This window comes from Solanum verrucosum, unplaced genomic scaffold (genome assembly GCF_900185275.1).
Source record: "Solanum verrucosum unplaced genomic scaffold, falcon-dt-bn FXZP01000066.1, whole genome shotgun sequence".
In the NCBI taxonomy this organism is placed as follows: domain Eukaryota; kingdom Viridiplantae; phylum Streptophyta; class Magnoliopsida; order Solanales; family Solanaceae; genus Solanum; species Solanum verrucosum.
Genome location: NW_026020117.1, coordinates 330,659 through 468,214, shown reverse-complemented (window position 1 = coordinate 468,214; position 137,556 = coordinate 330,659). Strand labels below are relative to the sequence as shown.

Sequence of the window (137,556 nt, the reverse complement as noted above, 5' to 3'; positions counted from 1 at the left end):
TATAAACTTCATCACAATAAAATCTTTCAAAAGCTCTTGTTCAATCATGTATTTATTGACGATATCAATCACCATTCCGTCTATAATTTTCCATAATATAAGTTCCTTTAAATCTCTATTAAGAGGAACTGCCTCAAAATCATAACCAATCTTATCAGGAAAGAAGTCAAGAAAAATCCATCAGAAGAAAGATATTCTCTTGATAAGAAGTCTGGAGGGAATTATCACCTCCCTTTTTATAATGAATTTCGAAATCAAAAGGAGCTAATTGTGCCTGCCATCTAGCAAAAATTAACTTAGACGCATCATGTTTAAAATCTTTATCAAACATATACTTGACTGACTGAGCATCAGTTTTTATCAAAAAAAATTGATTATAAAATCATCTTGAAATTTTAAAACGCACTTAACGATAGTTAAGTGCTAAGTCATCAGAGGGCATATATCATTATATGCCCTCTGATGCGAGAGCAGCAGTTATTAATGCTAAGGCAGTAAATGAAGGAGTTGATAATTTAGGCATTGCCCTTGTTCAAAATAGAGAAGACGCTGTGTATACACTTATTTTGACTATTCTTGAACATTTTAGTGGTAGATTTATCAATCAATATGAAACCATTAGATCTATTCTAAATGGTCTTAGATGTAGACATTTAGGTGAATTTAGATGGTATCAAGACACTTATTTAAGTCGGGTCATGGAACTTCCCGAAAATGGTTTAGAATTCTGGAAAGCCAAATTTATTGATGGCTTACCTTCTTTATTGCAAAAAGAGTAAAAAAGACTATTAGAAATTCTCAAGGAATTATACCCTATAGTGATTTTACTTATGGAAAGCTTATTGGGGCTTGTATGCAAAAAGGCATAAATTTGTGCAATGAGTTAAAACTCTCAAGACAACTTAAGATGGATAAGCTTAGAGAAAAGTCTCAATTAGGAGATTTTTGTACTCAATTCGATTTACCGGATGCTTCAAAAAGCACCAAATGAGAAACTTCTAAATCAGAATCTCATAGATCTCATCATAGGAAAAGAAGATCTAGAAGAAGGACTAGAGAAGAAAGAGATGAGCGTAGGACTCATCATAAATCTCATAGATTTACCAAGAATAGGTCAAGGCGAAATCTTGATAAGATTAAGTGTTACAAATGTGGAAAATTTGGGCATATAGCTCCAAATTGTAAGCAGGAAAAGCTTAAGACTCTAGAACTTGATGATGATATTCAAGAGAAGATTTATAGTTTTCTATATACTTCTGGTTCTGAATTAGATTATGATGATTCTGAAGAAAGTTATGCAACAGAGGACGAGCAACCTGAGCCTTCTAAGGTTCATCAAGATTTGAATGATGCTTGCAAATGTCATGGTGATATTTGTCACTGCGAACATGATGAATTTTACAAGCTGGAATCTCAGTTTGAAGACATGAATATGTTCACTATCACTGCAGACAATGTGATAGAACTTCTAAAAGAAGTTACCGATAATACTCTTCGTGAAAAGATAATTCAATTGGCTGCTAGTAAAACTAGCTCTTCAACTAGTATTCCTAGTGATAAAAAGATTAAAGATGATTTTAATTATTCTACTCCTTACTCCTTGTCTGAAGTTCATAATAGACTCTCTTCTAAACAAACCATGGTTATTCGTGATACCTCTTTTGATGATTTAAAAGGAGAAATTGAACATTTGAAGGAAGAAATTAAATTTCTTAAACAAAATCATATTATTTATGATCACCATCTTACTCAAATTGAGTCTGCTAATAGCTAAGGAAAAATAAGGTTGATGAATCTAATGCTGAAGAAAATAGTCTTGCCAACACTTTGAATATTGATCCAAAACAAAATATGTTTTTAGGAATGATGCAAATTGTTACAGCTCATAAATGGTATATTAAATGTACTATATTAATTGATAACACTTTTTCTATAACTAACATTGCTATGATTGATAGTGGCGCTGATGGGAGTTGCATTCAAGAAGGTCTTGTACCTACTAAATATTTTGAAAAAAAATAACTCATATGGTTAAATCTACATCTGGTCATGCTTTAGATATAAAGTATAAATTATCTAATACTCGTATTTGCCAGAATAAAGTTTGTATTCCTCACTCTCTTTTTTTAGTAAAATATCAGTTATACCCTTCTATTATTCTAGGAACTCCTTTTATAAATGCAATTTATCCTTTTACTAATATAAATGGTAAAGGATTTTCTGCTACTTATAAAAATCAAGATATTAGTTATACTTTTATCACCGAGCCTATTTCTAGAGATATTAATGCTCTAATTGAAATGAAACAAAAGCATGTTGATTGTTTACAACTTGAGATATTTAGTATGAATATATTCGATTCTGCTAAAGTATAGGAAAAAATTAAACTCATTTCTGAAAAAATGGTCATTAATATTTGTGTTGATCATCCTAGTGCCCTTTGGAATCAAAAAAAGCATATTGTAACTCTTCCATATGAAGATGATTTCTCTGAGGAAAACATCCCTACCAAATCACGTCCTTGTCAGATGAATACCGAATTGGTTGAATTCTGCAAAAAGGAAATTGATAATTTATTACAAAAGGGGTTGATAAAGCCTTCCAAATCACCATGGTCGTGTACTGCTTTTTATGTTAATAACGCAGCAGAAAAAGAACAAGGTTTTCCCAGGTTAGTTATAAATTATAAACCTTTAAATAAATTCCTAAAATGGATTAGATATCCTATCCCTAATAAAAGAGATTTATTAACCAGATTATATGATGCTAATGTCTTTTAAAAATTAGATTTAAAATCTGGATATTGGCAAATCCAAATATTTAGAGACCATTCATATAGAACGGCATTTAATGTTCCGTTTGGACAGTACGAATGGAATGTAATGCGTTTTGGGGTTAAAAAATGCTCCCTCAGAATTTCAAAAGATAATGAATGATATTTTCAATCCCTATTTGGATTTCATCATAGTTTATATTGATGATATTTTGGTATACTCAAAGACTCTCGAAATGCATATTAAGCATTTAGACATTTTTAAGAAAATAGTTATTCAAAATGGTTTGGTCATAACTAAACCTAAAATGAGTCTTTTTCAAACAGAAGTTAGATTTTTGGGTCATTTGATTTGTCAAGGAAAAATGACTCCTATTCAGCGATCTATTGAATTCGCATCGAAATTCCCTGATATTATTACAGATAAGATGCAATTGCAGCGATTTCTGGGAAGTTTAAACTACATTTCCCCATTCTACAAGAATTTATCTCTGTTATATGACAGACTAAAACAAATATCATAAAAAGCCTTGAACTAATAGTCTCACATATCTTGTAAAGACTATTAAAGAAAGAGTTAATTCTTTACCTTGTTTAAACCTTGCTAATCCTGCTTGGCCAAAGATTGTAGAGACAGATGCGTCTAATATTGGGTATGGAGGTGTATTGAAATAAATTAATCCGCATGATAAAAATGAATATCTTATTCGATTTCATTCAGGAAAATGGAGCGATGCTCAGAAAAAATATGCGACGGTACCTCATTAAATGTTAACTATCGTTAAGTGCGTTTTAAAATTTCAAGATGATTTATATAATCAAAAAATTTGATAAAAATTGATGCTCAGTCAGTCAAGTATATGTTTGATAAAGATTTAAACATGATGCGTCTAAGTTAATTTTTGCTAGATGGCAGGCACAATTAGCTCCTTTTGATTTCGAAATTCATTATAAAAAGGGAAGTGATAATTCCCTCCAGACTTCTTATCAAGAGAATATCTTTCTTCTGATGGGTTTTCTTCACTTCTTTCCTGATAAAGATTTGGTTACGATTTTGAAGGCAGTTCCTCGTAATAGAGATTTAAAGGAACTTATATTATGGAAAATTATAGACGGAATGGTGATTGATATCGTCAATAAATACATGATTGAACAAGAGCTTTATGAAAGATATTATTGTGATGAAGTTTATAACCTCTTGAATGATTAAAAATATAACATCTTAAATGATTAAAACTAAATGTTATGTTTGCAGTATGGATCCTCCTTGGATAACCAAGGCTAGAGGAAAAGGCAGTTATACTCGCGGAAGGGGAAGATCATCCCCAAGTTCATCAAGATCATCATACGGATCTTCATCATCTAGTACTCCAATTATACAAAAGGGAGGAATGAGTTTATATAACTTAAACTCTAGAGCACAAGAAAAAGCTTCATCATCAATACATCTGGAAGATATTCCAGAAAGTGATCCATTATATGCTAAACTACAGGAGTTTCTAACTCAAAAACAAGGTGATTCTTTTGATTCAATCGCCAAAAAAGAAGTTGATGATATCAAAACATATGAAAAGGTAGAAAAAGGAGAAATGATATTTCTCTTAGAAAACTCTGACATACAGAGAAGAGAAGAACCTTGGAAGATATTCCAGAGATATTTAGTTAATGGGCTTTATTTCCCGGGAAAGTCATACAAAACTCGAAAATATTATGAGACTCTGCTAATAAGCACAGGTGTTGAATTTCAACATTTTACAGGATATAATACAAGTGAGAATGTTTATAACTTCTCTAAAATGATTATAAAACACGTCATTCATATTGAAGATTGGGGTATTTCCTCAATGACTGAAAGACAATTCAGTCTAAACAAAGTCATGGTAAGCTTTACCTATTGGGATTATATTCAGGCATTTAATAAAGTTCTCTGTTATAACAATGAGAGGCATAAACATACTTGGTTTATAAAAGTATGTGCCAAGATATTTGCGAATCCTATACCAAATTGGTTTTTAAACTGGTGGTCATACCACGGGCCAACAATAAAAATATTGCTCGAACCATTTCTCAAGTTATACAAAGAATGGGTCAAGGTTTCCCCAGATCTCAACAAGTTATATCATCAAGAACATATTTGTTATTTTCAACAAATTGAACAGATATATCTTTTTATAGAATTCTCTGTTCCATGGATTCATAAATGGGTTCCAGAAGTAGATTTCACTGAAGAACAAATCCCTTGCCTATACAGAACTTATTATAATAATTTTTGGGACAAGTTGATGAAGAAAGATCCTCAAACAAAGTCCATATACGGACAAGAACTGCTGGATCTAATTACGAAAACCATACGCGATTATAAATCGATTCCTAATAAAGGAGTTATGACTGATGACTCAACCTCCGTAAAACATATGGCTAGAAAAATTTCTAATCATGATGAAGGAGAACAAAATGAAATGATTATGAAATATCTAGAAGAAGTAAAGAAGAAGATTCTTCTAAATATAAGTCATTACGCAAAATCAGATTCATCAATGCATAGTGAAAGAAGTGAAGATATGCACGAAGCCCAATAATATGATAAAGAAAGTCCAGTAGATGCACTGAAGAAAGCCGAAGATTTTTTGGCAAAACTAAAAGACAAAGTGTAAAGCTTATGCGCGTCGGTAGCGAGCCCGCGCTACTATAGCAATACTGTTCACCAACAGTAAATACACTGTTACGAGGACCCAGATAGGGGCCCAGTATCCTGTACAAAGATGTTTTTTTCTATAAATAGGTCTGTTTTTCTTTAATTGAGGGCAGGTTTTAGAAACCCTCTCTCCTTCTTTCTACTTTTTCTCTCCCCACTTGTAAAATATTTTCAAGTATTGTAAGCTTGCCGGACTTTGGCCGGAAGAATAGTAAAGTGTGTTGTTTGCTACAAGTTACTTGCTTTTATTTTCAGTTTTATCTTTTTATCTCTAAGTTAAGCCGTGACTATGTCCGGCTAAGAAATTCTATCTATGCCAGATAACTAACTTCTCTTTTATATAGACCATGAACGGATCTAAGCTTTATTTAAATATAGAAGAATTTTAGTATGGCTTCTCGACTTGGTTTTGAGATTGAGGTACAGTCAGATCTAGTACTACTTTTATTGGTTTTGTCTTTATGACTCCGTCTGATGAGCCGTGGTTTTTATCCCGAAATTGAGTTTGATAAGTAGGGCGCCTCATACCCGGTTAGAACTATCAGACATATAGGCTTAATAAAAGTATGTATTAGCTTCTTGACAGGCCCTTTGCTTGGGTAAAATAATTAAACCATGCAGTCTGAGAAACTATGTTAAAATTCTTGTGTATTTCGATTCTTATGTAGTTGGACTACCTCTAATAATATTGACTTGTTTGATCTATGACTGGGCGGACCACCGCCAGGTCAGTGATCCTGTAATCATCTTTATATGGAAGAGTTACAATATGCTTTTTCCGATTCCAAAAGGACTAGGATGATCAGCACAAATATCAATGGCCGTTTTTTCAGAAATGAGTTTAATTTTTTCCTATACTTTAGCATAATCGAATATATTCATACTAAATATCTCGAGTTGTAAATAATCAACATGCTTTTGTTTCATTTCAATTAGAGCATTAATATCTCTAGAAATAGGCTCGGTGATAAAAGTATAACTAATATCTTGATTTTTATAAGTAGCAGAAAATCTTTTAGCATTTATATTAGTAAAAGGATAAATGCATTTATAAAAGGAGTTCCTAGAATAATAGGAGGGTATAACTGATTTTTTACTAAGAAAAAGAAGTGAGGAATACAAACTTTATTCTGGCAAATACGAGTATTAGATAATTTATAATTTATATCTAAAGCATGACCAGATGCAGATTTAACCATATGAGTAGCTTTTTTCAAAAAATTTAGTAGGTACAAGACCTTCTTGAATGCAACTCACATCAGCGCCACTATCAATCATAGCAATGTTAGTTATAGAAAAAGTATTATCAATTAATATAGTACATTTAACATATCATTTATGAGCTGTAACAATTTGCATCATTTCTAAGAACATATTTTATTTTGGATCAATATTCAAAGTGTTGGCAAGACTATTTTCTTCAGCAGTAGATTCATCAACCTTATTTTTTCCTTTGCTATTAGCAGACTCAATCTGAGTAAGACAGTGATCATAAATAATATGATTTTGTTTAAGAAAATTAATTTCTTCCTTCAAATGTTCAATTTCTCCTTTTAAATCATCAAAAGAGGTATCACGAATAACCATGGTTTGTTTAGAAGAGAGTTTATTATGAACTTCAGACAAGGAGTAAGGAGCAGAATAATTAAAATCATCTTTAATCTTTTTATCACTAGGAATACTAGTTGAAGAGCTAGTTTTACTAGCAGCCAATTGAATTATCTTTTCACGACGAGTATTATCGGTAACTTCTTTTAGAAGTTCTATCACATTGTCTACAGTGATAGTGAACATATTCATGTCTTCAAACTGAGATTGCAACTTGTAAAATTCATCATGTTCGCAGTGACAAATATCACCATCACATTTGCAAGCATCATTCTAATCTTGATGAACCTTAGAAGGCTCAGGTTGCTCATCCTCTGTTGCATAACTTGCTTCAGAATCATCATAATCTGATTCGGAACCAGAAGTATATATAAAACTATAAATCTTCTCTTGAATATCATCATAAAGTTCTAAAGTCTTAAACTTTTCCAGCTTACAATTTGAAGCTATATGCCCAACTTTTTCACATTTATAACACTTAATCTTATCAAGATTTCGCCTTGACTTATTTTTGGTAAATCTATGAGATTTACGATGAGTCCTACGCTCATCTCTTTCTTCTCTAGTCCTTCTTCTAGATCTTCTTTTCCTATGATGAGATCTATGAGATTCTGATTTAGAAGTTTCTCAGTTGGTGCTTTTTGAAGCATCCGGTAAACCGAATTGATTATAAAAATCTCCTAATTGAGACTTTTCTCTAAGCTTATCCATCTTAAGCTGTCTTGAGAGTTTTAACTCATTGCACAAATTTATGCCTTCTTGCGTACAAGCCCCAATACGATTTCCATAAGTAAAATCACTATAGGGAATAATTCCTTGAGAATTTCTAAGAGTCTTTTTTACTCTTTCTGCAAATAAAGAAGGTAAGCCATCAATAAATTTGGCTTTCTAGAATTCTAAGCCATTTTCAGGAAGTTCCATGACCCGACTTAAATAAGTGTCTTTATACCATCTAAACTCACCTAAATGTCTACATCTAAGACCATTTAGAAGAGATCTAATGGTTTCATATTGATTGGTAAATCTACCACTAAAATGTTCAAGAATAGTCAAAATAAGTGTATACACAGCATCTTCTCTATTTTGAACAAGGGCAAAGCCTAAATTATCAACTCCTTCATTTACTGCCTTAGCATTAATAACTGTTGCTCTCGCATCAGAGGGCATATAATTATCCCACCATCCTCTTAGTTGACCGGTAAATCCTGCAATAATCATCTTGCAAATGGTTTTGTCAGTGTTACTAACACTTTTGCAGATAGTAGCTTACATAAGCATCCTATGAACCATAATCGTCAACTGCCTATCAGTTAACCCATCGAGATTCCATTCATAAATCTCACTTCCACTATAAGAAGTGTTAGTTTGATTTCAATCTCTTTCCTCTATTAAAACATCTTGAGGAGTAGGCCTAGGATAGTAATATGTTTGCATGCTAGGTTTTCTAGCATAAGCAGTATTACCAATATTCTTCTTTGGATACCCATGAAGTTTATTAACTTCCATTTCCACTTGAGTTTTGAAATCAAAAGTGGCTTCCATCTCATCTGCAAAATCTTCAGTGAGGCTTATCGGTTTCGCACTTGCACTAAATTGAGGAAACTTTTTATCAAGAAGATTTTCAAGGTCGTGCAAAGGTCTAAGAATAAAATCCTGAATTTCAAGAGGCCTTTGAATATGAACATCACGCTGTTTCGACGAAGAAGCCTGTTTCGAAACTTGTTTCACAGATTTTAGCTTACTATCAATTTGAACAATCAGATTAGACAAGCTATCTAATTTTTTGTCTAGAGAACAAATATGTTCACCAATAACTTTGACATATAGGCCCAAATAATTATTTTGAGAAATAAGACGATTAATTTCATTTATACTTACCAGGCGACATCATTATCAATAAATTTATGAAAAGCAGTAAAAGTTATACCAGTATTATTTGGTAAATTAAACGGAGCTTGAGGAGGATAAATGGATTGAATAATATTACCCGATTCATCTTTGTAAGATCGTTCAAGAACATTGATGAATAAAGGCAAATAAGTGGTTATAAACCAAGGCACAAAAAACATAATATGATTATGTAATGCGCAAGTTTCATAAAACTCTTGAGAAATATTATTTAAATCTTCTTTACTATAAGTGTCAAAAAACCAAGTTTTAAACCGGTTCCATTTTTCATTTAAAAATTCGTTTTGAATATATTTTCTTGCCAGTGAACCTGGACTAAAATCAATTTGATGTTCACTTATCATTAAGTATCATTAAGATTAAAATCCATCTCGGATACAGAAGGAATATCCTTATCAGAAATATCAGATGCTTTATCATTAGTTTGAACAATGTTTAATCGAGGATCAATTTTAATTTTTTATTTTTCTGCAGATATAACTATTGATAAAGTATGTAATGAAGCAGCGTGATTTCTTGCTGAACCATAACAAGGTTCTATCGGAGAAATATGTTGAATAGCCAGTCTTCTATCAGAAGCAAAAGAATGTCTACTATAAGGAACACTTTTTTCATCAAACTGCATACAAATTTCTCCATCAGAATTTTGACTAATATGAGAATATTCAGAATTAGTGACAGCATCGGTCATTTGCTCAGGGGGTATAATAGAATCTAATAGGTCTTCTAGTAGTGACCTTAGATCTGGTGAAATTAGTTTCTACTAAAATAGTTTGATCAGATGTATCATATAACTTACATCTAGGATTCAAAGTAGCAAGTAATTTATAATAGATTCTATACGACAAGCAAATTAATTCAGATCCAGGTGCATAGTTATAACCATGCGTTTTAACATTCAAGGTTAAAGCATCTAATATACTAGAATCAGTCAAAGATAACTGCAAATTGGGCTGAGCATTAAAATAAACTGGACCATAAGCCACCATAGATTCTATTGATCCCATCAAGGATTGACGAAAATTTAAATTCCTCGCATAAGAAAGTCTCTGGTAACCCTTTAAGAGTTAAAAGTTTAAAAGCAATTTGAACCATGCCAATATGCAAAAATTTATACTGAGATTTATATAATTCAATATCACGCTTATTTAATAAACGAATAGTTTGTTCGGACGAGTTTAGTGTCAAGGATTGTTCAGTTGTTTTAATCAACTGTTTATTAGAAATCTTATCGAACCAACCACAATCATAAATGGTTTTTATATTAACTTTCGGAATAGTCCATTTGTTTAACAAATCAAGGTTTTGAGGTATATCTACCTCTTCTAGTCGAGTGCTTTTAATATCGTCTTGATCCATAAAAGAGAGAATATATCTATGCCGAAATTCTTCACATCAATTATATATATATATATATGTGTGTGTGTGTGTGTGTGTGTGTGTTTAATTAATAAAATCAACCTCAAGAGGTGAGTTTATATTAAAATAAATTTAAAAATTAACTTGATCGGTAAATTAAATTTATTAAATTAAACTTTTGTTGATGTGTAGTTAAAATAATTAAACATCAACAGAAGTTTAATTTAATAAATTTAATTTATCGATCAAGTTAATTTTTTTATTTGTTTTAATATAAACTCACCTCTTGAGGTTGATTTTATTAATTAAACACACACACACACACACATATATATACCGACATTGTGAAGTCGATATTATTTAAATAAATTGATAATTTAAAATAATATCAACTTCACGATGTCAGTATTTATTAAATATTTTTAAATATAGATAATTATTTTAAAAGATACCGACATCCCGTGGTCGGTTTTTGTTACAAATTCTTTCAATTATAGATAGTTTTGTTCAAATTCAGCTCAATTCCTAAGACCCCATCTTTTAATCCTAACCATCGATCTCACCCTTTAAATATCAGCCTCCCATCTCAATTTTAATCAATGACTCGGATTAGATATCTCATACCTTTCTATTCTAAACAAAAGAACCCAAAACCCTAAGACAATTCATTCTTCTTCTTCCCAAAGAAAAGAGCAACGTCGCTCTTTCTCTTCTCCTCCCTTCCAGCGAAGCCGCTTCAGCGAGGCCGCCAGAGGCGGCGACGTACCTCTTCCTCTCCCCTCTCTCCTCTTTTCCTTCTCTCATATCTTCCGTCGCTCTTCCCCTTCCCCTCTCTCGCTTCTCGCAGTAGCCGCTCCACCGATGAAGACCACCAGGTAGCAGCTCCAGCTGCTGTACAGTAGTAACCCACAAAGCCACTGCGAAGAAGCAGCAGCAACCAGGCATCACCCCTCTTGTCCAACACTGCTGCTCCAGTAGCTGCCTCTGCTCTCCTCTCTGGCGAAGAAATTGACAACGCCAGCAACAACTAACATCTCTGGTCAACGACAATAGGCAACAAAATTATGGTGTCATTCTTCCTTCTTCTTTGTGAATGCTCATGCATTAATGTCTTCCCTTTTTTATTTGCATGTTTGTTAATATGATCATACAGATTTAAGCTCTTTACTTGTCTGATTTTATTATGTAATTTTTGTCCTTAGATTCTGAATTTTAGTAATTTACTGCACATAGAAATTTGAATAGATCATTATGTTTTTGGTGTTTCTATTTCTTCATTGTCGTATATTTTATTTTATTTGATAATAAGAGTGTTTTTGTAACTATGGTGATTTCAGCGATATCTTTATCCTTGGGTATTTTGTAAATATTGAATTCGGGTCATTTATGAATCAGACAATTCCTTTTAAATTTTTTGGTAAACATGAGAAAGATATGGATGCTCTTTACAAGAAACCAAAGGTAGATAGAACTCCCATCATTTGAAAGGGGTTTAAAGTCCAATTGTGAAACTCTTAGAATCTGTATAATCATGTTAAGCATAAGTACCAACACTAATTGATCCTATTGATGATAAAATTGATTTTTTTGTAAGATCAATTTGTGTTCATCTAGTATTGATATTAAGCTTTAATTTAGGAATAATGTGTTTGTTAACTTGTTTGTGTCCATCGAGTGTTTGTTTTGCACAAGTACCAACACTAACTGATCCTATTGATGACAAAATTGATTTTCTTGCAAGATCGATTTGTGTCCATCTAGTGTTGACACTTAGCTTTAAATTTAGAAATAATATATTTGTTAAGCCCAACACTAGTTGATCCTATTGATGACAAAATTGATTTTCTTGCAAGATCGATTTATGTCCATCTAGTGTTGACACTTAACTTTAGTTTAGGAATAATGTGTTTGTTAAGCATAAGTATCAACACTAGTTGATCCTATTGATGACAAAATTGATTTTCTTGCAAGATCGATTTGTGTCCATCTAGTTTTGACACTTATCTTTAAATTTAGAAATAATATATTTGTTAAGCATAAGTACCAACACTAGTTGATCCTATTGATGACAAATTTGATTTTCTTGCAAGATCGATTTGTGTCCATCTATTGTTGACACTTAGCTTTAATTTAGGAATAATGTGTTTGTTAAGCATAAGTACCAACACTAGTTGATCCTATTGATGAAAAAATTGATTTTCTTGCAAGATCGATTTGTGTCCATCTAGTGTTGACACTTGGCTTTAAATTTAGAAATAATATATCTGTTAAGCATATGTACCAACACTAGTTGATCCTATTGATGACAAAATTGATTTTCTTGCAAGATCGATTTGTGTCCATCTAGTGTTGACACTTAGCTCAATTAATGACAAGTAGCTCATGAGTCATGATAAAGAATCCTTAGAATTGCAGAGTTTGATACATAGAGAAGAGTTCAATCTCACAAGTTACAGTTCAATGTAAGCCTCTTACATCGATTTTTAAGTAATGTAAGTAGATATTCTGAAACATGTGGTTTAGTTGGTGGATTTAGATGTTGGAATTAAGTCAAAACTAATATAGTTAAAGCTAAAAAGTTGTTAAGTTATTTAAATAAGTTAAAATAAATAACGTGGTTTAGTTGGTGGATGTAGTTATTGGAATTAAGTCAAAACTAAACTAGTGAATGTTGTTAAGTTGTTTAAATAAGTTAAGATAAATAATGTGGTTTAGTTGGTGAACTTAGTTGTTGGAATTAAGTCAAAATTAAACTAGTTAAAGTTAAAAAGTTGTTAAGTTATTTAAATAAGTTAAAATAAATAATATGGTTTAGTTAGTGAATTTAGTTGTTGGAATTAAGTCAAAACTAAACTAGTGAAAGTTGTTAAGTTGTTTAAACAAGTTAAGATAAATAATGTGGTTTTGTTGGTGGATTTAATTGTTGGAATTAAGTCAAAAATAAATTAGTTAAAGTTAAAAAGTTGTTAAGTTGTTTGGTTAAGTTAAAATAAATAATGTGGTTTAGTTGGTGGATTTAGTTGTTGGAATTAAGTCAAAACTAAACTAGTTAAAGGTGTTAAGTTGTTTAAATAAGTTAAAATAAATAATGTGGTTTAGTTAGTGAATTTAGTTGTTGGAATTAAGTCAAAACTAAACTAGTTAAAGTTGTTAAGTTGTTTAAATAAGTTAAAATAAATAATGTTGTTTAGTTGGTGGATTTAGGTGTTGGAATTAAGTCAAAACTAAACTAGTTAAAGTTAAAAAGTTGTTAAGTTGTTTAAATAAGTTAAAATAAATATTGTGATTTAGTTGGTGGATTTAGTTGTTGGAATTAAGTCAAAACTAAACTAGTTAAAGTTGTTAAGTTGTTTAAATAAGTTAAAATAAATAATGTCGTTTAGTTGGTGAATTTAGTTGTTGGAATTCAGTCAAAACTAAACTAGTTAAAGTTAAAAAGTTGTTAAGTTGTTTAAATAAGTTAAAATAAATATGTCAAAACTAGTTAGACTTAGAAAGTTGTTAAGTTATTTAAATAAGTTCAAATGTTATTTAGTTGTTGGTGTTGTAATATATACTCCTATTAAGAGATTAGTGTACTCTTCTTTATACTAACATTGCTTTTAATTTACTAACCATATATAGGTCTACAATTTAGAAAATGCCGCCACATTTGATCAATTTTTCAAGGATATTTCTTGGGGACCAATTACAGTTCACACAATGTCCCAGTATAACGTAAATGGTTTTAAATTTGCCACATAGAAATACTCAAAGAATAAGAAAACTAATAGTAGTGGTGTTTGGGTTAAAGGTGATGATGGAAATCAAAATGAGAATGTTGATTATTTTGGTGTCATACAGGAGATTCTAGAGTTGGAGTATTCGGGTTGGCCAATCAAAAGAATAGTACTTTTCCAATGCAAGTGGTTTGATCCAACTTCAAGAGGTACGAGGGAGCTTAAGCAGCATAATATCATTGAAGTCAAGCACACTAGGAAGTATGAGGCTTATGATCCTTTTATTATTGCACAAAATGCTAAGCAAGTGTACTATGCACCTTATCCGTTGCGTGGGGATAAGTCTGATTGGTGGGTTTAATCAAAACAAAACCGATGGGGCGAGTGGAAGTTGAAAATGAATTGGATGTTGCATATCAAAATGAAATATCAAGTGTTCATCAAGTAGTGGATGTTGAGTTAGAAATATCAAAGTGTTCATCAAGTAGTGGATGCTGAGTTGACATTTTAGATTTCTATATTTTTGGAATTGTTTGATCGTATTTTAGTTTATTTTGAAGTTGGATGAAGTTTATTTTGAAATAGTTTAATGTATATGTTGAAAATATTGTGTTGTTTTGATTGGATGAAGTTTATTTTGAAATAGTTTAATGTATATGTTGAAAATATTGTGTTGTTTTGGTTGGATGAAGTTTTTTAGTTTATTTTGAAGTTGGATGAAGGTTATTTTGAAATAGTTTAATGTATATGTTGAAAATATTGTGTTGTTTTGATTGGATGAAGTTTATTTTGAAATAGTTTAATGTATATGTTGAAAATATTGTGTTGTTTTGGTTGGATGAAGTTTTTTAGTTTATTTTGAAGTTGGATGAAGTTTATTTTGAAATAGTTTAATGTATATGTTGAAAATATTGTGTTGTTTCGGTTGGATGAAGTTTATTTTGAAATAGTTTAATGTATATGTTGAAAATATTGTGTTGTTTTGGTGGGATGAAGTTTATTTGGAATTATTTGGGTTGTTTTGGTATAAATATGTAGGTGGGCAACTAAAATTGCAGCAATTTGCTGCCAGTTTTGTAGCAGAAAACCGACCTCCGGAGTCAGAATTTCAAAAATAAAAAAATAAAAATACCGACCTCCGGAGGTCAGAATTTCAAAAAGACAAAAATATAAATACCGACCTCCGGAGGTTAGAATTTCAAAAATGCAAAAATAAAAATACCGACCTCCTGAGGTCAGAATTTCAAAAAATACAAAAATAAAAATACCGACCTCCGGAGGTCAGAATCTCAAAAATAAGAAAATAAGAATACCGACCTCCGGAGGTCAGAATCTCAAAAATGAAAAATAAAAAAACCGACCTCCAGAGGTCGAAATTCAAAAATTAAAAAATTAACAAAAACCGACATCTGGATGTCGGTATTCCAAAATATGAGAAATAAATATTCTGACCTCAGGAAGTTGAAAATAATAATAAAAAAATAAACAAATATATAAAACTGACCTCAGGAAGTCGGAAAATAAAATAATGAATTTTCTGACTTAAAATAAAAACTGACCTCGAGAGGTCAGTAAATACCAACCTCCAGAGGTCGGTATTGAATAGCGACCAAGCTTTATCCGACCTAAGCTGGGATGTCGATTTTAGGTCGGTCTTTCAGGGAATACCGACCTCCGGAGGTCAGTATTTGTTGGTCGGTATTCACTGTTTTTTTAGTAGTGGCACCCCTACAAATTTTGTGATAAACCTGAACTTATAAGTATGACATTCAACATTTCCTTCAAAGTTTGATTTTTTCCTGTCAATAATTTCATTAGATTGAGGTGAGTATGTGCAGTAATTTGATGGATGATTCCATTTTCCAAATATATTTCTGCAAAAGAAGATTCATATTATCCTCATCTACCACTTCTAATCATGACAATCTTTTTATCCAACTGATATTCAACTTCAGTTTTATATTGCCTCTATGTTTCTATTGCTTCATCCTTACCATTTAGCAAATAGACTTAACACTATCTAGTGCAATTGTCAATAAAATTTATGAAACACTTTTTCCCACCAAGAGATGATGTTGACTTCATATCACAAATTTCAGTGTAAATCAATTCTAAAGGATTAAAATTACTTTCAACAAATTTATAAGTACGCTTAACATACTTAGATTCAACACATTTTGATTTATTGCACTAGAAGTTAGGCAAAATTTCTAAGTTGATTAGTTTTTGCAAGGTTTTTATAATTGACATGTCCTAAGCATTCATATCACAAACAATTTGATTCAAGTAAGTAAGAACAAACAAAAATAATGGGTTTGAAAAGACCTTCCGTGAGGTAACTTTTTCTTACAAATATTTTGTCCTTTACTTTTTATAACTTTGTCAAATACATACATTATTTTAGAGTCAGCACCTTGCCAGATGTCCTTTGCAAAAGGACATTTCCATAACATTCAATTTGTTATAGAATTACCCATGACCATAGTCTCTTCGATCAAATAAGGGCAATATGACCCAAATGTTTGTTTTACAACACAAACATAACAGATCACTTTTCACCAATGTTCATGTCTATACAAATAGACATATCTTTTCATGAAAAATCACAATATTTTAAGTGACACTTTTTCATCAAAGAATATAATTCTTTTGAACGAGTAATATAACTTTGTGGTTTTATACTAGTCATATCATATACTAGAAAAGAGAGACTTAACGACCACAATATCAAATATACTCCAAGAATTTTGTAGATCTAACATACTACAAGAATGTCATTAAATTTCATATCTTGTACTTTCAAATTTAAATTAGATAGCAAGTCTAATTTTATCTTTATCACTAGTAAAGAACCCCCCACATTTTGAATATGTTCTCAAAAATATTTTTCAAGTATTTGAAATTATTTTTCACATATTTTTTTTTCATGCTTTCAAATTATATACCATCAAAATTTACATTGGCAACACGAAACCTTCTTTTGGAGATTTAATCCATAGAAAACACCTATTGCAAGCACAAAAATCACTAATTTTATGTTACTAGTGTTCTTTCCCCCTTTCTGTCACAACTAGGCAGACCACATAGTATTTAGATTACTAACAATAAAGATTCAATCTTTATACAACTTGTTTCTAGTTTAATGATGAAGTTTTTATATTCTTCTAATCGTTAACTGAATGAACCTTGAATTCTCATGAAATTCTTATATTCTTCGAATCAGTTTCACATTCAGACAGAGTAGTAAACCAAAAAGGTTTTAATCTCCAGAAAACCTCAAATACAACACTATTTCTAGCTAAAGATGAAGCTTTTATCTTTTTCAAATCTTTTAGTCTTAGTATTCCTGACGAAGATTTTGTACTCTTCAAGTCAGAATATTCATTCAAACAGAATATATTTAACAAATTGGTGAAGTTTCTATATTCTTCATATCAATGCACAATCTGATTTGTTCGTGAAGTTCTTATATTCTTCAAACCAAAGGAGTAAAAAAAATCAGAAGATTTTAGTCTCCAAAAATCAAACACAATCAAATTTCACATGAAGTAGAAAACTACAAAAGTTTTTTTTCTCCTCTAAACAAAATATATATTAATAATAATAAAGACATATTCTGAGATCATCACATAATGACCATCTATCCTAACATTTATGAAATAAATCTCATTACTTATAAAGGATAGAAAAAGAAAATAATAATCAAGGGAAATAAAGATAGAACCTGAGTTTTACTCTCATTAAATCATATTATATCTGTCAGCAATGATTCCATGCAAGTCACTTCTCTTACTATTTTTTTTTTCCTTTTCTCAGTTTCCATCATATTCCTATTTTCTTCAAGAAGACATTTAATTTCAACAATAAACTAAACTCATGTTCAAATATTGTTAGGAGACAACATTTGTTCATTTACTTCTTCTCATAGTATATAAAACCAAGAATGTAGGAAAAATAATTAAAGTGCTCATCTTAGCCTTTATGCATAAAATAACTTTTCTCATTGAAAAGAAAACTAAAGGGGTGCAATGCTTGAATGCAATTGGGAAGAAAATAAAAATAATCTTACTCATCCAAGGAAAACTTACTACAGAAAATATACTCGAACATATTAAAGTAGTACTAATTCATCCCAAATCTCTTTTATCAGATGATAAAATAATTTTCTTTTTCTTTTTTTTCCCCAATAAAAAAAACATAGAAAATAGAAGTAATTTTCTTACCACAGAAAATACCACTAAGGTTAAATTTCTTAACCTTGTTGTCTCATGTATTCATATTAGCAAACTAGAAATAATAAAAGATGAAAATAAAAACAAAGAACTATCCGAGTCCACAGAACCCCTGTGTGTCCTTAAGAAATTTAATCCCCTCAAGTACCCAAGGTTGCAGATTAATTTCTCCCAAGATAAAGCTGATTAACCATTAAAGAAGTAGTGGTACCTCAAACTTCAATAATTTCAACGAACTCAAAATGACAGCAATGAATCACACACATAGACACGATCGATCGATTTTGTTATGTAAGAAATGTATGCAAGAGAAGGGAAGAATTTGATGCAGAAAAATGAGAGAAATCCTCTCTATTTATAGCCAACAAACGGTAAAGGTCACAACTCTTAGGAAAGAAGACAACCTTTCATAAAGCTCACAACACTTTGGAAAAGGCACAACCTTTCAAACGGTCACAATCCTTTAGAAAGGACACAACCTTTCATAAAGGTCACAACCCTTCGGCAAAGTCACAACCCTTCAGGAGAGTCACAACCCTTCATTTCCTGTTCACACCTTTAAAACCCAACACTTGCAATTTTACATTAAGCTAGGATCTATTATAACACTGTTTATCTTTTTTCTATGTAAACAGGTAAAAAACCAATAAAACTCACTCTCTGGGAAAATTCATAGATCTATATGGGAATAAACTTCTCACACATCTTAAAGAACTTCAAGATTTCCCAGTAATTCTTGCCAGAAAAGTGGCCAAACCAAAATCATCTTTAGGTAAAGTACAGACATACTAACAATTTCTCATATGCTGAAACACATATTGCTCAAATTAACATCAACTATTCAATAATGTGCAGGCCTTTCAAATAGATTTGGTACAACAATCCAGATTAATCCCCCATACTCACAAGCTATCGAACTAAAGACATGGTATTCAAAATACACCTCTTTCTATGAACAAAAAATGTATTCACCTCTTAACATTTTTAACTTATATACAGGTCCAATGAAATAAAATCACTTCTTAGCACATACATAACAAAAAGCACCACAGGTACATGATCTCTTTTGTTTGTGCCATTTGAAGAATACATCGTGCCTATTGTCAATATTCAGCAACAATCTTTGGTACATACATGATCTACATCTTAAATTTAGTTTAAAAATTAAACTGTTGATACAATTTACCATTTCATATATATTCCTAGGGCCAAATATTTCATGTGCAAGCTCAATTGTTAATATCCAATGAAACTCAACGATTATGTGCTTTACTCTGCTCCGACTGCAAGCAAATCTTTCCAAGGAATTGGTCACAAAAAAGATTTTATTGTACAATCTGTCGTCGATCAACACATCTCACACCCAGGTATACACATATACAATTGTTAATATATTTTTTACTTTTCCCCAGTTGACTTAAAAAAAGTTTTTTTCAAACTTAAACATATTGAGTTTTGCTTCCATAACATATGCCAGTTCGAAGTAACCATCCAAAATGGTACTGGATCAACAACAACTATGATTTCAAACAAAATTGGAGAAGAACTATTGTCTTTCACTGTGGCAGAAATTCATGAAATACGTTGCATCAAGGTAAAACACTTTATAGCCTCTTGCTTCTTGCTTAAAAATCTATCTTACATGATTTCCTTTCATCTTTCAGAAACAATTGTTGCCACTCATACTCGTGCTGCACAAACTGCTAGGGAAGACATTCACTATCCAAATAAAGAAGTTGTTCGCAAAAAACAAGGATGCATCTTCAACAAAATTGTTCATCATGTCAATCACCGAAAAAGATATTGCTAGCAACCTGCCATTGCCACTCACTGCACCAACAACTCCAGAAAACAGCAAACACAAGCTAAAGCAAATCATGACAAAGGAAGACTAAAGGTATTCTCTATACACGACTTCCAATTTTTATCCAACAATTGTGCCTATGGCATTTTTGAGTCTTTCTGTTCAATCTTCCCCTTTTAAACCCACTTTTTATGTTTGGTTTTCTCCTCATTCTTTTTCTTCTCGCACTTTTTGGGCTTCTTCTAGTAAAACCCTTTACTGGTTTGACTCTTTTCCTCTCTAAGGTTTCATTCTTTTTACCTTATGTGATTATACTAATGCTTTCCTAAAGATTTTGTCTTTAGACTTTAACTTCTTGTTCTTCTATTTTACTGATGTTTTGGGAATTTTTTGATGTGGGTGTTTATCTTTTGTTGTATTTAGTTACTCCATGACCCCTTACTACTATTTGGGTTTCTTGTTTTGCAATAATTTACATGTTGCCCTTGTCTTTTGTTAAGTTTAGATGCGTATAAAAATGAAGGATTTTGATGATGTACTAGAGTAGAAAAGGTGATCTTATAAAAGTGTCTTGGGTTGAATTGTCTTTCTCCACTTCTTAATCACTTTTGAATAATTAAGAAAATTGTTCAGTGTAGTGTACAACAGTTTCTTACCAATTGAAGTCTTGGTACTTCCATTTTTGTCGTCATTGTCTGATGTCACATGCTTGTTGATATTTCACTTATTTTAAACTCATTCTCCAACTTTTGTTCAATATGTAGACTTTCATTTGCTTTTTCTTTTGTTTTTTGGACTCATGTTCCCTTAGAAGTTCACCTTGAATTGAAAAGTCATTAGTTTATGCCTAGATTTGGATCACAACCTGCAGGATACTCACCTTATTCCTAACTAAATAATCAAATTATGCAACTTAGCATATATTTTTTCAATACTCTATTTCTTCAACAACTGATGTTTTCTCCTTTAGTTATCTGTGTATACTCTTTTTGCGATATGTTGGCACCACCCTTTTGTCTACTCAACTACTACAAATGTTGATGGCACACACTTTTGCTGTTGATAGCGTGGACTTTGCCGCTACTTCTTGGAAACTGTTAGGTACTTATATCTTGCAATCACTCTCCACATTTACTCCTCCCCATAACTACACACTAAATTCATTTTCCCTCTTATTTCATAGATACTTTCTAGCGCTGAATAACGCTGAAAACAGTCAAAATACAGCATTATGTAAAAATTGTAGAATGTAAATATCCAATGTAAGCAACAGCCATGACAACAAACAAAACAACTGCCAACCATATTTATAATATCTATATGTAACTATATCTACATATATATATATATATATGTGTCCATGTATGCACTATCCTTACATTCAACTCACAAAAAAATGGAAAAATTACAGAAATCCACCTTTTAGTTTACTTATTACCATTATCCCCTATAAGTTTTACAAATCTCCAAAATCTCTCATTTTCGCGCATCAGATTAATGTATCGGCGCTTATATTATTGTATCTCGCGCATCAAATTAGTGTATCATGTATAAAATGTACATCAGATTAGTGTATCATGTATAAAATGTAATGTATCTTTACTTAACGATTAATGTATCTCGTGCATCAGATTAATGTATCAGTGCTTATATTATTGTATCCATTTGAGGGATTTTTGTAATTATAAACTTTTAGGGGAAAGATTGTAAGTTTGCCTTAAAAGTATGTGATTTTTGTAATTTGCCCAAAAAAAATTACAATGTTGGGCCTGTGCTTAGGGCAACTCTTACGTATATATATACATCTTTGAAAGAAAGTGAGGACCTCTGTTAGTTACTGTGTAAGACTTGTGATCTTAAATAATGCCTCCATAATGCATATTTTAACCGTTGGAAGGTTCTCACTTTTTTAAATATAAATATATATATGTAACAGTAAGTGATTTTTGTTATAGAAAATTATTAAATAATTCGTATTGATTGACTGACCTTAAAATAATATGGACTCGATGAAAGAGAAAATCCAATGAAAATGGGGACTAAAATATGCTTTGATATATCAATATATATAATACAAAAATAAAATGAGGGAAAATACATGCATGTTGGCATTTTATACAAGTGGCAGCTAAGACTAAAAGGATTTGATTGTTTTTTAATTATTGAATATCTGTCAGCATGAAATTTAATTATACATGAATTTGTCCCGAAATAGTTGGAAATACATATATGTATTTTTTAGAGTTGTGGACATGAATTTTGATGTATTAAATTAAACTACATGTAGAAAGTTCCAAACTTTGATGACATACAATTACTATTGCACATTTTATTTAAAAGTTATTAACTTGTAATTGTAATTTACATTTTGAAAATTTGTATACTATTAAATTAATTTGCCTAATATAGTTAATTAACTGTATTTCCATAATTTATCTAAAATATGAATTGACCTACAGTACTACTAATAAAAGATTCATAATAAAGATTCTTTTTACCAATTTTTTTAATATTACTATAGGTCAATTCAACGTATTTGTGTGAAAAGTATATACACTGTTAGTATAAAGAATTTGAACTCCAAAAAACATGTCAATTTACTCTGTTAGTATGAAAAATTATATATTGTTAGTTTATAAACTCTGAACTCCAAAGAATACCGCAATGAAGTATAGGCTAAAGATGTATTAGTTAATCGCCTATCTACCTATATGAGGTAGTGATAAGATTTACGTACACCATATCCTCTTTAAATATCACCTAGTAGAGTTTTATTGGATATGTTGTTGTTTTTCTTGGCCCTCTCAACGTCAAAAAAAAACTTATATTTGAAGCTTTTCGTTCCTAACAAACTTATATTTGAAGCTTCTCTATGTTGTTTCTTTACTTAGAGATGCAAACACTAAAAAATGATAAATTAAATAAATTGCACTTGAGTGAGAGTTTATTATTTTCATTTTTAGTTAACAACTAATCCTTCTTATCAACTTTAACATGTTTCTACGATAGATAAAGGTGAAAATAGAAAGTGTTTCGACAAATTAATTTACATGCAAGCGAATATTAATTTAATTTTAAATATATAATTTCAATCTCCAAGTTAATATTCCAAAATGTCACTCTTAATTTACAAAGTTATTAAACTTTATTTTGTATCAATAAGATATCACTCAACTTACGATATTTTTCTTTTAAAATTACTCAACCATATTTGTTATAACATTTTTTGACATGGAAAAATAAATTATTTTTCTGTGTCATGTAAATATGGATCCGGCAATTTTTTTCCGCTTATCAAATAATTAACAACATACTTGATGATAAACATCAAAATTTAGGTACGATTTAAGTAAATATTTAACAATATATTGTTTCTAAGCTAATTAGTAATATAAAAAAAGTATACATTATGAATAAAAACTACATGTAAATACAATTACTAATGAAAGCATCAACTTCTTTTTACCAAATAATTAATAATTCTATTTTGTAAGAATTTATTCTTTATAAATTACCAAAAAAATAGATGCAATACTTTCAATTGAATTTGTTTTACTGTTTAACTTTTGATATGAATTTTTCTTCTGAATTGATTGTTTTTTCTTTAGCGTGTCTCCCAAATCAAAATATATAATTTTGTTTTAAATGTTTGGTACTATAAAATATTTTATATATTTATAACTAATATTTTATATCAAAAAAGATTTATGTGATTGCGTGAAGCACGAACAAAGTGTTTGGTTTTAAAAGGTGTGAATGAAAAATGAAGAGTTGCGACTTTTATGAAGAGTTGCGACTTTTATGAAGAGTTGTGACTTTGATGAAAAGTTGCGACTTTTACGAAGAGTTGTGACTTTTACGAAGAGTTGTGACTTTTATGAAAAGTTGCGACTTTTATGAAAAGGTTGTGACTTTTATGAAAAGTTGTGACTTTTATGAAAGGTGGTGACCTTTCCGAAAGATTGTAACTTTTTCAAAGGTTTGTGACCTTTCCGGTAAGGCACAATAAGAACCTTTTCACACTATCCTTTGTTTTCTATAAATTGAGGAATTTCCTCTCATTTTAAATATAGAATTTCTGAACTTCTTCTTCTACTACGAAATCTAGTATTCTAAGTGTACTTTACAGCCATTGAGTGGCTCGCTGACACCAGCGTTTTGGGTATCAATACACTAGTGATTGAGATCATTCTATCCTGGGAGGACATATTCCAAATCAAACCTCGGATACTAGAGGGGAATAATTTCCTTAAGGGGACACTGTGCATTCAGTGGCCTTGATCTTCTTTCTGTTTTTCCAAATTCTAGTATGTGTTATAGATTTTAGATTTGTGAATTAATTTGTGTTCTTCTGTTCTTCACTGGTTTATTAAACTTTGGTAACTTCATGTTTCTGCAAAGTTTGTTGGAATCAGTAAGATTCTTTAAACACAGATTGACAACAATTCTTCTTTAAGGAAAAAATATTTCGTATATTTTATCTAATTTGTTTCTATTCTAATTTCTCTACTAGTTTTAATTTTCTAGTTGTGAAAATGTTCTTAAACTTTATTGTGTCTTACCAAGTTCTTCAAAGTTTTGTTCTAAGTATCTTAGGAATACAAGATGAACAACAATCTTAAGGAAATTATTATACTGTTGGTATTTCTTGTATTCTACTGATTGAGAGAAACAGATCATGAAAGTAGAAGTTTAAGGCATTACTTCTCCATAATTTGGTGCTTTGTTTAGCAAGGTCGAAGTGAGAATGTACAGAAAAAAATTTATGTTATTCTGGTTAAAGATTACATCAGGTAACCTTCTTATTATTCTTCTAAGGAGGAAAATAGTTTCTAAGAGTTAACAATTTTGATTCTTTATCATGTGTATCTTTGGAAAGAGATCTGCAAACCATTTGTTGTGGAATGAATTTTTCTTGACAAATAGTATTGCCTTTAAAATTCTTTAGTTTGAAAAATGAGAGATGCACATTTTTGTTTGATAAAATAGTATGTCAAAATGTTATAGTTGGAAGACTATTTGAAAAGAAAAACATTTCTATGTGATAAAGAATATGTTTAATTTTGTTTGGAGACTAAAAAAAAAAAAAAAAAAAAACTTTTGTAGTTTTGTACTCCATGTGAAATTTGATTGTGTCTGATTTTTGTAGGCTAAAAACTTTTGTAGTTTATTACTCTGGATAAATCAGACTATGCAATTGGTTTGAAAAATTATGAAAACTTCACATAATAAGTCAATGTTGTACTTTTGACTTTCTATAAACTCACTGTTATATAGAAACAAATTGTACAAATTTTTTTTGTCTTTATTGTTAGTATTCTAAATACTAAGTGGTATGTCTATTTGTGATAGATTGAAAAATACCAGTGACTTAGAGTTTGTGATTTTGTGCCTCTATGAATGAACTTTGACTCTATGTAAATATTGTCAAAGAGAATTGAAGCAATATAATTCTTTTGTAGAATAATATTTCCAAAAGAGGTTTCATAGTGCCAATGACATTTTGATAGTCTGGAAAAACATGTGGAAAAACTATTTTCAAATACTTGAAAAATATTTTTGAGATCATATTTAAAATGTGGGGATTCTTTGCTTATGATAAAGATAAAATTAGACTTGGTGTCTAATTTTATTTTGGAGCAAAAGATATGAAATTCAATGATACTTTTGTATTATGTTAGACCCACAAAATTCTTGGAGTATATTCGGTATTGTGGTTGTTGAGTTTCTCTATTACTAGTTTATGATGTGACTAGTATGAAACTACCAAATTATATATATACTTGTTCAAAATAAAAGTGTTGTTTTATGAAAAAGTGTCCCTTAAAATGTTGTGATTTTTCATGAAAATATGTCTATTATAATAAAAGTATTTGCATAGACATGAATATTGGTGAATAATTATTCGTTATGTTTTGTAAAAGAAACATTTGGATTATATTGCCTTTATTGGACCTGATGAAACTTTGTTCACGGGTAGTTCTATAACAATCAAATTGAAAGTTATGGAAAGGTCTTGTTGAAAAGGACATTTGACAAGGTGATGACTCTAAATAATGTTTGTGTCATACAAAATTGTAAGAAATAGGAACAAATATATGTGAGAAAAAGCTACCTCGCGGAGAGCTTTTCAAACTCAATATTTTTATTTGTTCTTACTTGCTTGAGTCAAACTGTTTGCGACATGAACACTTGGGACATGTCAATTACAAAACCTTGTAAGGAAAATTGATCAACTTAGAAGTTTTGTCTAACTTTGAGTGCAACAAATAAAAAAATGTCAAGTTTGTGTGAAATCTAAGTATGCTGAGCATTCTTATAAATATGTTGAAAGGAATTCTAATCCCTTAGAATTGATTTACACTGACATTTATGATATGAAGTCAACACCATCTCATGGTGGAAAAAAGTATTTCGTAACTTTCATTGACAATTGCATTAGAAATGACTATGTTTATTTGTGGAATGGTAAGGATGAAGCAATAGAAACGTCTAGACAATATAATATTGAAGTTGAAAATCAGTTGGGAAAAAGATAAGAAGTAATAGGGATGGAGAGTATAAATCTCATTTTGTAGAAATATATATGAAAAGTGGAATTATCCATCAAACTGCTGCCCTAGTCACCTCAATCTAATGGGGAAAAAAAAACTGAACTTTGAAGGAAATGATCAATGCATTAGTTATAAGTTTTGGTTTACCACAAAACTTGTGTGGAGGAACTATCCTTAATGCAAAAGGGAACAACAAAAAGTTTTGCCTTTTCATAAAGAAAGCAATGGAAAGTTTTTCCAGGACACAATCTATTCCATATGAGAAATGGATATGAAGGAAATCCAACTTGAAATATTTCAAAGTGTGGGGGTGTCTAGCCAAAGTCCAAGTTCCTATTCCTAAAACAATTAAAATAGGACCTAAGATAGTGGACTGTTATATTAGACTTGAGTAGTCTAGTGAAAGGTCTAAACGACCTTGGAAAGAACAAAAGGAGAATGTACTTAATAAAGATATTCCGAGGTGTAGTAAATGTCAAAGGACATCTACTTTTTTCAAATATGATTTTGTAACATTTCTTGTGTCTTCTGTAGACTCATCCTTTTGGACATATGGTGTTAATAGTGAGATTGGTTCAATCTTGAGCAATCCTATTGGAAGTTGGTTGATCTTCCCCCAGGAAATAAACTTTTGGGTTCAAAGTGAATCCTCAAAAGGAAAATGAAAGCCGACGGAACTGTTGACAGATAAAAAGCAAGACAAAAACAAGGTCTTGATCTTTTCGACACATACTTGCCAGTAACTAGAATTACATTCATTTGGATGTTAGTTGTATTAGCTGTGGTATATGACCTCCAAATTCATCAAATGAATGTGAAAACAACTCTCTTAAATGGAGAATTGGAGGAAGAAATTTACATGAAACAACCCGAGGGTTTTGTGGTTCTTGGTAAAGAAAAGAAAGTGTGCGAACTTGCTAAGTCACTTTATGGACTAAAATAAGCGCCCAAACAATGACATAAGATATTTGACCAAACTGTGTTGGTAAATGGATTTAAGAATGATGGAAGTGAAAAATGTGTTTACATTAAAATCACTAGGTCATTGTTTGTTTGTATAATTGGTGATATGATGATCATCAATAGATACACTAATGGCATAAATGCTACTAAACGTATACTAGAAAACAAGTTTGGAATGAAATTTTTTGGAGTTGCTGATGCGATCTTAGGTATAAGAATCCTTAGAACTCCATAATGTTTAGCATATCCGCGGTCTCATTGCATTGAAACGGTACTTGACTAGTTCAAATATTTGGATTTCAATATTGTCAAGTCTCCAATAAATGTGAGTTTTGCATTTCAAAAGAGTGAAGGCAAAAGTGACTCACAATTGGATTGTGCTAAAGTATTGAGAAGTATGATGTATATCACGAAGTGTGCGCGATCAGATATAGCATTTGCTATTAATAAACTGAGTCGGTTCATGAGTGATCCCAATCGAACTCATTATATGGCAATGAAAAGAGTTTTGGAGTATTTAAGAAATACTTAAAACTATGTCTTGCATTATAACAATATCCAACAGTATTGAAAGGATATAGTAATGTGAATTAGATCACCGGACAAATGAAATGAAATCCACGAGTGGATATGTATTTACTCTTGGTAGAGGAGCAGTCTCTTGGAAATATTTCAAAAAAAAAAAAAAAGACATGTATCGCTAGCTCTACAATGATCTCTGAGCTAGGTGCTCTAGATAAGGTCGGTGAATAAGTTGAAAGACTTCGGAATTTCTTGATAGATATTCTTTTTGGCCCAAACCTTTGACATCAGTATGCATACAATTTGATAGTCAAGATGCAATAGGTAGGGCATGGAGAATGATGTATAACGAAAAGTCTAGTCATATAGGACATAGACAAGATACTGTTAGAAAACTACTCTCTAGTGGAATTATCAGAATTGACTATGTAAAGTCAAATGATAATGTGTCGGATCCACTTACAAAAAGGTCTAATTAGAGAGAAAGTTTAAAGATCATCTAAGGGAATGGGTTTACGGCTTAGGACAAGTCATCATGGCGGTAACTCTATCTAGCAGACTGGAGATCCCAAGAGCTAGATTCTAGGAGAAAAACAAAGTTGTGACTGACGGTTCGACATTGTCAACAAACTCAATCCATTCTCATGATGAAGACAATGCTCAGGAACAAGGATACAACATTAAGGCTTGTTAATGAGTTACTAAAGCTTAATGTTTTTAATGGTTTGCTAAGTTTGGCAGATTTGACCAAATAGTGTATCTACGCGATAACACGATTAGAAATCACCTATGTGGGTGTGAAGTGTAAGCCGCTTCAAAGAGAATTATTGTCAAAAGCCTATTCTCTATACACTCATGAAACCAGGAGGTGTTCATGGCTGAAACGAACACAACCGTAAGAACCATAAACGGTAAAGGGTTAATTGTGTGACATATGGTTGTCTAGGTATACACCAAAGCTCGACGGTTCAAAGATATCGCATCTACCAATTGACCGAGTATATCCGACATATGTTCACTACGGAAAGTCCAAGGGGAAACCTACTTATCCAGATGCAATTAATTCTTGCTTGTAAAGTACACATATTTGTCTGTTTCTTTGTCTTGGAGTCATTCCCCATTCATGCGGGGGATTGTTGGGTTTTAAAAGGTGTGAATGAAAAATGAAGAGTTGCGACTTTTATGAAGAGTTGCGACTTTTATGAAGAGTTGCGACTTTTATGAAGAGTTGTGACTTTGATGAAAAGTTGCGACTTTTACGAAGAGTTGTGACTTTTACGAAGAGTTGTGACTTTTATGAAAAGTTGCGACTTTTATGAAAAGGTTGTGACTTTTATGAAAAGTTGTGACTTTTATAAAAGGTGGTGACCTTTCCGAAAGATTGTGACTTTTTCAAAGGTTTGTGACCTTTCCGGTAAGGCACAATAAGAACCTTTTCACACTATCCTTTGTTTTCTATAAATTGAGGAATTTCCTCTCATTTTAAATATAGAATTTCAGAACTTCTTCTTCTACTACTAAATCTAGTATTCTAAGTGTACTTTACTGCCATTGCGTGGCTCGCTGACACCAGCGTTTGGGTATCAATACACTAGTGATTGAAATCATTCTATCCTGGGAGGACATATTCCAAATCAAACCTCGGATACTAGAGGGGAATAATTTCCTTAAGGGGACACTGTGCATTCAGTGGCCTTGATCTTCTTTCTGTTTTTCCAAATTCTAGTATGTGTTATAGATTTTAGATTTGTGAATTAATTTGTGTTCTTCTGTTCTTCACTGGTTTATTAAACTTTGGTAACTTCGTGTTTCTGCAAAGTTTGTTGGAATCAGTAAGATTCTTTAAACACAGATTGACAACAATTCTTCTTTAAGGAAAAAATATTTCGTATATTTTATCTAATTTGTTTCTATTCTAGTTTCTCTGCTAGTTTTAATTTTCTAGTTGTGAAAATGTTCTTAAACTTTATTGTGTCTTACCAAGTTCTTCAAAGTTTTGTTCTAAGTATCTTAGGAATACAAGATGAACAACACAAAGTAACTAGTTTTTAATTATATGAAAACCAGTTGATAGACCTACCTGAAAATATTATCCATCAAACTAAAACTATTTGTTGAAAACTCCAACAATTGCTAATTGGATTAGAAAAAACAAAATTAAATAAAAACATTCAAAATAAAAGGATTATTTAGGGTAGAATGTGAACCTTTTTAATTGGACACCCTATATTTTAAGCAAGATCTTACCAATGTGCTATTTTTTACTTATTAAAATAATAAAATAATCTACATCTTTAAATGGTCATGGAAAATGATATATGAAGTTCTCGCTATTCCTTGTCATCTTCACAAATTTATGGGGTCCATATTCACATAACATAAAAAAAAATTATTATGTCATGTCAAAGTTTAAAATTACAGATTAGTTGAGTAATTTTATAAACAGAGAAGGTCTATAATGTCACTTAATAAAAAAAACTCGAATTCTCAACACAAATATCCAAACATTATAAAATAAGATAGCCAAACAATAACAACACTTGAATTACAAGGAGAAGTACTGAAATATCAAGTAACTAGAGATAGAGATAAGGATAGAGATGCGAAGTTAAGACTCTAGAAAGAAGATGAGAGGAACAGATGGTTTCTTCACAATACGCATCACCTTTCAATCTAATCCTATTCCTATTTAACCAATTGATAATTGGACTTGGATCCCAAATAAAACTCTCTAATATTTTAGGCGGCCCGATTATCTCATCCAAATTAGCCTCATTCGCTACTTCTAACACATAAGTGTAAGATTAAATACTTTAATACGTATCAGGATCTTGAACACGATAATATTACATAGAGATCGTTAGGAGGACATACCTGATGAGGAAGACATCATCACAGGCGGAAGATATCATCACAGAGAGAAGCGGAAGCGTTAGTCGTAAATTGGTTTCTACCTCCTTGCCCTAGCCTTACATTACCACAGTCGTCAGCGATGAAATTAAAGTAGAGAATATGTGGTAACCCTAATGGGTGGAGGGGGGACCAATTTATAGAGGTTATGACTTAATCTGGTACGTCCATCAAATAACCAATGTACGGATGAGATCTATTCTTTATTAAATATTATTTATGGTATTACTTGGGTTACAAGTAAACTTGGGCCATAAGTAAGAAATAATTAATAATAATTCTTACATTCTCCCACTTGGCCCAATGACTATATAGCATTAATATTTCATAAACATTAGTTGCACGTATAATAAATCTCTTCTATAATGTCCATCATACATACCACAATATAACAAACTACTAATGCGAGTTATGGCGGTTGTACATAAATTTTAAGCTGCATACTTCCTTCCATATACTACTACATTAGCAACTCATCATACTAGGTTCATAAGCAATAAAAACATATAACATTACGGTCCACAATAATGTCTCATAGAGACTTATCTCGTAATATCTCAAAACAATAATGTATACACCATTATGAGAAACAAGAAATTCATTAATGTATATCAGAAACACATGAAAAGTTGTGACTTTAATGAAGAGCTGCGACTTTTATGAAAATTGTGACTTTTATGAAAGTTATGATCTTTCCGAAGGGTTGCAACTTTTCCAAATAGCTAGACCTTTTCGATAAGGCACAACAAACATTTGTTCACACTACCCTTTGTTGTCTATAAATAGAAGGATTTCCTTTCATTTTAAAACAACAAAAATTCTAAGCTTCTTATTCTTCTTCTTTTTCTTCTTCTTCTGCACAATTAAATATTTGTGTACTTTGCTCCTGTTGAGTGGCTCACTGACACCATTGATTATGTTACAGATCTTGTATTCTTTTTACAGTCATAAATTTATGCTTATGTTATTAAGGATAACACACACACATCTACCAAGATTCCCTTTTAATTTATTTATTTCCAAAACTAGTCTTTCCTCTCATGAAAAGTTGTGAGTTTTTTGAAAAATTGTGACTTCAATGAAGAGTTGCGACTTTTATGAAAATTGTGACTTTTATGAAAGGTTGTGATCTTTCCGAAGGGTTGCAACTTTTCCAAATAGTTGTGACCTTTTCGACAAGGCACAACAAACATTTGTTCACACTACCCTTTGTTGTCTATAAATAGAGGGAATTCCTTTCATTTTAAAACAACAAAAATTCTAAGCTTCTTATTCTTCTTTTTTTTCTTCTTTTTCTGCACAATTAAATATTTGTGTACTTTGCTCCTATTGAGTGGCTCACTGACACCATTGATTATGTTACAGATCTTGTATTCTTTTTACAGTCATAAATTTATGCTTATGTTATTAAGAATAAATGATACGATGTTATAATTTTCATTTTCCTTTATAGTATTAATGTTAGTTACTACGTAATCTTGTATGGAAGATAATAAATATAGTGTTTTAGTTTTAATGACTGCTAGTTTTTAAGTATTATTTTATAAACTCAGTGATATTTCGTGCGGGTAATTTTACTAGTTTTAAATAAAAGGAAAGAAATAAAAAGCTATGTGTATTTGAGAAAAGAATTTAAATACAAGGCTAAATCATGTATATAAAAATTACGTGTATTTGAGAAAATTTCAAATAGAAGGCAAAGATAATTTAAAAAGATATGTGTACTTGAGAAAAAAATTAAAATACAAGGCAAAAATATATAAAAAATAAATGTATCAACATATTTTAAATACAAGCAAAAGAAAATAAGAATAATTTTTAAAAAGAAATTAAAAAAATTAACAACAAAAATGATAAGTGGGTAATCTAGCTACTGATCCGGTCCTTAAGCTTTCATTATTCTGCATTTTGAAAGGTCATAATTATGACATTTTAGCTCCAAAAGATAAATGAAAAGAAAAAAGGTAGAAAGGTGAAAAAAGAGATGGAATTAAGCAAACAGTTTGTAGCCAAAAATTGATGTTGATGAGGAGGAAGTGAAACGGCCTCATGGTCACATATAGCGATACACCACCAATTCATAAACTTTTAACGGTTGCTAAGAAAGCTAAGTATGCGACGAAGTGATGCGACCGCAAGTTTAGATGTGAGGCAAACATGTCACCCAAATTGGATGGAAGGAATTACCATGCTACACGATGTGAAACTATTGCAATCACAACAGGGGATGTGGCTCCGCAATGCATGTGTGAAGTTTATTTTTTTTGGTATTTTTAGAAATTATAAATACCTAATTTTAAAATTTTATTAGGACTTGTTGAATATTTAATTTTGGAGGTTTTCTTGAGGTTTGAGCATGTTTGAACAAGAGTATACTCTTGTGGTTTCATCCATTGATTGGGAGTATTAAAGTTAGTCTTTTGGTTCTATATTAATCTTTTTATAATTATGACAAGCATGAGTTCTGTTATATAGTTTCTGCACTTTATAATGGTAACTAATACTATAATTAGAGAAAAAAACTAGTGTTTTGTAATTAAAAAAGAGTACATACATATTTTTTAATTAAGGTCTTAAAAAGTATATTCTTGTAATTTTATTAATTTACTAACTCAAATCTTGTTGATCTTGTAATCATTTAAAATTTATTTACATATAAATTTATTAAATTATTTGGATTATATTAAATTCATGAATATATTAGTCCAAATAAATATTATGGATTAATATAATTGAGTTAATTATTTAAATTCAATAAATATGGATTTAATTAAAGCCCGCTCCATAAAGCTCATATGTCATGTCACTTAAATCTGATTGGCCGAAGGGAATCCTGCTTCAATCAAAGCTCCTCTATTTTAAAACTATAAATAGGCCCCTCATAATTCAGAAAAGAGAATCAAGAATTCTAACAAAAAGCTAGAGAAAACTCGTGGATTAAAAGCCACAAAATTCTATACAAGCTACAAGTTTAAGAATTCAAGAACTCAAGAATTCAAGTGTTCAAGTTTAAGAATTGAAGAATTCAAGCGTTCAAGTTCAAGAACGATCAAGATCAAGACCACCGAATTCAAGATCAAGCTCGAAGCCCTTGGATTCAACTAGAAGTCAAGATTAAGATAAAGTTCAAGTTCAAGTTCAAGAACGATTAAGATCAAGACCGCCAGATTCAAGATCAAGCTCGAAGCCCTTGGATTTAACTAGAAGCCAAGATCAAGATAAAGTTCAAGTTCAAGAACGATCAAGATCAAGACCGTCGAATTCAAGATCAAGCTCGAAGCCCTTGGATTCAACTAGAAGTCAAGATCAAGATAAAGTTCAAGTTCAAGAACAATCAAGATCAAGACCACCAGATTCAAGATCAAGCTCGAAGCCCTTGGATTCAACTAGAAGTCAAGATCAAGAACGATCAAGATCAAGACCGTCGGATTCAAGATCAAGCTCGAAGCCTTTGAATTCAACTAGAAGTCAAGATCAAGATAAAGTTCAAGTCAAGATCAAGATAAAGTTAAAGTTCAAGTTCATCAAATATTCAAGAACAAGCTCAAGAGCCTTTGAATTTATATTCGAAAAGGCGAATTCAGAGGAATCGTAGAGATTGTTACACTCACATTTTGAATCAATAAAACCATTGTTGCATAATTTTTCGTTCTTGATCATTGTTTTCTCGACGCGAAATTTTATTGTCTACGAATTCTGGCATACCCAGTGGGACAATCTCTACCTCTCATCTCAACTTTTCAAGCATCACAGAATATCAAAATGTCTTCCACTATAGAAGAACAACTAGCAACCTAACTAAAGCAATTGAAGGCCTGACAAAGTGTGCACACAAACAAGATGCTAAACTTTCCAAGCTAACAAATAAGATGAATAACATGATTGAGAGAAGATTGAGTCAAGCACCTCTAAAGCTTCCTAAAGTTCAAGACGGAGGAGATTCTTGTGTAAAGCAAACAAAGATCAAAGAAATCCATATCTCCGCCGAAGGTTTGATTCCAATTGATCAATTGAAGGACTTTATCATAGAGGCTATCGAAGACAAATGTGAGTCTTCATCCAAATATTCTCTCACATATGTAAAGTCATACACACAAAAGATTGATAACTTGAAAATGCCTAAGGGTTATCAACCTCCTAAGCTTCAACAATTTGACGGCAAAGGAAATCCCAAACAACATATAGCGCACTTTATCAAGACTTGCAATGATGCTGGGACGTATGGTGATTATTTTGTTAAAGAATTCGTTTGATCTCTAAGAGAAAATGCCTTTAATTGGTACACAGATCTTGAACCTAATTCTATAGATAGTTGGGAGCGGTTAGAACAAGAGTTCCTTAATCGTTTATATAGCACAAGACATGTCGTTAGTATGATTGAACTGACAAAGGCTTGTCAAGGTGAAGATGAGCTAGTTGTTGACTTTATCAATCGCTGGAGAAGTCTGAGCCTCAACTGCAAAGATCGCCTTAATGAAACTTCTAGCATTGAAATGTGCATCCAAGATATGAATTGGGGTCTTCGCTACATTTTGCAAGGATTAAATTCCAATACATTCGAAGAGTTGGCAACTCGTTCACATGACATGTAATTAAGCATGAATTTAAGAGAAGATCAACAATCTCCTGTCTATGGACCTCATGAAGATGAAGATATAGAAGAACTCCAAAGTGGGGGCAAGTCTGCATCCGAAGATGACTTTGAAGAGTCAATGTATATCTAGACGCTCTTTAACGCATGAGCTTAAACTGCAAGTTACAATGCTCCTCATCGTTTGAGCTAAATCTTCAAGTTATAATTCTCCTAGACACACGAGTCTAAACTGTATATTACAAAGCTCTTCAAATTTGAGTTAAATCTTCAAGTTGAAATGCTCATTGAAACACGAGCTTAAAGTGTATGTCACAAAACTCTTCAAATTTGAGTTAAATCTTCAAGTTGAAATGCTCCTTGAAACACGAGCTTAAACTGTATGCCACTTAAATCTTCAAGCTGAAATGCTCCTTAAAACATGAGCTTATGTCACAAAACTCTTCAAATTAGAGTTAAATATTCAAGTAGAAATGCTCCTTAAGGTACGAGCCTAAACTGCATGTCACTCCTGGCTCGTAAGAGTATAAACTGTGTAAGATACACACAAAAAAATCACTCAATCCCCTAGAACTACGTTGTGAGTTGATCCTATTCACTGAGTTACATAGGCGCTTAGAATATATCATAAGTTCAGTTACATGAGTGTCAAAAAACCACTTGTTCCCACTTGATTTGTCATATGAAAGTTTAAGCTATGAGTTATCCTCCATCAAACTTCAGACTTGCACCAAATGGTGGTGACTCGATGGGGGCAAACCCCTATGAATAAAAGTTGTTTCAAGATGAAGTTTTCAAAATCTCCAAGTATGTAAGTTGAAGTCTTCAAATTCTTCAAGTCTGCAAGTTGAAGTCTGCAAATTCTTCAAGTTTGCAAGTTGAAGTCTTCAAATTTTCAAGCCTAGTCTTTGAAAGATAAAATATCTCGACAAGACTTGAAGAAGGGGGCATTTGTAATTACTTAAAATTTATTTACATATAAATTTATTAAATGATTTGGATTATATTAAATTCTTGAATATATTAGTTCAAATAAATATTATGGATTAATATAATTGAGTTAATTATTTAAATCCAATAAATATGGATTTAATTAAAGCCCGCTCCATAAAGCTCATATGTCATGTCACTTAAATCTGATTGGCCGAAGGGAATCCTGCTTCAATCAAAACTCTATTTTAAAACTATAAATAGGCCCCTCATAATTCAGAAAAGAGAACCAAGAATTCTAACAAAAAGCTAGAGAAAACTCGTGGATTAAAAGCCACAAAATTCTCTACAAGCTACAAGTTTAAGAATTCAAGAACTCAAGAGTTCAAGAATTCAAGAACTCAAGAATTCAAGTGTTCTAGTTTAAGAATTGAAGAATTCAAGCGTTCAAGTTCAAGAACGATCAAGATCAAGACCATCGGATTCAATATCAAGCTCGAAGCCCTTGGATTCAACTACAAGTCAACATCAAGATAAAGTTCAAGTTCAAGAACGATCAAGATCAAGACCGCCATATTCAAGATCAAGCTCGAGGCCCTTGGATTCAACTAGAAGTAAAGATCAAGATAAAGTTCAAGTTCAAGAACGATCAAGATCAGGACCGCCGGATTCAAGATCAAGCTCGAAGCCTTTGAATTCAACTAGACGTCAAGATCAAGATCAAGATAAAGTTCAAGTCAAGATCAAGATAAAGTTAAAGTCCAAGTTCATCAAAGATTCAAGAACAAGCTCAAGAGCTCTTGAATTTATATTCGAAAAAGCGAATTCAGTGAAATCATAGAGATTGTAACACTCGCATTTTAAATCAATAAAATGATTGTTGCATAATTTTTTGTTCTTGATTATTGTTTTCTCGACCCAAAATTTTATTGTCTACCGATCCCTCTAAATTTATTCCAATCTGCCCACTTTGCGTTATTGCGTATAGAGGGACAGAATCTTGTTCATTACACCAGTCCAATCAATCACACTAGTCTACCATGACAAATTTCCAAGTCCCTAATTTCTTGTAATATAAAGTAATGTGATGAGATTAAATAGTTAACTTTAGTATGTAAACACTCCTCGTGTATAGCAGATCACAGTATATTTTCATTTCAATCAATGCTGTTAGTTACTTACCCTTTCTTGTGATAGTCACAACAACATTATATATACTTAGATAGTTCGATTAGTTGATTACTTGAACTTTTACATTGTTGAAGGAAGATTATGTTGGACAAATTTATCTCCTAAAAAATACTCCTCAGACTTCATTAAAGGAAAGTGCAAATATGAAAAAAATAATAAATTAAATAGCCATCTTAAACTTTAAACAATTTAATTATTTTGAACAATGAAAAGACCACAAAATTTCAGGTAATATGGCATAGAGGGAGTACCTTTTTGCTGTCTGCTCTGCCTTGATGGCTCCTTGATCAAATGTTCAATAGTATAAAAAGATTGACAAATATATTGATATGAAATGTCTAGATTACAGGACTTTTAATACTAGACATATACAAATAATTTATATGAAATGTCAAGATCACAGGACTTTTAATACTAGACATATACAAATAATTTATAAACATCAGGACAGTTTATACTCATATTTCCTGGGCACTAATTTTCTTGCTTGAGCCAGCCAGCCAAGTTACATCCTTAATGCAGAAAAGCATCCTTCCCCTCCTTTTCATACTTGCTACAACACTTCTCAACCTCACCTTTCTTCAAACCCAACAAAGGGGGACAACTTCAGAGAGCAATAAGGATGAAACTAACCAAATGAAGAAACGGCCAACACAGCACCTAGAACCGGCTATGTTTGCAGTGGAAATGACTGTCAAGCTTTTAGCAATGGAACACACATTTCATGAATAATCAATGATTCAGTTGAGACCCTTCCATTTGCCGATAGATTGAGGTGTCATTCAATGGTACATCACGGTGTCAGCATTTGCTACTAGAGCATTTAGGAAAACCCAATATAATCATCTGAAAGGTATCTTCGCAAACCACTGAGAACCTACTGACCTGTAAAAACTATGGTCTTTCCAAGAATGAACGTTACCACTGTCAATTCAATGAAGAAGATTGTATTGATGAGACCTCTATCAACTGTCCATCCAAATATGGTTATTCCTCCAGGATTGTTCTGCAAATACATCACTGCTAAACCAATTATACATAAAGTGAGTTTACTTGCATGAGATTAAACGCCACAGAATGAAGACAAGACAACACACAACAACAGGGATTGAGGGTGTAGTTGTTGTTGCATCAATTTCACTTCATTTGGGCCGTTTTCATTCCATGGAGAAAGGACGACAAAAAAGAAGAAGAAATGATAGCATATACATTAGATTGATCAGATAAAGTGTCACATGTTGCTAAGACCTTGAAAGGCAGGGGAACCCTTTTTCTTTTCTATCTTTTTAGTAAGTGCATCAAGAAGTAGAGTTTTTGGGTAACGACCAATATTTGAGTAAGTGCCAGAGACGTCAGTTCTTTTTGGCATGATGTTAACCAGCAAAAACACAATATGTATTCAACTGCACAATTTATAGAACTTCTGTTTTTGTAGAGAAGCCCATATTTCCATCAAAAAGTGAAAATTTTTATTTCCAGAAGCTTGCATGTGATCTATGACCTTACCTACTAAGTAATTAAACACTTCAACTTTTTGCAAAAATGTATAGACAAAAGGGAATCCTGGTTCTTTGTCTCAGTACTAAGGTGTTATCAAAGTCAACAACTACATACCTAGGGCTTGCCTCTTTTGATAGGAGGACATGTAAGAAGCCAATTGTGTATTTGTTGGTTCGGTTACAAAATCTACAGACTCCAAATCACTTTCTGAGAAGTTCATATAGAATGAGTTAGATCGATTGGCAGCTTCCAGGCAACTCATGCTAGTTGAGTTTCTCATTTGTGACGCTTCACCAGAAGTGCATGTAGCCAAAGCATGCCACCTACTCGCTATTGATCCAATACCTTGGGCTCTGTGGGATATTTTTGCCGCAGCATTCAAGCAAAGGATCACCCCAACAACCTGAACAATCGAGGAGACCTGAAAAGGGAAGAATGATAAAAAAAAAAAAAAAAAATTAGCCTTGAAAGTAGAGCTTTAGACAAATGCCTCGCTTCCAACAAAAAATGAATCATGACAGCTAATAAAGTACATGAAAATGCACATAAAGAAGTACATTGGACATGCGAATGGAAGGTTGATTACCTCAGCTATGGAAAGATTTTCCGGAATTCTCAAACAAGTATGAACAGATTGAGAATTAACAACATTAACCAATGTGATGACCACAATACATGATAAATAATTGCATTTCGGATCAATTGAAAACTACAATCAGATTACATTTGTTTATTAAAAGAAAGGACGGTCAAAACTTACTGCAAAATCACCACCATTGATGTAAGTAATCAGCCCAGTATAACCAGTTGTCTGGAAAAGAGTCATAAAATGGCTCACAATGACAATTAAGAACAACAGCAGAAGATAGATTCGAAATCTATGGCTAATTTTTGAGAGGTAGTAACGTAGGCGAACATGCTCTTGTATCAAAACAAAACAATCAGGCTCCCTTTCCAAGAACTTCACATAGTCATCAAAGTGTATAATCTGTAAGCTGCAGACTAGGTGGAACAAAACACAAGCCGACAAAAAAATTGCAGTGATATAAGTCCATGATGAAACAAAAGCTAATGAAATGGCAGCCGATTGCCACCATGACTCGTGTTGCACATATAAAATGCGAATTATTTCACGTGCAGTCTTCAAAAGGAAACATGGCAGCACCCACAATAATAGCAAGCGAACAGAATCCTACAAAACAAAATAGGGTAAATGTTTAAGTCCTAAATAAGACGTGGGAATATATTATTAATGAAAGTAAAAAAGTCTTAATCGGAAACCTAGTTTATTAAGTACTTCGGCTTAGGATGATGACCAGGCTAGTAAGCTTACCTAGTTTGACTTCACTTTTATTCATTAATTTACTTTGCCTTCAGTACCTTATCAGGCATACAGAAATATGATCATCCAGGGCATGCAATTCTCTTTAATATGATACAGTAAATACTACACCCTTTTCTGAATCAAATATCCAAGGTAGCCCCTCAAATTGCATAAATAAGAGCACTTAAGTTTGGTGTTTGTTTGAAGATAAGAAAGGTTTGTTTCTCTACATTTTACGACAGAGGATGTCGTTACTAAACCATCAATTTCAGCTGGGCTAGTGCACTCCTTTAAACATTAAACCCTCCATACATATTCCCAATCGTGTCTAGGAATGAGTCACAAAACTTTCCAGATTGAAGATCTTTTCCTTCACTATTACCTTTTGTTTTCTAATATTCACACATTCAAATTCCTTTATTTTTCTAGGGATGTCCCGGAGTGAAAATCATTAAAGGAACACCAACAATCTATAAAGATGACAAATTAGTGCTCCCGGATAATATACTGAAAGTAGATCCACATAAACAAGCACATGGTAAGGAAATATGGTATCACAGACATACAGAAATTAAGATTGGCACTCACAGAGATCTTCTTATGATATTGATTACTGAATCGCTCGATATGTCCGCTGTAGCGATCGACAAAGAGGAACTTGCGTATTCCGTACTTTCGAAGGTTATGTGAAAGGCAAAGCAAAGATGCAGCAGCTAGAAGAGCTTGAGAAACTAAAATATCAAACTCAAAACTCTTAATTTGAGGATTTTGACAATTAGAGACCTCCAGCATAACCATAGGAACTAGAATCCCTAATACCAAAAAGAAAATCCATGACAGCACAAAGCTTAAAACTGAAGACTGATTGAAACCCAACAAAGTGAGAAATAATTCTAACTTCTGAAGAGTTTTACCTAAATCAGTATCATCAACATCATGATTTCCATTTCCATTTTTTTGGGGTTTGAGCAGGGGAGGAGTTTGCTCCTGTTCTTGGGATTCTGATTCTTGTACATGGACTATGAGGGTCTCATCCATTGAACAAATTCGGATTAATCAATGAGAAATTGAAGGAAATGAAGTCAAACAAATAGGGTAGAGTAGATCATTGCAACAAATGATGTGTTGGACAAAAGGTAACGTAAGAAGGATTTGTTTAATATACATACATATATTCATCACTCTTCATTTTTTGCTACAGTAAGGGAAAAGCAAAGTCTTGGTTTTGTACACCAAAAAGTATCACCTTACTTTGGAAACATCAATTTGAATCCCATTTAGGTGGCAACCAAGTATTCCCTCCGTGTCTCGGTCCCTTTTTACTTCTCAAATTTTAATTTTGACATATATATTAAAAATAAATAAAAAATTAGTGTAATAAATTTATCATTTTAATCTTATTAATTGATGAAATTATTCGCTACATTTTTTAAAGATATTAACTCAATATTATAAATTAAAGGTATAACAAAAAAAAAGAAAATCATTCTTTTTAATTTGTAAAAAATAAGAAGTAAAAAAAAAAAAAAATCAGAAAACATTTAATAAGTAAATAGAAACAGAGGAGTATTCCTCTTCTACCTTTTGTTTTAGCAATATTATGCCGGTTGCTCCCTTAAATGCCCTCTTTACTCCTACTAATTAAACCCAACATATTTGGTTCAATTTATGTCTTTTTCATCTAAAATAATTGCAAATGTCTACATCTATTTCATTAGACTTTCGTTTTCAGCTATTCAGTAAATATGTTACTCAACTTATCTAATTTGTATTAGATATTGGAGCCCGTGTCGGTAAGGTTCCAATATACAATTACATATTAGTTTCAAATATATATATATAAAGTGTTATCTCATGTATTCAGGTTAGTCAAAAATACAGAAACAAAAAATAGATGAAATAGACAGAATGATTTTAATCCGAGTCTACAGAAACCACTGTATCCGAGGTTGCAGATTAATTTCTCCCAAGATAAAACAGATTAACCTGTTAAAGAAGTAGCGGTACCTCAAACTTCAATAACTTCAGCGAACGCAAGAACAACAACAAGAGCACACACAGACTCAGTCGATCGACAATTTGATTATGTAAGAAAATGTATGCAGAGAGGAAAAAATTACAGTGTTGAAAAACGGAAAAAAACATCTCTATTTATAGCCATTTCCAGCAAGGAATGCGTCTGTTCAGACCCATTTTTTCCAGAAAGTTGTGTCTTTTGGGAAAAATAAAGACTTTTCGGAAGGAACAGGTCCCTTTAGAACGTTATTACCGTTACACATGAATTTCAAATAAATTCTGTTGCGCCAAATTAATTATGTTATTTAACTATCCTTCTGAATTAATTTATAAGAGAAAGGAAATGAATTAACAAGATTGATTAAATAATTTTTTTCCAAAAATATTATCAATCAAATCATTTGCCTTTACCAAAGCCAAAGCCGAAGTCGAGCGACGACGACGGCGCGAGGGGCACCTTCTTCTTAACCCTTTAAGAACAAAAGGAAGTGTTTCATAATATAAGGACAACAATTTCCTTTCTTCTACCAATATGGTAAAAATGACTTTTCATTTGCACTTTGCAATGACTTTTCATTTTCCCTCCAAAATTGGTTCCCCCACTTTCATTGGTTCTTCCTCTTTCCATTTTCTCTTTTTATTTCTCATTCATACCTTGCTAAACCCAACATAAAGTAATTCATTTATAACAAATATAATAAATATAGTTATGTTTTATTTATATTTAAAAAATAGCCAAAAGTCATACAAAATACATACGGACTATCTATTATATCTTCTCAAAAGTCATAAAAAATATATACAGACTAAACAATATAATTTACTTATACATGAGTTATACTTTGATTATACATTATGATAAACTCAAAAAGTTAAATTTACCTTAATTATACATGAAATATACATTACCATATTCAATGTAGATCAACTCAAAATCATCTCTAAACAGTCCAGAAATTTTAAATGTGAAATCATTGCCAAGTCAATATAGTCGATCAATTTAAAATGGAGGGAGTATAAATTTATTATAATTTTGTAGATAAAATATTATTAGTGAAGTATTAATATTTTTCGATATTTAGAAAAAAGTTTGAATCAATTAAAATTCAAAATAAAATACTATTTTTTATCAGTTTCTTAATTTTAAGTTTTCACACAGTCTAAATATTACAATATTGAAGAATATTTTGATATATTATATATATCTTTAATTTTGCACTACAAAATTTAAAAGTCTTTTTAATTTTTTTTTAATGTTGTGCTTAGTCAAAATTTGACAAACAAATTGAAACAGGGAAAAACACTATTTTAGAAATTCTAAATGGGACCTACGAGTTTATAAGATACCCCAAACAAATACAAGAACAAATCACTAAATTAATACTTGATTAATTAATAATCCCTATGAAATAATATTTTTTTTGGTCCTGACTTGGGCTAATAGAAAAAATCACTCATTTCAATAAGATAATAAGATAATATTTTTTTCAAAAGACCCTATATAAATATATGATCTCATTAATATTATAAATTAATAATTCTTAAAAGTATAAATATATCTTAAACAATTTAGTGAAATATGATTCTATTGTGTTCTTTTTTTGTTAAAATTTAAATCTAGTTGAAGCACATCTCTAACTTTACTTATTGCATCCAAAAGTTTTGGTGCTGTCTTTTCGAATTGCACCATAAAATTGTGAAGATTTCTAAATGCGATAAGTGTTTCCTTACGCGTAATTAGTTCCAACTGTATTGTATTATCTTCAACTTTATCATCAATATATTTTCTTCAATGTACACTACAAGAAAAGTGTGAATTACATGGGGATTTTCCTGGAGATTAGTATGAAAATTTGCAAGAAAATAAGTTTTTTGCGGATTTTCACACTAATCCCTAGGAAAATCTCCATGTAATTCACATTTTTTTTGTAGTGTGTTATCCATAATTTCTTCTAAGCTCTAGATCTCTAACCATGTATTATTTTCACCCCATCCAATAGGTTATTAACGTTCATTTTATTGCGATAACCGAGACAATTAATCATGATCTCAAGTTCATGAATGATGTTTTCACAAGTGGGTTCATTTAAATTCTCTGAGATTTCATCCCGAACGAATATTCTGATGTCGAAACACTATTTAAATTAATAAATATTAATTTATCGATTAAATAATATATCTATAAAATAATAATATTTCAAGGTCCATCTATATTAATTTAGCGAGGTTTTACTATACCACATAAAAAAATATGCAAATGGATGCACCATTTTTTAAAAAAAAAATAGCGACATGCTTTAGGTAATTAATTGAAAATGAAGTGGTTTTATTGTCCATTAGCATATAGGTACCTTAGGGCATCTCCAACCCACACACCAAATTTTACATCAAATTTGGTATCATCACTATTTTAGTGTAAATCAACTCCAACTCACTGCATCAAATTTTACACCAAAAAGGATTATTTTTCTCTCTCTTTATTATTATAATATTATTTCTTATTTCATTTATCTTCTCTTATTTCATAAAACGAATTCTTTCTAAAACATTCACCACATACAATTCATATTATTATTTTTTTAAATAATAAAAAATGGCTAGCAAATATTATACATGATACATAATAATGGATAATACAAATAAAAGTGAAGTCATTGACGAAATACAATTAAATAAACATTACATAATTTCAAAAAATTATTTTAAATTCTACATAAATATTCAACTTTCAAGATCACTACAGTGTTCCATAAATGCTCTATTAATGCATTACGTAGTTCAAAATGAGTTTTTTTGTCCTTTAATTTTTATGTCGAGCTAGAAATTGTTGAAATCGATAATTTTTGTGAAGGTTAATTGTAGTTATATCCAATTATAATTTATAGTAGAATTAACATCAATTTAATTTTTAAAAAAGTCATATATAGAAAAATTTAATTTATAAAAAAGCTTACTTTTATATCTAAAATTAATAGTATAAAAATATTACATAAAAATAATTTAATATACAAGAGATTTAATTAATAAAATGTTTAATTAAAAGTTTTGTATAATGAATTAATATTAAAATATTCAATAAAGACTATTCACACATCAAAATTGTGTAAAATTTTGTGTTGATTGGAGCTCTAAAACACTAAAATTTACACCAAATAAGAATTTGGTGTAAAATTTAATATTCGATTGGAGATGGTCTAACAAAGCAATTTAGCACAATCTTGTTGAAGCATTCAAATTACTAAATATCGAAAATACCCCTGCTGAGGAATTAGCCATGTTGACTGTGTTCTAGTGTGTGCTTTAGACTCTTATTATAAATAGTGTTCCCACCCTTCAAGAAGAGTGACGTAGTTTGATTTGACATGAAATTAAAAAAAATAAAGAAGACTTTTGAATTATATCGTCTTAAATTAAAGTTATGTCAAATGTACAAAATTGCCCTTTATTCTTGTCGCCTTAAACATGTCACGTGGAAAACTGAAATTAAAAAGAATAAAAAAAAAAGATCATTTTTTTTAAACAGACTAAAAAAAAAAAGGAGGTCATTCTTTTTAAAATAGAGGGAGTAATATCCTTATTTTCTTCTCTCTTTTTTTTTTTCCGTGGGAGAAGGAGGATATGGCCTAAATATATAATAGAACTTATAACATAAAGAGGGGTGCATTGAATTTTATTTGAAAATAAGTCAAAATATTAGTCGATTGTTGTTTTGTGTAAGTCGATTTCCCAGCAGGTTAGAGGAATAAAAAGAGATTTAATAAATTATAAAAGAAAGTAAAGGGTCGTTTGGTTGAATGTATAATAATGATGCTAAATAGAGTGTATTAGTAATGTTTGTATTAGCAATGCACATATTAGTTATGCTTGCATTAATTATAAATAGATTATTTTTATGTATTGTTTAGTTTGATGCATTAAAAATAGCATGCATTGCATAAAAAAAAAATTTACAAAGATACCCTCCACTATTATGGTGGAAAAATTATAAAAAAAAGTTTTGAGGGGCAATTGGGTCTTTTATCATGCTAATGCACGCATTAAAATAATTGCATTGCTAATACCTAGACATATATAAGGGTTAGATAAATAAACATATATAATAAATTATAAAAGATAGTAACAGAACATGAGACCAATTGACACGGTATTTTTATACTGATTCGGATCACCAATGTAGTGTCTACTCGAATTACTAAAGATTTTTTTAATGCCTTTGAATGAACCTTGATTACATATTGTTCCACAATGAACTTTGAGAGCTTTCCTCAAACCTGGATGATTCCAGTTCTCTCTGTGATGGTCAAAACTTCTACTTGTATAGCTTTCTAACCTCTCCTTTTCTTTTCTTATCACTAGTCTACTATAATGGATACAGTGCTACTGTGAGATGGAAGAGTAAATAATATTCTTATTAGAGTGAAGTACTGGCGGAGGGAGGATTTTCGTCAAGGGGTTCAAAAAAAAATTAATCACGTAAATAATATCCACAAATAAACTAGTCGAATCGGATATAAATGGGTCGGATTAAACGGTCGAATCAAGAAGAAAAGGGTTTTTTAATATTTGACTTTATAATTAGGGATTAAACTAATATATTCTAAATTCCCAATCAGCATTTTAATTTTTTGGAACTAAACATCATTTTCTTATTGCATTATTTTTTTTAAAAATAAAATTAAAACGCCTAAAATATAAGCTGATAAAAAAAATGCCTCTGCCCGAATTCAAACACACGACCTCGCGTGCAGTAGAGCAAATTCCTGAACCCCCAACGCCACTGAGCTAGGCCTTTGGTGTATGTTCAGGGGGTTCAATAGTATATATATACACGTATATTAAAAAATTAATCTTATATACATAATGTAATTTTTCGACGAAGGGGGTTCGGATGAATCCCCTTCGTTCAACGTAAATCCGCCCCTGGAGTGAAGTTGTGCATCTTTCTTTTTCGATATTGATCTTCATTTATACTACTTTGCTATTTCATTGTAACACCCCCTTCGTTCGAACGTTGGATATAACTTGTACTTTTGTGTAAGACTAAGAGTATTTAATATGCTAGGAAGAATGTTTTAAGAGGAATTTTAATTTTATGAAGGTTGTATGCTAAGTGTTGAAGTCAAGCAAGTTTCAAAATAAAAATTAGCAAAAGTTGTTGTAAATCCCATTAAGAAATTTTTCAAAAATTTTGGTCACATATCCCAACAGTTTCCTACCAATATATGAAGAGTTAGAATTCCCACAACCTATCAAATCGAAGTTCTACAAGTCTAGCTTCCAACACTCTAAACCATTCATCCGTATGACTTTATAATAGAAAGATAATTGCATTTTTGTGAGACTGCATAAGCAAGCACATTGAGGTGGGTTCCCCTAGCCCCTAAGTCTTATATATATCCCTCTTCTTCGTTTTTTTCTTTAGAAGAACTTGAATAAAAACCCACACAAATCAGAATCCAAACCACAAAATCATCCATGGGTGTTAGGTTTCTCAACTCAAAAGTGTAACGGAAGTTGTTTTACATCGCGAGCTCATCATTGTGGTATATATATTTTTTTTTTGTTGATTTAGGCTCCATTTGTTGCTACTGGAAAGAGGAAGTTTGTGAAGTGTATACTTCTCTACTGTTTATAGGAAATACAGAAGGAAAATACTTTCTTTAGAGAATGCTCAAGTTTTAAATAGGCTACTTAAGACCACTGGAGATGATTAGAATCAACTATTGCATCTCTATTTATACTAATAAAATGTAAAATCAAAGGTCTTGCACAAATAACTAGATACATGTATCATAATTTACTCAGGGCCGTCTTAACCCCTAGGTCACTAAAGTCATCGCTTTGGGCTCCATATATTTTGGGGGCCCCATTTTTAAAAAAACAATTACTTATATATGTTATTTTAAAAAAAATTATATGTACTATGAGTGTTATGATTTCTACTAAGAAAATTGCATACGAGATGAAAATAAATCTGAATTTCGTAAGAAATAATTTGATGAATATATGGATAGCGAAATCACAAAGTCCGTTGAAGAATCTCTTAGAGTTGATTGCTATATATATGTAGAGTAGATCAAACTATTTTTTCACTTCAAAATAGATTAGAACCAATTGAAGCATATGGAAATACTTTTGATTTCTTATTTAGTGGTTAACTATTGAGATCACTAGATGATGAGAATTTGAAAAATATTGTCTTAACCTTGAACTTTCTTTAACACGTAATAATAGTTATTCTGATATTGAGGGTTTAGATTTATTTTTTGAATTAAAAGTGTTAAGGGAAATAATACAAGTAGAAGATAATGATCTGATGAAAATACTCAATCAAATAAAAAGACTTGATTCTTTTTCATATACACATATTCCTTATAGAATAATGTTAACAACTCCTGTAACCGTTGTCTCAGCCGAAAGAAGTTTTTTCGAAATTAAAATTGATTAAATCTTCTTTAAGATCAATAATTTCTTAAGAGAGATCGAATGAATTAACTATATTATCATTTGAAAAGAAATTATTAAAACACATTGTTTATAAAACAATACCTGATGACTTCACATCTAAAGTAGCTAGAAAAGTAGATTTTAAATAAAAGTATATATGATGAAAAAAATAAAATATCAGGGCTCTTATCTTAACTTTCGCTTTATGCCCCCAATGTTGTTGAGTCGGCCCTGAATTTACTAGATACATGTATTACAAAATCCTGAAAGACTTTTTGAAAAACTAAGAGACATTATTGGGAGACTAAATATCAATGTGTGAATGCATTAATTCCAACACTCCCCCTTAATGCATTTGCTTGACAACTCCAATGCCTCCTCGAAGATAGCAAAAACTTTTCTCTTGGAAGTGCTTTGGTGAAGATGTCAACAAGTTGTTCTCCCGACTGACAATAATTGCAACTGAATTTCGTCTTTCTCTTGTGCTTTTGAATATCTCCTTTTTTATTGAGTTTGGTTTCGTAATCCACTTTAGACTTACAACTTCTCTTTCTTTGGGTATACTCACACACTCCCAAGTATTATTTTTCTCAATCATCCGAATTTTTTCTGCCAAGGCTTTCTTCCAAACATCATGCTTTATTGGCTCCTCATAATTTTCTTTCTCTACACTGGCAAAGTTGCATCTTTGATAAATGTCACTAAACCTTTTTGTTCCTTTGGAGGTGGTTCTTCATCATCTGAATATGAGATTTCTCTGCCTTGAGGGACATCTTCCTCTTCCTCATCCTCATCTTGATTTGACACATCTAAAGATATGATAGAAGTATTTTTTACCTTAATCTCAGTATGTATCTCTGTAAGGCCTTGCACCATTTTTTTTGCTTGAGGAGCTTCAAACCATAAAAAATTAACTGACAAAATCTTTTTTGCCAAAACCATGAATCATCTACAACTTCATTTTTGAATGCATTGTAATGAAATTGGAAAAGAAATTTTCTTTTTATCATCTTTACTTCAACAATGACTTGATTTGACTCAATTTTATCATAAATCTTGCAATAATTATCTCTAAACACAAGAGAGTAATCAATTTCCATGAATTGACCAATACTAAAGAATTTTTCTTCCAAGTCAGGAATAAAAAACACATCATGAATTTGCTTACAACTCCCTTTTATGTTGATCGAAATGGTACCTTTACCTTTTGCATCTACTAAGGCTTCATTCCCATTTTTACTTTAGTAGTGATGCTACTCTTAATTAAGAGAAAAGCCTTTCAATCTCCGGTCATAGTCATGTGATTGCTACAACCACTATCAACATACCATTCATTGGTTTTAATGAAGCTTCATAGTGAGAAGCAAAGAAAAGGTTTTCTTCCCTTTCTTCCTCCCGTTTTTCACAAAAAATTGTTTGCTCCCGTTGCTTGTGCCAGCAATCCTTCTCAATGTGGCCAAACTTTTTACAAAAGTTACATTGGGGCTTGCCTTTGTGCCAACATTTTTCTGCATTGTGATTAGTCCTTTTGCAAATTTTACAAAAAAGACTAGTACTTTTCTCACCTTTTTCTTCAACCTTCATAGAGGAATCATCATGATCTTGCTTTTTTTTTGGATTGTAATTCTTCTTTTGTTGATTTTTTGAGAATTCTCATTTGTTCTGGACTAGAAAGTCGTCTCTTTGGGTTGATCTTCACGAAAAAATCTTCGCTTCTCGTGTGCACGAAATGATCCAACTAGCTTTTTGATGAAAAGTTTAGAAAGATTTTTCGTCTCCTCAGTGATAGCAACAATGTACTCATACTTTTCTGTGACACTAACTAGAATCTTTCCCACAACTTGTCGGTCAGAAATTGTATCACCGTGATTTCTCATTTCATTAACATATTCATGACTCTTGCACAATATTCATCTATATTTCCAGATTCTATCATCTTCAAGTTTTGAAACTATCTTCTAAGAGTTTGAAGATTTATAGTGTGTACCTTTTCGTCACCATACACTTTGATTTCCAAGGATTCCCAAGCTTGCTTTGCAGTCTCACAAGCAACATTTTGCAAAATATGCTCTTGAGACTCCTATTTGGATTTTGCTCAAGGCTTTTACATCTTAACGATACTCAGCCTAAAGATTTTTCATCTCTGCTAGTGAAAGTTTATTATCATTTTATGGCTCTTCATAGTCATTTACAACAATAGTGCAAAAACCTTCAGCTTTCAAATGCATTCTCATTCTTATCTTTTAGTATTCAAAATCAGTTCCATAAAAAAATGGAGTAAGAACAACTGAAGAATCAACACCTTTATTTGTTTTGGATGCTATATTTTTTTCTTTACCTAATCCCACATTAAGAACGAAAACCTGCTCTGATACCAATTTATAAGAAATATAGATGGAGAAAACTTTCTTTAGAGAATGCTCAAGTTTTATATAGGCTACTTAAGGCCACTTGAGATAATTAGAATCATCCATTACATCTCTATTTATACTAATAAAATATAAAATCAAAAGTCTTGCACAAATAACAAGATAAATGTATCATAGTTTACTAGATACATGTATTACAAAATCCTAAAAGATTTTTTTTAAAACTAGGAGACATTATTGGAAGACTAAACAACAAGGTGTGAATGCATTAATTCCAACATTTAGCACCCTTTATTAGAAGGTAAGAGTTCTAAATCCTCGAATCAATTCTGAGGAGGAATTTATTGTTATTAGCATGTTTGTTATATTTTCTTGTCATATATTGATTACATCTCATGGTGGGTACTTCTAACATCTTGTTTAGCTTAGGATTAAGAATTTTTTTGAGGTAATCTTCATGCTACGACCCTCCTTCAAAATTCCTATTCTAGTATCGTTTTATAGATTTCCGAGCCATGAAATAGTTTTTTGGATACCCTGGCTCCAGATAGCCACTCTTTCTTATTAAATTTGGCTATTGTTGTTTTATATTGATGGTGTTAGGGTGACAAAGCGATAAGATATTGGTGCGCCACATTTAGAAAGTCACATACAGAGGTTATCGATTGAAACGACATGGAGTCTGCCATGTTATTTTACCTCGGGATCTTTCCACTCGTGTTAGATGTTTATAGCTTCGTATTGTTGTTAGTATCTGATACGCTCAAATTACACCTCCCTAAAGAAGTATAAGCGATCATTATCAAGGAAGGTTGGGGTCGATCCCACGAGGAATATGATTTAGACTTAAACTTAACTCACTATTATATTTGTTTAGTCAACTTATTTTCGAGACAAGTAAGTAAAGGGGGGGGGGGTGTGTAACAAATAACTGATTGTAGTTTAGAGAACAAGTGAGCAAGATTCAAACTTTGATTGTTATCAATGAGAGAGAGAAACTAGGGTATATGTGTATCCCATAAGCTCATAACGCGGTAATCCTAGTAATAGAAATCATTTCCTAGTGTATCACATGCAAAGTGGTAAGTTATGTATCCCTAAGTCCTTGGTCCGGCAAATAGGAAATTTCACCCCGCACCTTGGTCCGACTACGTGTGTATAATTTACTAACCCTTACCTTTACCTCATATTAGACATCACATCAATGTATGACTTAGTTTTCACCCTCGCACCAATTGACATTAGACTATTAGATAGTATCACACTAAATCTATGTTGATAATTCTTTTCTTATTAACTACCTCCTTGGTCCGACAAGTAGCAACAAGGCGAGTTCTAACGTTGCGCACCGTTAAAAAGACTTCTAAATGAAAGAATTATCAATGCATGCAATAACACTATTCAAGAATTACTTAGTTACTATTCATACTTTGTTAATCACTCATGGTTCCCACAACCCTAGTTGTGGATTTAGTTACCTATAATAGCAAGAACACAATTCATATTTTTAGAAGAAGAATTCATGAACTTACGTAATGAGTAGAAGAAACCCAAAATCTCCAATTGAAGTTCAAAGCAAGAATCTTTATAAACCGAAAATAGGAAATCAAATTGCTAATGTTTTCAAGTTAATTCCCAAGAACACACCAAGAACTAAAGTTAAACAATAGTAGCTAACCCGCAAAAACGAGGTTTACATACCCTATTTATAGAAAATATAGTCCCAAACAAAAAGGAAACGAAATAAGGAAATAAAATGTTGGACGCGGCTTCAATCAACGAGACTGACCTACATACCATGGATCGACCTACGGTCCGTAGGTCCCTTCCATAGCTCATGACTTAGACAATTTCTCAGAAGCTTGGAACCTTCAACTTTCTGATGCGAACGACGGACCTGCAGAAGGTCCCATCTCGTGGCTCCACACTTAGAACTTTTTATCAGGTACTGGAACTTAGACTTTCTGATAAAAATGACGGACATGCAGGATGGCCCATAGGTCGACCTATAGTCTGTCAATAGCTTCCGTAGTTCCACACTTGGTCAAGACTTCCCTCATGCTCCATCTACGCCATCAACCTACAGAGCATGACTGGACCTACGGTCCGTAGGTCACCTCTGTAGGTGGCTCCTTTTGTAGTAATTCAACTGCTGTCTCTCTCAACCTCGTCCAAGTCTATTCCCTGCAAATATAGCACAATAATCAATAGTTCTAATACAAAATGGCCCTAGACACACACAACTCTTAAGTGAAATGTATTAAAAATACCATAAACTCACGGTTTATCAACACCCTCAACTTAAATTCGTTATTTGTCCTCAAGTGATGCACTAAAACTCTAAACGATACTTATATAGAAGCAGACATTCAAGCACAAGCAATCACATGGCTTTCTATCCCGACTCCCTTTTTGAGTGCAAATATTTTCTCTTAGACTCAAAAAGCTAACTCATGCGGATCAAGATACGACAAAGATCGACCAACATGCATCACAACATACACTTTCTCACAATCACCAAGGTACCAACTTTCCGACAATGTAACTAGTGCCCTCACTTCAAATGAAATCCTCTTCACACAATGAATATGCTTTTGAGTACAAGGATTCATTCAACGCTCACGCTCAGAAGTAACTTCAAGTACAGTTAGTGCTCAATACCATAGGCTTGACCTTATTTTCACTGCTTAGACTCTCCAAACTAGTTGCTAGGATCACTATAGGACTTTCTTAGTTGTAACGTAGGCTCAGGGTCAGGTGTGGTACATTTGGGTGCTTTTTAGTGACTTTTTGCATTACATTGGCTATTTACCTCTTCCTTGACCTATTTTTGGCATATTTACATTTCACTTTCTTTCCCTCAACTCTTGGCAACATGGATGTGACTTTTTGACTTTGTGACTCTTATTTCTCACTTTATTCTTTTTCTTTCACTTCTTTTTTCTTTTGTTTCTTTCAACACTTTTCTTTTGCTTCTTTTTGCACAAATTCACATCCTCTTTCTTTTTCTCTTTTCATCAGACAACTCTTTTCATACCCTTTTTTCATTTGATTTCCTCTTTCATAGCCACCCTCAACTTATGGATTTTGCATTAGTTGAGATGCACAGTGTCCGATGTCGGACTAGGGCAAAGATCAAGGTCACTTTTGACTTAGCCACCCTCAACTTAGGCTTTTGGCCTAAGTCAAGGTGCACATGTCCAAGGAGGGACCGGGGCCAAGACAATATTTTAAGGGAAGGTGAGTTAGGTGAATCAAAAGAAATGGTCAATTTTAGGCTCAAATATTTGGATAAAAAGGGAATAATGCTATCATTTGGTTAGATCATTTTAGGCTTAAGTGGAATAATTTGAACAATGGCCTATGATCACTTCCCAACTTCTAGCCTAGATTATCCTAGCAGGATCGACGGGGCAAGTTCTAGATTGGCACAAAACTGTCTGAACATTCAACTATCCTCACACACTCTTGACACCTTGTTTCATTATCAGATTATTAGATTACCCAGTTCAAGTCTTAACTTAAGTCATGAGATCAAATTGGTTCTTTATCATGTCATACTCAGAGCCAACATATTCAATTCATTCTAGCCTACAGATTTTAGCACATATCACAAATTTTGGACGGGTATCCTTTTTTATTCTTCACTATGCCATCATGCTTCTACACATACAATCCTAACACATGCCAGTTCAACATAATTAAAACAGTCTCTTGGGGGAAAGAACATAGGCTATAAAACCCCAAGAGAGGATTATGAATTGGGTTACTCACACTTCACCATATCACTCAAAATCCATTTACCCCACCTCAATAAAATATAGTGTGATTGCCCCCAATGCACAAAAAGTAAATAATAAAGGATCGGGTGAGGCAAACCTGTGGCGCATAGCGCCGAAGACCTATCAACAAGCGGGTGGGTCTGATTTTCCAGAGCCTGCTAGAACAACACTTGGGTCACTCTCAGTTGTGCCCGAATCAACTGTCACAACACCCTCAGTAGTGCTACCAGCCACTCTCACCGCACCATTAGTGGTGCTCACATTGCTTGAGGCACCAACACCAACCTCCCTAGCCTGCTGCTGGCGTGTCTCCTCATAAACTATAGATGCCCTCCGAGCCTCCTCAAATTGTTGGCACTTCCTCTTACGAGCTCTCTCAGCCTAAGTGTCCTTAGAAACCCGACTAGAGCGGGGGCGCTTCCCAGCACGATGGGAAGAGGAAGGTGGAGGCATATCATCCCCTAATAGAGCATCTAACACCGTGTCATCAACCAGTGTTGTGGGGGCCGACTCGGGCTCAGTCTCTGGTGGAGCTAGGAGAATGTCAAGATCAACTCGGAGACTGGCTAACTCCTTCCGGAAGGAAGAAACATCGGTGGAGGGGGTTGGCTGCTCCAAGACACGCAGCTCAAAAGCATCAAGGCACTGGTGGACTGCCTGAACCTTACGCTCCATCATCTGCTCCATCCATTGTTCCACCCTAGTCGGAGACTCCTCAATCACCCGCTGCATCCACGGCCTCACATACTGCAGTAGTGTGGCCATCTAAGACTCTAACTTTTGGACTCGAACTAAAGGCACAATGGCAGACGCTGAAGAGGGGGTGGCTCTGGAGGAGCTCGGGGCCTGACTGGAGGCCGGAGAATGGGAAGCAGAGCATCCTCAGTGGGGGCTGGAGGGGCAGGCTCATAAACATGTATCTGCTCCACATCAATCACTAAGTCTACTCCTAGTGGAGGCACCTCAACCTGCAGCTCTTTGCGTGGTGCTGCCACATTTGTCGAATCAGGCCTATATCCGGGGTCTTGGTCGCCTGGATCAACTTATCACAATGTCAGATCGGCACTCCAGAATCCCTTCACAGTTGAAAAATGAGGTAATAGAAGGGGTAAGTGGTGGTGGCCTTGAAGGACCTCTCATGTATCTCCGCAATAATCATGCAGGCAAAATCTATCTCGAATCCAACAACTAGGGGTACCACTATGACTGCGCGGTCCCAAGTGAGTAAATTATCAGCCTGCGTGGGGGACACCCGATTCCGTATGACCAGCCAGAAGAATTTGGCCACAAATGTGAGGGTGGCCTTCTTGATGCTCATGCCTGAGGTGCTGACCCACTCGCCGCTCTCTCCGTTTGTAGCAATATGACGGGCCAACCAGCGTAATAAACTCTCCCTCTACTCTTCATTCCTCTGGAATGCCCCACTCCTCACTATGTCCCAACGATAATCAAACTCTACCGTATTGATAACTAGAGTATGGCCCAGGCCGTATAAAAACCTGCGGATGGTGGCCTCAGATAGATCAATAGAAAACCCACGTACTAGTGTCGCCGTAAATGGAGTCTGTATGGTGGGCTTGACCAGTCTGTCAATAGAACCATGGAGGGTGGTTGTGTAGGAAGTATAGAAATCCTTCATGATCTCCTCGTTGTACAACAGGGGCTACTGGCCATAGTGTCTCTTGAAGAGGTCATGAATAGCAGGAGCGATGTGCAAGCTGCCTGTGAGAACTCGACGCTCCTCAGAGACTAAACGAGTTGGCCTCTCCTTCTCAGCCATCATCCTAGCATCAATGTATATTTGCAACTGACCACGGATACACCACCGGTTTGGCTCCTCAGCAACTACAACAGGATCGCTGTTTGGTGGTACCGAAATTTCCCCCTCGCTAGTAGCCTCATGAGACGAGGCATCCCTACCATGTGAACTTGACCCAGATACGGAGCCGGACCCGAAAGCAGAGACGAACTCGGAGGCGGAAGCAGAACCAGTCAGTAAACCAATCAGTGTGTCCTGCTCATCAGACTGGAAGGCAGTGACTACATCGGGAACCACCTGCCAGTTTTGATTCCGGGTAGTGCGAGGTGCTGTTGGGGATGTCCTCATAGTAGGTGGGACATAAGCGGGGTCGGTCTCCGCATTAGTGTATTCATCAATCAGCCTTAAGGTTGGGGCCACAGACTTTGACTTGCCCCTTGGCATGTAAGTCGGGGTTCTCTTGGGAGCCATTGCACATGTGGAGGAAGAATTAGTACCAAAATAAACCTATAACACACTCGAAATTTTTTTAGAACAAAGAACGAACCAAAACAAAAACTAAAAAATATTATATACAGTGGCATCAGTGGCCACCTACGGTGTGTACCTACGGTCTGTGGGTCCCCTTCGTAGGTCAGAGGTCCCAAAAAGTTGGGCTATGATGGGAACCATGGATGTGCAGAACACTTGGTGGATTTTCCATGTGTAGTAGACCCACGGACTTGACCTACGGTCCGTAGATGGGGTCTCATGGATCAGATCTGTGCTAGGTATCAGACATACCTCATTTTTAAACCATGTTTTTCAACTATTCAACAATCACCCTAAGTCTAATCATGTATTTCAACAAAATTTATGATAGTTTGTCATCCCTAGGGTTCCGTTTACACATTATTTCATATTTATTGCATACAAAACTAGGAACCCTAAGTCGAAACTGCCATTTAGACTATTTTCTCTAATCTATTTTATTACAAAGACAACATAATCAAATTCTATCGTCCCAAGGGTGTTTCTACTCTAGTTTATCATGCAATTTCAAACAACAAACAACCCAAGGTCAAGACCCACTTCGTGACTTCATGTATTGAACAATGAATATCGAAATTCAAAGTTAAAGTGATGTCTGTTACCTTACAAGTATCAGAAATGAATGATTGTGTGATGACAATGGACTCTTTTAGACCTTTGTGCTAACCTTTTGATGCCAAACCCGGAGAATGGAATCGCTGGGGAGAGGGAGATGAGGATTTTGGAAGAGGGAAAGTGATATGGGATTATGGGGAAGTGATTGTGGAGTGATCTGTGGGATTTAGGAGTTTAATGGAGTGATTTAGGGAGATGAAAGGTTTAGAAACCGTTGGGAGGGAGTTTTGAATATGGGGAATGTATTAAAAATGAGGGGTTTTATTTTTAAAAGTGTCTGGGTCGGGTTGGGAGAAACCTAGGTTTAGACCTACGAGACCCCGTCTACGGTCTGTGGGTCGACCTACGGACCGTAGATGGGGTCTGTAGGTCACTCAACACTTAGAAAATTTTGAGGACTCACATGGGGTCTACGGACACCATTCACGGTCCGTGGATTGAACCACGGACCGTCGATGGAGTTCGTAGACCTCTACAACACAGACATTTTTGCAGATTTTGCTTTAAATCCCTGCATATGTAGCAACCGTTAGGCCTTACTTTTTACATTTTCTGGAAACTTTTTAGACACGAACCCTATTCTATATCTAGCCAACACTAAAACAAAAATAAAATTGCAATCTAAAGAATTTCAGAAGATCAATAAACAAAGAAAACTCTTAAATCGAAAAGAAAAACCTATAGTTGGCTAGATTGTACATTTTGGGTTGCCTCCCAAGCAACTCTTGATTTAACGTTGCGGCACGACACAGGCCTCTTGATTACTCAGACTTCATCAAGATAGTAAGCCACAACCACCTTTGGCACATTCTCCTCTTTTCTCATGTAGACCTTGATCCTTTGCCCATTCACCTTGAACCTTGTTCCCTCATTGTTTTCGAGCTCAACCGCTCCATGTGGGAACACTTGCGTGACTATGAATGGCCCGGTCCACTTGGACTTGAGCTTGCTAGGAAACAAGCGTAACCTAGAGTTGAATAGAAGCACCAGATCACCCACAACAAATTCTCTCTTTTCAATCTTTTGATCATGATACTTATTCATCTTCTCCTTGTACAAGGCTGAACTTTCATAAGCTCTTAAGCGAAACTCATCAAGCGCATTCATGTCACTTACTCTCTGATTCGATGCGGTGCCCCAATCCAAATTCAACTTCTTTAGTGCCCACATAGCCTTATGCTCTAGCTCTACCAGCAGATGACAAGACTTCCCATATACAAGTTGGTAGGGGGACATACCTATGGGAGTCTTGAATGCGGTGCGATAGGCCCATAGAGCATCATCAAGCTTCCTTGACCAAATGGTTTTATTTGCATTCATAGTCTTAGCCGTAATCTGCTTGATCTCTCTGTTGGACACTTCAACTTGCCCACTAGACTGCAGATGGTAAGGAGTGACTACATTGTGGCGGACGCCATATTTCTCAAGTAGCGCCTTGAAGAACTTATTACAGAAGTGGGAACCTACATCGCTAATAATCACCCTATGTGTACCAAATCTAGAGAAGATATTATTTTTCAAGAATATAGTGGCACTTTTACCTTCATTGTTGGAAAGTGTAATTGCTTCCACCCAGTTCAACACATAATCAACCGCAACAAGAATATACTTCATCCCATGTGACCTCACAAATGGACCCATAAAATCAATGCCCCATACATCAAATAACTCTATCACCAATATCAAATTCATAAGAAGCTCTTGCCTCTTTGAAAATCTCCTTCTCTTTGGCAATAGTCACAAAACTTGGCGAAATCATGAGCATCTTGGTGGATGGTAGGCCAGTAATACCCACAATACAAAATTTTATGCGCAGTCCGAATACCACTATGATGCCCACCAACAGGCGATGAGTGACACACTTCTAGTATACTCAACATCTCAACCTCGGGCACACATTGACGAATAATCCCATCAGCACAACTACCGTACAAATAAGTCTCATCCCAAAAGAACTTCTTAACATCATGCATAAACTTTTTCCTTTGGTGAAACGACAAATCTGATGGCACCAGATCACTTGCCAAGTAGTTAGCAAAGTCTGCGAACCAAGGAATCAGATCATAAGAAATAACCAATACCTATTCATCTGGAAAAGCATCATTAATTCAGCCCTATTTCCTAGATTGAGCATAGATTCTTCTTCCAATCTGGACAAGTGATCGACAACCTGATTTTCTGTCCCCTTTCTATCTTTCACCTCAAAGTCGAACTCTTGCAGCAACAACACCCATCTAATCAACCTCTGTTTTGCATCCTTCTTAGCCATCAAATACCTCAATGCAGAACGATCAATATGCACTATGACCTTAGTACCAAGCAAGTAGGATTGAAATTTCTCGAATGCGAAAACCACCGTAAGAAGTTCATGTTCAATCATTGTATAGTTCTTTTGAGCCACATTTAGAGCTTTGATGGCATACTAAATAGGATGAGGAATCTTCTTTCGCCTCTGTCCCAATACCACACCAAACGCCACTCCACTCGCATCACACATTACCTAAAATGGTTGCCCCCAATCCAGTGAAATAATGATAGGTGTGGAAACTAGGTTTTCCTTCAACTCTCTAAATGCTCTCACACAAGCATCATCAAAATCAAACTTACACTCCTTTTCGAGCAATTTGCACAATGGATGTGCAATTTTTGAGAAATCCTTGATGAACCTCCTATAGAAACCTGCATGCCCAAGAAAACCTCTAACAGTGGAAGCTTTTCTATTACCTCTACTGTCGCTCTATCAACCTCAATACCCTTCTCAGAAATCCGATGACCCAGAACTATCCCCTTTTTCACCATGAAGTGGCACTTTTCCCAATTGAGCACAAGATTGCACTCTTCACACCATTTAAGTACTTCAACCATATGGTCTAAACAACGATCAAAAGAGTCACCTACCATAGAGAAATCATCCATAAATACCTCAATAGTGTCCTCCATCATATAAGAAAATATCGACATCATACAACGCTGGAAGGTCGTTGGAGCATTACACAACCCAAATGACATTCATTTGAAGGCGAAAGTCCCATAAGGGCAAGTGAAGGTGGTCTTCTCTTGGTCTTCCGGAGCTATGAAATCTGATTGTAGCCTGAATAACCATCAAGAAAACAATACCAACCCTTACCGGCAAGTCGGTCCAACATCTGATCCATGAGCGACATAGGGAAGTTGTCCTTTTTTGTCCAAGCATTTAATTTTTGGTAATCCATGCAGAATCTCCATCCAGTCACAGGCCGCATCGGAACAAGCTCATTTTTTGCATTTAGAACCACAGTTATCCCACCTTTCTTAGGCACACACTGAATAGGACAAACCCAACTACTATCTGCAATGGGATACATAACTCCAACATCCAACCACTTGATGATTTACTTTTTCACTACCTCTTGCATATATGGATTTAGTCTTCTTTGGTGCTCGATACTAGGCTTGTGATCCGGCATGAGTTGGATTTTATGAGAAAAAATGCCAGGAGGGATCCCAATAATGTCTGCAGTAGTCCACCCAATAGCCCGCTTGAACCTCTTCAACACGAAAACCAATGCCTCAACTTGTGCCATATTCAAATCTGCCGCAATGATGATTGGTAAAGTACCATCTCTCCCCAAGAATACATACCTCAAATGTGATGGTAGAGCCTTAAGCTCCAATTTCAGAGCCTCTTCAACAGACGGTATTGCGGGTGGAGAGTCATGATTCTTCATGTCTAACTCCAATCTCTTAGTTTTTGAACGGAATTTGAACCTATCAAGTGCGGCGACCAATTCATCATAGTCTTCAATACCATGACCCTCAAAATTCATCATTAGCGCTGCTAGTGCATCAACACCCATCCTCTCTTCAATAGACACCTCAGAATCACTCTCTACAATATGATTCACCACTTATACTGACTTGAGCTCACTACTTTGCTTCATGGATCTACAGATGTTGAAAGTTACCTCTTCACTATTCAATCAAAACTTCATCTGCTTTTTCTCCATATCTACCAAAACATGCCCAGTGGCAAGGAATGGTCTCCCAAGGATAATGGAAACCTTAAAATCAACCTCACAATCATGTATCACAAAATCCGTCGGAAAGATAAAAGACTCCACTTTCACTAGTACATCTTGGAGCACACCAATGGGCCTCTTCACAGTTCTATCGGCCATGAGCAATCGCATCGCAATCGGTTTTGGATCCCCTAAACCCAACTTCTTGTAAATAGACAATGACATTAGATTAATACTAGCACCCAAATCGCCCAACGCCTTCGCAAAATGTAGCAACCCGATGGTACACGGAATACTGAAGGCACCAGGATCCTCCTTCTTCTGCACAAGGGACCTTGTAGAAATTGCACTACAATGTTGCAACCTATCATCATCTTCAAAAATCACGCCCCTTTTCTTCGTCACCAAATCTTTCATAAACTTCGCATACCCAGACATTTGCTCCAAAGCTTCTATCAACGAAATATTGATGGACAACTGTTTCAACATAGCGATGAACCTATGGTATTTCCCTTCTTCATTCTTCCTAACTAACCTCTGTGGGAATGGAAGTGGAGGTCTAAGCATGGGGACAACTTTTTGGGTTATCTCTGCTTCCTTCTCTTGTAGCATTCTTGGACTCTCCAGTAACCTCAATCTTTTCATCATCTTGCTCAACCACAATTTCAACCTCAGACGACATAGGTGGATCAGTGGTCTGCTTACCCCCTCGAGTAGTGACTGCCATACAATGCCCATCATTTCTCAGATTTTGGATGGTGTTGCTAGGAAGTGTGCCAGACTGATGTGGGTTTACTGTAGTAGACAACTAATTCATCTACTGCTCAAGTTGCTTGATCGACACTGCATGGGCGTCAACTTTTTGACCAATACTAGGCAAGTCATTTCGCATCTCCTTCACATTCTCATTAGTCGAATCAAAACTCTTCATCATCTTTTGCATCATATCCTCAATACATGACATACTACCCCCACCTTCCCTATTACCATATTCCCAATTTTGAGGAGGAACATAAGGACCACCTCTATCGTTTCTGTTGCCATAGTTGTTCCGATTGTAGTTGTTGTCGCAATTATAGTTCCCATCCCGGACATACGGACCCTTTCAATTGTAGTTACCATATATAGTTTGGACCTTGGTGCCAATTATCCGAATTGGAACCTTTTCCATTGGCTCGGAAACCCCCTGTCTGATCATTCACTACATAAGTATCCTCTTCATAGTAGCACTCCTCAACCGGTGGTGGATTCCTAGTCAAATAATTCACAACATTTACCTTTTCGGCACCTTCGCTCACATGCTTCAATACCAACCCCAGTTCGGTCCACATCTGAGCCATCTTCACGAATGTCATCAGCAGATTGGTTGGGTGTAGATTGAACTGCAAATATGATCCTCCCAGTGTCTGACTTTCTAGTGCTCCAAGCTTTGTTATTCCGGGAGATTTTCTCCAATTTCTCAGCGATCTACTCAAAAGTGCACTCACCATATGAACCTCCAGTGAGAGTATCAAGCACAACCTTACTATTGTCATCCTGACCTCTGTAGAAGTATTCCTTCAACGACTCATCATCAATGCGGTGGTTTGGAACACTTCTGATGAAGGCAGTGAACCTATCCCACGAAATACTCACAGACTCTCCAAGTTGTGCCACGAAGTTGTTAAGTTTATCTTTATGGTTCAACTTCTTTGACAATGGAAAGTACTTGGCCATGAACACCTTGTGCAATTGATCCCATGTATGAATGGAGTTATATAGAAGCTCAGAAAACCACACAGCAGCATCACCAATCAATGACACAGCAGCATCACCAATCAATGATAGAGGGAAGACTCTCAACCCAATGACATCCATGTCCAATTCCGGTCGACCCACACAACTCTTGCAAACACTCCTCAACTTGGCCATGTGCCCATGCGGATCCTCCGATGCCATACTAGAGAACAAGTCCCTCGATGTAAGCATCTGCATCAGACTGCTAGTCATTACGAATTTATGCCCCAGAGGTAGAGGAGGTAGAACAATAGGCCCTTCAGATTCAACGGTATTGAAGTTGACCCTATAGTTATCACACAACATTGGTTCTGGTGGATTCTGTACCCTCAATGCATCTCCCAGTAGATTTTCACCCTGAACCTGAACATTCTCATTATCAGCCCTAGGAGGCTGCAACTCAACCCCATCACCTAGATTTCCTTCGATAGGATTGACATGGACTCCTTGATTATTCATCCTTCACAAAGTTCTGTTCAATTCTGGATCGTATGGAGTCAGTGGTTCACCTCGACTCCGTGTACTTGGCATACACTAGAGTAGGAACCTGAGAGAAACAAAAACAAAAGAGAAAGTAAAATTATGAAATAATTGACTAAAGTTAAATAATGTAGTTAAACTAAATCTAAAAGCTTTATTCCTCGGCAGTGGCGCCAAAATTTGATACACTCAAATTACACCTCCCTATAAAAGTATAAGCGATTGTTATCAAGTAAAAACCCCAACTAGAAGGTTGGGGTCGATCCTACGAGGAATATGATTTAGACACTATTATATTCGTTTAGTCAATTTATTTTCGAGACAAGTAAGTAAGGGGGGGGGGGGTTGTGTAGAAAAATAACTGATTGTAGTTTAGAGAACAACTGAGCAAGATTCAAGCTTCAGTTGTTATCAATGAGAGAGATAAACTAGGGTATATGTGTTCCTCATAAGCTCATAATGCGGTAATCCTAGTAATAGAAATTCTTTCCTAGTGTATCACATGCAAAGTGGTAAGTTATGTATCCCTAAGTCCTTGGTCTGGCAAATAGGAAATTTCACCACGCACCTTGGTCCAGCTACGTATGTATAATTTACTAACCCTTACATTTACCTCATATTAGACATCACATCAATGTATGACTTAGTTTTCACCCTCGCACCAATTGACATTAGACTATTAGATAGTATCACACTAAATCTATGTTGATAATTCTTTTCTTATTAACTACCTTCTTGGTTCGGAAAGTAGAAACAAGGCGAGTTCTAACATTGCGCACTGTTAAAAAGACTTTTAAACGAAAGAATTATCAATGCATACAATAAAACTATTCAAGAATTACTTAGTTACTATTCATACTTTGTTAATCGCTCATGGTTCCCACAATCCCAGTTGTGGATTTAGTTACCCATAATAGCAAGAACACAATTCATATTTTTAGAAGAAGAATTCATAAACTTATGTAATGAGTAGAAGAAACCCAGAATCTCCAATTAAAATTCAAAGAAAGAATCTTTATAAACTGAAAATAAGAAATTAAATTACTAATGTTTGCAAGTTAATTCCAAGAACACACCAAGAACTAAAGTGAAACAATAGTAGCTAACCCCAAAAAATGAGGTTTACATACCCTATTTATAGAAAACATAGTACCAAATAAAAAGGAAACAAAATAATGAAATAAACTGCTGGACGCGGCTTCAATCGATGAGACTGACCTACGGACTGTGGATCGACCTACGATTCGTAGGTCTCTTCTGTTGCTCAGGACTTAGACAATTTCTCAGAAGCTTGGAATCTTCAACTTTCTGATTCAAATGACGGACCTACAGAACAGACCGTAGGTCGACCTACGGTCCGTTGGTCCCCTCTCGTGGCTCCACACTTAGAACTTTTCATCAAGTACTGGAACTCAGACTTTTCGATACAAATGATGGACATGCAGGACGACTCGTAGGTTGACCTACGGTCCGTCAATAGCTTTCGTATTCCACACTTGGTCAAGAATTCCTTGATGATCCATCTACGCCACCAACCTATGGTTCGTGACTGGACCTACGGTCTGTAGGTCACCTCCGTAGGTGGCTCCTTCTGCAGAAATTTATTTGTTGTCTCTCTCAACCTCGTCCAAGTCTATTTTCTACAAAAATAGCACAATAATCATTAGTTCTAATACAAAATGGCCCTAGACACACACAACTCTTTAGTGAAATGTATTAAAAATATCATAAACTCACGGTATATCAATATTTTGATTAGAAATTATGATGTTGTTTGTTGAGTTAAAGTAGACTGGTTGTAATAATAACCTTAATGCCTTATTGATTGGTCATGAGTCATTTTTACAGCCTTGTTGTCTACATTTATTGCATTGGGATCATTTGTTTGAAAATTATAGAGACACCTTGAAACTTTTATTTTGGAGGTATGTAAAGGTGATCCCATTCTTTTGTTGGCATGACTCCTAAAGGAGTTGGTTGTTAAATATCTCTAAATTATTGTTGATCTTATTCTTGCTAGAAATCCATATCTAGTAATGTCGGTGTTGTGTTAAGTTGGAAGTAAGACTTGAAAGATATATGTTTTTGTTATCAAATTACTGTGGTTGTTGGGTTAATTGAGGTATACATAGTTATGGTATGGAGGAGGTACAATTTCATACAGGTTTCTTGTGGAGTTGCTATTTTTTTTATATACATGTTCATCATATGCGTGCTTTTAGATATCATGGAGGCCTTGTTGGATCCCTTATCAATATACACGTTTCTATTATAAACTGGTTAGTTAGTTCAAATTGTTGTTGTGACACAATGTTTATGTTGTTTTCCCACATACATATGCATTGTGCATATAAATTGCATCCATGTCCTTAAATCTGGGGTCAGGGTGTTTTCATACACTACATTACATTGCATTTTATGTTGTTATGTACTATGTCTTGGGTTGTTATGGTCAGTAGAGTGTGGGATCTTTGAGGATCGTATGTGTTGTTCATTTAGTGATGTAAGATTGGGCGGAATCAAGCATATTTGGCTATGAGTTATTGGTCGCATGTTATTCTTTTTGCAGTTTCTACAATTGTGTGACTTGAGGCAAGGACATGTAAGACTAATAGTTGCTACAATTAGTTATGTGCTAACTGTTTTTCCTTGCATTGCACTTATCATCATGTGATTGTGGTTTGAATCTGTCGAGCTTCTAAGGGCTCTGCTAGATTTTTATGTGACGGTTGAACTGGTGGTTATTTATGTGGATTGAGTTAGGAACAAAGGAAGTGTATACAACCACACAATGGTTCTTAGGTACTTGGGGATTCACTAACCGTTTGTATGGTGTGTTGCATATTGTGTTATATAATATTATACTTAGTTATTGTGATTGCCTAGAGGGTCCGCAAGGACCTGCAAGGTGTGAGAAACACGGTCGAGCCCATGGCATTATAAAGACATGCAAGGAATAAGTATTTCTGTATGGTTGAACATATGGCATTATAATTTATAACGACCTAGAAGGCATGATTATTTTCTCATGGTTGAGTCCAATGTATTATAATAACTTGCAAGGCGTGAGTATTTCTGCATGGTCATACTTATGCTTTGCTTTATTGTAAGCCATGGGTTGGTTCAGTAGGTTAAGCTTATATATTATGCACCCTTTAGGTTGTTATTGTATTCAACAACGTTGATTGACTTATGTTAAGTATCTTGTATTGCATTCTTGTGTTGTGATGGTTATAATTAGATATGTCATGAGTTTATGAGGCAATAGGCTATGACGCAATAGGCTATGAGGCAGGTAGATTACGCCTACGGGCTGGGTAGATTGCACTAACAAGATTGACAGACTGTACGAGGCAACACTTATATTATACCATAGAGCCTAAGAGTTGTGTTGTCTCACGAATTAATGCCCCTACCACCTTCATAGAGTTGATGACATGAGTTTTTAGACCGTATCTTGATTTATTTTTCATTTTGTTCATAAATGAAATTCTGGTATAGTCATGGAGCAGAAGTGATTATGAGCAAGATTTGAAGATTCTGCTCCAAACTTTGAGAGATCAGCGACTTTATGCCAATTTATCAAAGTGTGAGTTCTGGATTGAGTTTGTAGCGGTATTGGGGCATGTGGTGTCCAAGGATGGTATCATGATAGATCGAAGATTGAGGCCTTTTGGGATTGGGCTAGGCCCACTTTAGTTACTGAGTTTCAGAGTTTTGTCAAATTACCAAGATACTACAAGTGGTTTGTGGAGGGTTTCTCGACTATTGCAGCACCTTTGACTTGGTTGACGCGCCTTGATGATCCTTTTGAGTGGTCTGAGGAGTGTGAGTTGAGCTTTCAGAAGTTCAAGGAGCTATTGACTACTGCTCCTATATTGACTCTTCCTGTTTAGGGCGAGGGCTTCACGGTCTATTCTGATGCATACAATTGGTTTGGGTTGTATGTCGATGAAGTGGGGTCAAGTTATTGCTTATGCGTCGAGACATCTTAGGCTACATGAGCACAAATACCCTACCCATGACTTGGAGTTGGCGGTGGTAGTTTTTGCACTTAAGATTTGGAGGGACTGCCTATATGAAGTTCATTGCGATATCTACACGTATCAAATGAGTCTTAGTAAATCAAGAGCAACAAAGACCTTAATTTGAGACAGCGCCATTGGATTGAGCTCTTGAAAGACTATGACCTTTTTATCCTCTATCACCAGGGAAAGGCAAATATGGAAGCGAATGCCTTAAGCCGGAAGGCACCTAGTATAGGTAGTCTAGAAATCATATCTACCGTGGGGTGACTTTAGCTTTGGACATTTAGTCCTTAGCTAATTAGATGATTCAGTTGGATGTTTCAAATTCTAGGCGTGTCCTAGCCCATGTGGGAGTTTAATCCTCCTTGCTTGTTAGATCCGCAGCCGTCAGTTTGAGGATGAGGTCTTGGTGGCACTTTGAGATAGAGTGTTAGTAGGTGATGCCAGTCAAGCTACCTTAGATTTAGATGGGGTTTTGAAGTTCTTAGGTCGTATTTGTGTTCTGAGAGTTTGGAGTTTAATCCAACTAATATTTCATGAGGCCTATGATTCTAGATCTCTATCTATATTGGCACCACAAAGATGTATCATGACTTGAGGCAACATTATTGGTGGGTGGCATGAGGAGAGATATTGCAAACCATGTGTGCCATTGCCTGAGTTGCCAACATGTGAAGGCCGAGTATTTGAGACATGGTGGTGATTTCCAGAGATTACCCATTCCGAGTGGAAGTGATACCACATCACTATGGAATTTGTGGAAGGTTTGCCTCAGACTTCTAGGTTTGTTGACAACATTTGGGTCATCGTTTATTGATTGACCAAGTCGGCACACTTCCTCCTTGTTCAATGGTTATTCGGAAAGGAAAAGCTCCGACCTTGTGATTTAGAGTGCCCGCGGTCGGTCTATAGGTAGGCTACAATTGATCTTAAATGCATGAATTCATGATGATTACAGTGAATTGGGGGTGGGCACCTAGTTATTTCTACTTCTCTTCTTAGATACCATGTTTTACGACTGGTCGCTATTGTTCCCAGATTCGTACCGTGCTAGCTTGGGGTTTTTATGAGTGTCATTTCACATTGTTGTGTTCTATTTGCATTATTTCTTATTTATTGAGCATGTTCAACTTTAGTCTAGGATTAGACTAAGGATGCCTTAGACTTGCGATTCTTCTAGCCTTCATTTGTCTCCGATATCATTTCGGACACTCTAGATCCCTAAATACTGAAATAGCAGACTGGGTCTGATGGTATGAACCTTAGTCTATGCACTTTTATGGCTTTGTAGACTTTCCACTTCCTCTCTCTATCTCTACGGCTTTGATGCATTACCAGATATTTTGGTCTTTCTTGGGATTGGAGTGTTTCAGGCTTTGAGCCTTTGGTGATTCCTTGTGATTGGATGTCGATCCATGGTGTCTTAGAGCCTACTTGAGATCCTCTTTAGAGTTGATACACTCTCGGGTAACTCTTGCTAGCTTAGCGGTTTACGCCCCTAGGAGTGGACTAGCTGGCTGGGAGGCCTTGATATCTGAGATCCTCTTCAAAGTCGACACTCCCCCGCGTCACTCTTTCTAGATGGGTTGGGAGTGGACTGGTTGGCTGGGTGGCCTAGATTGATTGTAACTCTTGCTAGCTGGGCTGGGAGTTGACTGGACATGACAATTAATTGGGTAGGAAGCCTGACTTTCGTTTAGTGGTGCTATTCTTTTAAAAGATTTAGCTATTCTGTGTACTTGTCGGGCATATGGGGGTCTGCCTAGGATTTATTTAAACTTGTGCACGAGTGTACCTTCTAGTCTTATGGGTTCCAATTAGGTTTAGTTTAGTTATACTTAGATTTACTTTTGGTATGCTCGTGTTGTTTCTTTTATCCATTTTGACCTCTATTTGTGTCTTTTCAGAGTCGGCCTATGATACCTACCGGGTACGTCTATTTTGGTACTCATGCTACACTCTGTATGTTTTTAGTGAAACAGGTCCTAGTACCAGCTACCAGTGGTGATCATTCCTACCATCATTTGCAACTTTTGGATGCCAGAGATGAGGGTGAGCACTCTACATCCTTGATCAGCCTATATTCTTATATATATATATATATATATGAGACGACTTATTATTGTCCACTTTTGGAACTTGTGTTTGTTCACATTACAAAACTCCGTACTCCTGATTTCTAGGTTCTGGAGGGTTTCTATTAAATATAGTTTTTGGTTTGCATCTACTTTTGTCTTATTCTTATAAGTGGTGTTATTTCTATGTAGGTCTACCCTGGTACTCATTACTTAATGTTCTGGGTACATGTTGACTAACCTACTGATGAGTTTTAGTAGGTGCCATTATGACTAGGCGAATTGGATTGTGACAATTGTAACCTGCAACTCCTAAACTTGGGTGACTACAACCTTACTGTCTATCATCTTATAGTCGATGAACTTTACTACTATGAATTTCTTCATTTTGGCGTCCTTCGTTTTGTACTTATTTTCCGAAGCATCTCTGAGTTCTTTTGATGTCATCATATTACTGTACACATTGTACAGATCATCTTGTAGGCCGCTCAAAATGTAGTTCTTACATAAAAAATATGAGTGCTTCCAAGCTTTTGTTACTAAGCATCATTCTTTATCCGGAGTTTCTTCCGATAGGATAGGAATGTTCTCACTGATGAACCTTTGTAGACTTAGTATATTCATATAGAAGAACATCTTTTTGTTCCATCTCTTGAAATCAATACTAGAAAACTTTGTAGGTTTTTCAACCAGTGCAAGAATAGCATATGAATGATTAGTAGGTGCAATAGATGTTGCAGCTCTCACTGTTCCAACATTGACTTGATTTGAATTAGACATTTCTCTGTCACAAATGACATAAAATTTATATATGGAATATTAAAAGTAAAGATTCAATCTTTATATAACTTGTTTTAGATTTAACGATGAAATTTTTATATTCTTCTAATTGTTAACCAAATGAATCTTGAATTCTGATGAAGTTCTTATATTATTTGAATTAGGTAGATTCTGATAGAGTAGAAAATCACAAAGATTTTAATCTCCAAAAACCTCAAATACAAGAAACAAAGTTGAGTTAAATTCCTTAAGCTTGTTATCTCTGATATTCATATAGCAAACCAGAAACAATAAAAGATGGAAATAAAAAGAAAAAAACTATCCGAGTCCACATAACCCACTATGTTTCCTTATGGAATTTAATCCCCTTAATGTACCTGGGATTATGGATTATTTCCTCCCAAGATAAAACATATATACTATTAAATAAGTAGCGGTACCTCAAACTTAGATAATTTTGACAAATGCAAAAATCAGAAACAAAATCTCACACACACTCACTAGATCGATTTTGTTTGTATGAAATATAAGCATAAGAAGGGAAAATTTTTGATGCAGAAAAATAAACGAAAACCTCTCTATTTATAGATAACTATAGGTGTTAACATACAGGTTAAAAAAAGACTTGTCTATTCAGAACGGCCATGGTTTCTTTTCAGAAAAGAAATGCATGTTCTAAATTTATATTATGGGAAAAGGAAATTCATTAATGAGATTGATATATTTTTAATCAATCACATCATTTTCCAAAGTCAAAACTGAGCGAGCGAGCGATGAGGCGCGTGGGGCACACATTACTTAACCCATTAAGAGCTAAAAGAAGTGTTTCCTAATATACGGACAAAACTTTTCCTTTCTTCTACCAATATGGGAGAAATGAATTTTCAATTTTTCTCCACTTGGTTCCCCCACATTTCCCAATCCTCTTTCTCATTTCCCATTCACACTTTTGCTTAAAACTCAACAAAAATTATCCTTCTATTTATAGTTTTTTAAGAAGTGTGCTAAGTCAATAGTAGACAAGTATTGTTGGACAAAGGGAGTTATATTTAAGCATATGAAAAGATTAACAATGAAGCTCTACGACTATTCCTTGCATCTAAACAATTGTCTATTTGTCTATCCAAAGTGTAGAATACTCTTGAAACTATGGATTTTGCTTATACATTATGTATAAAATTACTCATTGGACAAAAATAACCTCTTCCAAGTTTGCCTAGATTTTAGTCTTTGATGCCACACTAGTACTTAGCATGCAAAAGGCATCATCAATGCTTCAAGTATTGATGCTAAGTTGGTGCTTAGATTGCACTTGGCATGTACTTGATATCAGAACTATATGCATTTGCAGCTAGTTTGACATTAAACTTGCAGATGCCTCAATTTGTTTTCTAAAATACACGCTTCGGAGCTAATTTGGTGCTAAGCTTGCACTAGGCATGTGTCTACCTTGTTGTGGCGCCTTCACTAGCATCTTGTACCCAGGGGCGGCTCAACGAGGTTGGTGGCCTAAAGCCAACCCGTAATCAAAGGCCTTAAATATTTCATCTTCATAAAGTCTATTTTTAAATTTTTTTAAAACTATTTTAGATGTACAGTTATTAATAACACTTTCTAATTGATATTTTCAATTGGTAATTTATATATTATAGTCTATTATTTTTAAAAATAAAAAACGTTTTTGGATGTATAGTTATTAATAACCTTTTCATAATTGATTTTTTCAATCGATAATTTATATATTATTGATACTAGGTAAATTTTGTGAGTTCTAATTATGATAAGTTCTTTCCGAAAAATGCAATTAATACGATGATTATTAATATTATGTTATAAGTTGTAACATCTCGGGCTTTAAAAAGGTTAAAGTGAGCTAACAGACAATACCACAAGCCTAAAACATGCCAGAATCCTTCATGGATCCCTAAATGGTCCGTTTAGGGCACCACTGGCCGTATAGGGCAAGTGGATTTACCGTTTAGGGCCGCCAATGTAGGGTCACCTGGGCGGCTCCCTAAATGGCCAGTATAGGTTGTACGAACCATTTAGGGAAAGCTACCCAATCATTTAAGGCAGCCCTAAAAAAGGGGCCACCGGGAGGGTTCCCTAAACAGACCATCAAGCCCTAAGTAGTTTGTTTAGGGGTCCTTTCAGGGTGCCCTGCCAGCTTTTAAGTTAGGGTCATTTTGGTCTTTTCTCTACGTGTTTAACACCTAAGCTATGTCGTTTTAATTCCAATTCTAAGACATATAGAAGTGAATTAAGTCTTAAAACTACCCATTCCAAATCATTCACCTAGTTCCTAAATTTTCCTCCAAGTTCATCCCTATAATCCTCTCAAAGACGAGAGGGAGTTGCTCAGATGGTAAGCACCCCTCACTTCCAACCCGAAAGTTGCGAGTTCAAGTCACCAAGGAAGCAAAAGGGGTGGAAGCTCCTAGGGAGGGTAAAAAAAGTCCTCTCAAAAGCTAAGGAAGAAAAAGCTAGGGTTTCATTTCAAGATTCTCAATTCACCATAGCTATTGGGCATTGATCACTAAGGTATGTTAGTATTCACCTATGGAGTCCTTTGCTCCATAGGGTTCCTAAAATCTTCAAGTTTTACAAGTTAGATTCTCAATTCAAATCTAGACTTTTATTCAATCTTCATGGATTCTTTTCAATTATGATTCAATTGATTGTTTCTATCTTTTTATGCATGAATTGAAGTAATTACATGATTTTAAGTTGAATCCATGGATGATCCATGATTTTAGACTATGAACTTATGATGAAGCTTATGAACTATCAAAGATGAATTTATGAAGATATGCACATTTTTATGAAGTTGATGTAAATGATATGGGGATTCTTTGGGAGTAAAGTATCAATGTTTTTGTGAAAAGTTTTCTCACATGCTACTAAGAACATGAATGTGGAAGGTTTTCTCACATAAGGATTCATAAGTGTGAAAGGTTTTCTTACCTAAGTTGAATCAAGTTAAGGAGTTATTCCAAATTACTTTAGCTTGGATTGGTTGCTTAATTGTGCCTTTCCATGGATGATGATATTAGTATGATTAATGACTACTCCATGATATTTTTACTTAGCACCGAGAGGATATTGATATGGAGGCTCTACCATTAGTAGAGGTCGGGTCTCTAGTAGAAACCTCCTTTGTCCCTAACTATGTGCCATCATAGGATGTTGTCTCAGATAGACATTAGCTAGTGGATCCACTTTAGCTCAGACTTATGGTTCTTACCTTGGCAAGTAAGGACATCTCTTTTCGGTGTGGGATAGACTCTGAATTTCATGTTATACCTCACATGATCTATGTCAGTTACATGGTAAAACTTCCCACAATAATGAACTAACATTACTTCTAAAGTATCTCACAAGTGTTTTAAAAATGTTAATCTTGCAGTGACCATGATTATGACTTATGTTTTTAAACCTTTTATCTTATGATTTAGCTTGTTCATTGCATGACATGTAAAGTCCTTTTAGAATTATTTCATAAATCTTATGCATTTCTATCATACTTAGTACATGGGCCATGTAGTAATGCATACTTGTGCCAACATTGTTTCACTAATGTAGGGTTCAACGCTCCTACCTCTCACACTCGTGGCTAGTTGATCTTTTAACACTCAAGGATTGGTGAGTCCTCATATTTCGAGGACCGAGACACTTTTATTTCTTTCTTTACTTCAGTTTTCAGACTTTGTATGTGATGTATAAGTTATGTCCCAATCACTTCTTTATGATTTAATAGATGGCTTGTTGAGAGTATGTTAGACTTCCACTTTTGTCAAACTCTTTTATGATATAAGAATATTTCTTTTGAAATCTTTAATTCTATCAACTTGTATGATGTATGCTAAGTGGCCTGTTTAGGGTTTTTCAGGATCTTATACGCAATGTTATGCCTAGGGTATACTTTGGGTCGTGACACAATCAGTATATAAATTTGGAAACTAATAAAGTTTTTGTAATATTATTGAATATATCAATTAAAATATTATATTTTATTTGTACCATTTTTGATTTGTGATATGGGCCATTTATGTAACAAATAGACGTATATGTGAGCCACTTTTGTAACGATGATTCTATTAGTTCTAAATCGCAAAGTTGAAGGGTATATCAGACCCTTTTTCCAACTTTTAATACTTAAATTAATATAAACTATCAATATCTAAGTAATGTTATATCAAAGATAATTTCATGATTAAGACATGTTTGCTTATCTTATCTTTACCTTGTGATTTGTATTTTATTTTACCACTAAATGAAATGTCAAAAATATTTTTCATATGATTAATTTTATTTTTTTAATAAAACAAATTTAAAATTATATTTTCTTTTACTATAAAATACTTATTTTTTAAAAATAATTTATAAATATTCTATTACTAAATAAATGAGGCCCCAATAAATAAGGGGCCTAAAGCCTTTGCTTTACTTGCTTCATGCTAAGGCCGGCACTACTTGTACCCAACTTTACTGCAACCATTGCTGCCATCGTTGAAATTTTTTATCCTCATTTTGCTCCATAATGAACGGTTTTGAATCTTCAAACACTATCCATTAGCAAAATATCAAAATATAAGTTGAGTTGAATAGTTTTAATTCACAGTTCAAGTATATATAAAGAACGATAAAAACGTAGAAAAATTTAACATAAAATATACACAATATACACAACATCAGATGTTTTGTGTCATAATCATATTAATTTTTACTATATCAAAAAAATATTAATTTTACGATCTACCGCTTTTGACAACCATTCTCTTCCTCCCGGGTAGAGGACACCCTCAATGAATTGTAATTCTAACAAGGGAAAGAATGTAATTGTAATGTCCCATTTCTTGTGAAATTGTATTTATTTGTGAAATAACCATTTTGCCATTTCCCTTAGAGTTTTCATGCTTAGTTTGTGTTTTGGGAATGATTAACATGGTCCCCATGAGATCGGGAGTGATTTTGGCGATTTTGACCATTTTGAGTTGAATTATATTGTATGGTTGACTTTGATCAATAATTTGATTTTTCGAGCGTTGGATGGAACTTTCGTCAGTTCTATTGTGTTTGGAACGTCGAGTTTGAGCAAGTAAGGTGATTAATTAAAGTTCCGAGGCCTTCGTTGTGTTTTCAGTCTTAAGAGTGGTCTAGGAGGGTAATTCTGTCATTTGATCTCTCTTTGAAAATTTAACAATTCCATTGAATCCAAAATGTTGAGTTTAGTGGAGTAACATGTTTAGTTTATTTTCATCAGAACCTGAATGATTTTCTAGCGTTCGATTAGAGACTATGATCCTCGCCTTTCATGTTTTCCGGTATTGGTGCAAGGGGACTGCGATCGTGGTGTAACACCCTGGAAATCTAATCACCTAAGCTAGAGCCTATCATGTAGTCTAGTGTCCTAAAAAAGGTTAACGTCAAGATAAGAGTCCTAAAATAACTTCCCTAAGTTAGTACTAAGGTGTTAGTCCCTAAACGCCAAGGCATGGCCCCCCAAGGACCCCCCAAGGACCCCCCAAGGACCCCCCAAGGGCCCTTGAGGAGGACCCAAGAGAAGACCCCAAAGCTGTCAAAAACAACACCTAACCATGATTGGGCACCCAGAGCCGTGGGTGGACCCACGCTCCGTGGTTGGAGAGTCGTGGGTCGAGATTTTGTCTCCCCAATATTTCCCCCATTTTCTCCCTCTTTGAAGCTTTTGACGGATGAACATCACGGGGTGTGACCCCATCCACGGTCCGTGGATGGTGGTCCGTAGTTCACACCTCAAGCTGCCCCACAAATTCGGCTAAGGCTTAGTCAAAGCCATAAATTCCAAAACGTGTTATATTAGTGTGGGATCGTTTTAATTCATTATTTTAGACCTATATAAGTATATCCAAGTTACTAACCAACTCTTTTAACTCCTCACAAACTTAAACTCAACCAACTCCCCTCTCTCAAAATATTCTCTCTCTAAGACTCCATTGAAGAACAAAGAAGAAGGTCAAGATTAGGGTTCAAGCTCCAACCTTTTTACTCCAATTTCTTGAGGAAAACATCAATCAAGGTATGGGAGTCTTGATTTATGGAAAGTTTCCTTCCATAAATCCCTTCAACTCTTAATTTTGAAATTGGTAGATTGTTCAAAAACTAGGGTTTTCATTCTAGCCATGGGTTTTTCCTAAAAACGATTTCATTATGTTAATTGTCTTATATTATGGATGATTTGATGTTTAATGGTGATTTTTATAGTAAAATTCCCCATGAACCCATGAACTACCCCATGACCCCAATTTCATGAATTGTGATGGGTGTATTGATGCAAGATGATTACTATGAGTTGTATCTATGTTAATCTAGTTATTGAATCTTGTTTTATTCATGCCTATTGTAGTATCTCTAGGTGTAATTATGAGACACGATTCATGACATTGAAAGGGGTAAATTGCTAGGGTTTGTACATGTTGAAGAAAGTTGTGTATGAACTTATATATGATGATTCACTTAGAAAGTGAAGATCCTATGACTAATGTGTAAAGTATAGTATTGTTGAAAGGTCATTCTTCCCTTACCCTTACACTTTATTATGTATGAATTGTCTAGGATGATGATAATGTTGTTGTGTTGATTGAAAAGCTATTTTCATGAAGCACTATGAAGAATAATGTGAAAGGCTTACTCACATGTTAATGTTGGTTCTAAGGTTGAAAGTCCATTCTCATCTAAACGAATCTATGAGCTATTTTATTAGTTGTATTGAATAAAGGGTAGAGCACTCCTTCACACATGTAAATACAATTCAAGACTAATTATGTATAATTTGGGAAATAATGCTTAGTACCGAGTGGATATGGAAAGTGAGGAAAAGGCCCTTCTGTCAATGCAATAGGTCGGGTCATCTAAGTAAACTCATGAGATGGAAGCTCCTCCACCAATGCAAGAGGTAGGGTTTATAGAAGCAATCTCCCTATCCCATAACTATGTGCCCACATAGGACTTTAACTAGTGGATCCACCTAAAAGCTAAACATGTTAGTTCTACCTTAGGCAAGTAGGACACCTTCTTTCGGTGTGGGGTTACATGACACCGGATTCCATGTAGCTCACATGGTTTATGTCAGTTATGGCTACTCTTCCCTATATGATAAGATAATGAATGAGACATGACCTATGCTATGACTTCTTGGTGAGTTTTACTTGGTAGGTGTGGGGGTATGGGACTTCACTATTACACTGCACAAGTAGACTTGGTAGGATGTTGTGGGATGGTCCCTTTATGTTATGATGAGATATGAATGTATGCATGTATGTTGAATGGATAGTTATTATGAATGACTTTCCTTATGTTCAAGTAATGTACATGACTATTTCCTTATTTATGCCTATTGATTATGATGAGGTCTAAATATGATATGTATAACTAAGGTAGCTTCAAAAGAGTAGTTGGTAGGGTTGGTATTATGGGATTCCAACCATACATTGCATAAGTGTTCTTTAGGGGTTGCCAAGGTAATGACTTTACTATGTTATGAGTATAAATGTGATTGTGGCTTGTCTTTTACATTGAAAATTCATGTTGGTTTCCAAACTTCACAAATGCATACTTTTTAACTTAAATGTCCTTTTTATCATATTTCAAGGATTTTATGCATACTTCCATACTTAGTACTTTATGTTCTAACCCATTTCTTCTACGTTTTTGATAAGTGTAGGTTCCGGCGAGGTGACATACTCTCTCCTTTCTTGAAGAAGACTTGGATTGCTTATCTCCAAGTTTGTGGTGAGTCCTCAAGTTCGAGGACGGATTATCCATTTCTTAGTTCCTATTGTACTCCTTATATTGAGACTTTATTGATGTAAAGGGCTAAGTCCCAAACTTTGTATTCTAATGTTTTAGATGGTGAATGAGACAAGGTATAGACTCTTATGATTTTCTTTTATGAAAAAGACTTTTGTTGTAAAAGTTTAAAATTTTTCGCATCATTTTTATGGCTTATGTGTATGATTATGCTAAGGGTATGTATGCGAACCCTTTGGAGTCAAGTAGGTCGTGTTACGTCTAGGGGTACCCCTGGGTCGTGAAACATGGGTCCCCCAGCATGCTCACAGAGGGTCAACGTCTGATGCACCGCGATCACGGAGGATTGAGACACGTTCGTAAGTGAACAGTGTTCCATGATTGCAGCACTGTTCCCACGTTCACGAACCTTTGGAAGCTAATGGGCCGCGTTCGCAACATTTAGTTCGTATTTGCGGACCCCAATTTTAAATAACTAGCAATGTATTTAGGAACTCTTTCCATTTTTCACATTCCACCTTTTTCACTCGATTGGAGATTAGTAGAGGTGATCTTGGAAGATTTGGTTGAGTAAAATCGTGTGGGTAAGCTTCCCCAATCAACTCCTTATCATTTCCTTCAACTTTTATCATCTAAAATACCTTTTAAATCTTGATTTCAATGTGGGTTTTGAGGTTATTTTTCCTGAAACTAGAAAATTTGTATTTTCATGATTTGGAGCTCGATTCTTGCCTGTTTTTAATGGCTTTTTAACCACGAGTTCCTCTTTGGTAGTAAATTGCATTTTCAACTAAAAATCTGATTTTTACCCTTCCGATTTTCGAAGTAATTTTTGAACTATGTGTCCCCCCCCCCCCCCCCTCCCGATTTCTAATCTTAACAATATGAGTATAATTGGACTATTTTTGATGAACTCTTTCCATTCTTAATAGTTGGAGATCATTTAAGTGATCATCTGGTTGAGGGAGTGCTCTGATAGAGTTGTTCGGGTGAAGTTTCGGCCTTTGAGGTATGTTTGACTATACTGAGATGAGTAGTTAATCTTTCTTCAGAAATCAACTGTGAAATGAGTTATAGTATGAATTTCAGAGGTTGGTTAGTGTTGATTTTCTCTTTTTAGCCCGTGTGAGGCCTATTTGTCATGCTTAGATACTTGAGAAACTACCCCAATTGAAGGGTTGTGTTACCTATTTTTATGCATGACATTGAGATGCCCGAGTTAAGGGCTTGGATTGATATTTGATCATCATAAAATGAAAGAAATGTTTTCTAATTGGTAATTGTTGATTTCAAATGGTTTCTTCTTCTATCTCTATCATCTGAGGACTTGTATCATGACTTATTGAGTTTTGGGGACTTTATGTATTCAAATCCTTGATTAATTGATTATGTGTTGTGTAGTATGTAATGTGATATACACTCCTCCTCATTCAACATATCATGGTTCACGAGTATATGAGAAAGTGGAGAAATACTATTTTTAAAAAAGAATATGAGACACCTTACATTTATCCTTGACCACGAGCTAGACGACAAGTTGATGAGATATTGAGTTTTCGAGATTGGTATATGGACTCTGAGTACCCCATGGGTCCTTGTCTGGAAGCTAAAAATCGTCAAGGTGTCTACGATAGTTTGTGCGACGATCTTGATTCCACCACATCATAGCATAATCTCATTGCATTGCATTGACAAACTTTGTTGTGTTGTATAACTTTCTTATCTGTTGATTTGAGTATAATATGTATCCTCATGTGTTTACTTTATTCATGTCGTTATTATATAAATTGGCGGCACTGATGCCGGAATATGACTTTTTTGTATGTAGGTTGGAGTGTTTTATGGTTTTATTTCTTAAGTTTGATTAGTTGTATATACTCAGTCGATCTGACCTACTGAGTACATCTATATTGTACTCACCCCTACTCATGTTATCTTTTTTTATACAGATCCTAGTCAGGGTGATAGTTGTAGGGTTGATCGGATCTAGCGATTTTTTTCTCATTCAAAGTTGTGGGAAGATCCCACTTTTCGGATCGCCATTGGTCTCCATCTATCATTTACGGTCTTTAATTTCTTTCAAAGAGTTGAGATGTCTTCCAGATTCTAGAAATGTATTAGATGCTCTTTATGCTTATGACACCTGGTTTTAGGAATTTATTTGTGTTTCATTTCTTTCGGTTGTGGCCTTACTTTCCTTTGGAAGTCTCGTATGTGTTATTTCTTTCCACTTACACACCAAAATGGGTTCTCGAGGTGTGTGTCATCATAACCTTGACTTTTGAATCGTGACGATAATAAAATGCCATATCATACACTCATTATTCCTTCACAATGTTAACATTTTAATTTTCTTAGTGCATTCGATGGAGCAAAAGGAAGAACTCTTATGCAAATAAATTATCTGATTTGTCAAGAGCGAGCTAATGACTATAAGTAAAGAAACACAATCCCTGATCTTGCAAGCCAAAATTTTGACTTGACCTTTGCTAAGATCAAAGAGATTATTATTAACTTAATATTTCTACTTTCAAACTTTGTTTTCCCTTAAGGTGATTGAGAGTAAATATTGCAAAATGTCATTCAATTATGAGAATTTATCTATCAAAGTTAGAAAACTTTATTTTGTATCAATAAAATCACAATACTTAAGTTTTTTCTTTTATAAAATGGAAAAGGGCCAAAAATGCCCTTTAACTATTCAAATTGGTACAAAACTACCCTCCATCCACCTTTCGGCCCCAAATACCCCTGGAGTCAACCTTTTGGTTCAGAAATACCCTCGATATTAACCCTCTACCAATATTTGCCCTTATTTTTAGCAGCTCCTCTAAAGTTAAATAATTAAATATTTAATTTTAATTTTCTGATTGGTAAAAATTTAAATCCTTTTCAAATAAACAATAAAAACCACATATAATCCATATTTTTGACACAATACACTTGAAAATAATATTCAAAAATTTATTTATTTTATGATATCTTTCCATTAGCCTACTTTAAATCAATACCTGATTTCTTATAACTGAACTCATAACTTGAAATCCATCTAAAATGCACATATGAATGTTCATATAAAAATATTATTTTTTGTTGATATAAAATTTTCTATTAATTATTCAATTGTCTTGTTCATCCCTCCCTTTATTTTTTTTAATCTCTTATTCTTATTTAGTATATCTGAGACTCAAACTTGAAATGAACTTACATGTTCATATTCTTTAAATTTATATTATTACCATGTTGGGGTAGGTTGGGGAGGGGAGGGGAGGGCAGGGGAGGGGAGAAAAGATTATTTCTATTCATTTATTATGAATTTTGCGTACACACAAAGGAAAAAAATGCTATGAAATTATCTTCTATTGAACCAATTATTTCTATATATGAATGTACTTGTTATTTTCCTTTTTTTTCTCCATTTTTCTATCATAAGTTTAAAAAAAATTAAAATGGTGGACAACATTTTAGAAGAAAAAAATTAGAAGAGAGAAGTAAAGAGAGGGGGGGGGATGTGATTTTACTATGGAACCCAAAATTAGGTCAATCATATGAGCTTATATATTAAGTAATTTTATTTTAACTGATAAGGACCTAAAATACCCTTAAACTATGAGATTTGGCATAAAATTTCCCTTCCATCCACCTTTCAAGTGTGGACCATAAGAAATAAGGGCATTTTTGAGCCAAAAGATTAACGTCAGGGATTTTTGGGGAGTGAAAGGTAAACAGAGGATAATGTTGTAAGAATTCAAATAGTTAAGTGTTGTGAATCAAGTCGACTTTGTACGAGCTTATGTGTTAGACGTAGCGAATGGGGCTGATTTGGATGGGATAATCGGGCCGTGTAAAATATTATAGAGTTTTATTTGAGATCCAGACCCAATTATCAATTGGTTAAATAGAAATAGGGTTAGACATAAAGGTGATGCGTATTGTGAAGAAACCGTCTGTTCCTCTCATCTTCTTTCTAGAGTCTTAACTTCTCAACCCCATTCTTATCTCTATTTCTAGTTACTTGATATTTCAGTACTTCTCCTTGTAATTCAAGTGTTGTTATTGTAATTTGGCTATCTTATTTTATAATGTTTGGATATTTGTGTGGAGAATTCGAGTTTGTTTCATTGGTGCTTTAATCCAGAGGTGGCTCTAATGGAGGACCATAGAGTACTCAAGGCTTCCGCTGATGATTCAATTTGTGATTAAATACAAGAGATGAAGGATTCTATCCACAAGGATCTCACTGAATTTCGTTTGATGTTGCTGGAGATTTTGGGGGGAAGGCTATGACCTCTTTTGGACCCTAAATTACAGTTAAGAACACCAAATTATGGCAGTTTAGAGGCAAGAATCCAGAGGCTTGGATAATCTAAGCAGAGCGTTATTTCGATTTCTATAAAATTGAGGAAGATCAGAAGCTTAATGTGGCATCGTTATACCTTGACGGTGAAGCATTGAAATGGTACCAATGGCTATTTCGGAATAATCAATTAATTGATTGGCCGCATTTCGCTGATAAAGTGAGAATTCGATTCAAACAGAAATGATACAAGTCCACAGAAGGGAGATTTGCCAATCTCGGACAGTTACCAAATGTGATTGAGTACCAAAATTGTTGTGAGGATAGCTTCGGTGAATCAGATGTACTATTCCCAGGCCGCAAGTATGTCCATCCACAATGGAGCAACATAACTAACTCACTATTATCGCAACATCACGGTGAACAATTGGAATGCAAAAGCAACACCAATGCGCGCAAGGTGCTTGATGAATCATATCATATGCACAAAGATGCAAATTCTTGCGGTAAATCCAGCAAGCCTATTGAACTTTTCATTCCCCCTAATGATATGGTAAATTTTGTCTACAAAATTGTTGTGGTGAGTTAAAAATGAAGACAAGAATGATGAAGAGGAAATTTTTACCATAAAAAACGAACCTATAGAATCTGTTATTGCAAATGCATATAAGCCTTCATTCTGGAATAATTCTATAGTATCTATTCCCTGTGACCTTTCCATTTTTGATATTCGCAAAGCTTTGGATGATCGTTGGAATCAATTATTCGCTAGACACTTTAGAAAATTCTACCCTTTTGGGCTTGTTCAACATTGGAAGGAGATGCATTCTATTCCTTCCACTTTCAGTTATGCCAAGGTTACGAGCAAAGTTACTAATGGTGGTCGGGACTACGTTGGCTGCTTTATCATGCATCCTGAATTTGCTGAATGTGATGGTTATGATCTTAAATGTTTGGGGTCTAAAAGCAATTTGGTTGAAAAGAGTATAATTTTACATGTATGGGATCCTGGTATACACCGAGTGCTTGTGAAGTTAAAACGTTTGAATGGTAGCAGTTTTTTCCACAACCAAACTCAAGATGTTTTTATGAATGCAAAGCAACTTAAGAGACCAGTGTGCGTACTAACTATGCATCAACGAGAATTCTTCCTTGATGATGGTGGAATTGATAAGTGATAGTGCAACATTGGAATTCTCAAAAAGTAGATCACCAACAACTATTTGAAATCTTCGGGCAAGAACGTGAGCCTATTCTTCCAAAGTGGACTACAGAGCGATGTGGTAAATGTAGATGGGTTGAAGATTTGGATGGTAACAACAAAATAAAATGCAATATGTGTCATATAGTTGTCCATCAAGAATTCCATGGGCTTGAAGTTGCTTATCATAATGTGGATACTAAAGAACGTGCTCTTTGGATTCTTAGTATTCCTTGCAATAGGTGTCTCAAGGTATGCGTGATTTGCGAACATCTTTAAGGATTTGACAATCTATGTTCTAAATGTACCACCAATTTTCATGTTCTACGTGCTTTGCAAGCTGGATACCATATGGCGTTGATCGAGTTCGATAGCCGGTCAAATCACATTAGCCGGTACCTCAGTGCATTGACTCAAACCGACATGGGAGCAATATTGTCTTTGAGGTATTTCCACCACATTGTAATATTTAGTAACGTAGGAGTTGATGAGAATGTCATTGATACTGCCTTAGTCAAGTGGCTCTTGCTATATTTCCTCCCAAGGATTGACCAGGAAGACAAAGACGACATAATACTTGTTAAAGCAACTCTTAACACGTATCCAAGTCTTAACAAGTTCGCCGTTATGATATCAATATTATTCTACCTGAACCTTGAGGACAAGGTTCTTATTCATGATGCGGGTATTGTTGTGAATCAAGTCGACTTTGTACGGGCTTATTGTAAGAATTATTATTAATTATTTCTTACTTATGGCCCAAGTTTACTTGTAACCCAAGTAATACCATAAATAATATTCAATAAGAAATAGATCTCGTCCGTACATTGATTATTTGATGGACTTACCAGATTAAGTCATAACCTCTGTAAATTGGTCCTCCCTCCACCCATTAGTTACCACATATTCTCTACATTAATTCCATCGCTGACGGCTGTGGTAACGTAAGCCTAGGGCAAGGAGGTAGAAACCAATTTACGACTAACGCTTCCGCTTCTCTCTGTGCTGATGTCTTCCTTATCAAGTATGTTTCCCTAACGATCTCTATGTAAGATTATTATGTTCAAGATTCTGATATGTATTAAAGTATTTAATATTACATGTGGCATCAGAGCCTGAATTATTTGAACGGATAATTTTCATATACAAATACTTGCATATAAAAACTTTTGCTTTTAACAAAATTCTAGCAATTTGCTATGTACGCGTGCGACTTGAAATTAAAGTTGATTGGCAATGAATATAGATTGCAATTCTATTATGTCTAGTCTGACAAACAACTTGAGCAATGGAATTGACAAGCAGTATCTTGTTCTCCTATTAAAAATTCGGTGGACAAGTAGATGTAAGAATAACATGAATCAATTCTTATTTTGTGCTTGACTATTAAAGGTGTTTGGACTCTTAAGTTAATAAAGTCTTGTTAGCAAAGTTTAATTTGCACAAATTCTAAGATCTTAATCTTCTCATAATGTAATAATTATGTTTGTTTTTAAATTGTGCAATAAATTAAAGTGATTGTTATACTAAGGAAAAAAATAATATGTGTACTTTGTATTTATATAGTTTGTTAGTCACCAAAGTGGCCAAACTAGAGAAATTAACGTCTACACATATCATGTTTATGATCACTTGATGCATGTATTATGTTTCTATAGATTGTTAGTCACCAAAGTGGCTAAACTAAAATGTATAAAATTATTCACATGCACAAAATTTTATGATATTATGTGTGCTTTGTATTTATATAGTTTGATAGTCACCAAAGTGGCAAAACTAGAGAAATTAACGTGTACACATATGTTTCTATAGTTTGTTAGTTACCAAAGTGGCCAAATTAAAATGTATAAAATTATTCACACGCACAAAATTTTATGATATTATGTGTGCTTTGTATTTACATAGTTTGTTAGTCACCAAAGTGGCCAAACTAGAGAAATTAACGTCTACACATATCATGTTTATGATCACTTGATGCATGTATTATGTTTCTATAGTTTGTTAGTAACCAAAGTGGCCAAACTAAAACGTATAAAATTATTCACATGCACAAAATTTTATGATATTATGTGTGCATTTGTATTTATATAATTTGTTAGTCACCAAAGTGACCAAACTAGTATGGTTAAGAAAAATATGCATTCATAAAATTGTCATTTATCTATGAAAGTTAATGAAATGCCTATATTAAAAATAAATACAAAAATTGACTTCCACTATTGCTAGAACTTAAGAATTTACACAAAGGTGAATTAATCATTCTACGAATAGTGAACATTATGAGGTAAGTTAATATTTTCAATCAAACATATATTATGTATATCCAAAGATGTCGTATATGTTTGGTTAAATATATTTAATTACCTATTAAAGATAAAAAAAAAAAAAAAAAAGGCATTGAAATTATGATAGTGTGTCGTAGTATCTACCCAAAGGAGAATTACGATGTACTTTTATCGTTTTACTGAATTCAAATTATTTTTTATTTGTGAGTATGTATATCTATTTATAGTTATTCCTCTTCATTCACCTGCTTTGTCTATTACTGTGTTCAATGGATTGAACTTCTCTGAATGGGATGAACAAGTCTAGTTCCACTTAGGTATGATGGATCTTGGCTCTACTGAATGATAAACCTACTGTCATTACTTATAAGAGCAGTGAGAATGAGAAGCTTTTCCATAAATCATGGGAGCGCTCTAACAGATTGAGTCTTATGTTCATGCAAATGATTGTTGCTAACAACATTAAGAGTACTCCACAAACAGAAAGTGCTAGAGAATATCTGAAGTTTGTGAAAGAACGTTTTCGTTCTGCTGATAAGTCTCTCGCTGGTACACTAACGACTGAACTCACGACCATGAAGTTTGATGGATCGCACAGTATGCAAAATCATATCATCGAGATGACTAACATTGCAACAAGACTTTCGACATTGGGGATGAAAGTGGATGACACCTTCTTGGTTCAGTTTATTCTGAACTTATTGCCTATTGAGTATGGACCATTCCAAATAACTATAACACTATTAAGGATAAGTGGGATGTTAGAGAATTGTCCAGTATGCTTACTAAAGAGGAGTCAAGACTTAAGAAATAAGGAGGTCATTTCATTAACCTCATGGGTCAAGGAGCTGGTAAACGACTTAAAGTGAAGGCCAACAAGTTTAAGAAAAAAAAAGCACCTGCTAAAGTTCCACAGGATGCTCATAAAGGAACTCAAGACCGATGTGTGTCATTTCTGTAGAAAGGAAGGACACTTTCACTAAATGAAAGTTCTGCTTATTTGTGACATAAATTTTTTGGGTCATATATCCAAAGAAATATTAAAAAGATTAGTAAAGAATGAGATTCTTCCGAATCTGAATTTAATTGATCTTGATATATTGTTTGGATTGCATTAAAGGAAAGCAAACCAAGCATACCAAGAAAGGTGCCACAAGGAGCACTCAACTTCTTGTAATTATACACACTGATATTTGTGGACCCTTTGATGTTTCATCTTTTGATGGAGAAAAATATTTTATCACTTTTATCGATGATTTTTCTCGTTATGGATTTATCTATTTGTTGAAAGAAAAATCTCAAGCAGCGGACGCTCTCAAAGTGTACGTTAATGAGGTTGAAAGACAATTAGATAGGAAAGTGAAAATCATTAGGTTAGATAGAGGTGGTGAATATTATGAAAAGTATAATGAATCAGAACAATGTCCTTGTCAATTCCTTGAGAATGGTGAAGTTAGTGAGAGTGTTGAACGATAAAGTATGGAAATTAATGAAATAAGGGTAAATATTTCATTGCCCATGAATGTACCTACTTCTGCACTAATCACAAATGTTGTTCCTCTTGTTGAGGAACACTTTAACAATGTTGAATAACATTTGGGTGAAACACTTCAAGAAGGAACTAACTCATAAGTATCTGACGTAAATGAACCACAAACAATGCCATTAAGAAAATCGGCTATTTCAGATGATTTTGTGATTTATTTGCAAGAGTCAGATTTTGACATTGAAATTAATAAAGATCCGTTTTCATTTTCACACGCCATAGAAAGCACTGAGTCTGATAAATGGATTGATGCCATGAATGAAGAGTTAAAATCCATGGAATACAACAAAGTTTGGGATCTTGTTCAATTACCAGAAAGTTCTAAAAGAATCGGGTGTAGATGGGTCTACAAGATCAAACTCGATTCAAATGATAATATTGAACGATATAAAGTCAGTCTTGTTTCCAAGGGATACACTCAAAAAGAAGGCATTGTTATACAGAGACCTTTTCACCGGTCTCAAAGAAAGACTCATTAAGAATTGTTTTGGCTTTGGTAGCTCATTATGATTTAGAGTTGTATCAAATGAATGTGAAAACTGTCTTTCTTATCTTTCTTAATGGAGACATTGATGAGGATGTTTATATGGACCAACCATAGGGTTTCGAAATTAAAGGAAAAAAGCAAATGATTTGTAAGCTAAAGAAGTCAATATATGAACTCAAACAAGCCTCACGACAATGGTATATAAAATTTAATGATACCATACCATATTTTGGATTTAAGGAAATTACCATTGATCGGTGCATATACCAAAAGATTAGTGGGAGTAAGTTTATATTTTTAGTCATGTATGTTGATGTCATTTTACTTGCTGCTAATGATTTAGGCATAATTGCGTGAGACATATGACTTTATCTCTATGAACTTTGAAATGAAAGATATGGGTGAGACATCCTATGTGATAGGGATAGAAATATTCCATGATAGATCACAAGGATTATTGATACTGTCTCAAAAGGCTAAATCGAAAGAGTTCTAGAGAGATTTAACATGAACAATTGTTAAGCAAGAATAGTTCTTATTAAAAAAAAAAATTGGACAAATTTAATCTCATGCAATGCCCAAATAATGATGTAGAATGAAAAGAAATGAAATCAATTCATTCATCTTCTATTGTTGGAAGTTTTATATATGTTTAAACTTGCACAAGATCGGATATTAGTTTTGCGGTCGGAATGCTAGGAAGATATCAAAGTAATCCTGGACTTGATCACTAAAAAAAAAATTGCAAAGAAAGTTTGTGGCATGTTATGAAGTCACAATTCATGCATTATGACTGCGGAACTTCATTTCAGGACTTGGGGTTGTTGACATCATTACCAAGCCGCTGAAAATTTGTTGTGATAATGCTGCAACAGTATTCTTCTCCAAGAACGATATGTACTCCAAATGTGTCAAACATATGAAATTAAAGTACTTTACTGTTAAGGAAGAAATTCAAAAACAAAGAGTGTTACTTGAGAATATTAGAGTTGATCTCATGATTGCAGATCCATTAACAAAGGCTTACAACCAAAGACATTTAAAGAACATGTTCAAAGAATGAGTCTTGGTTGTACTTATGATTGATACATTTATGATGTTTTAACACTCTGAGCTCAATTATGGAAATACTAGTTTTGGAAATAAATAAATTAAAAGGGAATATTCTTGGTATCTGTGTGTGTGATTCTCTCAAACATGCCTATTTTTATTTTTCAGTTTCTACCTTTTTTTTTTAACGTTTTCTATTTTTCTCAATTGATTTACTTTTTAATTTTTATTTTCTTTTGTCTTTGCTTTGGATTTGATTTTAAATTTAATTGAAAATTTACAATAAGTTAATTTCGAATGAATATCTAAAAAAATGAAGGAAATCAAATTAAACAAAAAAAAAAATCAAAAATAAAGGACATGTTATAAATACATTAATGTGGATGTCTTCCGTAACTCTTTTATGAAGTTCATGTACAAATTAAATGAACATTATTTAATTCATGTAACTTTCAAAGACATTTTGTACTACAAATAGGCGATGATTATTTTATAAAAGATACAATCGAAAATGTCACGACCCGAGCCTACACCCTGGACGTGGCCGGCACTCGAGAACCATTGATGGTCCCCATGCGAACCCTCATCCTGGCTGACTTCAAGCGAAAGACTAACTCAAGCATACAAAGCTTAAAAACTGAATAAATATTCATGAAACTTGAATAGAAAGTTTTAACTCAAAAGAAAACTCCGAATAAAATAAATTATTCAACTCGCCATAAATATACAACTTAAGTCTTTAAAACATTTAAGAAAATAAATGATACAAACTTCTCAACTATACTGACTATCTATGAAGCCTCTAACTGTTAAAGATAGAAGTCGGGACAAGACCCACGACATCCTGACTAAACTGAAAAGTAAATGAAATCCTCCGGAAGCAAGGAGGCTCACCATAGCTAACTCGAACTCTCGAATGTATCAACGAAGCTCCTGTTGATGATCCTGAATACCTGTGTCTGAATCATGAAAAGATGCAGGCCAAATGGCTCAGTACGTGGAATGTACGAGCATGTTAATGGAATTCTAAAGCATAACATAAGCTTGAAACTTGATACAAAGGAAACATACTTACCTCTTCTCAAACTTACTCAACTCAAGGAATACTCAAGGATACTCAAACTTACTCGACTCAGAAGTACTCAAGGATAAGATACTCAACTCGAAATACTCAAGGATAATGCAACAGTAAAAGATGCAATATATATGAAAAGTTGTAAAACTGTAGATAGCAACTCAATGTATTGAAAAATACAATTATACTCAGTATGTATATAAAAATACAATAAAACTCTGTGGGAGATTCTCTAACCGACAACCACCACTATGAGCCTAAATGGTGATACAACGTCTTTACCATCACGCTGCCAGACTGTCCTATACTTTGTCGTCATATAGAACTACTTAACTTAGTGGATCCACTAGCTTAACTTATGTGATTATCTAAAAAGTATGACCCATTAATACCCTATGATGACTACATGGTTTATGGAGACTTGAGTTAATATGAACTCGCATCCCCATATCGGTGCTCAATACTACTCCCAAAAATATACTTAGCTCATATGTTTTTAAAACAACTTCTTTCTTTGGTTTGAGAGAATTACTCAAAACGTAGCTTTAAAGCTCTCTTGGAATCAATGTTCCCTTTCTTGCTCAAAACTCTTTTGGAAATCTTAGTTTCCTCTCATCTTAAATGTGAAAACATTTACTCTTGGGAATACTTAGTTCCCATATATCATTTTAAATAAAATAAACTTTACTCTTACTCTTTACTCAACTTCAAAACTTAAGTCTTAAAACAAAGTTTAAACATTTGTGAAAGACTTCTTAAAATATGGTTCATGCCGAATTATGGACTTGAACGACTCAATGCAAGGATTTCAATAACCATAGATAGAACTCAATACTTGGAACTCAAGAACTTCAATGATACTACTCATTTCAAGAATGCTTAACTCAGGGTTCATGTGGAATTATGAGCATGAACTACTCAACTCAAGGACTCAAAGATACTTCTCATCTCAAGATTGTTCGACTTATAATGTTCATGCGGAATTATTGGCATGAACAAATCAACTCATGGACTTCATGGGTAATAGGTAATAGTCCCATGATTAGGATTATAATCTCAGAAGGGTTAGTCATTCGATACTCAAGACTTAGGACTTGAAGATACTACTCCTTTCAAAGTTACTAAACTGATGGAGTTCATGTGGAAGTTATGGGCATGAACGACTCGACTCAAGGGTCAAAATATCAATATGGAACTCGCATATACGACTCTTCTCATTCTCTTACTTACTTCCTCAACTTAGTTCAAATCAATAGTTGATCTCAATGGATTCACAATTGAACTCAAAGAATTTCTTGAACTCTACTCTTAACTCTCTCTTGAATGTGAATTATGAATTCAAGGTTATGATCATGTTAGGAATGATTTTAGGTGTTTAGAAGTAGCTTAGAGTAGTTAGAATCGAAAAAGAGTAAAGGTACCCTTCGAAAGAAGTCAAACGGAGCAACCGATTGAAACTGGACGGGGTAGGAGACCCTGGGGCTATGGGTGGCGTGGAGCGCCAGCCCCTAACATTCAGAACCCACTTTTGGGCGCTCTGGCTGGCGCAACACGCCAGACCCCAACCCAGAAAACCCGACGAATTCCTTTGCTCATTTTCTCACCCTAACTCGCCTAGAATCGAACGGTTTCTTCACCAATCACTTAGAATCAATTACTTAATATAAGTACACTCTAATCTACTCAATATAGCCCTTAAAACACTCACTTTGATCTCAAGAAATCATCAAAAACCCAAAACAACAAGATTTAGAAAGAAATTCAAGAACACCTATCAAGAACTTTAAATCCTTCAACTTTTTTAGAATGAAACTTCGCTGAAAATAATATGTCTGGCATGTGGGTAAACAAACCCAACACTATGGAAGCTTACATACCTCTTAGGGATCAAATCCATGGCGACAATCCGCAACAACTCTCAAGAATTTCAACGAACATTTCGATCCTTTCTCTTTTCTCCTCATCTCTCTTCTTCTTTTCTCCTCTTCTCTCTTCTTCTTTTCTCTTCTTGAATTCTCAACTAAAACCCTAGGCGTAAACTAAAATTATAAAACTGAACCTAATCATATTATACCCCTAAAATATTACTAAAAATGAATTAAATCTCTTTGGGTAAGGAAAAGACCAAAATACCCCATACTATTTCAGATTTTGCTTTTCCTTATCTAGACAGCCCAACTTCTAATGGAGATATCTCCCTCATACGAACTCGAAACTGAGCAAACTCGGTGGCGTTGAAAAGATAATTCAAATAAATTCCCTACAGTATCTGGTATCACACCTAAATCATCTTGAGCTAGAAGTTATGGTCATTTGAAGTCGACCCAAAACTCATACTTAGCTTAACTTGCAAAATTTCAGATTTTGCTATTTCCAATTTAATTCTTTTTGAAACTCAAGGTGCTACATCTAGTGACCTTAACAATTAAGATTTTTTTTAATTCCTTGGTAAAATCTCACTCACTACGAAGAACGGTTCAAATCTTAGTTCAAAAAAATTTAAGAAAGAAATAATAAAGCATTCTCACCTATATATCTTGTCTATATATTTGTTGTCTTATATAATTTTATATTGCTAATATTTCACAACACGTTATCAGTACGAGTCTCTAACCAATTGAGACCGACTTAATTCAGAATTATCTTTTTTCCTAAAAGTAAATCAATTTTCTTTCCGAGTCAGATATACATTTATATGTTTATAACATCTCTAATATGACTTGCATAAGTCTTTGATCTGCCATTTAATTACTGCATACATAACTTGCTTTAGGTATTATTATGATACTGTACTAGGCATAATAATCGATACTGTTGACACCCAATATTTACTCTTCTTTCTTCAAATTACATTTTCTAAGCTTCTAAGTTAATAAATATTTTTACCATTAATTCCTATAATATTTACGACTTACTACTATTACTATTTTATTATTAATATTATTTATTTTATGATTGTCATTCCTTTTATAATTAGTATAAAATTACTTTTTAAACTTTCTATTATCGTCATCATATTTCAAAGTTCCTACTTAATTACTTAGTTATAAGTTAGTAATATTTTTCTAAATCATTAGCAAAAATATAATATTAGTATTTTATTTTTTACATACTACTTATATATTATGTTAGTTATTAAATTAGAATCTTGAAAGAATTGATTTAAAGAATGAACGACCCGAAAACTATTTCAGCTAATTGGGCCACAAAATTTGATTCAATTTGAGACCCAAAAATTATTCAGCCTTTGGGACTACTAAATTTATCCAAAAAAGACCCCATTTGGAGGTTCAAAAACGCAGCAGCCCAACTATCCTTATTTTAAATTTATCCAAGTCTCTTTAGGTTTCAATCTCCTATCTTTTCCCTTAGCAGTCGCACATCATGTCTCCTCTTTCTTTTTTTTTCTGGAAAAGTAGCGTATTTTCTCAACAATAATAACTATCCAAATAGCAAGCAAAATTCATTTGAGGGTCGGTTTTACTATTTAGCATTTATTTGTTTTAATTTGCTTATGTGTTTTGGATATGTGTTCATTTCTTGTTTCATAATAACTAACTTAATATAGATGTTTGGGCTTCCCTACCTTTAGTTAGAAACAACCTTCATAGTCGCTTTAGCTTTTATAAACTTCATTTGGCAAACTTTTTTTTAAAACACTTCTTTTTGCACCACTTTAAACTCACTAATTATTAAGTTTTGTTCAAACTTGGTAGTGTATTTCAAAAAAGAAAAAAAATGTTCTAAACTCCTATTTTTCTAAACAAAACTTTTCTAAAGGAAGCACTTTGTCAATAAATGAGAGCAAATACCTTTTTTAAAATTACCTTTCTTTTAGCCATTGGATTACAAATTTTGTCTAAATTTACCTAGACGAGTTACCTTTTCTTAAATCTTTATCATTCTATTACAATTACAAAAGAGCTTTCACAGTTAAAAAATGTTTCCAATTTGATTATTCAATCACTTAATCTTTAGCATTCATATCTTTCTTTCAAAATTAATTAACCTAAGTTTGGCCGGTTAACAGTTTTTAACTGATCTTAATGATGCCTTACACCTTCCCTTTAGGATAATTTAGAACCCTTACCTAGAATCACATAGGTTAAGTAGACCTTAATTGGAGTCAATTTTAGTATTACTTAGTCAAATATTTAGGTGTCCTAATTCACCATGATAATTAGGTGGCGACTTCTTAAGTTAGTTAATAATTTGGAAATCACCAAAATATTGTACACAGTTTGGACCTCGAGTTAAAATGGGGTATAACAGAAATGACGACTTCACTGGGGAATTTTAGGTTTTAAACCATAACAGACTTAGGTTAATAATTAAGGTTTTTAGTATTTTCTTGTGTTTTTTAATTGTTTGTTTATTTTAATTGCTTAAATGTCTTATTATCATGCTTCTGTGACATAAATTGTTTATTTGTTACTGCTTTATATAGATTGTTTATTTGTTACTGCTTCATAAAAATTGTCATTCTGCTCATAATTCTTCCATTTTTGGAAAATTCACACATACACGCGATGTGCGTTTTGCGCACCCACAAATTTCTTTCAAAATCCCAAATTTAGGAGAGTTGGTGTATGCGCGGGGTGTTCGGATCTTTTTCCGTGTGACCGCGTAGTCTTCTCACTCGAGTTGTCCACTTGGGAACCTTGTGTCTAGTAAACCCACTCTTAATCAACCCAGGATAAAGCTGAACCAACACCTTTTACGGTACATACATCATATAAACCTAATAGGCTTAATACCCTTGGTGTATTAAGTTCATTAGTCAACTTTATCCAAATGACCAAGTGGGTTCACGACCCTGAGTGAATCTTATCATTTGTGTGTGCATTATTTGAAAAATAGTTTTGCCAAAATATGGACCATTGGTTCTAAATTAATTAAACTTAGGAGGGAGGGTATTAACCCTTTTGTGATGCAGATAGCTATGAAGATCGCAAGTTTTGGCCTATGGAGATTAAACCACGAGCATGCCATGAGAAGAAGATGCGTAGATGCGATGAAAAGCTTTATTTCTTTATTCTTTTTTGAGATGTAATAAAGCTTAAGGCTATTTTTGTATTTAATTTGGGGAATAGATTTGTTTAAGTAAATCAAGAGCAATGGAATGACATATTTTGGTACATTTATTTTTCAAATACGCGTTAGGCCTACCTCTGGCATAAAGAGGTCCCCTATATAGTAGGACGCATTATTTGATATACTTGTGTTACGTGCTTTATAAATATTTGCTTGCTTACTTCCTACGTGACCTATATGAATTTATTTGAAACGTGATTTTAATTGACTATTACCAACACCATCTTTGTTTTTCTAATTTTCAAAAGAGAAAATTATTTGCCTTTATTTATTTCTTTATTTGATTACCTATCGCACCTTTACAAATTCTTATGTCATGTTCATAAACTTTTTGTTTTTATATTTATATTTCCACACTTAGTGCACATTAACAATTCTAAAGCATCGATTAGGCTCATAATCATCCTAGGCTTGCGCATACTTTTAATGACCTTGTTTTTTAAAAAAAATTAGGTAATATTTTACCAAAACTCACTTTCTTCCTTTAAAATTTACCAAATTTGTTTTCTTCCTTCGATTTTCTCAATATTCATATCCACGACTTGCTTTAAGAATTTTCTTCTTACTTTTTAAAATTGGCATAGTTGTTCAAAATTAGGTGTGATATTTTTTGCCCCTTAACACTTCAAATTTTATAGACTCGTGCCAAAATTCGCTCTTATAAATCTGTACACTCTCGAATTTTTTCAAGTCCCTCCTTTACGGATATAAACCTACCTTTCTAGCGACAAAAACTTTTTTCACTATTTCTGCATTTTGTAGAATCTATTTAGCATTCGGTTTACATCATCGAGCTCTTAGTTGTTCTCCAGATTTCTTCGAATTTTCTCATTATTTGTTGCTTCTTAAATTGGTAGATTCGCGTAATCTACCAAATAGCACTTGTCGATATTTGTTCATTTTTTTCTCCATCAAGTGCAATGCTTCTTCAATTCAAGATAGTCGTACCATTCTTTTTACATGCTAATTCCAAGTATCGGCATGCAAGTCGAGGGAAATCTCAAAGGTTTTTTAATTGTCTGACATTTTCTCCATCCTTAACAATTTTAAATCCGCCAATACTAAAATAGAGCTTAAGGTCATTCAACCTTCCAATTTATCAATTTCAACTCTCGTGCGCTCAATTAACCTTAATTTTCTTAATCTCGAGCTTATTCATCAAATTTGTTTTATTATTTATTTATTTTCTTAAATGGTATCCCTTATAGGACTAGATCCCGTTGGTTTTTAAATGCTCTACTCTTGACCTTTCGCATACTTACTCCACGCTTACCAAATATTTTATTTTCCTTCCAAATGTTGACTTAAGTTTAGCATCAAAGGGACTAACAAACTCAAGAAAAACATGGCCGATCGATTTGTGATTGACTTAGTTGAAGATGAGTTTAACTGTGAAGAAGCTGAGTCATACCAAGATAAAATTATTAAGCTTGAGGGAAAAGTGGCAAAAATGGAACAAGAGATTCACGACATCAAGGAAATGATAGCCTATCTTAAGAACTCTTCGATTGAAGACTCATTGGATTATGATCTTAAAGACTCCTCCGATGAAGATTTAGAGGGATACTCTCCTATTCGCGCAACTACATATTCCAACTTTGATTGTAATGCTCAGTACTTTTCAAACGTGCATCCAGTTTCACAGAATGAGGCATTTGAGAATTTGAGCGAAACAAGCAAAGATGGAGAAGATGGTGGAAAACATTTTAATACCGAGACTAACCAAATTTCTATCACAAATGAGCTTGCTTCACAACTTGAGACAAATTTGGTTGAGATGGAAAATGAGAATGAGACACCTTATAATCTTGTTGATATTCCAATGTATTATGGGACATGTCTTCCCCAGACCCACTTGAAGGCATATCTTGATTGGTTAGCAAGCATAGGGCAAGACAATGAATTTAATATGATACATTTTGTTAGGACGCTTACAGGGCCAGCCTTGATGTGGTATGCAAACCAAGACACAAGGAAATGGCTCTCTTGGGTCGATTTGGCCAAAGATTTTATTAAGCAATATAAGACTCCTAATAGTGCATCTAAAGGGTGTGGTTTGTTGAAAAGGAAATGTATAGTCTATTGGGGGAATTAAATTAAGGGCATGAATCCCAAAAGAAAGTGGCAGAAACAACTTTGGGGCATTATTGTTCGAATGAGCTACAATCTAGGGATAAAGGGAAGACAATTGTCACTGAAGCACCAAATGTTCCTCCACTAGTTCCTAAAGTGAGAAAAGCTCATACTTTCATCCCTTTGAGTGAACCAATTTCATTCATATTCGAAAAATTGAGATCATTAGGAATTTTGCAACCAAGGCCTAATGAAACCCCTTTGCATCCTTTTAACCCGGCCAAACAATGTGATTTCCATTCAGGCATGTTAGGTCACACTACCAATGAGTGCCAGTATTTGAAAGAAGAGATCCAAAATCTATTGGATAGTGGCATGATCATTCAACGACTGGTACCTAGCCCTAAGTTTATTTGGCATCAACTTTCACCCTTCATGCCGACGTCAAGTCACAATCGAGCAATTTATCCGCAATCTGTTAGTCAAGTTCCTTCTCATAGTCACGAAACTGTTGTACCAAAGATTATTGCACCAAATTCACCATTTCATGCATCTTCTGCAAACAATTATGATATAGCCGAGCAAAGTACCAAGAATGATTTCAATCAGAACAATCATTAGGTGTATGTGGGCTTTTGCAAAAGATGACTTTTATGAGCCATAGAGTAGGGCAATTAGTTTTTGTGTAGCATCTAAGTAATGATGTATTTTGCGAGCTTAGGTGATCATTATTTGTATGTTTTAAATTCCTTTTTATGTAAGACGAACTACGCTTGACCTGATTTCCTTGGTGGATACGTAGGCAGCCTATATAAGGCTCGGTCGGTTTATTATAAAATTTTAGTATTCCTCCGAAGAAGCTGGGGCATAATTTTGGCACATAACTGAGTTGGAAGCATGCACAAGTTTACAAAGGATAAGGATCAAGTTGAAATCAAAATTTGATGCTTGACATGAGTCAACCTTTCTCCAAATTAATTTTTCTACTCCAAATCAATTTCCTTTCCTTATATTTTTAACGTTAGAGCCCACTGGCTAATACCTTCTCTTGTCCACTCGTTTTAAAACTTAAATCATTGCCTTAAACCTAAAGTTCATATTTTACAAAAGCACATGCATAATCTATTTTATCTAATATTTATTATTTTTGCATTTATTCTCATGCACTATATATATATATATATATATATATAGTTTGTTTCTTCTTTAGAGGTTGCCTAGCGTTGAACACTGTTTTGACTGCGAATATGTATAAAGGACGAAGCTACAATGGAAAACGAATTGAAATCATTCAACAACGGCATGAGATTTGTGCAAGCACAAAATGATGATTGTAAGAAGAATGTGGTTCGAAGAAATAATTTGGTCAATTTGGAAACTATCTTTAGCCTTCTTCCTATCACCACCAAAGCTTCCAGCTCAACTTAGAATATTTGTCTAGCCATATCTCCTCACCCAGCTTCTACCTGTGCAATCCCTCCACAAATGCCATCAATATACACTATCAATCCCAATAACTTTCAAGTCACCATGATGCCAAATATCCATCCTTCGACATTTGTATTTCCTTACAATGAAAATAAGCATAACCAATTAGCAGCTGGTCTATATTCTAGACGTGAGAAGGATATTCAGTCAATTTGCCATGAAGATTTGGGAAAAGAGCTTCACAATCTGAGAAAAGCTTTTGATGAAGAGTTGCACTCAAAAATTTGTCAGAGCTTGAAGTATGAGAATTTATGTGTGCTTTCAAATGTTGAACTTCCGCTAGGGTACACACTACCTAAGTTCAATACTTTCAATGGGAAAGGAGATCCCATCGCTCACTTAAAGGACTATTGCAGCAGATTAGTTGGTATTGGACATGTTGAAGCCATATGCATGAGATTATTCATTCAAAGTTTATCAGGATTGACATTTGTTTGGTACACTAAGCAAGACTTTAGCAAATGGCATGCATGGTAAGATCAGGGGCGGCTCAACGAGGTTGGTGGCCTAAAGCCAACCCGTAATGAAATGCCTTAAATATTTCATCTTCATAAAGTCTATTTTTAAAAAAATTTAAAACTATTTTAGATGTATAGTTATTAATAACACTTTCTAATTGATATTTTCAATTGGTAATTTATATATTATAGTCTATTATTTTTAAAAATAAAAAACGTTTTTGGATGTATAGTTATTAATAACCTTTCATAATTGATTTTTTCAATTGATAATTTATATATTATTGATACTAGGTAAATTTTGTGAGTTCTAATTATGATAAGTTCTTTCTGAAAAATGCAATTAATACGATGATTATTAATATTATGTTATAAGTTGTAACATCTCGGGCTTTAAAAAGGTTAAAGTGAGCTAACAGACAATTCCACAAGCCTAAAACATGCCAGAATCCTTCATGGATCCCTAAATGGTCCGTTTACCACTGGCCATATAGGGCAAGTGGATTGACCGTTTAGGGCCGCCAATGTAGGGTCACCTGGGCGGCTCCCTAAATGGTTAATATAGGTTGTACAACCCATATAGGGAAAGCTACCCAACCATTTAAGGCAGCCCTAAAAAAGGGGCCACCGGGAGGGTTCCCTAAACAGACCATCAAGCCCTAAATAGTCTGTTTAGGGGTCCTTTCAGGGTGCCCTGCCAGCTTTTAAGTTAGGGTCATTTTGGTCTTTTCTCTACGTATTTAACACCTAAGCTATGTCGTTTTAATTCCAAGTGAATTAAGTCTTAAAACTACCCATTCCAAATCATTTACCTGATTCCTAAATTTTCCTCCAAGTTCATCCCTATAATCCTCTCAAAGACGAGAGGGAGTTGCTCGGATGGTAAGCACCCCTCACTTCCAACCCGAAAGTTGCGAGTTCAAGTCACCAAGGAAGTAAAAGGGGTGGAAGCTCCTAGGGAGGGTAAAAAAAATCCTCTCAAAAGCTAAGGAAGAAAAAGCTAGGGTTTCATTTCAAGATTCTCAATTCACCATAGCTATTGGGCATTGATCACTAAGGTATGTTAGTATTCACCTATGGAGTCCTTTGCTCCATAGGGTTCCTAAAATCTTCAAGTTTTACAAGTTAGATTCTCAATTAAAATCTAGACTTTTATTCAATCTTCATGGATTCTTTTCAATTATGATTCAATTGATTGTTTCTATCTTTTTATGCATGAATTGAAGTAATTACATGATTTTAAGTTGAATCCATGCATGATCCATGATTTTAGACTATGAACTTATGATGAAGCTTATGAACTATCAAAGATGAATTTATGAAGATATGCACATTTTTATGAAGTTGATGTAAATGATTTGGGGATTCTTTGGGAGTAAAGTATCAATGTTTTTGTGAAAAGTTTTCTCACATGCTACTAAGAACATGATTGTGGAAGGTTTTCTCACGTAAGGATTCATAAGTGTGAAAGGTTTTCTTACCTAAGTTGAATCAAGTTAAGGAGTTATTCCAAATTACTTTAGCTTGGATTGGTTGCTTAATTGTGTCTTTCCATGGATGATGATATTAGTATGATTAATGACTACTCCATGATATTTTTACTTAGCACCGAGAGGATATTGATATGGAGGCTCTACCATTAGTAGAGGTCGGGTCTCTGGTAGAAATCTCCTTGTCCCTAACTATGTGCCATCATAGGATGTTGTCTCAGATAGACATTAGCTAGTGGATCCACTTTAGCTCAGACTTATGGTTCTTACCTTGGCAAGTAAGGACATCTCTTTTCGGTATGGGATAGACTCTGAATTTCATGTTATACCTCGCATGATCTATGTCAGTTACATGGTAAAACTTCCCACAATAATGAACTAACATTACTTCTAAAGTATCTCACAAGTGTTTTAAAAATGTTAATCTTGCAGTGACCATGATTATGACTTATATTTTTAAACCTTTTATCTTATGATTTAGCTAGTTCATTGCATGACATGTAAAGTCCTTTTAGAATTATTTCATAAATCTTATGCATTTCTATCATACTTAGTACATGGGCCATGTAGTAATGCATACTTGTGCCAACATTGTTTCACTAATGTAGGGTTCAACGCTCCTACCTCTCACACTCATGGCTAGTTGATCTTTTAACACTCAAGGATTGGTTAGTCCTCATATTTCGAGGACCTAGACACTTTTATTTCTTTCTTTACTTCAGTTTTCAGACTTTGTATGTGATGTATGAGTTATGTCCCAATCACTTTTAATGATTTAATACATGGCTTGTTGAGAGTATGTTAGACTTCCACTTTTGTCAAACTCTTTTATGATATAAGACTATTTCTTTTGAAATCTTTATTTCTATCAACTTGTATGATGCAGCTAAGTGGCTTGTTTAGGGTTTTTCAGGATCTTATACGCAATGTTACGCCTAGGGTATACTTTGGGTCGTGACACAATCAATATATAAATTTGGAAACTAATAAAGTTTTTTTTAATATTATTGAATATATCAATTAAAATATTATAATTTATTTGTACCATTTTTTATTTGTGATATGGGCCATTTATGTAAAAAATAGATGTATATGTGAGCCACTTTTGTAACGATGATTCTATTAGTTTAAATCGCAAAGTTGAAGGGTTTATCAGACCCTTTTTCCTACTTTTAATACTTAAATTAATTTAAACTATCAATATCTAAGTAATGCTATATCAAAGATAATTTCGTTATTAAGACATGTTTGCTTATCTTATCTTTACCTTGTGATTTGTATTTTATTTTACCACTAAATGAAATGTCAAAAATATTTTTCATATGATTAATTTTATTTTTTTAATAAAACAAATTTAAAATTATATTTTCCTTTACTATAAAATACTTATTTTTTAAAAATAATTTCTAAATATACTATTACTAAAAAAATGAGGCCCCAATAAATAAGGGGCCTAAAGCCTTTGCTTTACTTGCTTCATGCTAAGGCCGGCACTAGGTAAGATATGGCTCGCGACTTTGTAAAGCAATATGAGTTCAATAATGGAGATAATCTGCATTTAGCTGATTTGCTCAAAGTGAAGAAATTACCGCATGAATCTTTTCAAGAAAATGCCATACGATGGAGGTTAGAGGCGTCAAAAATACATCCTCTGTTGTTCGAAGAGGAATTGATCTCAACCTTCTTCCATGTTCAAGAAGGGCTATATTATGAAAAGCTTCTTGGAACTTGTGCACACAACTTCTCTGATTTGATTAAGGTTAGCAAAGACATTGAAAATGGTATTCAAGGGGGAAGAATTGTAAACAACTCAGCAGCACCAGTTGTCCACCAACCCTTCCAACCGAAGGTACCAGTAAATTTGCAAAGCAATATGAGAGAAAACAACTCATTCATGACTATGCAACAGTCGCAGCACCATCCAAATGATGAATTTTTGCAATCTCATGCTACTTTCAACTATTTCAACGTGTGTCTCCAGCATCCTTGCAAACAAAAGTTGCACCAAGCACAATCTAGCTCACGACCGCAGAAGAAGGTGAAACCTTTCTTCTTCACTCCTTTGGATGAGCCATATGCAGATATATTTGAGAGATTGAGAGCAAATGGGCTTCTGTAGTCAAGAAAAGGATTCATTCATGAGTATATGCCTAAACACTTTGATTCATCCAAGAATTGGGCTTACCATTCAAACATTCAAGAACATGACACTGAAAATTGTCCTGCACTAAAATTCAAGATTCAAAGCATGATTGATGGTAGAAAGATAAAGTTACAACCAGAGCCTTCAAGCAGCAGTGGTGGTATCACAGACATGAGCACAATTGTTGTTAAGGGTGATCCATCGAAATTAGCACCAAGGCATTTGAAAAGAAAGCATGCAACCAATCTAGAAGAATAAATAAGGCCTTATTTTTACAACTTCAGAATATCATTCTCCATTCTCCCTCTTTAAGGAGTGTCTACTCTTTTGCAATCCTTTCTTTTGTAGTGAACTAAGTATGATCTGATTCCTGTTAGTTGGGATACATAGGCGCCTATTTGGGGTTCGGTCTCAATATAATAAAAAATTCATTCTCCCCCAAGAGCAAAGACTGGGACAGCTTTGCAGATGGCCTATAATTATTTAAAAGGGCAAAGTTGAGATCAGAAGCCATATTCGCCATCAAATCGCTTCAATGCCATAGCAACAAGAAATGCAAATTCAAAGCCAAAGCTTCATGGTTCAATGCAAGGCAACCATTTTCTTTTATACTAACAAATTTTCTTTGAGTAATGCAGAGGTTGATTTTTAGTTATTTTTGAACGATAGCTCCACAAAGCTCAACATCAAGTCAGAATTGCAAGTTTAGATGGTGCAACATCAATAAGAATCAAATTTTAAATATATATTTTTTCTTTGAGTACAGAATTTACGAGCAGCAATTTTTTATCGAAGTTGAAGCTCCTAAGTTATGGTCACCATAGGCACTATTGCGAAGTATTGCACCAGCCACCGCATTTTAAATATTCAATATTGCAAAGGCACTGCAACAAGCTCTTCATACTAGGTTATGATTGCTCGCTATCGCAAAGAAATCACACCAAGCTCATCGCATTGCACCAAAATTTATATTTGTAAGTCTGCACCGCATATTGGGTTTCTTCCACCCTAAAAGTAGGATGTATCGGGTTCTTCCACCCTAAAATAGGATATTTTGGGTTCTTCCACCCTAAAATAGGATATATTGGGTTTTTCCACCTTCTAATAATATATGTTGGGTTTTTCCACCCTCTAATAGGATATATTGGGTTCTTCCACACTAAAATAGGATGCATCGAGTTCTTCCACACTAAAATAGGATATATTGGGTTTTTCCATCCTCTAATAGGATATATTGGGTTCTTTCACCCTCTAATAAGATATATCGGGTTCTTCCACCCTAAAATAGATATATTGGGTACTTCCACCCTCCAATAGGATATATCGGGTTCTTTCATCCTAAAATAGGACGTTTTGGGTTCCTTCACCCTAAAATAGAAGATATCGGGTTCATCCATCCTCAAATAGGACATGTTGGGTTAGTCTGCCCTCCAATAAGACATTTTAATCTCATATGTCTCTAATGGGACATCTCACAATGCTTTAATTATTATTATTATTATTATTATTACTATTATTATTATTATTTAATGCATATGCACCGCATGCTATCTTTTAAATTTCTTGCAAAACATATTTGTCTCTAATGAGACATCTTGCAATGCCTTGATTATTTATTTTATGTGTATGCATTGCATTCAATCTTTTAAATTTCTTGAAAATCTTATCAGTCTCTGATGAGACATCTCGCAATGCCTTAATTATTTATTTTATACATATGAACACTACATGCTATCTTTTAAATTCCTTGAAAAGCTTATTTGTCTCTAATGAGACATCTAGCAATGCATTATTTATTTATTTTATCTCATTTCGCAATGCATTAATTATTTATTTTATACATGTGAGCAATGCATGCTATCTTTTAAATTTCTTGAAAAGCTTATCAGTCTCTAAGGAGATATTACGCAATGTCCTAATTATTTTTATCATGCACCACAAACATTTTAAATTTCTTGAAAAAATTGAGTTACATATATATGTCTCTTTTACTAACTAGACTTGCAGGCGCATAATTTGAAGCAGTATATTCGATTAATTTCATCTGGAGCTTTTGTTCAGAAAGGACACATCTTTCTGATGATTTTTGTCATAATATAGTTTATTATATTTCTAGCTTTATATTATTTTCTAACAATTTTATCAAGATTTTGGTAGAAAGCACAATCCACATGCATCAGCAAGACAAACAATGCAACGTAGAACTTTATCTAAGCGGTGAACTGGGGCAATTTGTTGAGAAAGTCCAGCTTTCCAACAAAGGTCAAAGGTCTACCTCGAACTTTGCTCGACTCCAATTTCAAATACTCTCCTCGATAACAATACCCGGTAACATCATAATTCAACACCGAGGAAACTTTTGTAAGCTTGCGACCACCTTGTTCTCAAAATCCTCTATCTCATAAGCTATCCAATACTCATATTGTCTCATACTCTCCCAAGGTCTTACTTGTTGGTCGGGACAAAATTGGCTTCTTGGTCAACTTCATTGCCCAAAAACTCTTACATTGTCTCTGGTCAAAGAGGGACAAGCTGTTGAAACCCAATTTTGACCCTTATTTCTTCAAATTACATTTTTTGAGCTTCTAAGTTAATAATATTTTTACCATTAATTTCTATAATATTTACGACTTACTACTATTACTATTTTATTATTAATATTATTTATTTTATGATTGTCATTCCTTTTAGAATTAGTATAAAATTACTTTTTAAACTTTCTATTATCGTCATCATATTTCAAAGTTCCTACTTAATTAATTAGTTATAAGTTAGTAATATTTTTCTAAATCATTAGCGAAAATATAATAATAGTATTTTATTTTTTACATACTACTTATATATTATGTTAGTTATTAAATTAGAAGCTGGAAAGAATTGATTTAAAGAATGAACGACCCGAAAACTATTTCAGCTAATTGGGCCACAAAATTTGATTCAATTTGAGACCCAAAAATTATTCAGCCTTTGGGACTACTAAATTTATCCAAAAAAGACCCCATTTGGAGGCCCAAAAACGCAGCAGCCCAACTATCCTTATTTTAAATTTATCCAAGTCTCTTTAGGTTTCAATCTCCTATCTTTTCCCTTAGCAGTCACACATCATGTCTCCTCTTTCATTTTTTTTTTGGAAAAGTAGCGGATTTTGTCAACAATAAGTAGAGGGTAGGTACTCCATCTTCACGCCGATGTCATCTCAATCACGTGGCTCCAGCAAATCTTATCCTAAGTGCTTCAAACGTTTGGATTTGAAGGTTTGTTTTTTTGACAAATTCAAAAATTCAAACTCCCGCTCATAGACTCTGTTTTTCTCCCTATAAATACTTGTATTTGGAGTCAATTTTGATAAATTTTTCAGCTACTCGTTTACCTTAAAAGCTTTGAAGCTATCACACCTAGTTTTAAAGCCTTGTTCTTCATCTTGTTGCTATGATTTTGGATTTGAACGGGATTACCCTCATCTTTGTATGCGAGCATAGATCTTCGACCGAAAACGCCCCAGTTCGCTGCCCCGAAATAGGTCAGTGACATCTAGTTTCTTTTTTATTTTATTTTCATGAGATATGGACTTACTGTTAGTTTCATTTCAGTACTTTTGTGTTTTGGCATCATGATGAATGAATGTAACTTAGCTGGTCTTTGATTTTAATATTCACTATTTGTTCATTTCTTGTGTTAAAATCAGATGTTAAAGTATTTTGAAGATTGTTTTTTTTTTTAGAAATCATGTTTCCAAGACTCATTTTTAGGTAGTAAACTCTTTGGAAACTATGCTTTGTTTGAAGTTTGACAAATGAGTAAAATACTTATCAGCATACTTAAGTGATGTTAACCAAATATATATCCCTCTGTTTTGAGATAATGTTCAGCCTATAAAAATATGTATTCCTTCGTTTATGTTTGTCGGAGTATAGCCTTTTACTAGATTAAGGCGCAAATAAAATGTCCTAAACTTTGTATTTCGATAGCCAACTTGTAATGTGTTCCTCTTTTCCTCTATTTTCTTTGTCATCATGACGAAAATGTTGTCTCTGCTCACTTTTAGCTATACTAAAGGTGATGTTTAAAATGTATTTGGGCTTAGCTCAAATCTTTTAGATATCCAAAGTCATGTTTATTTTATATTTTTAGCCGTCATATAATGGTTTTGTGATCAAATCTTCTGTTCTTATAAATTAATGGCATTTGGTATCCTTATCTGGCAATAGATTTTATGTTATGATGCCTCTATTTGTTCCCTCTGTTGAATGGAAAACATATTGTCAATAGCTTGTGAATCTTTAAACTTCTTTCCTATTATTTTTTAGCAAATATGTGTACATAAGCTTCCTTCAATTTTTCTAAATAAATGACATGTAAATCTCTGAATATGTTATTTTAAAAAATGTGAGTTTTTAAGTTTCTTTCCTATTCTGCCAACATATATAGTATATGTGTTAAATCTTTCTTATAAGTTTTAAATATATGGCTTGTTTTAATTATCTTCATGCCTTAAAATGTAACTTCATTATAGATTAAGTTGGATAAACATGAGAGTTATTTTTATCTTGTAGACTAGTTACTTTGAGTTTGGTTAATAAGTCGTCTTATCCTATGCTTGCATAATTTCCATTCCGGATAGTATTTTGGTTGTACGACTTTACTAGCTTCATGTTTGGTTTATTTGATATAGTCTTAAAGTGGATTCGCCTTCCTAATCTCTTTATTCTTTCTTTATTTACATGAACACTTCCGTAGCTATTTGGAGTCTCAATAAAAGACTCTCACCGTACAAGAGGGCTCATTTAAGGACTCTACCAAAATTAAAGTCTCATGGACTCGACACCATCATACCCGCACATGAAGTCGGCATCTTAGACTATCCAATTAGCAAACAAAATTCATTTGGGGGTCGCTTTTACTATTTAGCATTTATTTGTTTTAACTTGCTTATATGTTTTGGATATGTGTTAATTTCTTGTTTCATAATAACTAACTTAATATAGATGTTTGGGTTTCGCTACCTTTAGTTAGAAACAACCTTCATAGTCGCTTTAGCTTTTATAAACTTCATTTGGAAAACTTTTTTTTAAAACACTTCTTTTGGTACAACTTTAAACTCACTAATTTATTAAGTTTTGTTCAAACTTGGTAGCGTATTTCAAAAAAGAAAAAAAAATGTTCCAAACTCCTATTTTTCTAAAGAAAACTTTTCTAAATGAAGCACTTTGTCAATAAATGAGAGCAAATACCTATTTTTTAATTACCTTTTTTTTAGCCATTGGATTACAAAATTTGTCTAAATTTACCTAGACGAGTTACTTTTTCTTAAATCTTTATCATTCTATTACAATTACAAAATAGCTTTCACAATTAAAAAATGTTTCCAATTTGATTATTCAATCACTTAATCTTTATCATTCATATCTTTATTTCAAAATTAATTAACATAAGTTTGGCCAATTAACAGTTTTTAACTGATCTTAAAGGATACCTTCCACCTTCCCTTTAGGATAATTTAGAACCTTTACCTAGAATTACATAGGTTAAGTAGACCTTAATTGGAGTCAATTTTAATATTACTTAGTCAAATATTTAGGTGTCCTAATTCACCATAACAATTAGGTGGCGACTTCTTAAGTTAGTTACTAATTTGGAAATCACCAAAATGTTGTACACCGTTTGGACCTCGAGTTAAAATGGGGTATAACAAATACGTTTCATATTTATTTTATTATGATATTTATATGCTACTAATTAACTTATAAATCTAAATTAAATTCTAAGCAATATGATAGCATGCTAGTTAACATACACGTAAGTATTTTCTTGTCATACATTATGATAAATATATTTGTGTGTCATAAAGAAATATATTATTGTATTAAATATGACTTGAATCTCTTATAAAACTTTGACGTTAATATCTATTGAAACTAGTAATAAATATTTTTGTAGAACAATTAAATTATATATTAAATCTATTGTTTCAATACTTCATGAGTTTGCATTCTTGTAAAATATTCCATGTGCATGCGTATAATATATTTTATAATCATTATTTGAACATTAGTTTTCCATTTATTATAAAGAAACCAACATCATAATATTAACTCAATTATTTTATGATAGTTTTCATCATGTTGAATTTGTGGCACTTGACATATCTGGAAAGAACTATTTTTCATAGCTACTTGATGCTGAAATTCACCTTACCTCTAAGGGTCTTGGTGATAGTATAATCGAAGGAATAAAGCATCAAGTCAAGATAAAGAAAATGCTATGATTTTCCTTCGTCATCATCTTGATGAAAGCCTGAAGGTTGAATACTTGACATGTAATACCCCGCTATTTGAAAGAGCTAGAATTAGAAAGAACCATTTTTGGAAAGAATGAAAAATCTTAAATTTGGCTAAGTTATGTTTGTTGGGATATATATACTATTAACCATGTGTTTAGATATAGTATTTATTATAGAATAATTATTTATTCATTTTAATAGATCATATATTCGTTTATGGTGTCTGTTTACTTATATAGTAGATGATTTAGTGTATAGAGTTTAAGCTTATACACAGAGGATTAAATCATCGGTTCTTATAAGTATAAACTTTTTTGTTCACAATCTAAGATGAGAATTGGACATGCAATCGGTATGATTGTAGCACAAGATTATATGTAGTTTGTCTTGATTATGAAAACGGTATAGTTCCAACTTCTTGTGCTAGTGCATTTTGTATGTATTGAACGGGACCAAGTAGAGATAGTTGATTTAGACTGACAAAAGCATATTCTCTAAACTATTAAATGTACTTATATTCTTAATCTTGATATAACTATTATGATATGTGTATGTTAATTATCGTTTTGATTTATTAAAAGGTGAGATTCTAAGATGGGTCAATATACCTGGGAGATTGGATGATGATAATATATATATTGGTGAAATAATAAGTTAGTTGATGGAATCCATATCTCGATATAGAGATTAATGATATGCCTTTTTGAGAAGCTTAAAAGTTTTCATCGTGCCAAACCTTACAAGTGGATTTATGAATCCGGCACATAAAATAAGTTAAATGGTGCTCTAAAGGAAACTGATCATTGAATTAAGTTCTTCAGTAATTTAATTTATTGATTAGTATCTGTAATTTTAACATGGGGAATTACATATGTGTTTAATGGAGAATTTCCAAATATAAATAGAGGAGTGCAATTACGAATTTCTAGTGGAATGGTTTGTAATTATTATGGTAAGAATAATTCAAATTAATTATTTGGAATTATTTCCATAATAGGAAGCCTCAGTAATTAATTTTGTGGTCCCTACCGTGCCCATATTTAACTAGAACTCAGAGTCTATTCTAAAGAAAAAAGGGAAAAGTATGTGTCTTTCTCTATTCTAAGGAAAGGGAGAAGAATGTGTCTTTCTCTATTATAAGGCAAGGGAGAAGTATATCACTTTTTTATGTCATACGGAAAGGGAGAAGGAGATGACTTTTTCTATTCTAAGGAAAGGGAGATGTACATAGGAAAGACATGTATTCCTCTCCTTGTACTAGGAAGAAATCTCTATAAATAGGGATTCTTCTAACCCTTGAAAGTAAATAACTTTTATATAAAATGCGTGTCCACCCAAGTATTGAGAGAGTTCAGAAGTGAACTTGGGATCACTGTAGAAGACCGCAAAACTGTCGTCCAGTTTGTGGACTAGCATGTGGATTCGCTTGAAGGTATCTGCTCACGCTTCAAGAGGTAAATCTTGAATTAAATTTCAGAAAGTTTATGTGTTTTAACATAAATTATGTGTTGTCTATTATTCATGTAAGTAGTATGATTCTGGTATGCTTTTGTTATGCATATAGTTTTCCAATAATGTTAAGTATGAATTTTGGGTCAATTTCAAATGACCATAACTCTCAGTTATGATGAGTTAGGTGTGCTACAAGATACTATATGAAAGGTATTTGAATTATCTTTCCAACGTCATCGAGTTTGCTCATTTTTTAGTTTGTATGAGGGAGATATCCCCGTCCGAAGTTGGGATGTGATAAGAAAAGTTAACTGGATTTTAAAGGGGTATTTTGGTCTTTTGCCCAACCCAATTAATTAAAATCGTTTTTAGTAATTTATTTGGGATCTAAACTGATTTGGTTCAGTTTGCTTCATAAAATTATGCTAGTGCTATGAGGGTAGAGAAAAGAAGAGAAAAGAGGAGAAGAGAGGAGAAGAAGCAAAGGATTCGTCGCGTTCTTGAAGTTTAGCTTGTGGATTTTGCCAAGGGTTAATCCCTACGAGGTATGTGAGATCACATAGAGTTGGGTTCGTTCACCCATGCGTCAATCATGAGTTATTTCAGCGTATTTATGTTCTTGAAAGTAGAGTAATTGAGTTCTTGATGGATTTTGTTGAAGTTTCTATTGGGTTCTTGATTTTTGAGTTGCTGAGGAGTTCTTGAGTTAGTTTCATAAGATTTGAAGTTAGTTTTGAGTAGATTCTTGTATACTTTGGTTGGGTATTTGAATCTAAGAGTTTGGGGAAGGAACCAATTGGATCTAGAGGAATTAGGGCAGAAAAAACAAATAAGAAAATTCATCAAAAATCTGGGGAAAAGGGGTGGGGCTCCGCGCCACTCAGAGCACCCCACATCAGTGTCTGAAGTTTGGGATTTGGGGCGCCGCTCCACTCAGAGTGCCCCAATCCAGTTTCTGTAGTTTGGTCTCTGGCGCCCGGCACCACTTAGAGCGTCAGGGTCGCCAGGTCCTCTACCCTTTCCCACTTCTTTTCGTTCGAGTTCCCTGGAAACGTACCTATGTTTTTAGTTAATTTCTACACTCTAAGGTATGTCTAAACATCATGATATCATCCATAAACATGAATCATAACCTTGAATCCATAAATTCAAATTCAAGGAAAGTTAAGAGCCAAGTCTAGAGAGTTCTTAGAGTCTTTTCAAAAGTCTTTTGCAAATGCTTTAAACTTGTTTTAAGACTTGGGTTTTGAGTTGAGTAAAGAGTGAAGTTCATTTCTTCAAAAGATTATATGGGGACTGTGTATTCCCAAGGAGTAAATGTTTTCACATTTAAACAAGAAAGGAAACACCGATTTCCAAAAGAGTCTTTGAGCTAGTTTTTCAGTAAAGACTAAATGCTTCCACAATTAAGCAAGAAAGGAAACACAAATTTCCAAGAGAGCCTTTGGGCTAGTTTTTGAGTAATTATCTTATGTTTTTAAACATATGAGCTAGTACATTTTTGGGAGTAGTATTGAGCACCGATATGGGGGAGAGTTCAGACAACTCACATCCCCTATTAACCATGTAGCCAATGTGGGTAGAAAAGGGTCATACTTTTTAGATGATTCCTTCGTGCTTTTTAGCATAGACTAGTCGATCCACGTAGTAGTTAGGTTTTATACCCCTGTCAAGGTATAGGACGTTCCTGGCAGCGTGAGGCAATACGTTGTATCATCACATAGCTCTTAAGTAATGGTTGTAGGTTAGAGAAACTCCCACAATTATATTTTGTATTCTTATATACACAGAGATTACTTATATTTTTACATACAAACATAGTTTATATTGTATCTTTGCATATGAGTTACCATTGTATTTCTAAATACATAGAGTTGTTATCCATGGTTTAAAAGATTTTCTTCATATTGCATTTATATTATTGCTTTATATTGAAATGAGTTGAGTTGAGTTGAGTTGAGGCCAGATATGTTCCTTCAGTTCCTTTCAAGCTTACGTTTGTTTTAGTTCGCATGCTCGTACATTCAATGTACCGATGCCAGTTGGCCTGCATCTTTTTATGATACAGATACAGGAAACTAGGATCAGTATCCAACGCATCGTTGGTCCAGTTGAGCTTCAGAGTTGTTGGTGAGCCTCCTTGCTTCTGGAGGACCCCTTTTTATTGTTTTATTAGTTTAGTTCATTACGATGTTGTGGGTCTTGTTCCGACGTCCATCTCAATTGTTAGAGGTTTCATAGACAGTTAGTTGATGTTAGTCTTGAGTCTTGACATTTTAGTTTTTATGTTGAGACTTGAGTTGCCATGTTGGCCAGTTGAATGTTGATCTTTAAAACATTCTAAGTTATTTATTGAGACAATTTAGTTATGATTGTATTTCAATACTTTCTTTTATCATGAGTAAGTCTTCCGCTAAGAGTTAAGCTAGGCCAAGGGTTCAGTTGGGGCCATCAATGGTTTTCGAGTGCCAGTCCTGCCCAGGGTGTAGTCTCGGGACATGACATGACAGTAAAAGATCCACTTGAATTGCGGATAGGATTAAGTTTTTGTACAAGCTAGAAGTTCAAGAATTCAAGCTATCAAGTTTAAGATCAAGATCAAGTTTAAGATCAAGAATGATCAAGATCAAGAACATTTGATTCAAGATCCAGCTTAAAGCCCTTGAATTCAACTAGAAGTCAAGATCAAAATAAAGTTCAAGTTCATCAAAGATTCAAGAACAAGCTCCAAAGGCCCTTGAATCCAAGATCAAGTTCAAGATCAAGATCGTCAAGTTCAAGTCCATATCAAGTTCATCAAATCCACAAATCAAGATCAAGACTACAAGATTCAAGATCAAGCTTGAAGCCCTTTAATTCAAGTATAAAGTTAAGATCAAGTTCAAGTTAAAATTCATCAAAGATTCAAGTACAAGCTCCAAAGTCCCTTGAATCCAAGATTAAAGTCCAAGAACAAATTAAAAATTCAAGATCAAGCTCAAGAGCCATTGAATTTATATCTGAAAAAACAAATCAGATGAATCATAGAGATTGTAACACTTACACTTTAAATAAATAAAACGATTGTTGTGATACTTTTTTTTCGTTCTTGATTATTATTATTTTTTTCGACGCAAATTTTATTGTCTACAAATTCTGGCATGCCTAGTGGGACAATCTCTACCTCTCATCTCAACTTTTCAAGCATCACCGAATTTCAAAATGTCTTCCACTATAGAAGAACAACTAACTAGCTTAACTAAAACAATTGAAGGCCTAACAAAGTGCACACACAAACAAGATACTAAACTTTCCAATCTAACAAATAGATGGATAACATGGTTGAGAGAAGATCGAGTAAAGCCCCTTTGAAGCTTCCTAAAATTCAAGATGAAGGAGAGTCTAGTGTAAACCAAGTAATGATCAAAGAGATTCATATCTCCGTTGCAGGTTTGATTCCAATTGATCAATTGAAGAACTTTATCATAGAGTGTAACACCCCAAAAAAAAAAATCGAACTGAGACTCGAACCGTTCTTCGTAGTGAGTGAGATTATGCAAGGAATTTAAATTTTTTGAGTGTTAAAGTCACTAGATGTAGCACCTTAAGTTCCAAGAAGAACCCAAGAGAAAAGCATTCAAGTCATTCTTAAGTTTTCTTAAGTTTTGGGTCAACGTCAAACGACCATAACTCCTAGTACATGATGATTTAGGTGAGCTACAAGATATAAAATTAAATCCCTTCGAGTCCTCTTTCCAACACCACTAAGTTTTCTCAATTTCAAGTTTTGAGTAAGAGTTATGACTGATTTACTAATGTCGCGCAAACCTGAAAGCAGCTCCACGACGCGGAGCTAATACGGACCTCACTTCCTGGTGAAAAATCATTCCGACTCCCAGCTCATCTTATTTATTTCTTTAGGAGTATTTTAGTCCTAAAAACCTTAGGAGGTCATCTAAATTGCCCTAAACGTGTAGAAAATCAGTTTTCTTAGATCAAAACCCTCTCATTCACTCCAAAGATTCTACGCTAAAGAAAATCAAGAAAAGCTAAGGCTAGGGTTCTTCTTCAAAGGTTTTCCTTCAAGTTGCTTCAAGAGGATAATTCTTTCAGGTATGTAAGCTTCCATAGTGTTGGGTTTGTTCACCCACACGCCAATCATGTTAATTTCAGTTTTAAATTCGTTCTAAAAGATGAAGCTTTGATATTCTTGTTATGTATTCATGAATTTGTTTCCATTCTTGAATTGGGTTGAGATTGAGGAGTTTTTAAGGTTAATGTGTCGATTTATAGAGTGGTTAGAGTTAGATTCTAGTGTACATGTGTTGGGTATCTAAATCTAAAGAGAGATTGAGAAAAAAAAATTGAATTTAGGCGAATTGGGGCTACGAAACGAAGAAGGAGAAAGTCGAGTGCGATCTAGCACGCAAGTCCGCGTCGCGGACTTGCTCACCAATGAGCTAAAAGTTGCTCCGCGTCGCGTTTAGGACGCGGACTCCTCTGTCTCAAAATTTAATTTCGCGAGTATTATTTTTAACCATCTCCGCGTCGCGGACTTGTTCCAAGATGGTGATTTCGTGACTTTTCTCATGTTTAGCTATCAACAATCAATCCTAAACATCATGAGAACTTTTCCTATAACAAGTCACAACCTTGAATCTATAATTCAAATTCAAGATAGAGTGAAAAGTTAAGTCTTGAAAGTTCTTTCGAACATTTTGAGAAAGTCCCTTTTAGTCCTTTTGATGAGTCTTCTACAAATTCTAATAATTTGTTACAAGACTCGAGCAAGTGAGTATGAATGAGAAGAATGTATTCATGAGTCCACTTTATCATTACAAGATCCTTCATACCATGAACCATAAATATTGAATTCATAATTCACATTTAAGAGAGAGTTAAGGGTAGAGTTCAAGAAAACTTTTGAGTTCAATTGTGAATCCTTGAGATCAACTATAGATTTGAACTAAGTTTTGAGAAATTAATTCAGAGAGAATGAGAACAGTCATATACCTGAGTTCCTTATTGATATTTTGACCCTTGAGTTAAGTCGTTCATGCCCATAACTTCTGCATTAACTCCATCAATTTAGTATCTTTGAAAGGAGTAGTATCTTCAAGTTCTAAGCCTTTAAGTGTTGAGTTCCTAATCCCTTTTGAGAAGTATCTTTGAGTCCTTGAGTTGAATATTTCACGCTCATAATTACGCATGAACATTATAAGTCGAATAGTCTTGAGATGAGAAGTATCTTTGAGTCATTGAGTTTAGTAGTTTATGATCATAATTCCGCATGAACTTTGAGTTGAGCATTCTTGAAATGAGCAGTATCATTAAAGTTCTTGAGTTCCAAGTATTTGAGTTCTATCTATGGTTATTGAAAACCTTGCATTGAGTAGTTCATGCCCATAATTCGACATGAACCATATTTTAAGAAGTTTTTTACAAACGTTAACTTTGTTTTAAGCCTTAAGTTTTGAGTTCAGTAAAGAGTAAAGTTGAAGATCTTTTCTTCAAAAATTATATGAGGACTATGTATTTCCAAAGATATTTAAAATGTTTTCACATTTAAATAAGAACGGAAACTGAGATTTCCAAAGAGCCTTCGGGCTAGTTTTCAGAAAAGAGTATCGCTTTCTAAATGAAGCAAGAGGGAAACTGAGATTTCCAAGATAGCCTTTGAGCTAAGTTTTGAGCAATTATCTCAAATCACAGAAAGAAGTATGTTTTAAACATAAAGAGCTTGTATCATATTTTGGGAGTAGTATTGACCACCGAATTGGGGGCGAGCTTGAGTTCAGATAACTCACGTCTCCATAAAACCATGTAGCCACCATGGGTAGAAAAGGGTCATACTTTTTAGATGAACCTTTTTCACAACAAACTAGTGGATCCACTTAGTAGTTCTGGTCCTATGCTGATGGCAAGGAATAGGATGGTCCTTGGCAGCGTGAGGTAAAGTGTTGTATCATCACTATAGCTCTTAAGTGATGGTTGTCGGTTAGAGAAACTCCCACATAAATTATATTATTTTCTTATATGAGAAAAGTTGAGTTTGTTATTGCATTTTCTTTAACGAACTGAGTTGTTTTACTGCTTTATAAAGCTTTCCATATATTGCATGTGTATTGTTGATTTATATTGAGCTGAGTATCCAAAGTTGAGTACCCAGAGTTGAATATCATATCCTTGAGTTGAGTATCTAATCTCTGAGTTGAGTATCTTATCCTTGATCACTTCGGAGTTGAGTACGTTTGAGTAGTTTTGAGTAGTTTTGGAGTATTCCTTGAGTTGAGTAAGATTGGAAAGAGGTAAGTATGTTTCCTTCTTATCAAGTTTCAAGCTTATGTTATGCTTTAGAATTTGTACATTCCACGTACTGAGCCATTTGTCCTGCATCTTCTCATGATGCAGACACAGGTATTCAGAATCATCAACAGAAGCTTTGTTGATACATCCGAGAGTTTGAGTTAGCTATGATGAGCCTCCTTCTTTCCGGAGGATTTCATTGACTTTTCAGTTCAGTCAGGATGTCGTGAGTCTTGTCCCGACTCCCCTCGTTATCAGTTAGAGGCTTCATAGATAGTCAGTATAGTTGAGAAGTCTGTATCATTTATTTTATTAAATGTTTTAAAGACTTAAGTTGCCTATTTTATGGCGAGTTGCATAATTTATTTTTATTCAGTTCTCTTTTGAGTTAATGCTTGTGTTTAAGTTTCATGAATTTTATTCAATTTTTAAGCTTTTGTATGCTTGAATCAGTTTTCCGCTTGTAGTCAGCCATGATGAGGGTTCGCTTGGGGACCAACAATGATTCTCGAGTGTCGGCCACGTCCAGGGTGTAGGCTCGGGTCGTGACAAACTAGGTATCAGAGCACAGAGTTTAAGTGTCCTAGGGTGTCTATGAAACCGTGTCAAGTAGGATCTTGTTTATGGTTGTGAGGGCCCCACTTCTATAAATGAGGGACTGTAGATATTTAAGAAATGTTTCCCTTCTTTCATACTCTTAATCGTGCAATAGAGCTATGTCAGAGAGACTTATTCTAACTCAAGTGTTTCTCAGATTCATTCGACTACCCGTCATACTGGAGGTGGTTGAAAAGTAGAGTCAGTTCTTCATTGATGAGTTGTTCTTAGCAAGAGTTTTGAGAAAGTCATGAGACTCCAGAGGGGCTTGAGAGAAGCCCAAGAGTAAGTTAAGTGTTCAGTTTCAGAGGAATGCACCCATAATTATATGAATCATGCATTTGAGCTAAAAGCAAGTTGTACTCTTTTCCTTAGACCTTGTTTCAGCTGAGATCCTTTTTAAGAGGTATGTTTAGAACTTGAGTAGTATTTTCACCCGAAAAGATAGCATGAGCTATGAGATCATGAGCAGTAGTAGTGAAAGTGCCCAGAGTTAGAGGAAAGTATGCAGAGGTTTAGTAATCCTAGAAAGGGAGATAGTGATGAGGCAACTTATGTTATTATAGTCATGCACCCAGTAAGTTTTGATGAGGATTTTTTCCTTATGGGTAGACTAAGAAGTAATGAGTTGTGAAGAGCTCATGATAGGAGGTAGAGTAAGAGTTGCAAGTCAAGGTGAGTTAGAGTATAGCTTAACTAGAAAAGGGTTATGAGGATGTGTCATTGTGTTTGTAATGACCAAGTGTAAGTGGTGAATAGAAGAGAAAGAGTATTCATGAGGTGATAGCTCTAAGCTAGGCTTATGATCTTTAAGGGAAAGCCTGTAATATTCAAAGTGTTATAGAACTAATTAGGCATTGACGTATAGTGAATGAGTGAATAGTACTCAAGTTGTGATGGGAAATGTGATAGTAAATTATAAGTATGAATACTAAGAGGTGAGGATTGACTATTTGTCATAAGGTCCTAGTGGACGAGTGTTTCTGAATTTGTATCTAGTAGTTGTAAGTTAGTATAGTAAGTGAGCAATCATATTGATATTCGGGTTTAGTCATAAATATTAAGCTTGAATTTGAGATGAGTGTCATGATCAAAAGAATGGCAACATTAGGGTGATGATGTTAGTCTTGAGATTTAATCTAGAAGACTTGACATACAGTAGGTGAGGAATTGAGGTGATTAGCTGTTATAGATATGAGTGGTACAAGTGAGAGACCCTAACGTTTAGATAAGGGCAGTGAAGTTTGGCTAAGTCACAAGAGTAACAAGAGCATTAAGAGGTGTGCCGAGATGGTATGTTACCAGATGAGGTTGCAATTAAGTTATGATTTTACATGAGTGCCTAGATAGCATAATTGAGTTGTTAATGTGGAATAGGTCCATAGATTTCAAGTGTTAGCTTTAGACCTAAGGGGGAGATGATAAGATGAGAAATCAGGTCAAGTGTTGAGAATTTCTTAAGGAGCTGGTTAGTAGGAGTCCATAGAGTTGTTAAAGTACTAAGATTAAATGTGGTGGTAAAGAGTAATAGTTTGAGATGAGATTCCCTATAGAGAAGTAGAAAATCTGAACTTAAGGATTTGGGTTAAGCTTGAATATAGTAAGAGCAGACCATTAGACTCAGACCTTAGTAAGAGTAACCCATTCTATACCCAGTCCAGTCGTCATTCAAGGACGAATGATCCCAAGGGGGAGATATTGTAACACCCCAGAAATTTTTTTCGAACTGAGACTCAAACCGTTTTTCATAGTGAGTGATATTTTGCAAGAAATTTAAAATTTCTTGAGTGTTAAGGTCACTATATGTAGCACCTTAAGTTCCAAGAAGAACCCAAGAGAAAAGCATTCAAGTCATTCTTAAGTTTTCTTAAGTTTTGGGTTAACTTCAAACGACCATAACTCCTAGTACAAGATGAGTTAGGTGAGCTACAAGATAGAAAATTAAAGCCCTTCGAGTCCTCTTTCCAACGCCATTGAGTTTGCTCAATTCCGAGTTCTGAGTAAGATTATAACTGATTTACTAATGTCGCGCAAACCTGAAAGCAACTCCGCGATACCTTCGCGACGCGGAGCCAATACGAACCTCACTTCCTGGTGAAAAACCATTCTGACTTCCAGCTCGTCTTATTTATTTCTTTAGGGGTATTTTAGTCCTAAAAACCCTTAGGAGGTCATCTAAATTGCCCTAAACGTGTAGAAAATCAATTTTCTTAAATCAAAACCCTCTCATTCACTCCAAAGATTCTACGCTCAAGAAAATCAAGAAAAGCTAAGGCTAGGGTTCTTCTTCAAAGGTTTTCCTTCAAGTTGCTTCAAGAAGATAATTCTTTCAGGTATGTAAGCTTCCATAGTGTTGAGTTTGTTCACCCATACACCAATCATGTTAATTTAAGCTTTAAATTTGTTCTAAAAGATGAAGCTTTGATATTGTTGTTATGTATTCATGAATTTGTTTCCATTCTTGAATTGGGTTGAGATTGATGAGTTCTTGAGGTTAATGTGTCGATTTATAGAGTGGTTAGAGTTAGATTCTAGTGTACATGTGTTGGGTATCTAAATCTAAAGAGAGATTGAGAAAAAGAATCGAATTTAGGCGATTTGGGGTTGGGAAACAAAGAAGGAGAAAGTCGAGTGCGATCTGGCACGCAAGTCTGCGTCGCGGACTTGCTCCCCCAGTGAGCTAAAAGGTGTTCCACGTCGCGTTTAGGACGCGGACTCCTCTGTCTCAAAATTTAATTTCGCGAGTATTATTTTAAACCATCTCTGTGTCGCGGACTTGTTCCAAGACGGTGATTTCGTGACTTTTCTCATGTTTAGCTATCAACAATCATTCATAAACATCATGAGACCTTTCCTATCACAAGTCATAACCTTGAATCCATAATTCAAATTCAAGGTAGAGTGAAATTAAGTCTTGAGAGTTCTTTCAAACATTTTGAGAAAGTCCTTTGATGAGTCTTCTACAAATTCTAATAATTTGTTACAAGACTCGAGCAAGTGAGTATGAGTGAGAAGAATGTATTCATGAGTCCACTTTATCATTACAAGATCCTTCATAGCATGAACCGTAACTCTTGAATTCATAATTCACATTTAAGAGAGAGTTAAGGGTAGAGTTCACGAAAGCCTTTGAGTTCAATTGTGAATCCTTGAGATCAATTATATCGATTTGAACTAAATTTTGAGAAAGTAATACAAAGAGAATGAGAAGAGTAGTATACCTGAGTTCCTTATTGATATTTTAAGTTGAGCATTCTTGAAATGAGTAGTATCATTGAAGTTCTTAAGTTCCAAGTATTTGAGTTCTATCTATGGTTACTGAAAACCTTGCATTGAGTAGTTCATGTCCATAATTCGGCATGAACCATATTTTAAGAAGTCTTTTACAAACGTTTTAACTTTGTTTTAAGACTTAAGTTTTGAGTTCAGTAAAGAGTAAAGTTGAAGTTCGTTTCTTCAAAAAGAATATGGGGACTATGTATTCCCAAAGAGATTTAAAATGTTTTCACATTAAATAAGAATGGAAACTGAGATTTCCAAAGAGCCTTCGGGCTAGTTTTTAGAAAAAGAAAAGAGTATCGCTTTCTAAATGAAGCAAGAGGGGAAACTGAGATTTCTAAGATAGCCTTTGAGCTAAGTTTTGAGCAATTATCTCTAATCACAGAAAGATGTATGTTTTAAACATAAAGAGCTAGTATCATATTTTGGGAGTAGTATTGACCACCGAATTGGGGGCGAGCATGAGTTCAGATAACTCACGTCTCCATAAAACCATGTAGCAACCATGGGTAGGAAAGGGTCATACTTTTTAGATGAACCTTTTTCACAATAGACTAGTGGATCCACTTAGTAGTTCAGGTCCTATTCTGATGGCAAGGTATAGGATGGTCCTTGGCAGCGTGAGGTAAAGTATTGTATCATCAATATAGCTCTTATGTGATGGTTGTCCGTTAAAGAAACTCCCACAGAAATTATATTATTTTCTTATATGAGAAAAGTTGAGTTTGTTATTGCATTTTCTTTAACGAACTGAGTTGTTTTACTATCATATCCTTGAGTATCCGAAGTTGAGTATCCAGAGTTGAGTACCCAGAGTTGAATATCATATCCTTTAGTTGAGTATCTAATCTCTGAGTTGAGTATCTTATCCTTGAGTACTTCTGAATTGAGTAAGTTTGAGTAGTTTTGAGTAGTTTGGAGTATTCCTTGAGTTAATTAAGATTGAAAAGAGGTAAGTATGTTTCCTTCTTATCAAGTTTCAAGCTTATGTTATGTTTTAGAATTCCTCTTACATGCTCGTACATTCCTCGTACTGAGTCATTTGGCCTGCATCTTCTCATGATGCAGACACAAGTATTCAAGATCATCAACAGGAGCTTCGTTGATACATCCGAGAGTTTGAGTTAGCTATGTTGAGCCTCCTTTCTTCCGGGGGATTTCATTGACTTTTCAATTCATTCAGGATGTCGTGGTCTTGTCTCGACTTCCATCGTTATTAGTTAGAGGCTTCATAGATAGTCAGTATAGTTGAGAAGTCTGTATCATTTATTTTATTAAATGTTTTAAAGACTTAAGTTGCCTATTTTATGGCGAGTTGAATAATTTATTTTTATTCAGTTTTCTTTTGAGTTAAAGCTTGTGTTTAAGTTTCATGAATTTTCTTCAATTTTTAAGCTTTTGTATGCTTGAATCAGTTTTCCGCTTGTAGTCAGCCAGGATGAGGGTTCGCTTGGGGACCAACAATGGTTCTCGAGTGCTGGCCACGTTCAGGGTGTAGGCTCAGGTCGTGACATAGAGGCTATCAAAGACAAATCTGAGTGTTCATCCAAATTTTCTCTCACATATTCGAAGCCATATACACGAAGGATTGATAACTTGAAAATGTTTGAGGGCTATCAACCTCCTAAGCTTCAACAATTTGATGGCTAAGGAAATCCCAAACAACATATAGCGCACTTTATCGAGACTTGCAATGATGTTGGGACGTATAGTGATTATATTATTAAAGAGTTCATATTGGTATACAAATCTTGAACCTAATTCTATAGATTGTTGGGAGCAGTTAGAGCAAGAGTTTCTCAATCGTTTCTATAGCACGAGACGTTTCGTTAGTATGATTGAACTTACAAAGGCTCATCGAAGTGAATATGAGTTAGTTGTTGACTTTATCAATCGCTCAAGAAGTCTGAGCCTCAACTGCAAAAATCGCCTTAATGAAACTTATAGTATTGAAATGTGCATCCAAGGCATGAATTGGAGTCTTCACTACATTTTGCAAAGATTAAAGCCCAATACATTCTAATAGTTGTCAACTCATGCACATGACATGGAATTAAGCATTGCTTTAAGAGAAGATCAATGATTTCCTGTCTATGGACCTCATGAAGATGAAGACATAAAATAAATCCAAAGTGGGGGCAAGTTTGCATCCGAAGATGACTTGAAGAGTCAGTGCATATCTAGACACTCCTTAACGCATGATCTTAAACTCCAAGTTACAATGCTCCTCATCGCATGAGCCTAAACTGCAAGTTACAACACTCCTTAATGCATGAGCTTAAACTGCAAGTTACAATGCTCTTCATCGCATGAGCCTAAACTACAAGTTACAATGCTCCTCATCGCATGGGCCTAAACTGCAAGTTGTAATGCTTCTCATCGCATGAGCCTAAACTTCAAGTTATAATGATCCTAGATGCATGAGCCCAAAACTGCATGTCAGAAAGCTTTTCAAATTTTATCTAAATCTCTAAGTTTAAAAGCTCTTCAAATTTGAGTCAAGTCTTCATGTTGAAATGCTCATTGAAACAAAAGCTTAAAATGTACGCCATAAAGCTCTTCAAATTTGAGTTAAATCTTCAAGTTGAAATGCTCCTTGAAACAGGAGCTTAAATTGTATGTCACAAAACTCTTCAAATTTGAGTTAAATCTTCAAGTTGAAATTCTCCTTGAAACACAATCTTAAACTGCATGTCACAAAGCTCTTCAAATTTGAGTTAAATCTTCAAGTTGAAATAATCCTTGAAACACAAGTTTAAATTGTCTGTCATAAACCTCTTGAAATTTGAGTTAAATCTTCAAATTGAAACGCGGGCCCAAACTGTATATCATAAAGCTCTTCAAATTTGACTAAATTTCCAAGTTAAAATGCTCCTTAAGGTATGAGCCTTGAATACATGTAACTCCTGGCTTGCAAGAGTGTATACGACACGCCTTAAAAAAACAAAAAAATCATTCACTCTTCCAGAACTACGTTGTGACTTGATCCTCTTCACTGAAGTACGTAGGCACTTAGAATCATATTCTAAGTTCAGTTGCATGAGTGTTAAAAAACCACATGTTTCCACTTGATCTGTCACATGAAAGTTAAAACTATGAGTAATCGTTTATCAAACTTCAAACTTGCACCAAATGGTCGTGACTCAATGAGGGCAAACCCCTATGAATAAAAATTGTTTCAAGCTGAAGTCTTCAAAATCTCCAAGTATGCTAGTAGAAGTTTTTAAATTCTTCAAGTCTGCAAGTTGAAGTCTTCAAATTATTCAAGCCTAGTCTTTGAAAAGTAAAATATCTCGGCAAGACTTGAAGAAGGGGGCATTTGTAATCATTTAAAATTTATTAAATATAAATTTATAAAATGATTCGGATTATATTAAATTAATAAATATATTAGTCTAATTAAATATTATGGATTAATATAATTGAGTTAATTATTTAAATCTAATAAATATGAATTTAATTAAAGTCCATATGTCATGTCACTTAAATCTGATTGGCCGGAAGAGAATCCTGTCTATTTAAAACTATCAATAGGGGTCCTCATAATTCAGAAAAGGGACCAAGAATTCTAACAAGAAACTAGAGAAAGCTCGTGGATCAAAAGCCACAGATTTTTCTATAAGCTAGAAGTTCAAGAATTCATGCGTTCAAGTTCAAGATCAAGTTTAAGATCAAGAACATCAAGATCAAGAATGATCAAGATCACGACCACCCCATTCAAGATCAAGAACAAAGTCCTCGATTCAACTAGAAGTTAATATCAAGATAAAGTTCAAGTTCATTGAAGATTCAAGAACAAGCTCCAAAGGCCCTTGAATCCAAGTCGATTGCCCCTCACCAGCAGCTAGAGGAGGAGAACAATATCATCAAGTTCAAGTCCATATCAAATTCATCAAATCCACAGATCAAGATCAAGATTCAAGATCAAGCTCGAAGCCCTTGAATTCAAGTATAAAGTCAAGATCAAGATCGAATTCAAGTTCAAATTCATCAAAGATTTAAGTACTAGCTCCAAAGGCCCTTGAATCCAAGATTAAAGTCCAAGAACAAATTCAAAATTCAAGATCAAGCTCAAGAGCCTTTAAATTTATATCTGAAAAGACGAATAAGAAGAATTATAGAGATTGCAACACTCATACTTTAAATCAATAAATCGATTGTTGCATAATTTTCTGTTCTTGGGTAAACCTTCCCTAATTTCTTTATTTTTGAGTAAACTTTCCCTAATTTATATTACATATTTTAATTGCCATATTGTGTAAATCCAATTGACAACTTATACAAATAATGTTTTATTGATATTTACCCAGTGAAAATTAAAGATATTTATTTGTAATTAATTTAACCTTGAATAAATTATGATTTTAACTTATTTTTCTTAATACTATTTATCTTTCCAAGGTATCTATCTAAAATCGAATCAACATTAGGTAGCTAAATCGGATAAACATTGATCATTTTCCGAAACTTAATTTTTTTCTTGGCATCTATTTTGTAACTCAAATATATTGCTTAGTCATATTTGCGTAATGTTTCGAAGTTGTGTACTCAACTATATTCTACATATATAGAAGAGGCTAGGGAAGCAGGTCATGGTCAACGTGCCTGCTTCCAGCTCTCCTTCTGCTTTTGCTTCTCTTTCTCCTTCTACTTTTGCTTCTTCTTCTCCTCCTCCTCCTTTTCCTTTTCCTTCTCCTTCTCCTCCTCCTACTCCTTTCCTTCTTCTGCTTCTGCTTTTTCTTGTCCTTCTCCTTCTTCTCCTTCTTCTTCTTCTCTTCCTTCCCCTTCTCATTCTCCTTCTTCTTCTACGTCTCCTACTCCTCCTCCTCCCCTCCTTCTCTCTTTCTGTTTTCCAAGCTTGGAAAAGAATTGTACTTGACTACTTTTTTAATTATACCTTCTTTTTTGTGGACATTTTTATACATGTGGATTGTGGGATATACATTTATTTTTGAGTAAATTACATAAATCTCATAGTTTTAATATGAAATTACAGTTTATCCCTAATAAGTTTCTAATTACATTAATTCCTTAAAAATTAAAAAAATCGGATACAATAATTGAAGCTCAGATACATTAATATGTAGCTCGGATATATTAAATATTGTTTTGGATACATTAATATGTAGCTCGGATACATTAAAAACTAGCTCAGATATATAATATGTAGCTCGGATACATTAAATACTGGTTCGGATACATTAATATGCAGCTCAAATACATTAAAAAAAAATAAGGGATTTTGAAGATTTTTAAAAGCAATAGGGGATAATGGAAATAAGTGAAACAAAAGGTGTGTAGAAAGAGCTTTCATATATATGTGATATTATTAGAAAGAGCTTTCATATATATATATATATATATATATATATATTAGAAACGGAGGGAATTGTATTTTAAAAATGAAATATATATGTGATATTATTAGAAAGAGCTTTCATATATATATATTTTAAAAAATTATGTTGTCTTCTGTATATTAATTTGTGCATATATGTGGAGTTTTAAAGATTGGAGCAAAGATTTGAACATTTTAATATAGGAATATGATGAATTGAAAACTTTAATACTTTCTTCGTTTTAATTTTTTCATTTTGTTTTTCTTTTAATTTGTTATGTATTTGAAAATTACATAAAAATTGCTTAAAATAAAAATGTAATAAGTTAAGATATTTTAAAAAAACATAACTAAAATTCATATAAGAAATTGTTGACTCTCTAATTCCATATTGAAATAAAAGAAGAACATATATTGTTTGAAAGTAATGTAAAAATTATTATATATCATAATAAAATAACAAGTAAAAACATTTAAGAATCATATAAGAAATTATATTGACTTTCCTAAAATCACTTGTGGCATGCAAAATGGAATAGAAAGAGTAACATATATTATTTGAAAATGACATAAAAAGTACTACAAATTTCAATAAATTAACAATTGAAATATTTTTTAAATAACACTTAGAAAAAATTTAGTCCACTCTCCAAATTTCATCTATGTCATATAAATTGAGACAAAAAAGTAGCATATATTGGGCCCGCGCTAGCACGGACACCTTATATATATCTAGTATGAGTTATACACTCAATAGTTTTTGTTCATTTTATATATATATTTCTCTTAGTTGACGTGTTACACACGTGCAAAGCACGTACATTAAAATAATATTAATTAATAGCATTATAGCTAGATAAAGCTCAGGGTGGCCAATTGGACACCCTTCGTCAAAGAATTATAGTATTAGATTTTACTAAGGGTCAAAAATTAATTTTTGTACCTATATATTAAATTTTAAACAACCTTAAAAAAATTCTAACTTCGTCATTGTTAATTAATTAATTTATAGCGTTAGATCTTGAGAAATGATTTCAGAATACAATTTTAATAGGTAAAAGGGTAAAAAATGCCCTTAAACTATGTGAAAGGAACAAAAATGCCCCCCCCCCCCCCCCCCCGCCCCCCCTCCTTTATAGTTTGGCTCAAAAATGTCATTACCGTCAATACTTTGGCTCAAAAATACCCTTGCAGTCAATACTTTGGTCCAGAAATGCCTCTATAGTTACAAAATGGGTCAAAAATGCCCTTTCCGAATAAATATATTATTTTTTCTTTTTAAACACATCTTATTCCTAATTAAAATATTATTAAAGAACATTATTCTTGTTTTCTTTCTTCTAAAATCACTTTAACAAATAAAAATGTAGGAAATATTTTTTTTCTTCTTAATCTCATTTTATCAATTAAAATAGAATAACTTTATGTACCCTTTCGATAGATAATATATGCCATATATATAAGATCATATTATATTCGTGATAAATTTATATTTATATAACGATAAAAAAATAATGATAATAAAATAAGAAATATTTTTATTTTTTATTTTTTTCTGAATTGAAGTAAGATAAACATTTGCTAATTTAAAAACATTATTAGAAAAAGAATGTGTTTAAAAGAAAATAATAATAATATATTTATTTGGAAAATGAGCATTTTTGACCCATTAAATAACAATAAGGACATTTTTGGACCAAAATATTGACGGTAAGGACATTTTGGACCATACTACAAACGGAGGGCATTTTTGTTCCTTTCGCATAGTTAAATGACATTTTTGAATCAAAGTATTGACGGTAAGACATTTTTGAGCCAAACTATAAATGGAGAGAATTTTTGTTCCTTTCACATAGTTTAAGGGCATTTTTTACCCTTTTCCCTTTTTAATGTTATATATAAAGAGAATGTTAGACATGCTGATGCTGATGTGGCATGCTTTTAAGGGCTAGAAAATTATTTATCTTTTTTGTGGTGTTTTTTGGCCATTTTTCAAATTTTAAATACAAAAAATTCACCTAAATATTAAAGATAGACACAGTTAATTCTTTCTTTATCAATAGTCATAATTAATTTATTTGATCATTAATGCTATTATTTTTTCCCTTAATATTTCTCATTTTCTTCTTTTACTATTTTAATCTCTTTCCTAATGATATTTCTATCATTTCTTTAAATTACTTTTTTCCCGTTTTAATTCCTTTTTACTTCTTTTTTTTAATTTATTCAATTCAAGAAATTTATATTTCTATATAATATAAAGTTTTTTTTAAAAAATAAATTACGATTTTGTTACCCCAATATCATCATTTATGACATATATAACATTTCCTTAAGTCACTTCTCTTCCTTTCTTTATTCTTTTTTATTTTTTTTAATTTATTCAATTCAAGAATTTTATATCTTTTAGTGTAAAGGTCTTTCTTTTATCTTTTTTATTTATGTTTTTCCTTCTTTATTTTCTTTTAAAGTTTCACCTTCATAACTTATATCTATTAAATTTCTATTCTTAATAATATAATTAATTTCATGACTTTTAAGTTTTAATATTCATAACCCCCAACAATTAAATTATAAAATTTAAGATAATTTATGATATTTCTCCATTTTTGTCACTTTAAATTCACAAGTTTTTTGTTTCATGGAATTTCAACTTAAGATTATTTTTTATATTTTATTGTTCTTTGTAGTATTACTCTATTATCAAATCCATGTGTTAACATGACACTGAAAAAGACTCTTGAATGTTGGTTAATTTGACAAAAAAAAGTGTATGCCAAGAGCTCAAAAGAGTGGGCACTTATTTTGTATTCGTATTTTTATCTATTTTCTTATGATAAGATTCTAAGGAAAATGTGTGTGTGTGTTTGTGTTTTCTCCGTGTAACTTCTTTAGTTTGAATTTGTATAATTTTTCATTATTGCAAGTTTGTATTTTTGTTTAGATGCAAATTAGTTATTGTAACTTTGTGTGTAATAATACTAACTACTAACCAATGTTCAACAATGTTATAGTACAAAAAATTATTTGTGTTTTTTAAAGATTCCTCTATTTTGTCAATATAAAATCATAATTTTTTATTTCATCAAACTCCTACTCAAGATTATCCTTTTTATTTAATATTTGAAGTCTTGTTTTTCATGGTTTGATATTGTAATAAAGGTAGACTCAATAAAGAGGACTCTATTGATCAGTTAGTCAGAGTGAGTGTTGACAAGAGCTAAAAAATTGTGCATTGATTCATTAATATTTTTTTTAAAAATCTATTTTCTTATGATCAAGGTCCTAATGAAGGTATGTGCATTGTGTTCTTTCTATGTAATTTCATAAGTTTTGAAGGCAAGAGCATTTTGTTTATACATTCGTTAGACACGAAAATTGATTATTGCAACTTTGTCTTATGCTAATTACTATCAAGGTTCAAACATTATTGTTGGTAGATTAGAAAATTTAAATATATATCAAATGTTGAAATACAACCTTTTTTTAAAAATTATATTACAGTACAAAGAACCATTTATGTTTCTTATGATTAACATCCTAAGAAAAATGTGATTTTATTACTATAAAAAAATTATTATTAAGTAGGATAGATGAAGGAAAAGAGAAAAAAAAGAAAAAAATTAATAAAATATAAAACAAATACTACAATAAAGGATAAAGGCAAAATTAAAAATATGAATATTTATTTTTATATATTATTTAAATAAGTAATGATGAAAAATAAGAGGAAAAACAACAACAATGAGTTGAATAAAATCGATACCTCTCTTTGTCCAAGAATCCTATTTGTTTATTTATTTAATTTCACTATAATTCTATTTATTATTGTTGTTGTTATTATTATTATTATTATAATAATAATAAAAAAATTGTGTTAATGACTATTCCTGCATTCATTTTTATTCTTTATTGTAAAAATCTAAATGTCTATAAATTAAGACATTGTAATATTTTTTAGAAATGATCACATTAGAGTTTGAAAAATTGTGCATTAATTTCATATTTTTTCCCACTTTTTCTTAATAATTAAGATTATAAGAATGATATTGCATTATTTATTTATTTATATTCTCTCCACAATTTTCTTTGATTTTACACGAATTTTTTTTATTATTGTAAGTTTATAATTTTTTTTGGTCCAAAATAACAACTTCTGATATTGTTGGAAGTCATATAACTACCGATCAAACATTTTTCTTTGTGAAATCACTTATACATCGGGATATATATAATATATATGCACATATTATAAATATTTCTTCTATCTATATCATATTTTAACAAAATTATTGACATTATATCATTTTTTTAACAACGTGAAGCGCGGATAAATTCTCTAGTGAACCAATAAAAGTCACGAGGGAGGAAGTTGTTTCCCTTGACCCAACTTGCTTTAGCTTCGGAGCATAATTTTCCTAAGTTGGAATATAACCAGATGAATGAGTATTTCCTAACAGCTTTTAATTTCGAGGACCCCAATCACAAAATAATCTATGTACACATGTGGGCATTGCAATCACAAATATATGTGGCAATAATTTAAGCATGTTTCATGTATTAATGTATAAATATAAATAACGTGTATATAAATGAATGATTTGCACAATATGCTTGAGTTACCACTACTTTTAAATAACATTTTTATTTTTCACACAATATATATAGATAAATATTGGGTCTGTGCGTGCGTGCACGGGCAGTATTCGTCTAGTCTGTATATAGGAACTGGAAGAAAGTAGTTTACCAAATTAATTGGACAAGTGAAGAAGTTGTGAGTAATTGAGGTAATACAGAAAAACATTTAACACACTGTAACTAATTTTCTGAAAAGTGTGCAGCTTAACTTACAGGTTGCAGTTCATTGTAGCTAATAATTATCTACATTATGTATAAAGTGTATAAACTTCTAAATGAATATTAGCAATTCTGAACCTGTTAGGAGGCAATGAGGTATCTGAAATATTAGTACATCTCTGCAGTCAATACCATCCAGCACAATTCAGAGGTGAAATGAGATATCTGCAACTTTTGGCCTGATATCACATATATCATATTTCACAAACTGTAACATTGTAAGCAACCGCTTCTTTAATGTCATGCTTGATGTCCTGAGCCTGTGATAAAATGAATAGCCGTTGCAGTCGTCAATCCCAATAATCCACCGGCTACAACCTGCAGTTGAAGGCTGTAGAATTCACTCTTTGAAGTTGTTACAGTTTATCATGTGATATGTTGGAAACATTAAGCATAGATGTAGATGTCCACTAATATGACTTTATGAAGTTCGCACTTGGAATTGCATCTTATGCAGGATAGGTAACATTAGGTTGTTGACTAACAATTTTTTCCATCAGCATTATTCCACAAGACATTACTTTTAACATGAGCATTATTCCACAAGACATTTTTTGTAAGGTTATTTCCAGTGGTGTAGCAACATATAGCCCAGGGTGGCCAATCGGACACCCTTCTTTCAAAAATTATATAGAAAATTGTACGAAATATATCGATCACAGACTATTTTCATGCATATACATTAAATCTTGGACGCCCTTAACAAAAAATTTTACTTTGCCAATGGTTATTTCATACAACTTATTTTTAGGGCAAGAAGAGAAAGGTCAAAAGTAAATGATGATCTACTGTTGGAAAGATTAGGTATATCCACAGTTAATTTCCTGTGAAGGGTTCCGAGCTGTGGAGAAGTGTGGACAGTAAAATTCGCGTCGAGAAAACAATAATCAAGAACGGAAAATTATAGCAACAATCGTATTTATTATTTCAAAGTGCGAGTGTTACAATCTCTATGATTCCTCGGAATTCGCCTTTTCAAATATAAATTCAAGGGCTTTAAAGCTTGTTCTTGAATCTCCGATGAACTTGAACTTGAACTTTATCTTGATCTTGACTTTTACTTGAATTCAAGGGCTTCGAGCTTGTTCTTGAATCTGATGGTCTTGATCGTTCTTGAACTTGAATGCTTGAATTCTTAAACTTGTAGCATTATAGAGAATTTTATGGCGTTTGTACCACGGAATTTCTCTAGCTTCTTGTTTTGAATTTTCTGTCTCTTTTCTGAATTATGAGGACCCCTATTTATAGTTTTAAAATAGAGGAGTTGTGATTGGAAGAGGACTCCCTTCGGCCAATCAGATTTAAGTGACATGACATATGGGCTTTATGGAGCAGGCTTTAATTAAATCTATATTTATTAGATTTAAATAATTAACTCAATTATATTAATCCATAATATTTATTTGAACTAATATATTCATAAATTTAATATAATCCGAATCATTTTATAAATTTATATTTAATAAATTTTAAATGACTAGAATTGCCCCTTCTTCAAGTCTTGTCGAGATATTTTATCTTTCAATGACTAGGCCTGAAGAATTTGAAGACTTGAACTTGCAGACTTGACAAATTTGAAGACTTTAACTTGTAGAATTGGAAGATTTTAACACTTCAACTTGTATACTTGGACAATTTGAAGATTTCAACTTGCATACTTGGAGATTTTCGAAGACTTCATCTTGAAACAACTTTTATTCATAGGGGTTTGCCCCCATTGAGTCACCACCATTTGGTGCAAGTCTGAAGTTTTATGAAAGATTACTCATAGATTTAACTTTCATGTGACAGATCAAGGGGGAACATGTGGTTTTTTGACATTCATGCAACTGAACTTAGAATATGGTTCTAAGCGCCAACGTACCTCAGTGAAGAGGATGAAGTCACAACGTAGTTCTGGGAGAGTGTTTTTTTTTGGTGTGTCGTACACAATTTATACTCTTGCGAGCCAGGAGTGACATGCAGTTTAGGCTCGTACCTTAAGGAGCATTTCAACTTGAATATGTAACTCTAATTTGAAGAGCTTTGTGACATACACTTTAAGCGCGTGTTTTAAGGAGCATTTCAACTTAAAGATTTAACTCACATTTGAGGAGCTTTATGACATATAGTTTAAGCTTGTGTCTCGAGGAGCATTTTAACTTTAAGATTTAGCTCAAATTTAAAGAACTTTATGATATACAGTTTAGACTCGTGTCTCAAGGAGCATTTTAATTTGAAGATTAAACTCAAATTTGAAGAGCTTTGAGACATACAGTTTATGCTCGTGCATCTAGGAGCATTATAGCTTGTAGTTTAGGCTCATGCGATGAGAAACATTGTAACTTACAGTTTAGGCTCATGCGATTTAAGGAGCGTTGTAACTTGCAGTTTAAGCTCATGCGTTAAGGAGCGTTGTAACTTGCAGTTTAACCTCATGCGTTAATGAGCGTCTAGATATACATTGACTCTTCAAAGTCATCTTCAAATGCAAACTTGCCCCCCACTTTGTAGTTCTTCTATATCTTCATATTCATGAGGTTCATAGACATGAGATCGTCGATCTTCTCTTAAAGTCATGCTTAATTCCATGTCATGTGCACGAGTTGCCAACTCTTCGAATGTATTGGGCTTTAATCCTTGCAAGATGTAGTGAAGACGCCAATTCATGCCTTGGATGCACAATTCAATGCTAGAAGTTTCACTAAGGCAATCTTTGCAGTTAAGGCTCAAACTTCTCCAGCGATTGATAAAGTCAACAACTAGCGCATCCTCTCTTTGACGAGCCTTTGTAAGTTCAATCATACTAACGACACGTGTCGTGCTATAGAAACGATTGAGGAACTCTTGCTCTAACCGCTCCCAACAATCTATAGAATTTGGTTCGAGATCTGTGTACCAATCAAAGGCATTTTCTTTGAGAGATCGGACGAACTCTTTAACGAAATAATCACCATACGTCCCAGCATCATTGCAAGTCTCGATAAAGTGCGCTATATGTTGTTTGGGATTTCCTTTGCCATCAAATTGTTGAAGCTTAGGAGGTTGATAGCCCTCAAGCATTTTCAAGTTATCAATTATTTGTGTATATGACTTTGCATATGTGGGAGAAAATTTGGATGGAGACTCAGATTTGTCTTTGATAAAGTCCTTCAATTGATCAATGGGAATCAAACATCCAACGGAGAGATGAATCTCTTTGATCTTTGTTTGCTTTATGCAACTCTCTTTCGTCTCTAATTCTAGGAAACTTCAAAGATTCTCGACTCGATCTTCTTTCGATCATGTTATCCATCTTATTTGTTAGCTTGGAAAGTTTAGCATCTTGTTCATGAGCACACTTTGTCAAGCCTTCAATTGCTTTAGTCAAGCTTGCTAGTCGTTCTTCCATAGTGCAAGTCATTTTGATATTCTTTGATGCTTGAAAAGTTGAGATGAGAGGTAGAGAGTGTCCCACTGGGCGTGCCAGAATTTGTGGACAGTAAAATTCGCGTCGAGAAAACAATAATCAAGAATGGAAAATTATAGCAACAATCGTATTTATTATTTCAAAGTGCGAGTGTTACAATCTCTATGATTCTTCTAAATTCGCCTTTTCAAATATAAATTCAAGGGCACCCTTCGAGGTGGCCCAGTGGTTTGGGCTTGGGACTTCCATGTTGGAGGTCTCAAGTTCAAAACCCCTTGCCAGCGAAAGCAAGGGGTTTGCCTTCTGGGTCGAGCTCGTCGTACCGGGCTTGCCTAGTGCGGGTTACCTCTCCTATGTGGTTTGCGAGCTATTGCATAGGAGCGGGGGTTTACCCTGTGCTCACCCAAATGGGTAGTGGCTGCGGGTTTCCCTTGTCATAAAAAAAATAAATATATAAATTCAAGGGCTTTAAAGCTTGTTCTTGAATCTCCAAGTGCACTTTGAAATAATAAATATGATTGTTGCTATAATTTTCGCGAATTTTACTGTCCACAAATTCTGAATTATGAGGACCCCTATTTATAGTTTTGAAATAGAGGAGTTGTGATTGGAAGAGGACTCCCTTCGGCCAATCAAATTTAAGTGACATGACATATGAACTTTATGGAGCGGGCTTTAATTAAATCTATATTTATTAGATTTAAATAATTAACTTAATTATATTAGTCCATAATATTTATTTGAACTAATATATTCATAAATTTAATATAATCCGAATCATTTTATAAATTTATATTTAATAAATTTTAAATGACTACAAGAAGATTTTTCACAAGGACACACTGCATACACACACACATGTACACCATTATCATTCATGTGCTCCCTGCCCCTCCACCCCTCAGAAAATAAAATGATCAAGTAATTAAATTAATTATATTTAGAAGGTAAAATTGAAATTCCCAGACAGAAAGAAATAAGGCAAAGAAAACAAAGAAACAAGACAGAAAAGAAACTTGTCAACATGGCGAAATGGGGTGGGGGAGGGAGTTAAATTTCAGAAAGCCTTTTACGGTGAATTAGGATAAAAGCCAATCTACAAGTATTTTTAAGTAAAGTCAAATAAAGAAACCTGAGGAGGAGTGTGACCAAGGAGTTCTCGTAATGGTCTGCTATCTGCAAGAGGATGTTCAGAAGGAAGTTCGTACAAAATTTGATTCAGGACCTGAAAAAAGAAAGAACAGAAGAATGTTGGTATATGTTTACTGAAATTTCTGTGCAATTGATTATACTGCTATTCTAAAGTACTGAAAGGATATAATGTCTCTGCTTGAAAATTCCTGTGGACAAATCTAAGCAAGCAGCATGCATGTAAGTTGATAGACATGCTTCAATATCAAAGCAGATATCCAAATAGCAAAATCAACACGAAAATCACACCTCTGCCTGACGTCCAGCATGTAATCTTACACCCGTGGCATCATACATGACCTGCCACAAGAATTTACGACATTAGAGATCTCTTGGTTACCAGAATACAACAGAAGACAAAATGCTCAGTTACTTTATTGGGGAACAGTATTAGATAATCATGAAAGAGGACAACTTTACCCAAAAGCCAGACAATACATAAGAAGGATCTTTTCTTACTTTCAGGAACCAATTGGATCTAATGTTTGATAAATCTTCTTGTGGTTATCCTTGCTATCAAAACAATTGAAGTATTATTTTTATCCCACCTTCCTAACAATATAAGATGTGTAAGAAAATAAGATAAAAGGCTTCTTTTGAAAAAAAAAAAATTGTGAACTTTTTGAAAAAAGATACATCTTGACCAACTCTAAGTGTAACAACGGTTTCCTAAAAAACAACATGGGAACAAAAAGATTGGTATGTCTTGAAGCTAGTGGAACCAAAGGTGGAATTATTTTACGTTCGAACTCTGCAGTATGGAAAGGGGAGATCTTACAGATTGGAGCTTACACATTATCTTGTAATTTCAAGGCCCAGTTATGTGATTTTGAATGTCTTGACTGGTGTTTATGCTCCTATAATAGCAAATTGGAAAGAAGATCGGTATGTGAGGAATTAGCTGATGTCAAAGGTCTCATGGAGGGACATTGGGTTATTTGTGGTGACTTTAATGTGTGTAGATTCCTCTCCGAGAAAAGGGGCTGCATTAGGAGAATTCAGTTATGGGGGAAGTTTCAGACTATATAGAGGATATGAAGTTCATTGATTTATGGTAAGATGGTGCTTCTTACACTTTTTTTAAAGCTGGCAATCATAACACTGCCCCTAGAATAAACAGGATATTGTTTCCACAGAATGGAATAACCAGTTCAGCAATCTACTTTACAGAGAGT

At 33.7% G+C, this 137,556-nt stretch overlaps 1 protein-coding gene and 2 pseudogenes across 3 annotated transcripts in view; all 3 read right to left on the bottom strand.

The window, feature by feature from the left end:
- Positions 1-38,111: 38,111 nt before the first annotated feature.
- Positions 38,112-41,702, bottom strand: LOC125825696 (uncharacterized). Of its 2 annotated transcripts, none has more exons than XM_049505010.1 (4): positions 41,172-41,702; positions 40,020-40,451; positions 39,374-39,680; positions 38,112-38,765 (listed from the first exon to the last, which is right to left on the bottom strand). In XM_049505010.1, exons 1-4 carry the CDS (start codon positions 41,619-41,621, stop codon positions 38,725-38,727), a joined length of 1,230 nt encoding a protein of 409 aa, XP_049360967.1. In that variant the 5' UTR covers positions 41,622-41,702; the 3' UTR covers positions 38,112-38,724. The 2 variants fall into 2 exon arrangements, with proteins under 2 accessions (XP_049360967.1, XP_049360966.1); XM_049505009.1 differs by having other exon boundaries at positions 38,612-38,779.
- Positions 41,703-49,712: 8,010 nt separating this feature from the next.
- On the bottom strand, positions 49,713-63,816 carry LOC125825693 (uncharacterized; annotated as a pseudogene).
- A 67,898-nt stretch (positions 63,817-131,714) lies between these two features.
- Positions 131,715-137,556, bottom strand: part of LOC125825697 (uncharacterized) — an 11,898-nt pseudogene continuing 6,056 nt past the window's right edge. Inside the window, exons 3-5 of the transcript XR_007442881.1 lie at positions 136,631-136,681; positions 136,323-136,415; positions 131,715-132,120 (exon numbers count right to left, since the gene is read on the bottom strand). The product of XR_007442881.1 is annotated as an uncharacterized LOC125825697 (transcript). The remainder of the gene's footprint in view (positions 132,121-136,322; positions 136,416-136,630; positions 136,682-137,556) is intronic.

Coding starts and splice junctions, on each gene's coding strand:
- LOC125825696 (XM_049505009.1), bottom strand. CDS start 41,621: ATGGATGAGACCCTCATAGTCCATGTACAAGAATCAGAATCCCAAGAA. Junction 40,452..41,171: donor AATATCATAAGAAGATCTCT/GTGAGTGCCAAT, acceptor TTTGTTTTGTAG/GATTCTGTTCGCTTGCTATT. Junction 39,681..40,019: donor TCAATGGTGGTGATTTTGCA/GTAAGTTTTGAC, acceptor TTCCCTTTTCAG/GTCTCCTCGATTGTTCAGGT.